Source organism: Spinacia oleracea, chromosome 1 (assembly GCF_020520425.1).
Source record: "Spinacia oleracea cultivar Varoflay chromosome 1, BTI_SOV_V1, whole genome shotgun sequence".
Lineage (NCBI taxonomy): Eukaryota > Viridiplantae > Streptophyta > Magnoliopsida > Caryophyllales > Amaranthaceae > Spinacia > Spinacia oleracea.
Window position 1 is genome coordinate 31511808 of NC_079487.1, and position 144179 is coordinate 31655986.

The following is a 144179-nucleotide window of genomic DNA, read 5'->3' on the forward strand; positions in this document are numbered from 1 at the left end:
ACCATTTCGTCCTCCACCATACCCAGCTAGAGGACTTACCCACTACCGTCTTATAACCCCGCCGGCTATACAGGGTAAACCATCCCTGGGGAGAACGAGAAGAAGGAGCGATATCTACAAGCCTAACAAAAGAAGAAAAGGAAGGGGTGACGTAGCTCAACGCACACTTGGCAATATAGCCAAAAACATTCGCCAAAGAATTAGGGGTCAGCTGGGCAACGCCAATATCATAACCATCCAAAACGTCCATTACAAAAGGGTGCAAGGGAAACCTAAGGCCCAATCGGAAGGCGGCCGTATAGACAGCAATCTCTCCCAAAGAAAGACGATCTACAGTATTATGGGGACGAGGACACCTAAAACTAAAGCCACGAGGCAAGAGCAAGAAACGCTCAAAGTCACGCCCTTGCTCCTTTAGGTACCTCAACCATTTTCTGCTAGGGAGGATTTCAGAAGGAAAAAAGTCCACGTCCTCCTTTCCACGAACCATAGGAGGAAGATTTTTTGCAAACTCCTCGTCCGAAGAACTAGAAGAGTCATCTTCGAAATCCTCACGTGGGATGCGAGGACGGCAAGCAACACTCTTTCTTCTCCTTGAAGAACGAGCCGTCCTGGAACCCCCGTCTCCTGAATGAAGTGAGGAGCTAACTCCTCCCCTATTTCCCTGGGACGGGTTCGAAAAAGGAACCCTGCTGTCCCTCTCTCGTGGTGCTCCCCATGCACCTACGTTGGACGTCTGCTTAATGCGTGCCATGCCGTCCTGCATAAGGAACAGGACGTCTGACTTAAGAAAAGAGGAAAAGGCAAGGAACGAGTACGCCATCCAGATACAAGAGAAGCGGCGACTGACAGGACGCCTCCTCAAGAAATAAAAGCATCAAAAGAAAAAAATTCAAATACATGCATAACTGAGGAAACAGGAAACTAACAAGAACGCTTACCAATAAGTGATCAAACTACCGAAAACTTTCAGGCAAAATTGTCCAGGCTCCAAGAACAACGAACGAAGAATCCAAGAACACTCAATGCAAACACAAGAAGATCCTCGAAAGGATATCGCTTTCTCTCTCTAAAAATCTCTATGAAATAACAAAAAGTAAATGGGAGAAAATATACGATTCCTGAAGGTTTTAAAGGGAAAACCAGGCTCTGAAAAGCAACCACACGTGGCACTCCACCATGAAAAGAAGGCTACCCCACCTGGGCAAGGGGCACCCTCCTTGAGGGGCAAATGATGTGGCCTAAACTATAGACTGCCACATGGCTTTATTAGGATGGCCCAATTGTTAGGTTATGATACATATGACAATTCATAAATCATGCGGAAAAACCATTTAGCCAGGAATACATATTATTTACACATAATCATATAGCATAGTTTAGATGCATACTCTTTGTTGCGTGCCTTCCCTAGCTGCGCCCGAACCGAACAAGAACAAGTCTTTAGGACTCCAAGTGTCGTCCCTCCGTAGATAGTCCACGGCACGTCCGGATCCGCCTTAAGATTGACCAACTAGAATCGCCCTTAAGGTACTAAAAATTTTGGCACTTTTGAGCAAGGAATGTGTCTGAATTTTTCTCTCAAAAACTCACTTTGAATACTTGAAAAACTTGTTATAAATTGTGAACCCAGGCCACATATTTATAGGGGTATGGAAAGAGAATTGGAATCCTATTAGGATACGAATTAATTAAATTAGAATCCTAATGAAACTCTTATTTAATTAATTTATCAAATAGAATTAGGAATTTAATCATTAAACGAATCCTGTACACTTTAGGTTTCGTATGTGAACACAAACACCTACGCACGCACAGCAGCCCACGAGGGGCGCCATGCGCGCGCGCGCACAGCCCGAGCATCGCAGCCCACGACTGCCGCAGCTTTGGGCGCGCGCTGGGCCTGCCTTGCGGTGGGCCTGGCGCAGCCTTGGGCTGGCGTGTTGTGGCGCGCGTTTCCCTTGCTGGACGTGGGCCTGTCTTCGTGCTGGGCCTTCGTCTAGCAAGCTCGTCCGATGCTAATTCGTACGACGCGCTTCCGATTAATTTTCCGATTCCGGAATTCATTTCCGATACGAACAATATTTAACATTACCGATTCCGGAATTAATTTCCGTTTCGAACAAATATTTAATATTTCCGTTTCCGGAATTATTTTTCGATTCCGATAATATTTCCGATTCAGACAATATTTCTGTTTCCGGCAATATTTCCGATTCCGGCAATATTTCCATTTCTGATAATATTTTCCGATTCAGACAATATTTCCGTTTCCGGCAATATTTCCGATTCCGGTAATATTTCCATTTCCGATAATATTTTCCGATACGTACCATGTTTCCGTTTCCGGTAACATCTACGACTTGGATAATATTTATATTTCCGATACGATCCATATTTCCGTTTCCGGCAATATCATCGTTTCCGGAGTATTCATTTCTTGCCTGTGACGATCTCAGCTCCCACTGAAACCAAGATCCGTCGATTCCGAATATCCATAGTTGGAGTATTTAATGCCATTAAATACTTGATCCGTTTACGTACTATTTGTGTGACCCTACGGGTTCAGTCAAGAGTAAGCTGTGGATTAATATCATTAATTCCACTTGAACTGAAGCGGCCTCTAGCTAGGCATTCAGCTCACTTGATCTCCCTGAATTATTAACTTGTTGATTAATACTGAACCGCATTTATTAGACTTAACATTGAATGCATACTTGGACCAAGGGCATTATTTCCTTCAGTCTCCCACTTGTCCTTAGGGACAAGTGTGCATTTCCTAATTCCTTTGTCGCTCGATGCTTGCTCTTGAACATAAGGTAAGAGTTGTCATCCTTATTATGTCCAGAGGTGTTCCTTGGTTTCAGAGTTCAACTGATCAAATAAACAGATAATGATAGCCTATGATTCATCCGAGCACAGCCATGCATTTCACAGTTTCTAGCTCTCCGAGTGGCCTTGTACAACTTTTAAGCATCTCATCCCGATTTATGGGAGGACAATCCCAATCTTGCGATCTTGAGATTAGACTTCGTTTGATAGGTGATTACCTGAGCGTTGCCTTTATAGCCTCCTTTTACGGTGCGACGGTTGGTCAACGTCAAAGCAACCAGTTCTCAAACAAGTAATCTCAAATCATTCAGGTATTGAGGATTTAGTGTCTAATAATTTTAATGAAATTTACTTATGATAGATTTTCATCTCTTACAGTAAAGTTTCATAGGTCTTGTCCGATACTAGTCTTCCCAAAGTAAGTATCTATGCAAATGATTATGACATTGCCATGTCTACATAGTTCAAGAAACAGAACTACTAGTCATCTTGCATTCTAATCGTCTAACGTTTTCTATGCGTCCAATTTTATAGAAAACTCCGACTAGGGACCATTTTCAACCTTTGACATTCAAGTTCACTTGATAGACATTTCTTAGTCACAGGACTGGTCCTGACAGCCTATCTTGAATATATTGTCAAATTGAAGGGACTCATCATTTAATAAACCACAATTTAAATGGAAAAATGAATTCTTTTCATTTATTGTGAATGATTAACCAATAATGTTTTACAAAGATTTAAACTCCAAAACTTTAAAACATTAAACAGAGACATCAAAGCCATTCTCCAATATGCTTGATTCCCATAGCTGCAGTGTGCGAGTTGTGCTTCGCCTGCGGCAGAGGTTTAGTCAATGGATCTGATATGTTGTCATCAGTTCCAATTTTGCTTATCTCGACTTCTTTTCTTTCAACGAACTCTCGTAGAAGGTGAAATCTACGAAGTACATGCTTGACTCTCTGGTGGTGTCTAGGCTCCTTTGCCTGTGCAATAGCTCCGTTATTATCACAATACAGGGCTATTGGTCCTTTAATGGAGGGGACTACACCAAGTTCACCTATGAACTTCCTTAGCCATATAGCTTCCTTTGCTGCTTCATGTGCAGCAATGTACTCCGCTTCAGTTGTAGAATCCGCAATGGTGCTTTGCTTAGCACTTTTCCAGCTTACTGCTCCTCCGTTGAGGCAGAAGACAAACCCAGACTGTGATCTGAAATCATCTTTGTCGGTTTGGAAACTTGCGTCCGTATAGCCTTTACCAATTAATTCATCATCTCCACCATAGACCAGGAAGTCATCTTTGTGCCTTTTCAGGTACTTCAGAATATTCTTGGCAGCAGTCCAATGCGCCTCTCCTGGGTCTGACTGGTATCTGCTCGTAGCACTGAGTGCATACGCAACATCCGGGCGTGTACATATCATAGCATACATTATTGAACCAATCAATGATGCATATGGAATCCCATTCATTCGTCTATGCTCATCAAGTGTTTTTGGGCACTGAGTCTTGCTTAGAGTCATTCCATGAGACATGGGTAGGTAGCCTCGCTTGGAGTCCGCCATCTTGAACCTATCAAGCACCTTATTGATATAAGTGCTTTGACTAAGTCCAATCATCCTTTTAGATCTATCTCTGTAAATCTTGATGCCCAATATGTACTGTGCTTCTCCTAGATCTTTCATCGAAAAACATTTCCCAAGCCAAATCTTGACAGAATTCAACATAGGAATGTCATTTCCGATAAGTAATATGTCGTCGACATATAATACTAGGAAAGCAATTTTGCTCCCACTGACCTTCTTGTATACACAAGATTCGTCTGTGTTCTTGATGAAACCAAAGTCACTGACTGCTTCATCAAAACGTATATTCCAGCTCCTGGATGCCTGCTTCAATCCGTAGATTGATTTCTTTAGCTTGCATACCTTTTTAGCATTCTTTGGATCCTCAAAACCTTCAGGCTGTGTCATAAACACAGTTTCTGTTAAAACGCCGTTTAAGAAAGCAGTTTTGACATCCATCTGCCATATTTCATAATCGTAATATGCAGCGATTGCTAACATTATCCGAATAGACTTTAGCATTGCAACTGGTGAAAAGGTTTCATCGTAGTCCACACCGTGGACTTGCCTGTAACCTTTTGCAACCAATCTAGCTTTGAAAACTTCAAGTTTCCCATCCTTGTCCTTTTTTCAGTTTGAAAACCCATTTGCTTCCAATGGCTTTGTAGCCATCTGGCAAATCGACCAAATCCCATACTTGGTTTTCAGACATGGAGTCTAATTCAGATTGCATGGCTTCTTGCCATTGCTTGGAGCTAGGGCTCGTCATAGCTTGTTTGTAAGTCGCAGGTTCATCACTTTCAAGTAATAGAACGTCATAGCTCTCGTTCGTCAAAATACCTAAGTACCTTTCCGGTTGAGATCTATATCTTTACGATCTACGCGGGGTAACATTTCTAGTTTGACCATGATTCTCACCAGATTCTTCTAAAGATCTCTGAGTTTCATCCTGAATGTCATCTTGAGAATTCTCTAGAGTTTGTTGTTCGACTCGAATTTCTTCGAGGTCTACTTTTCTCCCACTTGTCATTTTGGAAATGTGATCTTTCTCCAAAAAGACACCATCTCGAGCAACAAACACCTTGTTCTCAGATGTATTGTAGAAGTAATAACCCTTTGTTTCCTTTGGATAGCCCACAAGGATACATTTGTCAGATTTTGGATGAAGTTTGTCTGAAATTAATCGTTTGACGTATACTTCACATCCCCAAATCTTAAGAAAAGACACATTTGGAGGCTTTCCAAACCATAATTCATATGGAGTCTTTTCGACAGCTTTAGACGGAGCTCTATTTATAGTGAGTGCAGCTGTATTTAGTGCATGTCCCCAAAATTCTAATGGAAGTTCGGCCTGACCCATCATTGACCTGACCATGTCTAGCAAGGTTCTGTTCCTCCGTTCTGACACACCGTTCCATTGTGGTGTTCCAGGAGGAGTCAATTCTGATAGAATTCCACATTCTTTCAGATGGTCATCAAATTCATAGCTCAGATATTCACCGCCTCTATCAGACCGCAGTGCCTTAATCTTCTTGCCTAATTGATTCTCTACTTCACTCTGAAATTCCTTGAATTTGTCAAAGGATTCAGACTTATGCTTCATTAGGTAGACATAACCATACCTACTGAAGTCATCAGTGAAAGTGATAAAGTAGCTGAAACCACCTCTAGCATTTGTACTCATTGGTCCACATACATCTGTATGGATTAAACCCAATAGTTCATTTGCTCTTTCTCCAACTTTAGAGAAAGGTTGCTTTGTCATTTTGCCAAGTAAACATGATTCGCATTTACCATAATCCTCTAAGTCAAATGGTTCTAGAATTCCTTCCTTTTGAAGTCTTTCTAAGCGTTTCAAGTTTATATGGCCTAATCGACAATGCCACAGATAGGTGAGATCTGAATCATCATTTTTGGCCTTTTTGGTATTTATGTTATATACTTGTTTGTCGTGATCTAATAAATAAAGTCCATTGACTAATCTAGCAGATCCATAAAACATCTCTTTAAAATAAAACGAACAACTATTGTCTTTTATTAAAAAGGAAAATCCCTTAGCATCTAAGCAAGAAACTGAAATGATGTTTTTAGTAAGACTTGGAACATGGAAACATTCTTCCAGTTCCAAAACTAGCCCGGAGGGCAACGACAAATAGTAAGTTCCTACAGCTAATGCAGCAATCCGTGCTCCATTTCCCACTCGTAGGTCGACTTCACCCTTGCTTAACTTTCTACTTCTTCTTAGTCCCTGTGGATTGGAACATAAGTGTGAGCCACAACCTGTATCTAATACCCAAGAAGTTGAATTAGCAAGTATACAGCCTATAACGAAAATACCTGAAGATGGAACGACTGTTCCGTTCTTCTGATCTTCCTTTAGCTTCAAGCAATCTCTCATCCAATGCCCCTTCTTCTTGTAGTAGAAGCATTCGGATTCAGAAGTGGGTTGACTGACCTTCCTCTTTACAGATTTGGCGCCAGTTTGCTTAGTTGGGCTGGCCTTGTTGCCACCTTTCTTAGCATTCCTCTTCTTTCCAGATTTCTTGAACTTGCCCCCACGCACCATAAGCACATCATGCTTATCACTTTTGAGCGTCTTTTCAGCGGTCTTCAGCATACCGTGAAGCTCAGTGAGCGTTTTGTCCAGACTATTCATACTGTAGTTCAGTTTGAACTGATCATACCCGCTATGAAGAGAATGGAGGATGGTGTCTATAGCCATTTCCTGAGAAAATTGCTGATCCAGCCGACTCATATTCTCAATGAGTCCAATCATTTTGAGAACATGTGGACTTACGGGCTCGCCTTTCTTAAGCTTAGTCTCAAGAATTTGCCTATGAGTCTCGAATCTTTCGACTCGAGCCAGATCTTGGAACATGTTCTTCAACTCACTGATGATTGTGAAAGCATCTGAGTTGATGAACGTTTTCTGCAGATCCGCACTCATGGTGGCGAGCATTAGACATTTCACATCCTTGTTGGCATCAATCCAACGATTGAGGGCTGCCTGAGTGACCCCGTCGCCTGCGGCTTCGGGCATCGCCTCTTCTAGGACATACTCCTTTTCTTCCTGCATAAGAACTATTTGCAAGTTCCTTTGCCAGTCAAGGAAGTTTTTCCCGTTCAACTTCTCCTTTTCGAGAATTGATCGAATGTTGAATGAATTGTTGTTTGCCATATTAAAAACTACAATTGAAAAGAATAAACAAATAAATAACCATTCACAGTTTCTCTTAATAAACTTAAATTCTAGCATACATGCATAATTCAATGTTTATTAAGCATTTTATTCAAGTTATGTGTTCCGGCAGGTGTGAATAAAATGATTCCAAGATCCTAAAATCATTGAAGAACTAAGCACAGTTTGTCGACTTAATCCTAAAACATCTTAAGTAAGCAAAAACCTTTTGCTAATAGTCTAGAAACTATTCTTGGTTGATAGGTACGTCTAAGAACTTATTAGGTAAACCTATCGATTTTGCCACGACATAAAAGGACTCCTTACTTATATCGTTGAGTTTCACCAAAACTAACATGTACTCACAATTATTTGTGTACCTTGCCCCTTTAGGACCAATAAGTAACACCTCGCTGAGCGAAAACTATTACTAGATTGATGTAAAGGATATCCAAGCAAGTGTATATTTTGGCATGGCACCTTTTAACTCAATTTTTAAGTTTGGAACTTAAGGCTCTTACTATGTTGGTTAGATTTTAAGTGAACTAAAATCCTTAATCATGCAACATAATCAAGCTTATGATCTCATGCATTTTAAGACATATTTAAAAGCAATAAATAACTTAAAACATGCATAAGATAAATGTGATCTAGTATGGCCCGACTTCATCTTGAAGCTTTAACTTCAAAGTCCGTCTTGAAAATCTTCGTCGGAGGCACCATTTTCTTCAAATAGGGTAAGCTATAATTAAAACTAATTACAACTATTTGATGGTACGCAGACCATTTTTGAATTGAAAAACAACTTTGGTACTTTAGACCAATTACATTCAAATTAATGGTACGCAGACCATATTTTCTATCCTATTTGGGTCATACTAGTCACTTCATAACCTGTAAAACAGTACATATACAATATATACCATTCACCCATTCATTATCATGAATGGCCCACATAGCTGGTTAGTAAAACACATTATGCATCACGTAAACATTTGCAGCAATTAATCAAGGGCACCAATAATCTACCAATTATTTAGTCCTTATTAATTCTAATCAAGTTGTTTTAACCTTAAGGATTTGTAGACCTAATCAAGAGTTTATGACTAAAAGGGCTCCCACTTAAACCAATAAATTCATATGCTTTACTAATTTTAAACATAAAAATGTATTTCTAGTCTAACCGGAAACATACAAATTTAATTAAAATTTAAAGCTCATATAAATTTATAATTGAATCCAAAAAGTTTAATTTAATTTCAGTCGTATTTAAATTAATTCATGATTTTAATTTTAGTAAAATAATTAGAATAAATAGAATTTATTATAATTACAATATTCAAAATTAAAATCCAAGAAAATAATTTAAATTTTAATTTTAAAATTAATTAAAATTACGTAAACTGAAAATTTCAAATTAAACATTCAAAACGATCTAATCGAAACGCAAACACCCTACGCATCGCACGCCCATGGGCCACACGCACACAGCCATCGCTGGCCATGTGCGCGCAGCCCATGCGCTGCGTCGCATAGCTGCTGCTTCTACCCTTCGCAAGCAATCGCGCGAGTTGGTGCTCGCTGCGCGCGCGCCAGCGCTCGATGCACGCGAGCCATCGCTCGCTGTGCGCGCTCGCCAGCGCTTGATGTGCGCGCTCGCCAGCGCTCGCTTGATGCGAGCCAGCGCTCGCTGCGCGCGCTCGCCAGCGCTCGCTTGTGCGAGCCAGCGCTCGCTGCGCGAGGCATCGACGCTGGGCGCAGCACTCGTGGCACGCGAGCTTGCGCTCGCTGCGCGCGAGGTTGCCCGCGCTTGCGCGAGGCAGTGCGCGTTGTGGCGCAGCTCGCTTGCTGCCCACACGCGACTGCCGTGCCGTGCCTTGCCTTCGTCCATGCCCATTCGTCCATTGCTCATTGCCCACGACACAAGGCAGGGCTGCTGCCTTGTGCTCGTGCACCATGCCCTTGCTCATTGCATTCGTGCCGCATGGGCGACGAGCTCCCTTGCTCGTCGTCGCATGCCCGCACTATACAACACCCCTTAAGGGTAACACGTAGCGTCCATTTCTTTGTGCGTGCAAGTTATATGAACGAATCGCATAAAATTTAAAAAATTTATATTTAAAATTAATGACGAATTAATAAAGTAATATTAATTTCATAATTTTAGGGCGAAAAATCGAAAATTTATTATTCAATTGATTTCCGATTAACATGGATTTAAGTCTAGGTCATAAAAATTTAAAATTTATCATAAATTTACAATTTTTATGGTGGTTTTTAATCATAGGTATCTAATTAAATTATAATTAATTATGAAAATCAAATTAATTCTAAATTATTCTAATTTTCAACAAATTAATCATAATTACAAATTAGATTGCATTAATTAACAAGGCTAGGCATTCAAACTTGTTAAACATATACAGTAGGTCAATCAAAAATTCAAGATTTATCAACAAGAATCGCAAATATTTAATTTAACATCTTAAATTTACGAAATTTTGCATTCGAAAAACTAAAACCTTCGAAAAGTCATAGTTAGGCTTCGAATTTGAGAATTCTGGGTTCGGCAGAAAAATACTTTTTTTGTGAAAGTTTTAGAATGCCTTTTACATGCGGAATTGACACAAAAATCACTCGATTTGGATGAGTAACGAAGAAACTGCCGAAAAACTGCGTACGTATAATTAAATAAACGCAATTTGCAATTAATTAACAATTAATCACCCCTTTTAATTCTTGCAAATTTGTAATATTTAACCATGTTCATGCAATTTAGATTATGAAAATATTAAGAGGCTCGTGATACCACTGTTAGGTTATGATACATATGACAATTCATAAATCATGCGGAAAAACCATTTAGCCAGGAATACATATTATTTACACATAATCATATAGCATAGTTTAGATGCATACTCTTTGTTGCGTGCCTTCCCTAGCTGCGCCCGAACCGAACAAGAACAAGTCTTTAGGACTCCAAGTGTCGTCCCTCCGTAGATAGTCCACAGCACGTCCGGATCCGCCTTAAGATTGACCAACTAGAATCGCCCTTAAGGTACTAAAAATTTCGGCACTTTTGAGCAAGGAATGTGTCTGAATTTTTCTCTCAAAAACTCACTTTGAATACTTGAAAAACTTGTTATAAATTGTGAACCCAGGCCACATATTTATAGGGGTATGGAAAGAGAATTGGAATCCTATTAGGATACGAATTAATTAAATTAGAATCCTAATGAAACTCTTATTTAATTAATTTATCAAATAGAATTAGGAATTTAATCATTAAACGAATCCTGTACGTTTTAGGTTTCGTATGTGAACACAAACACCTACGCACGCACAGCAGCCCACGAGGGGCGCCATGCGCGCGCGCGCACAGCCCGAGCATCGCAGCCCACGACTGCCGCAGCCTTGGGCGCGCGCTGGGCCTGCCTTGCGGTGGGCCTGGCGCAGCCTTGGGCTGGCGTGTTGTGGCGCGCGTTTCCCTTGCTGGACGTGGGCCTGGCTTCGTGCTGGGCCTTCGTCTAGCAAGCTCGTCCGATGCTAATTCGTACGACGCGCTTCCGATTAATTTTCCGATTCCGGAATTCATTTCCGATACGAACAATATTTAACATTTCCGATTCCGGAATTAATTTCCGTTTCGAACAAATATTTAATATTTCCATTTCCGGAATTATTTTCCGATTCCGATAATATTTCCGATTCAGACAATATTTCCGTTTCCGGCAATATTTCCGATTCCGGCAATATTTCCATTTCCGATAATATTTTCCGATTCAGACAATATTTCCGTTTCCGGCAATATTTCCGATTCCGGCAATATTTCCATTTCCGATAATATTTTCCGATACCTACCATGTTTCCGTTTCCGGTAACATCTACGACTTGGATAATATTTATATTTCCGATACGATCCATATTTCCGTTTCCGGCAAATATCATCGTTTCCGGAGTATTCATTTCTTGCCTGTGACGATCTCAGCTCCCACTGAAACCAAGATCCGTCGATTCCGAATATCCATAGTTGGAGTATTTAATGCCATTAAATACTTGATCCGTTTACGTACTATTTGTGTGACCCTACGGGTTCAGTCAAGAGTAAGCTGTGGATTAATATCATTAATTCCACTTGAACTGAAGCGGCCTCTAGCTAGGCATTCAGCTCACTTGATCTCACTGAATTATTAACTTGTTAATTAATACTGAACCGCATATATTAGACTTATCATTGAATGCATACTTGGACCAAGGGCATTATTTCCTTCACCAATAAGGAAGCCAAAGTCCTCCTATATGAATACCTCAACTCTATGCAGAGTCCATATCCACATCCAGAACAAAGGCCATCACTTAGGCCCATAGGCCCATCTGATTGGTAGAGTCCCTAGTCAGATCATGTCCAAAAGTCCAAAGCTTGCAGGCAAGCCTAACATGCAAAAGGCCCAACAGGTCTAATTAGACCTCCCACTATCGGACACATGTCCTAATCTCATAAAGCATCCAATCATGCAGCCAAGGCCTAAAGGATCAAATCCCAAGAAACCCTAGCACTATAAATAGTGCATATCCCTAGGTAAAAGGGGCATTCAATACATTCCCACCTACCTTAAAAATATCTTTGCTCTGCCTTCTCTCTACAATTTACTTCTCTCTCTAGCTTATACTTACTTAGGCATCGGAGGGAATATTCCTACTGGAATATTCTTGTTTTGCAGATTGCCAGAGGATCGTGCCAGCTCATACTTAATACCTCCGAGGAACGCGTGACACGTCATCACCGTAAAAGATCCCACAATAATGTCCTCATGCTCAACATGTTTATTCAATGGCATCAACATGCAATTTCCAACATAATCAAGTTCATGAATTGAAGGAAATAATGCCCTTGTTCCAAGTTTGCATTTATGCATTTAATGCTAAGTCTAATAAATGTGGTTCGGTATTAATTAAGCAAGTTAATAATTCAGTGAGATCAAGTGAACTGAATGCCTAGCTAGAGGCCGCTTCACTTCAATGGAATAAACAATATTAATCCACATCTTACTCTTGACTGAACTCGTAGGATCACACAAATAGTACGTGAACGGATCAAGTATTTAAGTGAATATATTATTCATTAAGTACTCTATTTATGATCATTCAGAAATGACGGATCTCGGTTCCAGTGGGAGCTGAAATCGTCAAAAGGCAAAGTGAAGAATATTCCGAAAATGAAGATGTTGTCGGAAACGGAAATATGGTTCATGACGGAAATATAAATATTATCCAAGTCGTAGATGTCGTCAGAAACGATAACATGGTTCGTATCGGAAATAGAAATATTGCCGGAATCGGAAATATTGTCGGAAACTGAATCGGAAATATTTTCGGAATAGGAAATTATTACCGGAGTCGGAAATATTAATGGAAACGTAAATATTTATTTGAAACGGAAAAAAATTTCGGAATCGGAAAACGAATCGGAAGCACGACGAGCAACAAGCCAATTAGGGAGACGGCCCATCACTCGACGAGCAAGGGGCGAATGCACAACGCTAGGCAAGAGGCCCAGCGCCAACGCCAAGCACAAAGGCCCAGCGCCAGCGCAAGACCGTGTGCCCGACTGGGCGCTAGCATTGTGCGATGGGCCAGCAATAAGCAAATGGGCTAGCATCGACCGGCAAGGCACGAGCAGCACAACAGCGGGCCGAAGGCCAGCAGTGATGCTCGCTTGGGCCTGACCAGGCGCGCGCGCCAGCGTGGGCCTTCGTGGCTGCGTTGGTGGCGTTCGTCTTGTGCACCAAGTCTTGTACGATTACTTAGGTGCCAAGTAACTTGGACCTAAAGTATAGTTTTCCTACTTCTACTAGAATTAGATAGTTAGGATTAGATTCAAACACTAGGTGTTTTATTAATCCTATGATTCTAATTAATTGTAATCCTGATAGGATTAGTAATTGGTTTCCTAGTAAAACTTTAAGTCTCTATTTCCTATTCTATAAATATGTGATTACCATTCACAATTTATACAACCCATACAATATACTTTACGTAGATTGTGTTCAAGGGAGAACATAATTCATAGCCTAACCCGAGTGCATAAAAATCTTAGTAAATATCCTAGTTGGTTGAACCTAAGGCGGATCCGAACGTGATGTGGACTATCTACGGAGGGGCGACATTTGGAGCTCTAAAGCCTTGTTCTTGTTCGGTTCGGGAGCAGCTAGGGAAGGCACGCATCACATTGTATGTACCCTAAATTATGCTAATGTACAATGTGGCATTTAATTTGGATTCCCGGCTTTATGTTTTTCCCCATGAATATATTGTTTATATTGTTCATAACCTTACAGTGGTGTCACGAGCCTCTAATTAATTCCATTATCAATTATAGTTAACATGGATTAAATTTTATAAATTTGCAATGAATTAAAGGGGTGATTAATTTAGTGATTGTAAATGATTGAAAATTCGTGCGATTATTTGATTATATGTTTGTAGGATTTTCGGCAGTTTTGTCAATAATGGTCGAAATCTTATGTTTTTATACTGAATTTCGCATGTAAACGACGTTTTAAAATTTTGACAAAAATCAAAGATTTGATGCCGAACCCAGAATTCTCTAATTCAAAGGCCAACTATGACTTTTCGAAGGTTTTAGTTTTTCGAATGCAAAATTTGTAATTTTTGTGATGTTAAATTAAATATTTGCGAATCTTGTATGTAAATTTTGAATTTATGATTGACCTACTGTATATTTTTAACAATGTTAATGTCTAATTTTGTTAATTATACAACCTAATTCGTAATTATAATTAATTTGTTGAATTTCAAATAATTTAGTATTTGTTTTGATTTTCATAATTAATTGATAATTTAATTAGGATCCTAGGATTAAAAACCACCATGGAATTTGTTAAAATTGAAAAAATTTAAAATTTTATGACCTAGATCTTAATCCCTAAGAAATAATGTAATCTGAAATTATTTTGATTAATAAATTTTTGAATTTTCGCCTAAATTTAGTGAAATTAATATGGATTATTAATTTGTCGTTAAAATTTAATTATAAATTTTTTGATTTTTCATGAATCGTTCACAATCTTGCAAGTGCGAAGCTATGGAAGCTAATTGTTATACTTAAGGGGTGTTGCATGGTGCGGGCATGCGACGACGAGCAAGGAAGCTCATCGCCCATGCGGTACTAGGCAGCGAGCAAGGCACGAGCATGCGCGCGCGGGCATAAAGCCTGTGTGGTGTGTGATGTGCGAGTGATCGAACAAGGCGACGAGCATCAAGCGCAAGGCAAGAGGCAGGGCGAGCAGCACGCTGAGCAAGGGAGCTCGCGTGCCACTGCACCTAGCCCACTGCCCAATGCACATGGAGCAAGCACATCGTTGGCTGCTGCGTTGCTCGATGCGATGCACCCCACGACCTTCGACAGAGCAGGCCATGGGCGTTGCACTTGTGCACGCGGCCCATGGGCGCTGCTGCTGTACGGCTTGGGTGAGGCGTGGGCTTTGGCCTACGGCCTTGCCTTAGTATGTTGGGTCGTTTTCGTTTTAATTTTTCCGTTGAACAACGATTTTAATTAATTTAATTTCGTAATTTTAATTTTTCTCGGAATTTAATTTTGTTAATTTAATTATTATAATTTATTTTATACTAATTATTTAATAAATTAAAACCTTTGTAAAATTATAATAAATTAATTTTAATCAACTGGAAAATAATAAAGGGATTTAAAATTATTTTATGTGAGCTTTAAATTTTAATTAAATTTGTATGTTTATGGTTGGACTAGGAATACAATTTTATGTTTAAAATTAGTAAAGCATGTAAATTCTTGGTTTTAGTGGGAGCTTTTAGTCATTAAACTCTTGATTAGTTCTATATTCCTTTAAGGTTAAAACAACTCGATTAGAACTAATAAGATTGAATAATTTGTAGATTATTGGAACCTTTAATTAGTTGTTGCAAATGTTTATGTGATGCATATTTTTCTACTAACTTGCTAAGTGGGCCATTCATTGATAAATGAATGGATGAATGGTATATTATAAATGTATTGTTTTGCAGATTGCGGAAAGTGAATAGTATGGCCCAAATAGGATAGTAAATATGGTCTGCGTACCATTAATTTGAATGTAAAATTGGTCTAATGCACCAAAGTTTTTATTTAAATATGGTATGCGTACCATCGAATAGTTGTAATTAGTTTGATTATAGCACATCCTATTTGAAGAAAAAGGCGCCTCCCATGGTGAAATTAAAGATGAAGTTTCCAATCCATTTTCAAGACGGAGTTTAAAGTTGAAGCTTCAAGATGAAGTCGGACCATACTAGATCACATATAAATCTTATGCATGCTTTAAGATATTTATTGCTTTAAATATGTCTTGATATTATATATGCACGAGATTGTGGCTTGATTATGTTGCATGATTAAGGATTTTAGTTCACTTAAAATCTAACCAACATAGTAAGAGCCCTAAGTTCCAAACTTTAAAATTGAGTTAAAAGGTGTCATTCCAAAATAACGCTTACTTGGATAACCTTTACATCAATCTAGTAATAGTTTTCCGCCATAGCGAGGTGTTACTTATTGATTCTAAAGGGGTAAGTTACACATTAGTTGTGAGTACATGTTAGTTTTGGTAAAACTCAACGATTTAAGCAAGGAGTCCTTTTATGTCGTGGCAAATGGGATAGGTTTACCTAATAAGTTCTTAGACGTACCTATCAACCAAGAGTAGTTTCTAGACTATTAGCAAAAGGCTTTTGCTTACCTAAAATATTTTAGAATTGAGTCAAAATACATAATGTGCTTAATTTTTCAATGATTTTAAGGATCTTGGATTCATTTTATTCACACCTGTCGGAACACAAAAAACTTGAATAAAATGCAAAATAAATTTTGAATTATGCATGCATGCTAGAATTTAAGTTTATTAAGGACATGTATGAATGGTTATTTATTTGTTTATTCTTTTCAATTGTAGTTTTAACTATGGCAAACAACAAATAGTACGTGAACGGATCAAGTATTTAAGTGAATATATTATTCATTAAGTACTCTATTTATGATCATTCGGAAATGACGGATCTCGGTTCCAGTGGGAGCTGAAATCGTCAAAAGGCAAAGTAAAGAATATTTCGAAAATGAAGATATTGTCAGAAACAGAAAAATGGTTCATGACGGAAATATAAATATTTTTCAAGTCGTAGATGTTGCCGGAAACGGAAACATGGATCGTATCGAAAAATATTATCGGAAATAGAAATATTGTCGGAATCGGAAAATTGCTGGAAACAGAAATATTACCGGAATCGGAAATATTTTCAGGATAGGAAATTATTTCTGGAATTGGAAATATTAACGGAAACTTAAATATTTGTTCGAAACGGAAATAGATTCCGAAATCGGAAAACGAATCAGAAGCTCGACGAGCGACAAACCGGCAAGCGAGCCGGCCCATCGCTCGACAAGCACGAGGCTGAGCGTATAGCACTTAGCAAGAAGCCCAACGCCAGCGCCCAGCCATGGGCCTGGAGCGCTGTGGGCCGCGAGCACAGCAAGGCGCGAGCAGCAGGCCAAGGCAGCAACAACCCGCCAAGGCCAAACTGCAGCGCGCTGGGCCTTGAGCCAGCTGCGGTGGGGCCTAGGCAGGCACGCGCGCCAGCGTGGCCCATTGTGGCTGCGTTGGTTTCTACGTCATGGGCTCCAAGCAAAGTCCGATTACTTAGTTGCCAAGTAACTTTGGTATTAAGTATTAGTTTTCCTAATCCTATTAGAATTGAATTAATTAAATGTTTAATTATTGCTACAATTCTAATTGGTTAAGAATTTCAATCCTAATGGGATTCGTAATTCTTTTCGTAGTAAGACTCAAATTCCTTATTTCCTACCCTATAAATATGAGGCTAGCAGTCATAAATTATACACATCAAAACATGTTCTTTACATATATTGTGTTCAAGAGAGAGCATAGTTTTTAGCCTAACCCGAGTGCATAAAACCTTAAGTTATATCCTAGTTGGTTGAACCTAAGGCGGATCCAAACGTGATGTGGACTTTCTACGGAGGGGCGACATTTGGAGCTCTAAAGACTTGTTCTTGTTCAGTACGGGAGCAGCTAGGGAAGGCACGCATCACATTGTATGTAACCTAAATTATGCTAATTGACTATGTGGCAATTAATTATGATTCCTGGCTTTATGGTTTTTCCGCATGAATTATATTGTTTGTATTACCCAACACTTACCGACCATAAAGGACAGCCATGAAACCTCATTCCAATATTTGGCCCGCGCTTAACAGTCCGCACAACTGAGTAATTTCCGCACTCACATAACAATGGTGGCACCATTCCTCCCCTTGAATTTGAAAAAGACCCAGATCCAACAGGCAATTGCTTTACCCCAGCCATAGCAGTTACTGATTATTTTTGACGAACTTCGAATGGAGAGGTATGAGGGATCTACAATGGTGGAGAAGAGGTAGAAGAGAAATAATGGAGAGAGGAACGAAAATCGCAGAGATGAAGCAATTAAATCGCAGAGGAGAGAGGAACGAATATTAAAACAACAATTAAAGAGAAGTAGGGGGGATTATAACGGTTATATTGCCACGTAAGGGTGAATACCGATTACAACAGGTTAGTAACTTGTTAGGCTTAGTAATAGTAGTTGGGTCATAAAGGCTGGATTGTTTAGAAATATTGCATAGGTAGACTTAATTAAAGAAAATCGGGCAAAGGTTGGATTAATAATTACAAATTTTCCTTTTAAATGAGGGAATAAGACTATATTTATGAGACTCCCAATCTATATACTAGTTTAAGGGTGTGTTATGTTCACCTTAAAAAAATAAGTTTCAGGTCCTATAAGTTCATATAAGTTCCAATAAGTTCCAATAAATTCAGATAAGTTCAGATAAGTTTCAATAAGGTCTAATAAGTTTCAATATTAATAATAATAATATTTTATTATTATTAATATTATAATTATTATTTATTATTATTAATATTATTATTATTATTATTATTATTATTATTATTATTTATTATAATTATTATGTATTATTATTATTTATTATTATTTATTATTATTTATTATTATAATTATTATGTATTATTATAATTATTATGTATTCTTTATTTATTTATTATTTATTATAATTTATAATTTATTATTTATTATTGTTATTATTACTAATAAGTTCCAATAAGTTCAGATAAGTTCCAATAAATTTCAATAAGTTCTAATTAGTTCAGATAAATTCAAGTCAAATAAGTTAAATACTTCCTCCGTTCTTTTTTAAATGACACAATTATTTAGGCACGTTTGCCAATGCACGATTTCAAACATCAATATCTCTAATTGTGGATCGGAAAAAATTATAAAAGTTGATATTTAAATAATATTTACTGATACGAATCTAATATGAACCCACGCGACTATGTTTTTTTGTTTTTTCTCATGTATAAATCACAAAAGGAAGTCAAATGTATTTGTGTGAATAATATCGAAAATCCCATTATGTCCTATAAATAAGAACGTGTCATATACATAAGAACAGAGGAAATAGAACGTAACATAAAATACAGAACTAAAATTAAGGGACGGAGGGAATATAACCTCTCAAAATTCAAAAACCTCACAAATCACAACGGTGAGACTTCCGCATTGCTCCACTAGACCTTGACAACTGACAAGTACATAACCCCGCCCAAGTTCCCAACTCTAGCTTTTCAAACGAACCGATTGAAGTTGCTAGAAAAGTGCTTCGCTCTTCTCAAACCGCCATACTTTCAAAATTCAACAAGTTTATCCCCTCCAAACAACAAAAACCTTCAATTCGGCGTCTTCCTCATTTCATCAATTACACAAAAAAAATAATGGCATCCTCCTATAATCCTGAAGACGAAGCAAACGACTATGAAGAAACCCAATTCACAGACCCCCAACTTTCTCTCTCCTCCTCCTCGGAAACCTACATGGTGGGTTTCGTCATTGTTAACATCGTCGGCCTTCAGTACTACACTGGCCGAATTAGCGGCCGAGAAATGGTGGGTTTAGTCCGGGAACCCTTGAATGTCTACGACGAAAACGCCATTAGGGTGCTCAACACTCGTGGGACCCAGGTGGGTCACATTGAACGAGGCGCCGCGAAAGTTCTTGCGCCATTGATGGATACCCAGTTGATTATTGTTGAAGGTATTGTTCCTAACACTCCTTATAAGGGCCCTAAGTTTAAAATTGTAGTTCAACTTCATATTTTTGCTAGAATTGAGGCTTTCCCAGATGTTAAATCCGCCATTTTTGGAGGTGGGTTGCAGTTAATTGCTGGGGATACTGCGAGTTTCGCGCTTTCGGAGTCGGAGGTGGTGAAGGAGAAGAGGAATAATAAGGATGTTAAGAGTGTGGATGAGATTTTCAAGTTGGTGGATGAGAGTGTGGTGAGAAAAGAGGGTTTTGTTGAGAAATTGGAGCCACCCAAAGATGTTATTTTATCTGAGTTGTTTGATCATCAGAAAGAAGGGCTTGGGTGGTTGGTTGGGAGGGAGAATTCTGAGGAATTGCCCCCTTTTTGGGAGGAGAAAGATGGGGTGTTTGTCAATGTGTTGACAAATTTTCAGACGAACACGAGACCTGACCCGATTAGGGGTGGGATTTTCGCTGATGATATGGGGTTAGGGAAGACCTTAACTTTACTTTCTTTGATTGCTTATGATAAACAATGTTCTGGTAGTACAGAAAAAGCTAGTGACAATTGTAGGGATGGGGAGAATGTTGATGATTCTGGTGGTAGAAAGTCTAAGGGAGGTAAAAAGGGGAAAAAGGTTAGTGCTAATACTTCTAGGAAGAAGAGGAAAGTTGTTTCAAGTGATGTGGGGAACTTGGTATCATCAAATACAACTCTAGTTGTGTGTACACTCTCTGTATTTTCAGTTTGGGTAAACCAGCTGATTGATCACACTTACCCTAACTCATTGAGATTGTATGTGTTCCATGGAAAGGAGAGGATACGTGATGTGGAGAAGCTTATGAAGTATGATATAGTGCTTACATCATACAATATTTTGTCTGTTGAGGAGAGCCAATCTGAGTCACCGATGAACAAGATGGAGTGGAGGCGAATTATCTTAGACGAGGGACATATGATTAAGAATGCTAATGCAAAGCTGAGTCGTGCAGTCACAGCTTTAAATAGTAAAAGAAGATGGGTTGTGACAGGAACACCCATACAGAACACCTCCTATGATCTATTTTCACTTATGGCCTTCTTGAAATTCGATCCTTTCTCTAGTAAAGGCTATTGGAATAGACTTGTGCAACGGCCATTAGCTCAGGGAGATCAAAAAGGTCTTGAGCGTCTTCAGGTAAATCTTCTCTTTCGTGTCTTTTAAGCTTGTGGGAAAGTTAATTAAGCTGTAGAAAAATAACAATTGTGCTATATAGAGAGTAGTTGATATGAGAAAACCCATTTTTTTGCATCGGTCAATCTGTTTTGTCATTTTTCATGCTCAGGAATATAGCGTACAGTCTACAATCCAATGAATAGCAATGGTTTAGTGTGCCTAATTCCTAACCTCGTTAGTTTAACGTTTCATTATAGGTCTTAATGGCAACTGTCTCATTGAGAAGAACAAAAGAGCAAAATTTGATCCAGTTGCCACCAAAATCAGTACACACTTATCATGTGGATCTTTTGCATGAAGAAAGGGTACTGTATGACCGCATGGAAGAAGAAGCCAAACAGGTTGTGAAGAAGTACATCAATGATGGGAGTGTGACACACAACTTTTCCACTGTCCTTAGCATTATATTGAGGCTTCGCCAAATCTGTACTGATGTCGCATTGTGCCCACATGATATTAAATCCTTGCTCCCTCCTGACAATGTTCAAGGTTGGCACTCTCCATATGCATTGACATGGATGTACATTTTATCCTCTGCATACATACTTTTCGGTGAACTTTTTGCTTGTTTGGTGTCATCGTTCATACGATAATTATTCTTTTTTTTATTTTATCTTCAATTTCAGGGCATTGTATTTTATTGATGCATGCATTTGATTGTGGAAATGTTGGTTGTTCTGCAATCTACATGTTTTCATCCTGTTAGATAATGTATATGCTCCAAAGTGCAGCATACTCCAAACTATTAAATTCTAAACTAGGAGGATGTGGCTAGAAGCATAAGCCTTCTGCAATGTGTACTTATGCATGCATGCTCCCTGTGAACTCCAAGGTCCTTATATTATTTATCTTAATTGGTATTCTACCCGTAACATTGCCCCAGCTAGGTTGTTGTTGTTGTCTTGCTTGTGACTGTCTCTCTTTGCTTGGAAAATTTAAATTTGTTGTGTACTCCCCTTTAAAGTAATCCTGAAGTTAATGGCCATTTCAGGTAATAATATCTCCTCTATCTGGCATATGCTTTTATGCAGAATCTGCACCATGTAGAAGTGATGATTATTGTGTTCTTTGAAAAAATCAGCTATAGTTTGTTATTACTCATTAGTCATTATTAGTTTGTACTTTATTGGGTATGTTCACAGAATTCTCCATTTGCTCTTTTTTTTTTTTCTTTTTTTCTAAATCAAAAGAATTTTCTCAGGCCATCCATCATACTTTTGTGTGTTAATCGCTTGAACTTTTCATGCTTCCACTTGGGAGTTCAGGTAATCTTGGTGGGTTTTCTTTCACAAGCATTTTCATATCCTACTTGGAACACTGGATGAAATTGTACCTTGTCATTCCTTGCTCCTTTAATGGTTAGGAGCAGTACAGGGATAGTGGCTCTTACCTAGTTATTAAATATTGCTCCAATTTCTTCAACACGTTGGATCAAGTATGTGAAAGTTTTGTTTTGTTCTTCACTTCTTTGGTAAGAAAAATGGGATGGGGATGAAGCTCGTTGCAGATATAGTTGTCAAACTGTTCTACATGACTTGAAATAAAAAGGCTTCCCCGTTGAATTATCCAGAACTATATAGTTTTAGACTTTTAGTGCTTTAAGTAAATGTTTGTGGAAGATCTCTGAAATTCTCATTGTTCAGTTTTCTTATGCATTATGAATTCAGATTACAAACAAGAATGTTGCTTTGGACTTTGAGAGCAAGTTATTGTTGGACAATAGATGTTGATGAGAGAATTTAGAGCCTTTTCTTTGCAATTATGTTATCTTACATATCGTGAACAATTTATCAATTTACTAGCAATGGATGGAAGTTCACTTTCTACCTAGATTACCTTTCTATTTTTAGTGTTATAGAAGTTATTGATAGAAATTTGAGGACGCAGGCGGAAGTTTTGATGGACCTCAATTATATAACAAAATTGCATTGATAAAAATTGTACAACAATATTTGCTTTGGTAGAACACTTGTTTCTACCCCTCATTTTGTGGGAGCTCTTTTGATTGACTCACCTCTCAATTTATGCACATACAACATATTTATAGTTGTTGTATCCTAGTTTCTAGATTTTTCTACAATTGTCATTTATCTAGATTTTTCTACAATTGTCATTTATCTAGATTTTTCTTAGGATAATTCTAGACATTCAGTTACTAGATTTTTCTAGGCTAGCTCCTAGATATTTCAATTCCTAAGATAATTCGGGAGTATAATTTACAATCATATTTCTAGATCTTTCTACACAATATATTTCACTACTAGATTTTTACAATCTATTATCTAAATTTTTCTAGATTAATATTTCAACAGTTATGAGGTTTACATCTATATTCCTGTTTGTCAAGATGAATATCTCTGACTATCTCTTCCCCCCTATTATTTTGTTTTTCTTGAGGCAAGTTGTTCTGAGGTGTGCCTTCATTTTACTGTATGCATTGTTATGACTTCTTAAGAGCGTATGAGAAAGAATGCATCTGAACTTCTTTTCTCGGAAGGCAAATAACTTCCCACGAGGAAGATAATGCTCTTGTAGACAGTAATGAACTAGTGGAATCTAAGGCAGTATCGCTGTCCGTTTCTTTTACTAAAACGTAATACTACTGCCCTAACTCCATAAAGTGCCCCAGTATCTGGAAATTATTCATCTCCTTGTTATTACTGCCATGCAGATGTGTCTAATAATCCTGAACTGTTGGAGAAGTTGGTGTCATTGCTGCAAGACGCTGAAGACTTTGACTGTCCGATTTGCATCTGTCCACCAACTGATGTTGTAATTACGTGTTGTGCGCACATATTTTGCCGTGCCTGCATCATTAAAACCCTGAAGCAGACCAAAGCTAACTGTCCAATGTGCCGCCATCCTCTGTCAGAGTCCCAGCTTTACACGGCCCCACCCTCAGCGGAGTCGTCAGATAACAGCAATACATCCTCTTCTTCACCAAAAGTATCTTCAAAAGTATCACTTTTATTGAAACTCCTCTCTGAAAATGGAGGAGTTAAATCTGTTGTGTTCTCACAATTCCGCAAGATGTTATTGTTACTTGAAGGACCACTGAAAGCGGCTGGGATTAAGACGCTGCGGTTGGACGGCACAATGAGCCCTAAAAAGAGAGGTCTAGTGATAGAGGAATTTTCTGTTTATGAAAATGATTCTCCTACTGTTTTGCTTGCTAGTCTCAAAGCTTCTGGTACAGGTATGAAATTATCTTTTTTTTTTTTTCTTTTTTTTTTTAAATAAGGGCTGCCTTCTCTCAAGGAAGAACCCTAGTTTATCTGAAAGAATGAAATGATGAAATTTACATATCTGCAGGTATTAATCTTACATCTGCTTCTGTGGTGTATTTATTTGAGCCATGGTGGAATCCAGCGACTGAGGAACAGGCTATGGACCGTGTTCATAGAATTGGACAGAGAAAAGATGTGAAGATTATAAGAATTATTGCTCGAAACACGATTGAAGAGAGGGTGTTAGAATTGCAGGAGAAAAAAAAGGAGCTAGCTAAAGGAGCTTTTGTAAGAAAAGGGTCAAAGGACAAGAAGGAAACTAGTGTAGGAGATCTGTGTAGGCTTATTTCTCTGACAGATTGATTTGCATTTCATGAAACTGCAATCTGCGGACACACTTGTATGAAAACCAAGCCCATTATGCATGTTTTTGGGGCACTTTTGTGCAGATCTTTTGTGTAAATATCTTAGTACTTGGGTTATTCAGTATGCAAAGTAGTAGATGCAAACTAAGGGTTACATGACTTATAAGGTTCTTTAATGTGCATGGAAATTACGCTTTATTCTCGGATTTCTCTTAGTCTCACAGCTTCATTATCTTTGACACTGTAAGTCTCTCTTACAAGTGCCTTTAATGTAGAACTTTGTACTACAGATTAATTTTTAAATTAAGGAAATTTACTGATATGTAAGACTTGGTACTACATATTAATGCTTTCCTAGTTAGATCTAACAGCATTAAGCATTGTTTTAGAATGTGCTTCATTCCTTGTCAGATCCAAGATCAATTCAGAAGAGCAACTTTTTAATATTGCTGACTATGCTTTTCTGATCTTGTATATCTCCGGCCATGAAATCAAAAGATGGTGAGGCGATTTATTTGAGCAGGAATCAGGGCGTCGGTAAACATAAAACTGGATTTTGGTTACAATAGAAGTCAGGAAAACGAAGGTAAACATTTTCTTCTGATTATCATGCATTGATTGAGTTTCTCATGACAGTACAAAATATGACATAGTTGCAAGCTTGCAACTAATATTTATTCATAAGTTAAAATGCAACCAAAGCTACTACATTGTCTTTATTGATGGCGCGTCTAAGATTTAAGGAGTTTGTTTCTAACAGATTTAAGCTTGTGAAGAGCTTCCCTCATAGTAATGCGCCCCTCAGGATGAGAAACAGTGCATGATAATCCCACCACAAAAACCCTCGCCGTGCAATAATCCAACTGTCCTTGAACCAGGGCTTGCCTTCTGTTGTAGCCATCATCGTCATCATCATCAGCATGTTCCTGCAGCTGTTTACGCAGCTCGGGATCTAACAGCTCTTGAATCATTTGTGTAGGAAAACATGCTTGAACCCATGCAACTAAACCTTGTTCCCCTGTTAAACTCTCATGGCTCGGGCTTTTCGCTGTAAATAGCTCCAACAATGTCACTCCAAAGCTGTATGTATCTCCAGCTGCTGATGGTTTAGCTCCTAAACCATACTCTGAAATGTTATCAAACGTATTAGAAAATCGAATTACTTTTGTATAAATGTCTTAAGTTATGCATTACTACTTACTAATCTGGAGGCATATACCCAATAGAGCCCTTCATAACATGGCTTGAACTGATGGAATGTTGACCATCCAATTTCTCCATTAACAACCTTGCCAACCCAAAGTCTCCAATTTTCGCGGTCATATCTTCATCGAGGAGGATGTTGCTCGGCTTTATATCACAATGCACTACAGGGACTTCACTGTCATGGTGCAGATAATCTAGTGCACTAGCAACATCAATACTCACATTCAATCTTTCCATAAAGTTCAAACCATCTCCATTTTCTTTCTTTCTTTTACCTTTAATCCAAACTTCTAAGCTTCCATTACAGAGGAATTCATAAACCAGAGCAAGAAACTCCATGTTTTTGTAATCCAAACTCGAGCAAGGTGTTATAAGCTTAACAAGATTCCGATGCCTAACATTCCTTAAAGCCTCACACTCGGCAAGAAAGCTCTTCCAAGAAGCTGCCATTTTCATGTCAAGTACCTTAATTGCAACAGCCATGTTATCTTTCAAATACCCTTTATAAACTGATCCAAAACTCCCACTTCCAATCAAGCTCCCTTCACTAAAATCTCCGGTAGCTCGACGAAGCTCATCGTATTTGACCATGTAATGCCCTTCTTGCAACTTGGAGTCTGATGTTTTACTACTAAACTTGGCTTTTCTCTTCCTCATTGCAACATATAAACCAGCCATAAAACATGACACCAAAACCACCACCATTGCTACAACAATACGAGCTCTAATAAATCTTCGTGTATGATGATGATGATGAGAAACTCGACATTCTCAATCACTACAAAAATAAAGAGCAACAAGGGCGAAAATATTAAAACAAGGAGGGCGACCTAATTTCGCCTTTAAATGTCTAATCAAATAGGGCGACATAAAATTGCCTTTTAATATCTAACCAAATAGGGCGACACTAAAACATTCGCCCTCCTTGATTAATTTAGAAGACACCTACTGAAGTTTCGCCCTCCTTGCCATAAAAATAAGCAGAATGCTGGCGAAATCCCCCCTACTCAATTTTGCCCACAACTAGCAATCCTTCACCCAAAATTTTCATTCGTTTTCCCCCAAAATCTTTCGCAGAGCTCAAACTATTGGATTCATAGCTCTGCTCAAATTTCTCTGTCGCGCTCTCCCCTAAATCTCCAACCAAAACCTTCACAAATTATCCAGAAAACCCTAATTCAATCGAAAATTGGTCGAATTACTCAACTCTTTCGCTGCTCAGTTTGTAAGCTTAAAGATTTGTTCGAAAATTGCTCGATAAATTAGGTCAAATTCCGACTTATAGCTATATTCTATTTTGTTTGATTACTGTTTTCATTAATTTTGTGTTTTTTGCTGGCAGAATTTCGATTTTGTTGGCAGGCATCTTATACATCTTATTTCTCTTAGATCTCAATGTCTTTCTATAATTGAAACTTCTATGGAAGTTATGGAGATTTAGCGGTTTTCTATTACCGCCTTCAGCACACAGAGCTGGCTCTTAAGTATGTTTTTCTTATAGTGTATAGTTTTCTTTCGTTAAACTTTATAGTAATACTCTTTCTGTTCAGAGTCTGTGAGAAGACTTGCATTTTGTCATCGGAAATCATCATCATCTGCTCAATAATGGACACGCTAAAAGATTGTCTTTGTGATTTGGTGAACTATTAATTTTAACAGTAAAACCAACAATTATGTTTTTGCATTAGTTTGATTTTCTGTGACCAGAAAGACCTTATGAAAAGGTAATTCTTGTTTTGATACACAATGACTTAGTCATGCTATTCATTTCTTTGGTCTGGTTTCCATACTAAGTTTTAACAGTAAAACCAACAGTTATGTTTTTGCCTAAGTGGACGACATGAGAGCTTGAGATATCCGTTACTGTCAAGAGGCATATTATAAAATATTGTTTATTAGCAGCTAGCTGTATAACTTCTTTGGCAAACCTGAATAAAGGTTATCATTTTCATACTTGATTAACATGTAAATGAAGAGACCATATGCATCTCCTTTGGACCGCTGTGTCTCCAGTTCTTGTTTAGTTGTTTCATCCAGATTATGCAAGATGCTATCTCCACAACGCTCTGAAGTATAACCAAAGGTTACTTGGACCAGATCACATTCAGGTTCTTTTCTTGTTCATGTTCCCTATTTCTATCTTTTTATTCCCTAGTAAAATTAATGTGGTGTATTCGGTGTATTCTGACTTCATATTTGTATGTCTTGTACTCCTTTGATATGTTTGTCTTATAGCTTATGCACCACTACAACAATATCTGTACCACTAAGTTTTTCTCAAAGTAGCACTAACCTATTAGCTCAAATGGGAGAGCATTGTGCAAATGCACAAAGATGTGGGTTCGAATCCCACATGGGTAAATGATTTGATGTATTGGCTAACATTTAAAAAAAATAGAAATATAAAAAGCAAACAATCAAAGAGGGTGAAAGTATATGCATTTCACAATTTCAATCAAAGAGGGCGAAAAAAGCAGTTGTCTTTCATTTATTAATCAAAGAGGGCGAAAAATATTGCCCTCTTTGATGTCATTCTATAGGAGGGCGAAAGATATTGCCCTCTTTGATTTCATTCTAGGAGGGCGAAAAATATTGCCCTATTTGATTCCATTCAAAGAGGGCGAAAGTTTTTGTTTGCCCTGCAAAGCTAATAGGACGAGCCTAACAGGGCGACGGGAGGGCGATTTAAAAATCGCCCTGGTAGCCTAAAAGGGCGAGTTTTACATCAAAGAGGGCGATTTTTTTCGCCCTCTTTGATCTTATATGTTGTAGTGAATGCAAGGAAAGTCTTGGGTTTCCTTGTAAGGAAACTCTAGAAAGATTTCTAAAGATCCCACCACAAGGAAGTCCTCCTTCGAGATTGTTATACGACAAGTTTAACGATTGAGTAGCATTCAAGAGTTCGAGGTTGGAAGGAATGAAGTTAGATAGTTGGTTATGAGAAAGATCCAAGGTCTGAAGAGCTTCTAAGTTTTCTAAAGAACTCGGTATAGAACCGGAGAAAGAATTTTTACCCAAACTCAATGTCTCCAAACTCTTGCAATTCGAGATGGAACTAGGAATGTTTCCAGACACTCGATTGTTCGAAAGATCAATGGTAATCACTGTGGTTAGAAGCCCGATTTCATCAGGTAATTCCCCATCGAAACGATTGTGAGACAAATTCAAAGTGTTGCTCAAAGTTGGAAGGCTAAGGATCTCTCTAGGTATTGAACCATTAAGCATGTTGGTTGATAAATCTATGTAAATGAGACTACTAAAACCCCCAAAAGAACTAGGCAATTCACCTACCAAACCATTGCTTGATAAATCGAGTTTATTTAGCTTCATTAGATTACCAAAGGAATCAGGAATAACCCCGGAAATTCGATTATGAGCCAAATCCAAGACTTGTAAGTCATGTAAGTGGCTACTTTGGGTAGGTATTGGTCCGGCAATGTTATTATAGCTTATGTTTAGCAAGGATAAACCAGTAAGCTGACTAATCGAGCTTGGTATGCTACCATGAATATGATTTCCTCCCATAAATAGCTTCGAAAGAACTTTCGACAGATTTCCTATAGATTCAGGGATGACCCCTTCTAAAAGATTTCCATCGAAGGCAAGGAAGTTAAGTTGTGTGCTATTTGCTAATGAAGTTAGAAAATCAAAACCATTTTCATCACCTGAGTTTTCGATATAGTTGTACCCAATGTTGTACATCTTGAGAAACGGGAGGTTCTCTAAACCCGGTGGTATAGTTCCGGTGAGGTGATTATGAGCCATACGGATCACTTGTATGTTAGTAAGATTATGTAACGAGCCAGGTATTCTTCCTGTGAACTTGTTGATGCAAAAGTAGAAAACAAGAAGATTCGGTAGTCTTTCTCCAACATCATAAGGAAGTTCACCCCAAAGCTGGTTCGATGCCAAGGCTAAAAACTCGAGAGATGACATGTTGTAGATAGGGTTTGGGACTGTACCGGTGAGGTTGTTTATGCTGAGATCGAGATGTTTAAGGTTTCGAAGGTACCCTAACTCTCTAGGGATAGTGCCACTAATAGTATTAGTACCCAAATCTAAGGTAGTCATTGAGGTAACATTCCCTAAAGATGGAGGTATAGTGCCATAAAGTGAGTTACTTGCCAAGTTCAAGACTTGGAGTTTAGGAAGTAAACTCACTTCATTAGGTATTCTCCCTGAAACCTTGTTCATTGTCAAGTCTAACACCTTGAGTTCGCGTAACCTATTTATGTTCGATGGAATTGAACCCTCTAACTTGTTGGAACTCAAGTTGAGAACTCTTAAGTGAAGTAGGTTACATAGTTCTTTAGGGATTGTGTTTGTAAGTTGGTTGTTTTGAAGTTGTAGGGATTTGAGAAAGGAGAGATTTCCTATATGAGGACTTATGGAACCAATAAGTTGTAAGCTTGACAAGTTAAGGCCAATAACTCTATGACCAAACTTGTTACAAACAACTCTTGTCCAATTACAAGGAGATGAGTTACGATCCCATGAAGATAAAGGGCTGTTATTGTAAGAAGGATTGTTTAGGCTTAGTTGGGATCGGAATGAGAGTAAGGCATCCTTGTCTGAGTCGAGATTTGACTCGACCAGGCGGATTAAGGGATAATCAAAGGTTAAAAAGGATAAGAGTAGTAATCTAACTAGGATGGCAAATGCAAAGAGTGATAAACGAATAATTAAGGCCATTTTGTGTTTGTTTGTTTGTTTGTTTATCTAGCTTCTATTTTTGAGTATGCATGCATATACAAAAGAATAAATGTATACTTATTTATACTAACCATGTATACAATTTAAACGCATTAATTATGTGGAGTATTTTGACCGCAATTAATTACTGCTATTTCCCACTTTGCTGGTCCGACGTAAGTAAAGGGTTGGAAATTGGAATTAATGCTTTTCTTTATGCACACTTTGCCACTAATTTTTTGCATAGTATTCAACGTGATAAAAGGCCGTAGCATATTCTTTTCCTTTCTTTTATTTAACCTCAATATTTCAAGCTACTTTTATTTCTAGCTAGGGACTTTAGGGATGTCAGTGGGGCGGGTTTCGCAGGAGACCCGACCCGCATCCGCCCCAAGTAGGCGGGGATGGAGGTAGGTTTGGCGGGTGATGGGGCGGGGATGGGTATAAAAATCGTACCCGCCATGGGTGATGAGGCGGGTGTGGATTTTGTGTGGAACCCGCCCCATCCCCGCCCGCCTCGCCCCATACCCACTCGCCCCGCTTCATACCCGCCATGGGTGATGGGTTGAGTTTGGATTTATTTGCATGTTTAGGTGATAATATGAATTTAGGTGAGATTTTTTTTATTATGACATTTTTTTTTCCGATTATATATGTTACTTTAGTCATACGGTATTTTTTTCGAATGTTAACTTTCATTACTCCATATACATGGAAAATGTTTGCTAAATAAGAAAAATTTGGCGGGTACTGGCGCGGGTATGAGGCGGGGATAAGACGGGGATGGATACCCAGTTGGGTGGTGGGGCGGGGATGGATTTTAGTTTATACCCGTTGGGGCGGGGATGGGGATGAATTTTGTACCCGCCATGGGTGATGGGGCGGGGATGGAGATGAAAATTTTAGGTGGGGATGGGGATGGAGGGGCCTACATCCGCATCCGCCCCGCCCCATTGACATCCCTAAGGGACTTGCTTGCAATCTATTATTACTTTATTACTAAAAGAGACACCAGGAATGACACGTGTCATGTCCTGGTGTGATTTTTTCCCGCCAAAATGTTTTTTTATTTTTTTACTTTAAAATAAATAAATTACATTACGCTTTTTTAGGAAACTAAGATAAAAATATATTTTAAATACCATAGATATGTACTGCATAATATATTATTGGAGGAAAGCTAAATCAATATTCTTTTTTCCTTTATGATATAATTTTATTTATGTATATAACTTTTTAATCTGATAAGAAATATAAAAATATTGATAAATGAACTTCTAATGTTAGTCTACTATTAATAATATAATACATGGTAACTGGTAAGTAAGAATGTTAATTAAAATATTTATACATGGTAAATAGACTTCCCTCAAAAAAAAAAAACATGGTAAGTAGACTAACATACAAGGTTATCAAGATTTTACTCAATTCAAAATATGTTGTATTTGACTAACTCGGTTATGCTCGGGTCTTTTCGAAAATTAGTCTTGAGTCATTCGGGTTTGGTTAACGTTGTTAGATCGTTCTACATACAAGTAAACGACTATAATTTTTAACTTTGTATAGTAATATGCAAATTTAGTTCATTTGAATATTTTTTTACACAACTTTGAATTTATACTTTTTCATATATCCTTTTTACTTTCATGTTTTCCTAATATCACAAGCCTTTTTACTTTCATGTAGCCGTGCGTTGCACGGGCCCTAAACTAGTTTTTATAAATTCTAAGCTACTAGCTTGACAATTGGAGTTGAAATAATAAATTAGCTTGCCCAATTTGCTTGAAAAAACTTGGCCAATAAAATAATATTAAATTTAATTAAATTTAAGGCAAAGTTGCCAAAAAGGACCTTTTATAGTCCAAAATTTGCGAGAAGATACCTTTTATATATATTTTTTTTTTTGTCAAAACACACCTAAACCTTAAATAAATTTGTGAGAGACAAAAAAAAAGGATTTTCCGGCATTGACTCAAGAATTCTGGTGGTTGACCTCACGTGATGGTCACGTGCTCTACCATTTCCCTACTTGCACCATTTTCCCTCCAAAAATTGAGGGGTTTATAAATAAGACTTTGAAAACCTAAAAAAAAAAATTGGAAATTCTCTTCATCTTCCTCCTGCAGCGTATTCAATGAACCCTCATCAATGAAGCGTCATCATTGAAGCCAAAAAATTCAGCCAATTAACAGAGTATGTCATCAATGCTTGAAACACTTAAGTTCATCATTTTTTTACTGTTTTTGGCCCAAAATTCTAACTTTTTTCTCCCCTTTTTTTTGGCGTTTTTGCTTCTTCTGCTTGCTTCTGCTGGATTGTACTTCCATGGCTAATAAAGGAAAGGGGAAGGCGTCAGCATCAAGAAAAAGGAAGAGGAAGGAGGCAAGAGTAGACAACTACTTACATTACAGAGTAATTCACAAAGAAAGGTAAATTACAATTTTTAAACCTTGATTTTACTGTTAAATTTAGGGCTTAGTTTATTAATTAATTGTGATTAATGAAAGGCATGTGTTTTTGGTAATGGTTGTTAATATTATAACTAGTTTCCTTAAAATTCGATTATTAAACTGATTAGGGTTTAATGGGGATGTGCTAATTGAAAGATGCTTATTGTGGTTGTTTGTATGGGCTCAATCTGGTTGAATAAATACGAATTGATTTGTAAAGGTGAAAATTTTGGGTTTAATCTGGTTGCTTAATTAGTAAATTTTGGGTTTGAAGAATTGTTGAAATTGTGTTGTTGGCATTTGTGTTGTTGATTTATTTTTTTTGGCATATTTGTGATAATAAGAAGGAAATTGAATTTTTTTGTTTCGTTGGATGTGCATCAGGTCTAACGGTAGGATTAACGTAGAACAAAGTTGGTTTAAATTGATGGAGGGTTTTACTATTAGGTTGTTTCACGGGGGTTAGTTTGTATCTAGGAATAATAAAACTACATATGAGAGAGGTGATAATCCAAAGGCTGGTATGTCATTGCATACAAATGTGGAGGAGATATGTTACTTTGAGTTTGCAGATTGGATTAGGAGGGAATTGGGATACGAAGAAGTAGGCCAGATATGTTTTAGGAGGCGAGGATGTAGTTTACATGTGAATGGAAGGAAAGAGATTAAGAGTGATGTTGAGATTCCCGAGTTTTTGAGTGCACCCGAGAAGGATGGGTCGTACCAATTGTATGTGGTACATGTTGAAAGGAGATTGATGATAGGAGTTGTTTTCCTTCTTATGTGAAGTGGTATAGTGATAGTGGAACTCAATCAAGTGGGGGAGGGAGCAACTTTATGAGTGGTGACACAGCAAGGGGGGCCCACAGTTGCATCTAGTCAGCAGTACAGTCAGTAGCTCTAGTCAAAACCCTAATTCTAGTCAACACTCTACACATTCTCAATGCTTAAACAACTTGCCTCCACTCACAAATCAGTCCACAGAACTCCCACCTTCCATTTTTTCCAGAGAAAACCCACCCCCTTCCACTGTCCAACCTCTATCCACAACACTCCTTCATTCCACACCCAAATTTCCCCCACTGCCAGTGAGTACAGTGAGACAAAAAATTCCCACAGTGTCCCTTTTTAAGAAAACACTTCCTGAAAAGGAGGCATTATTGAAACAAAAATTACCTGTTGTGACTGAGGATATAGCTATGACTGAGAGTCAGAAGTCAGCTGGATCAGGTGAACATAGATCTAGGTTAGTTGGGAGTAAGGGAACAGTTGCAGGAGCTGAGGAGAGAGCTGTTGAGGGTCAGGAGAGAGCTGTTGAGGGTCAGGAAACAACAGAAACAGGTGAGCAAAGATCAAATTCAGCTGGGGGTGAGGGTGAGGGAAGAGTTGCAGGAGGTGAAGAGAGAGTTGTTGAGGGTGAGGAGGTAGTTGTGCAGGAGGGTAGAGTGGTGTCTGACTTGGAAAATGGCAGTGATGTGTTGTTAAGTGAGGGTGACTATGAAGATGACAGTGATGATGATTTGTTCCACACATTTGTGGATCAAGATATAACAGAGAGTGTTGCAAGGACTGTAGGAGGAGTGCAAGAAGGAGAAGAGGAAGAGGAAGAAGATGAAGATAAGGGTGGGTTTGACATTGGTGATGATGTAGAGCTTAATGATATTGATAATGAAGTTGTTAGCATAATAGAGTCAGATGATGAAGGACCAAATTATCCTTGTTTCAATCCAAGTGTAGATTTTAAAGTGCCATTTGAGTTGTTTAAGGTGTTGAAGTTTCCATCAAACACTGTTTTGAGGAAGGCAATTAGGTACAATGCTATAGACAAAGGGTATAATTACTATTACTTGCATAAGAATAGGAGTAGAGTTTCTGTGGATTGTGCAAATAGATGTGGCTGTCCAGTGAAGGGAGGTAGGAGTGTGAAGTGTGTGTGTAAACAGAAGAGAAAGTGCAGATTTAAGATTCATGCCAAAAAATTAAAAGGAGAGAAAAGTTGGCAAATAAAGAGTATAAGGCCAGAGCATATATGTGGGTGGAAGTTTGACAACCCTAAGGTTACCTCAAAGTACCTAGCTGAGAGATACTTAGAGGATTGGAGGGATGAACCAAACACAAAAGTGAAGGCATTTATTAGGGGAGCAAGGAGGGAGGTGAAGTCTGAAATAGGGTATTACAAGGCATATTAAAACAGATCTTTAGGTTTGAAAATGATATTTGGGGATCATGTCAAGAGAGCAAAGAGACATAACAAGTGCGGCAGATGTGGTGGCCTTGGACACTACAAACCGAATTGTCCTATTCCTGCACCACCTACTGAAACAGTGGCTCCTTCAACCTCTGCAACAGTTCAGAATGTAGCTGGTTAGGCTGCAACTCAGGAACCCATTGTGGTTCAATCTTCCCCAAATGCTCCTGCAGTTAACCCAAGTCAGCAGCAAGATTAGGGTGTTAGTTTCTTAGCAAGTCAGCAGCAAGATTAAGGAGTTAGTTTGTTATCTGCAGCAAGTCAGCAACAACATTAGGGTGGTAGTTTAGTGTAGTGAATGCAGTGGCTGCTTGTAACATTGCTTTTATTTTGCTGATGAAACCCGAGTCAACTTTGGTATTTGTAAGTCAACATTAGTTATTTGACAACTTCGATATCTTTTGGCTGCAACTTTGGTATTTGACAACTTGCAAAAACTCTATTTCTTGACATCTTATATAAGTCAACTTTGGTATTTGTAAGTCAACATTAGTCATTTTAACAACTTTGATTTCTTTTGGAAGATTACTCTACGATATCTTATTCATAATTGTTCAATTATAAAAACGAGCATGTTTTGGTAACGAAATAAATTCCCTTAAATACGAAAAAATATATTTTATTCGAGCACTACCAAAATTATAACGAGGCAAACTTCCCGAAAAATACGAGTCCTTCATTTTGGAAATTATAACGAGGCAAATTTTCCATTCATTCTTAACCAAAAAATACGAGTCCGATTCATTTTGGAAATTATAACGATGCAAATTTTCAATTCATTCTTAACCAAATTGGTTTGATTACAACCAAGTCATTAAACCTAAAGGCATTACAACGAAGAATTTAACCCAACCTAGCTTCTTAATTGCCTAACATACCGATTAAGTTCATCCTACCATCTACCCGAATAGCTTGATTGTAGTGAAACTAAAAGACACAGACACAATTGCACACACACAAATCATCCCCATTAGCTTATTCTGACCCAAGTCAGCCTTCTCAGACCCCCAAGCATCCATCAACATGCCCTTGTTCTTCTTCAATCTGTCAACCTCTTCTCCTTGCTAATCAATATAAAACCATGCAATCTCATTAGTTAGTTTAAGTATTGATAGATTGATGAGTTGGTATTTTGATTCATTAAATTACACACCAATTCTTAAATGGACCTGGTCCACACTAAATTTCTTGTGCACCATGCATGTCTAAAAATATATCAAAAACTTATGCCTAATTTAATTTGGCATGTTTATTAGGATATTATGAGAAAAAAAAAATCAAATTGGTGTAGTTGATACATGTGTTTGAATAATGTTATTTTAACTCACAATTTTGTTTTAAAAATATAGGGTTACTATGATTGAAAAAAGGGTTACTATATATACTACTATCTAAAAATTTTGGTGTTTAATTTAATATAGTCACTATATGAACAGTAAATGTTTTTATGTATGTATAAAGGGTGCTAGAGAAAATTATTAGTTTTGGGTCCACACTAATTTTATTGTGGATTAGCTCCACGCAAGAATAATCCTAAATTATAGTGGTTCTCATAAGTCATAACTTTAAAAATTGTTTTGTTGTTGGAGCGATTTCCTTCAATATTGCGTAAAGATCCAATAATTCCCAAAATACGTTACTTTCTAAGTTATTTCCCACCATACCATCCACGTAAGCAAGGGAGAAAGAGAAGTAATTTTTTTTCCCGGTTAAGTGTTGAACCGCCATATGAGATAGCGTTTTCGTTTTAAAGCAAACCGCCATCTCAGATGGCGGTTCAATGTTATAAACCGCTATCTGAGATAGCGGTTTGCTTTAAAACATAACGGGGTACGGTAAGTTTTTGTTTTGGAAAGTTTTGATTTAGGGAATATATAAACCGCTATCTCAGATAGCGGTTTACTTAAGTCAACCGCTACCTGAGATAGCGGTTTAGTGCCGCTTTGTTAAAAAAAAAATAGACCGGTTTTAATGCTGACGTGGACGGTATGGTGGGAATTAAGTTAAAAAGTGGAGTATTTGGGAATTTAACGTTCTTTAAACAATATTGAAGGAAACCGCTCTTGTTTGTTGTGAAAAAAACAATAACTCTCCATAAAATACAACAATAAATGTTTATCAACTCTCAATATTATTTTATTTCCTTCTCCTTAATTACAAATACAAAAAGCATTTACGTAAGGAGGGAGTACTCCGTAGATTGTCATAAATTTGCGGAAAAGGCTAGGACTACACATGGTGTGCAAAGGTATCTTACACACCACCAATTAAACAATGCCACCTCACAAATCCCACTAAAAAAAGAGGGGGTAAACCAATCTGAAAAATGTATTTTAGGCGCAAAAAAATTTCAGCAAATTGCGCCAAAAGTACAACTTCAGCGGGAACATTTTCGGTGAGCGCCAAAATGTCATCTTCCATATTCATATGTAACTTCAGCGGGAAAATGTCATCTTCCATAATCAGACAACCAGAGAGCGCCAAACAACTTCCATATTCGTAAATATATAACTTCCATTGTCATCTTTCAAGAGAAAGCTTTCTCTAGTTATCTACGAAAATGGCGGCCATTTTTGAAGCCCATAACTATGACAATGAGTTTGTGAGTTTTATATGACATTTTAAAAGCATCTAAATGTCAGCCATTAAAAAAACTTTCATGGGTTTAATGATGCATATAACTTGTTTGATGAAATTACCAAGAGAGTTTTATTAAGATTTAATTAGTTTCAGTTGCGATGTACTGAGTGTAGGAAGGTGTAGTAGAGAACTAGATATGTAATGTGTTATTATTCGACTTTCTCCGAAACTGGAAATGATGAATTGGAAGTGACAATGGTTGCTTTGTTTAATTAAGTGACAATGGGATGTTGAAGCTATCGTATAGCATGAAATCATATAAGTTGTGTTTATGATTCTAGAAATTGTATAAAAGATACTCATAAATGTATTTTTATTTTAGAAATTGAATAAAATATACTCATACATAAAACCAGAAGTAAAAAGAAGAAAAAAAATAACAGTGGCAACAATTTCTTCCCGTAGGATCCAACACGGGTTTAACATAGTTTAAGGATGATTAAGTAACCAAGTTAGCAGGGTATCAGCACATTATAGTAAACTACCTAAAATTTTATATAAAGAACAATAACAAATGAAGTTAATAAGTAGTGTGTATTTAGATTTCATTATACATGTAATGCTCCCACAAATTAAAACACAATCTCCTCAAATATAAACTTTGTTAATAAATCAAAATAAAAATAAAACAATTTTCTCCCAATTACCCTTTGTGCATAACGAATCGAACTCGGCACTACTACAAAATAGGCTTATAGCAACGGCAATAAATTGTTACCATAGACCAATTAACCGTTGTAATAGGCTTATAGCAATGGTTTAAAAACCGTTACCAATAGGGGGCATTGCTATAAGTCTATGGCAACAGTTTCCCGGATTTAGGCAACAGTTACGATAAACTGTTGCCACAAATAACTAAGGCAACACTTTTTATAGGCAACACTTTTAACTTATGGCAACAGTTATTCAACAACTTAAGCCAACATTTACACATTTAAGGCAACTGTTTTTCCAACTTAAGGCAACACTTATTAGTTTGGTGTTGGTAGAAGTTTAAAACTAACGCAACACTTTCTTATACTTATGGTAACACATCCAATTATATTTATAGCGACGCTTTCTATTGAGTGTATGGCAACGCTTTTGGTTTGGATTATGACAACGCTTTCAATTAAGTTTATGGCAACGCTTTCATTTGAGTTATGGCATCGCTTTCAATTCATTTGAGTTATGGCAACGCATTCAATTGGTCTAAAGCTGCTTCTCAAATGGATTTAGTTATCCATATATATGTAAAAAGTATTACCTGCATATAATAAGATTTTCATAACAAATAAGTTCAAAAAATGTATACATTTCAAATAGCTTAATTTCATAAGCATAATATCTGTTACAATTGTTTGAATAGTAAAAAAAATATAGGTTCTAAAACTAAATCCATTAAAATAAAAAAAAAATCCTGCGATCACTGTCCGATAACTTTATTTTTCAAAACATATATCATATTCATGTGCCAAAAACCCTACGAATCTTCACACATTTTAAGTAGCTTGTAATTCTTGAATATATGCACCATCCTGCACAATAAACAAATCAAGTGTGACACATAAGAAACTTATTATCAATGAAATTCATATACGTAATAAAAAAGAAGCTAAAATGAATGACTAAAGCTAAACCTTAGGAATAATGGGTAAATGGCAACGTTTTTCATTACCCAATGATTCATGTAAATTTATCAAGACTCAAATTGTACACCCTTATATATTACAAAAGTTTGTAACATCAAATGATAGTGAAAGTGGAAAATCCGACAGAATTTCATTTAAAATTGAACTATCCACAAAAATGGAACTAATTAAACTATTTCCAAATCCATATGACGAATAATTTTAATCCAACATGAACAATTTTGAAACAATAACAAATCAATGAAGAAAAATAAGGTATAAACAAAATAAGTTCAAATAAGTTAAATTCAGTTATTCAGGTCAAAACATAGCCTTACTATAACTAATTTGTACTTATCAAACTTTATCCAAGCTTATTGGTTGTAAAATGAACTTATCCCTAACTAGAACTTAACCAAACTTAGATTGCCTAAATAATTTTTAAAGGATGAAAAGAACAAGGCCTCTAATTCGTCAAACAATATTAGATAATTGCCTAAATTATCTAATATCGGAACTTAACCAAACTTATATTGCCTAAATAATTTTTAAAGGATGAAAAGAACAAGACCTTTAATTCGTCAAACAATATTAGATAGAGAAAACACATAGCTAATGATAAGGGTAAAACAACATTAATAAAAATAAATAAAATATAAGAAACAATAACATAGCAATTATTGATATTTGTCACTAGGACAAGGAAATGAAAAAGATCAGAAATAGTAACAACTTCATATTATAGGAAACCCGATGAGACACTTGAGAAGGGAGAGTTCAAAAGGATCACATAGGCCCTGTTCGGCAAAATTAGCGGTAGCGGGTAACGGTTAGCGGTTGAGTAGCGGGTAGCGGTTAGAGTAGCGAGTAGCGGTGAATAGTAGCGGGTAACGGTTAGCTGTCAAAGTAGCGGGTAATTAATATGAGTGTTCGATAAAATTAGCGGTTGATATTATAAAATAAAAATAAAAGCTAGAATATTATTTAAAACTTTATTATAAATTTGTCAAAAGCTACCCGCTATCTTAAACGCTACTAATTTTAACGTTTGACAAAAGCTACTCAACCGCTAACCGCTACCTAAATCGCTACTTTACCAAACACTTACAAATTTTACAAGTAGCGTCTTGACTAGGTCAAAACGCTACCCGCTACCTCAAACGCTACCGCCGAACACGCCCATAATTAAGAAGCACAATATGAGTACAGTTGATACTAAGGGACAAAGAAATGTGAATTCTTGTTTTTTATGTACTTTGGGTGTACCTATTGGTCAATGCATTTTCCAAAACATAATTTGACATTGAATGTGACTAAAGAAGAGAGCCAGAATAGGCAGTACAAGGGTACAATTATAAACAGAACATATTACATTCAGATTTTGAAAACAAATAACGGCATAAACTAAAGAAACATGACACATTCGAGTGATTCAACAACAATAGAAAGAAAAATAATTAAGGACATAGGACTATAGGAGGCAACATTTACGAATATGAGGATCTGAAAATTTCCATACTGTTCAGGAGATGTTGGTTGCCCCAACTGTGGCCAAGTATGTAATTTCTTTGAACTCTCATTTTAACTAAAATTTCAATAACTTCATAATTGCATCGTAACAGAAACTCGCCTTTGAAGAGTATAATGAATTATTGCACAAGGATGCTGCAATCATGATTATCAAGGTTTGTCTGATTTTTGCAGTTAGTGAGAAATCATGTTTTCAAGTTTGATCACTAAAAAATATTATTGTTTCTATATGACCTTCTGCCCCCTCCCCCAAAAAATTAAAAAACCCTTATGTAGGGTGTTTTAGAGGCGGAAGACTATTACTGGTGACAGATCCTGGCACCGCAAAAATTACATGAGTTTAGATGTTGCAGACTAAGCTTAATGACACTTAATTCGCTACTGTTTGACTCACATGCACATGAAGACTTCAACATAACCCTATCGATGCTATTAATACTACGACCCTTGTATAGGAAGAGAGAGAGAGAGAGAGAGAGAGAGAGAGTTTAGGACGGATATCGACACGCTGCCTGAAATCATAACTGAGGTTCAGAACACAAAGGACTATGTGGCTGAGTGATGCAGATGATTTTGCAATGAGTGTAGTATTTTCCAGCCCCCATAAAAACTGTACTTTTAGTCTAGTTATCTTCTTTCCCTGCTTACATAATCATGCTGGGTTCTATGAAATATTGTTTGGTCATGTAGAAAACAATGGTCTCATAATGAAGGTAAGTTTGAAATTATTCAACTACATATCTGGTGTTGTACCTCGTTCGAGTGGCCATACCCCTGGCTGAATAAGCAAAATCTAGACACAATACTAATGATGAGAAAGAACTAAGAGCTATTGGGTCTTAAATTATTTGGTTTAACATATTTCAACTTTGACCTATACACTACCAGTCTACTATTGGCTGAATATTAGTCTGTTGTACTCATTTCATGTCCTTTGTGGATGTACGTCAATACATATCCTGTGGAAAATGTGTCCTTTGGTTTACTTGCTTAGCCCATTGAAGATTGAAACTGGCATCCGCCAGTGGATCAACCACCAACAGAAAATATTAGGTTGAAATACATAAACTTTATGTCTTAATACATTTACACCAGTGGATGGAAGACTCTAAGTGACATGACCTAGGCCAGTCCCCATCTCTTCTAAAATAGAAAAATCAAGCTAAGCTCTTTCATCCTATGTATCTATGGGTTTGTAAATTTTGTTGGCATGGTATTTGATAGTGAGACACGAGGTACAAAAAGGCAGTAAGGTTGTCTGCCGCTAAACAACACCAACAAAACAAGAAAGAAACCAATTCCAATCGTCAAAAGCACCAACATCACTATAACAACGGTATAGACTAGAGCAAATAAAATTGCAACTCAACATTATCACCAAACAACCAATTGATCAAGACAACAAAAGAAAGAAACAGAGCTTCAGCAGAGCAATTATTTACTAAATAACCCAGTCTGTGAGTCTGTACCCACTGAATCACAAACGAATGATTGGAACACTATTATTTCTGCCTAGATCAGACGGTCATTTGCTTAGCATTATTTTCAAGATTTTTCTCGTTTTTCATTTTCTAGGTAGACTCAAAGAGCAGTCGAACTTTTGCAATACTCCGTTCAAACCAGAGGCGGCTTCAGCTTGCGTCAATTAAAACAGTGATGTGCTTAAAACGCACATCACATGCTAATATCGGAAATTTAGATGGAGAAAGTACAGGGAGCAAGGGGATTAATATGGGGAAATTCTAAGACAATTTGCATACCACTGTTATAAACTATTTAGAGACACAGATGGGGAGAAAGTACAAGCTGAAGAACGCTAAACATAGGAACTTATCAACAAAAATGAATGTAATGACTAATTGACTTGGTATCTTTATACACCCTTTGAAACAAACTCGGATCTAAATTAGTTGTATTGATCAATCTTCATTATCTACAAAGCATGACGAACAATCTACTCTAACTCCCTCCACAAATAATTACACATTATAGATTTTAATCCAAAATAACCCATTGGAATCAACAAATAAAAGCAATAATGAAAATCAACCAAAATCCCTAATTAACCTAATTCCCTAATAGAACCCTAATTTAGCTATCAAAATCACACAAAATTATTTAATTCGAATTGCTTAATAACTTGAACCAAAATGGAAGAGATGCATACTAACTAACCTTGTTCTTCTCGCTAATTCAGAAACTCAATTTGATAATTTATCTGCATATCCAACTCAGAGTCCCAATCGCCAATTTAGAAGCATCAATCTCCAATTCCCCAATTACCCTACTTGCCTACTAGAACCCTAACTTAGCTCTCAAAACCACACAAAAAAATATTCAATTATAATCGCTTGATAACTTAACCAAAAAAATCGTAAAATTTAAGACCAAATTCAAAGAGATACATAACAACTAACCTTATTCTTCTCGCTAATTCAGAAACGAAATTTGCCAATTTTTCTGTATCGCCAATTTAGAGTCCCAATCGCCAATCCAGAAACATTAATCTCCAATTCGCCTGCTTCAAGCAACGATGATGAAGAGATTAAAGATCAGCGACGAGGAGGGCGGAAGATAACGCAGAACGTGAGAGCAAAGGGTTTTGGTTAGGGTGAAACAAAATCGTGAAAAAAATGCGGAGGGAAACCAAAATACCATAGCTCTATATTGTAATTGTTTAATAAATCTATTTTTTATTTTTTATTTTTTCTATTTAACTTATTAGAAGAAAAAAAACTGTTGCACTATCTCATCAAAATACCATAAAACTAAAAAGTGTTGTAATAAAATTATGATAATATATAATTGTTGCCATAGTTTTTCTATAGAGACGTTTTTCTAAAGTCAAAGTCTACTCAAACTAATAATTATTTAAGTGTTGTAATAGGTATGATATAGCAACGCCAGTAAAACTGTTGCATAAAAGGGCGTTGTTATAACCATTTTTTCTTGTAATGCGGGTTCACAATTCAACATATCTATAACATCTTGCGAAGACTCACGTGGCGAACTTAATTCATTTGTCAAGCCTTCACGACTTATTTTATTATTGTATTGTATTATAGGAAAGGGTGTGTCATACTAATCATATTGTATAATCCATTCCATTCAAAACGTTTATAAAAAAATTCTAAACTAATACCATAGTAATAGATGATTTTGCAATGATACAATACGATAACAACTAAAACCATCTACTTTAACATGAATTATGATGTCATGGAATCATTACGATTTTAAGTACATCGAAAAAGAAATAAAATCATACTCCATCTAAATAGATAAAAGAATTTATGTTGCAGTTATTGACGTGCTGATACCCCCTTGTCATGATGGTCACTGCAACACCGTTTGAGCTTTATCTATATGCATGCAGCATATGTTCGGATCTTGACATGAGCAAAACTACAATATTTTTAAATCCGTACATTAGTTTATGGGATCATTCATTTTTAAAAGAATTAATATTTGAAGTAAAAGTCATATCAATTTGTATTGCAATTCAGACGTGTTGATATCCTTTGTCATATTGGTCACTTGAACGCTGTCTAATCTACATTATTCACCCGTTTTCGAATCCTAACAAGAGATTGAGATTTTTTTTAATATCACGTGTTTTGTGGGATCAATATTTACATAAAGAAATGAAAATCGATAAACCAAAATCATTATTAATTTTATTTATGGTGTTCAAAAGTAAATGTAGTTGATCCTTTAACAACAAAACGGATTCTATGTACTACAAACCCTTCCAAGAAACTAAAATCATGTTGTATTTTATTTATCGTGTTCAAAGTGAAATTTGGTATGATCCTTTCAAACTAAAAGAGATTGTATGTAAAACAAACCTCTACCAGAAACTAAATATTTTGTGATTTTATTTGTTTGTTCCAAACTAAATATTTTGTGATCTTTTTAAAACAAAATAAATTTAACGTAAAACCTATCAAAATTTAAATAGTGGTAAGTTCAAACATCCATATAATTTATTAACACTATTTCCCGTAAAGAAGTTTAAACGTCACTTTGAACACTGCCCCCATAAAAAATTTCAAATTTCATTACTGTAAAATTTTCTCTCATTGTTGTCAAGTACTAGCTGCCACAACGATAGCACCAGCGACAACGTTTTCTGCCGTATACTTTCGACATCCATTGCCTGGTGACTTTATATGTTGTAGATAGATTGTTTAGGTGTAACTTTGAAAAGTTAGGTTACATTAAACCTGTCAAAAATCGACCCGACCCGAAAATCGATCCGAACCCGACCCGAAAATATTGGGTCCTTAACAAGATTTTGTGACCCGTAACCCTATTTTATCCGAACCCGAGCAACCCGAAAAGTAATGGGTCAAAACCCGACCGAACCCGTTTTGGACCCGACCGATTGAAATTCACTATATTTATAGTAATAAATGAGATTATGAGAAAATTTAAGAATAATAAACATATTGTTTTTAATATTGTTGTGTGTAATATGATTTTAATTTGAATTATACGTTACTTTATGGTTGAATTTTACTAAATATAAACTTGTGTAGGAAAATTTGTTAATTTGTGCCCATATTTTGTATATTTATCACCTAAATTAATGAAAATATAATGCGCGTTTTAAAAGATCTCAACCCGTTGGGTCGACCCTAACCCGAAAGTTCTGGGTCTTGAACAAGCATTTGTAAACCCGAACCCGAAAGTGACCGACCCGATTAAACCCCGAACCCGAAAATAATTTTTTACAACCCGACCCGACCGACCCGTTTGACAGGTCTAGGTTACATGTTGATTTTTTTTATTAACCATGATTACCATTATTCGAGATCATTTTACATTTAAAGAAATTAAATTTAAAATAAAATCAAACTCAACTAAAATAGATATGTAAATCCTAACATTTTTATAATAACCTAAATTGTTCATATCTTTGATAATACAAAATAGTTTGTCACCTCCAAGATTGGAAAAGTTAGCGCAACACATTGTATTAATGATGACTAAGATTATATAAGATCATTTCACCTTTAAAGGAATCATAATTTTAAAAACTCAAACTCAACAAAATAGATTAAAACAATTTCATTTCCAAAGAGTGACATGATGATACCCCTTATCACAATGGTCACTGCTATGCTGCTTTAACATCTACTTAATTTGTGAACCTGTGTTCGATTCCTAAGAAGAGTCCACAAAAATAATTTTATTTAGGGGGGGTGCTTCACGCAACTTGATTTTACTTGACGCAACACTTTTGCTTTCATTTTTTTCATTTTTAACCCCCACCTTTTATTATTTTCTCTCAACCTTTTTTCATGTTTTTTTGGTTCACATAAACTTGATTTTTTTTAGTGTAACATGTACCTAACAAAATTAGAATACATATTTGGATTGAAGTGGACAATTTTTTTTTTCTTTTAAGAGAGGTAATTTTCGTTTTTTTCCCTATTTTTTCGAGTGTTTTCGTACAATTTGTATGAAATACACACTTCTATTTTGTACAGATTTGACATAAGAGAATTAACTATTTCGTATACATTGAACATAGTAGAACTAACTATTTTGTACAGATTGAACAAAATATAATTAACCATTTCATATAAATTGAACATAACAGAACTAAATATTCCATACAAATTGAACATAACAGAACTAAATATTCCAAACAAATTGAACAAAACATAATTAAATATTTCGTATACATTGGACGAAATAGTGTACCATATTTCACTCATAATACATGTAATAGTACACAAGATTTCGTGTAGAACAAACAATATAGGCACATGCCATTATCAAATTGAAGAAAACCAGTTTGCAGACCTGATGCTGGTATTTGGTATTTGGTATTTGGTATTTGGTCTTCTTGCAGGGGTTGGTCCTGCTGCATTTGTAAGTTGTACACTATCAACCAAGTTTCTTTCCACATCACAAACATTTCAGGTCTCTCTCTTCTCTCTCTAGCTCTTCCTGATAGTCATCAAACATTCTCTGAATAATGAACAAAACCTTTACAGGCTATAGCTGAAGCTTACATGAGAATTTCCCTTCAAGAAACAACGCGAGAAACTGATACTTTTACTCGGACACTCCTGAAATATGAGCCAAGCAGTTTCTCATATGACAATTTGACAAAGAAGGTTTAGGTTTTCAAGAAGATTCCAACCATTAATGATATCAAGAACTTAATAGGAAGCGTGTGTTTCATTAGTCTCCCACAGTTCCCACTGATCTTCTAGCTTCTGCAACCCTTACCAATTGATCTACTGTCTAACCCATCTAAAATGTTTCTCTCTTATGCAGCAAAACATTCTCACATGTCACAGTTATGTTGTTATTCAATAGCCTGGGAGAGGGTGGCCTTCAGGCTTCATTGATGGTAATTCAAAACACCTACCATGTTTCACGCAACTAAGCTAAGAAAAACTAAGAAAACTATGAAAAAGAAAAAAACTAAATGCAGCCCTGAAAGCCATGAAAGAAAATAAAGTAGACTAATTATAGATACTGTAGTAATTGTCCATCTTTATTCTGTTAATATGAAATCTTTGTTTCAATATGAAAACTAGTTATCCATGATCCATATTTGACCCTTTGGCACGACACTCAGGATTCTCCAAGTTGGATTTCCAAGTATCAACGCTTAAAATAACCGTAAATTACATCTTTAGCACCACTGCTAATCGGCTATTGGACATACCTAGTATCTAATGAAAGAAAATATTGCATGAATTCACTAGGGGAATTGTGCTTTCTGAATTATTGGATCCATGAGCTCTATATGCTGATTTGATGGCGAAAGTTCTCTTGAGTGTAGCAATGCATTTTACTTGAAGGATATCTTTAATCTGAGTCAGCATATTAAATTTATGTATCTTATCTTCCTCTTGTGAGTGAAAGACTCCTAGACACACTATGTGTGATTTCTGATATATTTACAGGGAAATAGCAAGGAGTGTAGCAAAGATTATAGCTCTTGCACTTGATCTGGACACATATTTTTTTGATAAGCCAGAGATGTTGGGGATTCCTATTGCAACCTTACGCCTATTGTACTATGAAGGTGGAAAATGATTTTTTCACTCAACACTAATGACTGATTGACTGATAACTTATTTTTAAAACTTTTGTGAAGAAAGAAGATTTTTAGCTCCAACTAATAAACCTGCATATACAAACAATCAAATACCGTACAGATGATCCGGATGTTTGTTTGTCTAATTCGGATGAAGCATATGAAGTTACCTAACCTATTTCGTATACATCATATGAAATGGTATTATCTACTTTAGACATAACACATGAAATTAGATGAACTATTTCGTCCCAGCTACACAAAATATACTACTCTATTACAGCCCAACCATACAAAATTTGTAATATATTCCACCCCAACAACAAGAAACAACTTCATCTTTTTTACCCGAATATGTGAAACAATATAACACAAGAAAAATAATAATATCAATACTATCAACAAAATAGTCGAATATCTGAAATACTCCGCACATTTGTAATCTATCAATAACTATCAAATTCAACCTTTTTTTTTTTGGAATTCACAAAGATTTTTGGAACAATAAACCATATATATGCACATAATTCGTTAACAACATGAAACCTAATTCCCAATTCGAATTCCTACTTCAACCCATGCTTTAAACCCTAATTCCCAATTCGAATCCCTAATTCAAATTCCCAATTTCCTAATTCAAATTCTGAAATTTATTATACTAACTAATAAACATGAATACCTAATTACAATTTTTGAGCATGAAATTGCAAAACAACAACACGCACCTTGTAGCGGAGATTCTTGATGAGTGATTTTGGGACTGAAATCTTTATGAGATTGATTGGTGTTGAAGGACGCCTGATTTTCCGAGGAAACCAATTTTTTTTTTCCAATTTACGTTCTTCAAAAAGGGTTTCAGTTTCAGAGAGAAATTCAGGTAGCGGGAGAGAGAAAAAAAACAGTAAAGGGTATTTTTGGTTTTTTACGGGGTGTATTAAAGTAAGTAAAGGTTGCATATAGCAATCGTGTTTGAAACATATGTATAAAAAGAACATATTTTATTTAGCTCCTTCATGTCTACTCTAACTAGTTATTTCGGTATTTAAGTATTAATAACCATTTTATGGGATCATTTTAATCATGAAAGTACAAAAAATTGGATGTTTTTTTTCACCTTTAACTATGATTTTTTGGCTACTCGTTGCATTTATGGGGACTAGCTAGCAGATAATTATTTGTCCTCATTATCAAAAATATGTTGGTTGTTGGAAATATAAAACTGGATGTATCGTTTAATTATGTGTTATATATTTTTATGATTATACAAGGGCTTACCATAAGTTTAACGACACCAGAAAATGTTTACCGATCTCCAAATTAATTTTTTTTATTACCGTATATCTAAACCTTTAAATAGTAAAGATATCCAAAATTCCAAAAATATCAATTTCGTACATTGTAAATAAAGTTTTGATCATAACTTCGAAGAGTTAGCTTTTAATTACTAAGTTTAGCTACGATTACACCTGATCATTTAGCTTTTGAAGAAATTAAATTTAAATAAAACTAAAATCAAGTAAAACAAATGCGTAATTTCTAACATTTTCATTATAATACAAAGTTAGGACACCGTCAAGATTGAAAAAAGTAGCTAAAACATAATGTTTTATAACTTTATCTGCGATTACAAAGGTTTTTTTCATCTTTAAAGAAATCATATTCAGAATTCCCAAACTCAATAAATTAGAATAAAAGAATTTTATTTGAAATGACTTACGTGCTGATATCCCATTGATACAATGGTCACAACTCTGCTGCTATGACATCTTTAGTTGTGAGTCTTGTGACCGATTCTTGTAAAGACCAAAAATAACCAAATTTGTAATTGTGACATACCATTTTATGAGATCATTATAGTCATGAAAAGTTCAAAATTTTGGATGTAGCTAGTATAACTTTGTCTATGGTCAAAAGGATCATTTCACTTTGATTGAAAAGAGTAGCTAGTATAACTTTATCTATGATCAAAAGGATCATTTCACCTTTAAAGAAATCATAATCAGAATTCTCAACCTCGGGAAAATTAGACAAAATTATTTTTGTTTGCAATGACTTATGTGCTGATACCCCCTTGCTACAATGGTCACTACTATGCTGCTATAACATATACCTTAACTACGTGTACCCGTGTTCGATTCTTGCCAGAGCAAAAAAATCAAAATTTTAATTGTGATAAACCATTTTATGGGATCATTTTAGTCATGAAAATATCAAAATATTGACGTTTTCCTTCACCTTTAACTGTGATTTTTTAAAGATTAAAGATATATTACAAGGGATCATTAGCCATAGACAAATCATATGAGTACATGCATATTTTTTTTCAATTAAGACATAATAAAAAGTTTTTTTTTTATGAAGCTACACATGATAATTAAACTCAAAGCCTAAACTTCATTGTTTACAACAAAATACATTGTTTGAAACAACATTATTCGTAATATCTGAAGATTAAACTACATCTAAGAGTTTCTGATATTCAAAAGATTGTTCGTTGCATGCATCTACCATTATAGTCCACATCATATTTTTGAAATAGCAGATCATTACTACCATATAACTGGATGAAAGATAACAATAATTGGATAAAATTTATGGATAAACTCACAAATGATCCCATAAAAAGATTAAATACATAAAGAAAGGAAGTATGATTCTGCATTTCTATAGGGATTAAAGTAGAATCTTTCCAAGTTTATCAAATCAGAAATTTGATTGGAATTAAAGATTCTTATTCTAAAGAATACATTGTTGGTTTATTAGATCTGAATTCAATTTGGATTTCTTAATTACAAACTTATAACATCTTAAATTAATTAATTTGAGATTTACCAATTGCAAATTCATTAATTTGGGATTTCTCAATTACAAAGTAATTACCACCGTAAATCCGCCCAAAGAACAGTTCCACCGCGTGACGCTTTTAGTGTATTCCAAAAGGTACGGTAGTTTAAAATGTGAATTAGATCTCTGGCGGCGCTTAAAAGCGTAGTAAGTCTGTAGCGACGCTAATTATATGTTTTACCGACGCAAAAGAATAGCGTCGTAATAGGGGGTAGCGGCACAGGCAAAAAGAGCGCCTTTGAAAGCGTCGGTAAAAGCACTTGCGGCGATTTTATGCGTCGTAATAGACATATATAAAGCTTCACTAGAAACCTTTTCCGTACTAGTGAGCTAGATTTAAATAACTAACTAACTTTGACTACGTTTACACGAGATCATTTAACTTTTGAAGAAATTAAATTTAAATAAAACCAAACTCAAGTAAAACAGATACGTAATTTCTAACATTTTCATAAATATCTAAGTTGTTTGTTTCTTGTTATAATGCAAAATGACGACCCACAGCCAAAATTGGAAAACACAATGTGTTATAACTTTATCTATGATGAAAAGGATCATTTCACCTTTAAAAAAAATCACATTTAGAATTCTCAACCTCGGTAAAATTAGACAAAAATATGTTTGTTTGCAATGACTTACGTGCTGATACCCCTTACTACAATGGTCACTACTATACTGATATAACATATACTCTAACTGTGTGTGCTAGTGTTCGATTCTTGTCAAGAGCAAATAAAACAAATTTTTAATTGTGACAGACCATTTTTATGGGATCATTTTAGTCATGAAAAGATCAAAATTTTGATGTTTTTATTCACCTTTAACTATGATATTTTTGTTAGGTTATGATACATATGAATAAACATAAATCATGCGGAAAAACCATAAAGCTAGCCAGGAAACATACACTAGTAGAAAAAACCCCTGTCGCAGCCCCCTTGTCGCAGCGTACATGTATTAATACGCTTCAACAACTAGTAAGTCAACGCGGGTCAAACTCTTTAAAGGGTTATTGCAGCGTACAAATTAATTGCCCCCTTCAAAAGAGTTTTTTGCAGCGTACATAATAAAAGCCCCCTGCAATAGCCCTTTTATTTTGCAGCGTACATGGTAAAAGCCCCCTGCAATAGCCTATTGTAATCTTTTTCGCTGCAACTTAATTAATTCATACCATACATTTCTATCTCAAACTTGAAGACCCAAAAAAATTCATATCCCGCGGGCGCTCAGTACTCCCTTCTTCTTCCATAATATTTCCCCGCGTCTTGCCCGTCGCCGGTGGTTCTCCCAGTCGCCGTCGACCCGTCGTCGCCGCCCGTAGTCGGTGGTACTCAAGCAAGGGTCTATTTCCTTGCCTCCTCACCGGTGGTTCCTGCTCGAAAAACCACCGTAGAAGTTATTCCTGCTCCGAAAGCCACAGGTGAAGTCATTCCCTGCTCGAAAAACTTAGCTACTTTGCTCGGCCGGTTTGCGAAATCTGTTCTCCGTCAATCCTCGCCGCGGCAAGTAACTTTCTTCCCTGTCCCTCTTGATTTGCGTTTTCAGAATTAGGGTTTGTTCAATTTTTTTTTTTTGTGTGTTGCAAGATTTTCAATTCGTTTATCTTTTGTTGAGTTCTTATTGTCTGATTTTGCTCGTTTAGAAGAGCATAATGTTTGCATTTTTTTTTTAAATTGACTGAGTTTTGATTATTTTCGTTTTCATTGTTGCTGGCTATGAAATGTGTTGATTCCAGGTGCTTTCATTTGATCTATGTCAATATTTTCTTGAAGTTGTGTTTGTCTGGTTTAGGATTGAGTGGAGGTTTTACAGTTAGTTAATTATTTCATTCTACCAGAACTGTGAACTAGTCTACTTTAGTTTTGCATGTGCAATTTACTTAGTAAGATACCTTAATTTACAAAAGGTAGATGATACTTTGATTTTTCTTGTTTTGATAGTTATCTTGTACATATTATTTAGTCCTAGCTTATAGAAGGACAATGCACTCGAATTTCCACTTCCTTAGTAGTTAGTAGTATTGACAGGTCAGTTAAATAGTTTTTATTGTTTTATGTTGGGGCTGTGAATCAGTGTTGGTTACTTGGATGTATGAAGGAACTTTCAGGCTTGGTTAATTAGGCCTATTCCTAAATAGAAGAAGGATTTCTCAACACTATAACACTTGAGTCAGAGAGTATAACTTCCTTGCATCATGGTTACACAAATTCGAGCTAGTGCTAGCTCAGAATAAGCAAGAGCTCTAAACTAGTCTTCTTGGTGTTTGCAGAAAATGTGAGCAACCTTAAGTTGCAAACCATGACATCTGAACTTGTTATTTTCTTCAAATGTTTTGTTGTAAACAGGGGAATAGTAAAACAATGGAAATGTTACTAGATAGATGTTATGTACATTGACAACGTACCACAACTGGCAATTATTTTAGCAATTTATTGACTTGGTGTTCTAACTCTTGTTATTATTTTCTGTGAGGACGTACTAAACGCATTGCAATTCTGTTATGCAGTTATCCCTTTATTCTTCGAAGCTAATTGATCTCGATGTCATGTCAAAGGTACAGTTTCCCACATTGATTGGCAATAGTCTGATCTTGTGTCACTAATGAGATTTTGCAAAAACTGATAGCACAAGCTGCTCTCTTTGTAAGAACTTGTTACTTTGGTTCAATGCAGAGTGATCCGATGGCTGTAGTTTACATGAAGAAGCGAAATGGGACTCTTGAGGAAATTGGTCGTACAGAGGTTATCTTAAACGATTTGAACCCTGTCTGGATTGGGAAAATATCTGTTGCTTACCATTTTGAGACTGTTCAGTCACTGGTGTAAGCACCTTCTTTTACACTTTATACAAGCTTCTATGATCATTCACCACAAGGACCTCACACAAATTTAGTTTGATTCATATATTTTCTTCTTCTTTGTCACTATCAGATTTCATGTATTCGATGTTGATACCACACATCACAATGTACCAGTGAAGGTATATTTTCTTTACTTCTTGTTTCTTCCTTCTCTTGTTTTAATTAATGTTTTATGTGACAATCTACCTTTAAATTCTCATTTGATAAATAACTTTATTTGTTCAGACAATCAAGTTATCGGATCAGGATTTTCTTGGAGAAGCTAGCTGTGTGTTATCAGAGGTACTTTAGTTGGAAATGAGAAGTTGTATTTAGTTATCCTTACTTATTTCTCTTTTGTCCTTTCTTGTGGACTTTCGTTGCTTGTGTGGTCTCTGTATGATAGATTATTAACAAATGCAATACTCATTGAACAGCAAACTTCAAACATCAGTTTCAGCCTTAGAAAATATGCACAGAGACAAGACTGGCATCAGCTTTGTTAAGCAACACCATGGTCGTGAAAAGGTGCTTGTGCTCAACAATACTTGAATTTATGGCTGATTTTGAGTTCCTTTTGTAACTTTTAATGATCATATTTCTTGGTGATGATCACTACAGATTCTTAAGGGTCAGCTGTATGTAGATGCATTCCGTGAAAGGCAGCTGTACAGCTTTCTTGATTATATTTCTAGTGGTTTTGAGCTCAACTTCATGGTTGCTGTTGATTTTACTGTTATGTAAAGTTTGCTAGCTGATGAAGATAGATGAAATACAAGATGAGTCATTGACAATATTCACACTAATCCTTTGTAATTGTGCTTTATTTTGATTTCGTGCAGCTTCAAATGGAAATCCTAGAAGTCCAGAATCTTTGCACTATATTGACCCCTCTGGCAGATTGAACGCATATCAGCAAGTAAGGCTTAAATGTTGTTATAGTTATGTGTGCTTTCTTATCTAGGCTGAGCATAGATATAGTTGAACTTATAGGCATTTAGAAAAGTATAACCTTTTTTAGTCATCGCCAGATCCATTGCTTCAAAGTGAAGTGTAAAATATGTGTGTCTTGTTTTTTATGTTCTTCCTTCTGTGCCTTGAAATAAGTTTGTCTCAAGTACTGTATAGTTTGGAATCCTTGAATATATATTGTTTTATCTCCTGCATATTATACTTCTATACAGAACCTAAGGACTCATTTTAACCTTATTACATGTTTGATATGCATAATTTTAACGATCTAAGACTTTTTCCAATCTATTTATGCACTTTAGGCTCATTGGGTCGTTATAGGTCATATTTAGGCTAAAAGGAGGCATTTGCGCTCCCAACTTTGAACTAAAGAACCTAAGGACTCATTTTAAACTTATTACATGATTAATATGCTTAGTTTTAAGTTTCTAAGACTTATTCTAATCTACTTATACACATTTAAGACTTGTTTGGTCGTTATAGGACATATTTAGGCTAAAATGACATTTTCGCTCCCAACTATGAACCAAAGAACCTAATGACTCATTTTAAAAATACTAAATGTTTTATATGCTTAGTTTTAACTTTCTAGTACTCATTCCAATCCATTTATGCATTGTGTCATTATAGGTCATATTTAGGCTAAAATGACATTTTCGCTCCCAACTTTAAACTTAAGAACCTAAGGACTCATTTTAAACTTTCTACATTATTCATATTATTAGTTTAAACTTTCTAAGACTCAATCCAATCTATTTATGCACATTTGAGACTTGTTTGGCCGTTATAGGTCATATTTAGGCTAAAATGACATTGTTGCTTACAACTTTGAACTAACGAACCTAAAAACTCATTTCAAACTTACTACATGATTCATATGATTAGTTTAACTTTTCAAGACTCAATGCAATCTATTTATGCACATTTGAGACTTGTTTGGCCGTTATAGGTCATATTTAGGCTAAAATGACATTGTTGCTTACAACTTTGAACTAACGAACTTAAGAACTTATTTCAAACTTATTACATGATTCATATGATTAGTTTTAACTTTTCAAGACTCAATCTAATCTATTTATGCACATTTGAGACTTTTTTTGTCGTTTTAGGTCATATTTAGGCTAAAATGAGACATTTTCGCTCCCAACTTTGAACTAACGAACCTAAGAACTCACTTCAAACTTTCTACATGATTCATATGATTATTTTAAACTTTCCATGACTGAATCCAATCTATTTATGCACATTTGAGACTTATTTGGCCATTATAGGTCATATCTAGGCTAAAATGACATTTTCGCTCCCAAATTTGAACTAACGAACCTAAGGACTCACTTCCGCTAATTACATGATTAATATGATTAGTTTTAAGTTTCTAAGAGTCAATCCGATCGATTTATGCACATTTGAGACTTGTTTGGTGGTTATAGGTCATATTTAGGCTAAAATAAGGCATTTTTGCTCCCAACTTTGAACTAAAGAATCTAAAGACTCATTTTAAACCCTTTACATGATTAATATTCTTAGTTTTAAGTTTCCAAGACCCTTTCCAATCTATTTACGCACATTTAAGGCTCATTGGGTCGTTATAGGTCATATTTAGACTAAAATGACATTTTTGTTCCCAAATGTGAACTAAAGAACCTAATGACTTATTTCAAACTTATTACATGTTTAATATGCTTATTTTTAAAGTTTTCAAATACTCATTTCAATCTATTTATGCACATTTAAGGCTCATTGGGTCGTTATAGTTCATATTTAGACTAAAATGACATTTAATCTAATGCTCCCATCAAATTTTTGTTTTTGAAGGTCTATACTACAGGAATGCGCCTTATGCTAGTGAGGAAATTGATGTGGTTCGTGACCAATGGGCTAAGTTTTTTACCAGAAAGTATTTATTATTGGCCTGAGCGCGTTTGATCGAGTTGGCTTAGATGTTATAGAACAATATTTTGTATTAAAATGTATGCGTACGTTGAAATTGGAACGTACATATATTTAAATGTATTAGTACGTGCACTTTGGTTTTGGAATATATACAAAACTACAGTTATTGTTTATATATTTGTTATACAGGTTGTGATATTCTACTATTGTTATGACAGGTTTCTATATTTGGTGCAAAGTCCCTAAACAAAATTAGAATTTTCCCGCCAAAAGTGCTTTGTTGCAGCGTACATATATATGTGTACGCTGCAACAAGGGTCTAAATTTTGGCAAATTTTCTGACTTGTTGCAGCGTACAAATAGATGTACGCAGCAACAAGTGGAGTTTTTTGCAGCGTACACTTCTTTGTACGCTGCAACAAGTAACTATTTTTGCCAAAATTTTGACACTTGTTGCAGCGTACATGCATATGTACGCTGCAAAAAAGTACTTTTTGCAGCGAACATTGTACGCTGCAACAAGTTCAGACTTGTTGCAGGCGCCCCAGTTGCAGCATACGATGTACGCTGCAACAGGGGTCTAAAAGCCTGCTGCAATAAGGGTTTTTTCTACTAGTGATATTATTTACACATAATCATTTAGCATAATTCAGATGCATACACTTTGTAGCGTGCCCTCCCTAGCTGCGCCCGAACCGAACAAGAACAAGTCTTTAGAACTCCAAGTGTCGTCCCTCCGTAGATAGTCCACAGCACGTCCGGATCCGCCTTAACCTTGACCAACTAGAATCGCCCTTAAGGTTACTAGGAATTTCGGCTATTTGGGTTGCAAGTGTTTGGCTGATTTTTGCTTCAAAATCTTACCTTTTGAATACTTCAAATCTCGATATAAATATGTGACCCTAGGCACCTATTTATAGAGTTTATGGAAAGGAATTATAATCCTACTAGGATATGGATTTATTAATTAGAATCCTATTAGAACTCTAAATAATAAATTTAATCTTTTAGGATTAGGATTTAATCAATGCACGAATTCCGATAGGATTAGGATTCGTTACGAACACGAGCGTCGCACGACCACGAGGGAAGCACGCACCGCGCAGGCCTTGCGGCCCACACGCATGAGCGCTGCCTCGCAGCCCACGAGCACGCTCAGCGCGCGCGCCAGCAGCCTTGCTGGGCCTGGCCTTGCGCTGGGCCTGGCGAGGCTTGTGGCCTTCGTGTTGGGCGCTCGGCTTGCTGGGCGTGGGCCTGGCTTCGTGCTGGGCCTTCGTCTAGCAAGCCTCGTCCGATGCTAATTCGTACGATGCGCTTCTGATTAAATTCCCGGTTCCGGAATTCATTTCCGATACGAACAATATTTAATATTTTCGATTCCGGAATTAATTTCCGTTTCGAACAAATATTTATCCGTTTCCGGAATTATTTTCCGATTCCGATAATATTTCCTATTCTGACAATATTTCCGTTTCCGGCAATATTTCCGATTCCGGCAATATTTCCATTTCCGATAATATTTTCCGATACGTACCATGTTTCAGTTTCCGGCAACATCTACAACTTGGGTAATATTTATATTTCCGATACGATCCATATTTCCGTTCCGGCAATATCATCGTTTCCGGAGAGTTCATTTCTTGCTTATGATGATCTCAGCTCCCATTGAAACCAAGATCCGTCGATTCTGAATATCCATAGATGGAGTATTTAATTCCATTAAATACTTGATCCGTTTACGTACTATTTGTGTGACCCTACGGGTTCAGTCAAGAGTAAGCTGTGGATTAATATAATTAATTCCACTTGAACTGAAGCGGCCTCTAGCTAGGCATTCAGCTCACTTGATCTCACTGAATTATTAACTTGTTAATTAATACTGAACCGCATTTATTAGACTTAATATTATATGCATACTTGGACCAAGGGCACTATTTCCTTCAGTCTTCCACTTGTCCTTAGGGACAAGTGTGCATTACCTAATTCCTTTGTCGCTCGATGCTTGCTCTTGAACATAAGGTAAGAGTTGTCATCCTTATTATGTCCAGAGGTGTTTCTCGGTTTCAGAGTTCAACTGATCAAATAAACAGATAATCATATCCTATGATTCATCCGAGCACGGCCATGCATTTCACAGTTTCTAGCTCTCCGAGTGGCCTTGTACAACTTTTAAGCATCTCATCCTGATTTATGGGAGGACAACCCCTATCTTGCGATCTTGAGATTAGACTTCGTTTGATAGGTGATTACCTGAGCGTTGCCTTTATAGCCTCCTTTTACGGTGCGACGGTTGGTCAACGTCAAAGTAACCAGTTCTCAAACAAGTAATCTCAAATCACTCGGGTATTGAGGATTTAGTGTCTAATAACTTTAATGAAATTTACTTATGACAGATTTTCATCTCTTACAGTAAAGTTTCATAGGTCTGTCCGATACTAGTCTTCCAAAAGTAAGTATCTATGCAAATGATTATGACATTGCCATGTCCACATAGTTCAAGAAACAGAACTACTAGTCATCTTGCATTCTAGTCGTCTAACGTTTTCTATGCGTCCAATTTTATAGAAAACTCCGACCAGGGACCATTTTCAACTTTTGACATTCAAGTTCACTTGATAGACATTTCTTAGTCACGGGACTGGTCCTGACAGTCTATCTTGAATATTTCGTCAAATTGAAGGGACTCATCATTTAATAAACCACAAATTAAATGGAAAAATGAATTCTATTCATTTATTGTGAATGATTAACCAATAATGTTTTACAAAGAATTAAACTCTAAAACTTTAAAACATTAAACAAGGACATCAAAGCCATTCTCCAATATGCTTGATTCCCATAGTTGCAGTGTGCGAGTTGTGCTTCGCCTGCGGCAGAGGTTTAGTCAATGGATCTGATATGTTGTCATCAGTTCCAATCTTGCTTATCTCGACTTCTTTTCTTTCAACGAACTCTCGTAGAAGGTGAAATCTACGAATTACATGCTTGACTCTTTGGTGGTGTCTAGGCTCCTTTGCCTGTGCAATAGCTCCGTTATTATCACAATACAGGGCTATTGGTCCTTTAATGGAGGGGACTACACCAAGTTCACCTATGAACTTCCTTAGCCATATAGCTTCCTTTGCTGCTTCATGTGCAGCAATGTACTCCGCTTCAGTTGTAGAATCCGCAATGGTGCTTTGCTTAGCACTTTTCCAGCTTACTGCACTTCCGTTGAGGCAGAAGACAAACCCAGATTGTGATCTGAAATCATCTTTGTCGGTTTGGAAACTTGCGTCCGTATAGCCTTTAACAATTAATTCATCATCTCCACCATAGACCAGGAAGTCATATTTGTGCCTTTTCAGGTACTTCAGAATATTATTGGCAGCAGTCCAATGTGCCTCTCCTGGGTCTGACTGGTATCTGCTCGTAGCACTGAGTGCGTACGCAACATCCGGGCGTGTACATATCATAGCATACATTATTGAACCAATCAATGATGCATATGGAATCCCATTCATTCGTTTACGCTCGTCAAGTGTTTTTGGGCACTGAGTCTTGCTTAGAGTCATTCCATGAGACATGGGTAGGTAGCCTCGCTTGGAGTCTGCCATCTTGAACCTATCAAGCACCTTATTGATATAAGTGCTTTGACTAAGTCCAATCATCCTTTTAGATCTATCTCTGTAAATCTTGATGCCCAATATGTACTGTGCTTCTCCTAGATCCTTCATCGAAAAACATTTCCCAAGCCAAATCTTGACAGCGTTCAACATAGGAATGTCATGTCCGATAAGTAATATGTCGTCGATATATAATACTAGAAAAGCAATTTTGCTCCCACTGACCTTCTTGTATACACAAGATTCGTCTGCGTTCTTGATGAAACCAAAGTCACTGACTGCTTCATCAAAATGTATATTCCAGCTCCTGGATGCCTGCTTCAATCCGTAGATTGATTTCTTTAGCTTGCATACCTTTTTAGCATTCTTTGGATCCTCAAAACCCTCAGGTTGTGTCATAAACACAGTTTCTGTTAAAACGCCGTTTAAGAAAGCGGGTTTGACATCCATCTGCCATATTTTGTAATCGTAATATGCAGCGATTGCTAACATTATCCGAATAGACTTTAGCATTGCAAAGGTTTCATCGTAATCCACACCGTGGACTTGCCTGTAACATTTTGCAACCAATCTAGCTTTGAAAACTTCTAGTTTCCCATCCTTGTCCTTTTTCAGTTTGAAAACCCATTTGCTTCCAATGGCTTGGTAGCCATCTGGCAAATCGACCAAATCCCATACTTGGTTTTCAAACATGGAGTCTAATTCAGATTGCATGGCTTCTTGCCATTGCTTGGAGCTAGGGCTCATCATAGCTTTCTTGTAAGTCGCAGGTTCATCACTTTCAAGTAATAGAACATCATAGCTCTCGTTCGTCAAAATACCTAAGTACCTTTCCGGTTGAGATCTATATCTCTGCGATCTACGCGGAGTTATATCTCTAGATTGTCCATGATTCTCACCAGAAACTTCTAAAGATCTCTGAGTTTCATCCTGAATGTCATCTTGAGCATTCTCTAGAGTTTGTTGTTCGACTCGAATTTCTTCGAGGTCTACTTTTCTCCCACTTGTCATTTTGGAAATGTGATTCTTTTCCAAAAAGATACCATCTCGAGCAACAAACACCTTGTTCTCAGATGTATTGTAGAAGTAATACCCCTTTGTTTCCTTTGGATAGCCCACAAGGATACATTTGTCAGATTTTGGATGAAGTTTGTCTGAAATTAATCGTTTGACGTATACTTTACATCCCCAAATCTTAAGAAAAGACACTTTTGGAGGCTTTCCAAACCATAACTCATATGGAGTCTTTTCAACAGCTTTAGACGGAGCTCTATTTATAGTGAGTGCGGCTGTATTTAGTGCATGTCCCCAAAATTCTATTGGAAGGTCGGCCTGACCCATCATTGATCTAACCATATCTAGCAAGGTTCTGTTCCTCCGTTCCGACACACCGTTCCATTGTGGTGTTCCAGGAGGAGTCAATTCTGATAGAATTCCACATTCTTTCAGATGGTCATCAAATTCATAGCTCAGATATTCACCGCCTCTATCAGACCGCAGTGCCTTAATCTTTTTGCCTAATTGATTCTCTACTTCACTCTGAAATTCCTTGAATTTGTCAAAGGATTCAGACTTATGCTTCATTAGATAGACATAACCATATCTACTGAAGTCATCAGTGAAAGTGATAAAGTAGCTGAAACCACCCCTAGCATTTGTACTCATTGGTCCACATACATCTGTGTGAATTAAACCTAATAGTTCAGTTGCTCTTTCTCCAACTTTAGAGAAAGGTTGCTTTGTCATTTTGCCAAGTAAACATGATTCGCACTTACCATAATCCTCTAAGTCAAATGGTTCTAGAATTCCTTCCTTTTGAAGTCTTTCCATGCGTTTCAAGTTAATATGGCCTAATCGACAATGCCACAGATAGGTGAGATCTGAATCATCCTTTTTGGCCTTTTTGGTATTTATGTTATAAACTTGTTTGTCGTGATCTAATAAATAAAGTCCATTGACTAATCTAGCAGATCCATAAAACATCTCTTTAAAATAAAACGAACAGCTATTGTCTTTTATTAAAAAGGAAAATCCCTTAGCATCTAAGCAAGAAACAGAAATGATGTTTTTAGTAAGACTTGGAACATGGAAACACTCTTCCAGTTCCAAAACTAGCCCAGAGGGCAACGACAAATAATAAGTTCCTACAGCTAATGCAGCAATCCGTGCTCCATTTCCCACTCGTAGGTCGACTTCACCCTTGCTTAACTTTCTACTTCTTCTTAGTCCCTGTGAATTGGAACATAAGTGTGAGCCACAACCTGTATCTAATACCCAAGAAGTTGAATTAGCAAGTATACAGTCTATAACGAAAATACCTGAAGATGGAACGACTGTTCCGTTCTTCTGATCTTCCTTTAGCTTTGGACATTCTCTTTTGTAATGGCCTATTCCATCACAATAAAGACAGCTTGATGTGGACTTGTCCTGCTTTGATTTAGCATTGCCCTTGGACTTTCCACTTTTCTTGAACGGTCTCCCTTTAGCCTTGAGTAAATCTTTGGCTTCGCAGTCCAGTATTATCTCAGCCTTTCTGACAAGGTGAACAAATTCTGCAACTGTTTCTTCTCTTGGTTCACTTAGGTATAGTTGCTTGAAGCGACCAAACCCACTGTGCAGTGAATTGAGCAAGATATAGATTGCCATCCTTTCGCTTATTGGTGTTCCTAGCAGACTTAGGCGATCGAAATATGAAAGCATAAGATCCACATGGAACCTTAGTGGGACGCCTACCCTTTGTTTAGTGCGAAGGAGCTGAACATGTGTTTCTTGGACTTCCATCCTATAACACCTGTTGGGAGAACTAACCTTTAGACCAGACATTGATTCAATAAACTTATGGACGTTCAGCTCCCTGTCCTCCATGCTTCCACGACAGATATCCCTCAGATTCTTGATGAGCGTAAAAGGTTCATAAGCTACAAGCCTTCTAGCCCATTCATCAGGGATATTGTTCAACATGAGACTCATAACCTTTTTGAGATCCGCATCCCAGGCGGAAAATCTTTCAGGGATCATGTCTCTGGCATAGTAGCTTGGCATGGGATGTAACAGTACATACTCAAGTCCATTGAGTCTGACTATTTCAACTAGCTTAGCTTCCCATTTAAGAAAATTTGTTAGGTTCAGCTTGACCATAAGCTCAGAACCCATGATGATGTTTTGATTGTTGTTTGCCATAGTAAAACTACAATTGAAAAAGAATAAACAAATAAACAATCATTCACAGTTTCTCTTAATAAACTTAAATTCTAGCATACATGCATGATTCAATGTTCATTAAGCATTTTATTCAAGTTATGTGTTCCGGCAGGTGTGAATAAAATGATTCCAAGATCCTAAAAACCATTGAAGAATTAAGCACATTATGTATTTAGACTCAATTCTAAAATCTTTTAGGTAAGCAAAAGCCTTTTGCTAATAGTCTAGAAACTACTCTTGGTTGATAGGTACGTCTAAGGACTTATTAGGTAAACCTATCGATTTTGCCACGACATAAAAGGACTCCTTACTTATATCGTTGAGTTTCACCAAAACTAACATGTTCTCACAATTATTTGTGTACCTTACCCCTTTAGTATCGATAAGTAACACCTCGCTATGGCGGAAAACTATTACTAAGATCGATGTAAAGGATATCCAAGTAAGTGTTATTTTGGCATGACACCTTTTAACTCAATTTTTAAGTTTGGAACTTAAGGCTCTTACTATGTTGGTTAGATTTTAAGTGAACTAAAATCCTTAATCATGCAACATAATCAAGCTTTGATCTCATGCATATTTAAGACATATTTAATAGCAATAAATAACTTAAAGCATGCATAAGATAAATGTGATCTAGTATGGCCCGACTTCATCTTGAAGCTTCAACATCAAAGTCCGTCTTGAAAATGGATTGGAAACTCCGTCTTGAATTTCACCGTGGGATGCGCCATTTTCTCCAAGTAGGATAAGCTATAATTAAACTAATTAAAACTATTTGATGGTACGCAGACCATAATTGAATTGAAAAACAAATTTGGTGCTTTAGACCAATTACATTCAAATTAATGGTACGCAGACCATATTTTCTATCCTATTTGGGCCATACTAGTCACTTCATAACCTGCAAAACAGTACATATACAATATATACCATTCATCCATTCATTATCATGAATGGCCCACATAATTGGTTAGTTAAAACACATTGTATGCATCACTTAAATATTTGCAGCAATTAATTAAGGGCACCAATAATCTACCAATTATTCAGTCCTTATTAATTCTAATCAAGTTGTTTAACCTTAAATGATTTGTAGACCTAATCAAGAGTTTATGACTAAAATTGCTCCCACTTAAACTAATAAATTCATATGCTTTACTAATTTTAAACATAAAAATGTATTTCTAGTCTAACCGGAAACATACAAATTTAATTAAAATTTAAAGCTCATATAAATTTATAATTGAATCCACTTATTTAATTTATTTCAGTTGAATATAACGAATTTAAATTAATTCAATGTTTAATTTTAGTAAAATAATTAGTATAAATTAAAATTTATAATAATTATAATAATCAAAATTCAATCCCGAGAAAAAAATTTAAATTATTAATTTTAAAATTAATTAAAATTACTCGAACTGAAAATCTCAAATTAAAATTTAAAACGCGACAATCGTAACACGACGAGCACTTGGGCTTGCGCCCAAGCCCCGTCGAGTGTTCGTGTATCAATACGCAAGCAGGCCACGCGCAACGCAGCAGTGCAGGCCACGCTGCGCGCGCCCGCTCGCTCGTCGCGCCTGCTTGCCTCGCGTCTGCTGGCTTGCTGGGCGTGGCAGCGCGCGCTGTGGCGCAACACGCTTGCTGCCCACACGCGTCTGCCCGATGGCTTGAGCCTTGGCCCTTCGCCCTTGCCCATTCGCCCATATGCGCACAGCACTCGACACAGGTCAGCGTGCTGCCTTGTGCTCGTGTGCCATGGCTCTTGCTCGTTGCATCGTACCGCATGGGAGACGAGCTCCTTGCTCGTCGTCGCATGCCCACACTATACAACACCCCTTAAGGGTAACACGTAGCGTCCATTACTTTGTGCGTGCAAGTTTTATGAGCGAATTGCATAAAAATTAAAACTTTTGTTTCCAAAATTAATGACAAATTAATAAATCATATTAATTTCATAATTTTAGGGCGAAAAATCGAAAATTTATAAATCAATTAATTTCCGATTAACATGGATTCAAATCTAGGTCATAAAATTAAAAATTTAACATAAATTAAAAATTTTATGGTGGATTTTAATCATTGGTACCTAATTAAATTATTAATTAATTATGAAAACCAAATCAATTCTAAATTATTCGAATTTCAACAAATTAATCATAATTACAAATTAGGTTGTATAATTAACAAGTCTAGGCATTCATAATTGTTAAACATATACAGTAGGTCAATCAAAAACTCAAGATTTATCAACAAGAATCGCAAATACTTAATTTAACATCTTAAATTTACAAACTTTTGCGTCGAAAAACTAAAACCTCCGAAAAGTCATAGTTAGGCTTCGAATTTTGGAATTCTGGGTTTGGCCGAAAAATAATTTTTTTGTTAAAATTTTAGAATGCCTTTTACATGCGGAATTGACACAAAAATCACTCGATTTGGATGAGTAACGAAGAAACAGCCGAAAAACTGCGTACATATAATTAAATAAACGCAATTTGCAATTAATTACGAAAATTAATCACCCCTTTAATTCTTTGCAAATTTGTAAAATTTAAACATGTTCATGCAATTTAGATTATGAAAATAATAAGGGGCTCGTGATACCACTGTTAGGTTATGATACATATGAATAAACATAAATCATGCGGAAAAACTATAAAGCCAGGAAACATATTATTTGTTAGGTTATGATACATATGACAATTCATAAATCATGCGGAAAAACCATAAAGCCAGGAATACATATTATTTACACATAATCATTTAGCATAGTTTAGATGCAGACTCTTTGTTGCGTGCCTTCTCTAGCTGCGCCCGAACCGAACAAGAACAAGTCTTTAGGACTCCAAGTGTCGTCCCTCCGTAGATAGTCCACAGCACGTCCGGATCCGCCTTAAGATTGACCAACTAGAATCGCCCTTAAGGTACTATGATTTTCGGCACTTTTGGGCAATTGTGTGACTGAATTTTTCTCTCAAAAACTCACTTTGAATACTTGAAAACTCGTTGTAAATATGTGACCCTAGGCACCTATTTATAGAGTTATGGAAAAGGATTTGGAATCCTATTAGGATACTAATTTATTTAATTATAATCCTACTAGGACTCTAATTAAATAAACTAAATCTTTTAGGATTAGATTTAATCATATGACGAATCCCGGTAGCCTTAGGATTCGAGTAACACACTTCGAGTAATACGCTATCACCGCACGCAGGCCTTGCGGCCCACGCACAGCGCCAGCGCACTCGTCGCAGCCCAGCGCGCGCGCCCAAGCTTCGGCTGGGCCTGGCTTTTGCGCTGGGCCTGGTCGTATGCTTGGCGTGTGGTTGTTGCGCTTGGCTTGCTGGGCGATGGCCCGGCTTCGTGTTGGGCCTTCGTCTGGCAGGCCTCGTCCGATGCTAATTCGTACGATACGCTTCCGATTAAATTCCCGGTTCCGGAATTCATTTCCGATACGAACAATATTTAATATTTCCGATTCCGGAATTAATTTCCGTTTCGAACAAATATTTAATATTTCCGTTTCCGGAATTATTTTCCGATTCCGATAATATTTCCGATTCTGACAATATTTCCGTTTCCGGCAATATTTCCGATTCCGGCAATATTTCCATTTCCGATAATATTTTCCGATACGTACCATGTTTCCGTTTCCGGCAACATCTATGACTTGGATAATATTTATATTCCTGATACGATCCACATTTCCGTTTCCGGCAATATCATCGTTTCCGGAGTATTCATTTCTTGCCTGTGACGATCTCAGCTCCCACTGAAACCAAGATCCGTCGATTCCGAATATCCATAGATGGAGTATTTAATGCCATTAAATACTTGATCCGTTTACGTACTATTTGTGTGACCCTACGGGTTCAGTCAAGAGTAAGCTGTGGATTAATATCATTAATTCCACTTGAACTGAAGCGGCCTCTAGCTAGGCATTTAGCTCACTTGATCTCACTGAATTATTAACTTGTTAATTAATACTGAACCGCATTTATTAGACTTAACATTGAATGCATACTTGGACCAAGGGCATTATTTCCAGCATTATTTACACATAATCATTTAGCATAATTCAGATGCATACACTTTGTAGCGTGCCCTCCCTAGCTGCGCCCCAACCGAACAAGAACAAGTCTTTAGGACTCCAAGTGTCGTCCTTCCGTAGATAGTCCACAGCACGTCCGGATCCGCCTTAAGCTTGACCAACTAGAATCGCCCTTAAGGTTACTAGGAATTTCGGCTTTTTGGGTTGCAAGTGTTTGGCTGATTTTTGCTTGAAAATCTTACCTTTTGAATACTTCAAATCTCGATATAAATATGTGACCCTAGGCACCTATTTATAGAGTTTATGGAAAGGAATTATAATCGTACTAGGATATGGATTTATTAATTAGAATCCTATTAGAACTCTAAATAATAAATTTAATCTTTTAGGATTAGGATTTAATCAATGCACGAATTCCGATAGGATTAGGATTCGTTACGAATACGAGCGTCGCACGATTACGAGGGAAGCACGCACCGCGCAGGCCTTGCGGCCCACACGCATGAGCGCTGCCTCGCAGCCCACTAGCACGCTCAGCGCTCGCGCCAACAGCCTTGATGGGCCTGGCCTTGCGCTGGGCCTGGCGAGGCTTGTGGCCTTCGTATTGGGCGCTCGGCTTGCTGGGAGTGGGCCTGGCTTCGTGCTGGGCCTTCGTCTAGCAAGCCTCGTCCGATGCTAATTCGTACGATGCGCTTCAGATTAAATTCCCGGTTCCGGAATTCATTTCCGATACGAACAATATTTAATATTTCCGATTCCGAAATTAATTTCCGTTTCGAACAAATATTTAATATTTCCGTTTCCAGAATTATTTTCCGATTCCGATAATATTTCCGATTCTGACAATATTTTCGTTTCCGACAATTTTTTTGATTCCGACAATATTTCCATTTCCGATAATATTTTCTGATACGTACCATGTTTCCGTTTCCGGCAACATCTACGACTTGGATAATATTTATATTTCCGATACGATCCATATTTCCGTTTCCGGCAATATCATCGTTTCCGGAGTATTCATTTCTTGCTTGTGACGATCTCAGCTCCCACTGAAACCAAGATCCGTCGATTCCGAATATCCATAGATGGATTATTTAATTCCATTAAATAATTGATCCGTTTACGTACTATTTGTGTGACCCTACGGGTTCAGTCAAGAGTAAGCTGTGGATTAATATAATTAATCACTAGAGGAAAAAACTTGATAAGTTGCCCTTAAAAGTGGCTGATAAGTTTCCCTTCATAAGTGCCACCAATGGGGGGGTCACTTTTGTAAAATTATCAAAAGTTGCCCTTAACAAGGGCAACTAATAATCTTATAAGGTGCCCTTGTTTGCAACAAGGGCAACTTATGTGAAACTTATAAGGTGCCCTTGTTGCAAACAAGGGCAACTTATGTGAATCTTATAAGGTGCCTTTGTTGCAAACAAGGGCACCTTATAAGCTGCACATAAGTTGCTCTTGTTGCAAACAAGGGCAACTTTTGAGTTTTTTTTTTTTTTTTTTTAAAAAAAAAAAAATCTGCAATATAATTCCTAATATTCTGCAATATAATTTCTGATTTTGCAATATAAAATTCTGCATTAAAATTTATAGAATACTGTTTCATCAAACATCAGCTTGACATTCTCAAAAATGATATAAATTTCAAATTTCCAATAATATTACCGAATTAATTCAAATGTAATTAATTAAATCGACAAATAACAAAATAATGTAAGAGTCACGAATAACTACAAGCCTGCTCTATTTATTACACTGAGGGTAGTTCACAATCGTTAAAGTAAGTAGCCCACTTGTCTCGAATTTCATCCAACTCCTCTTTGGTAAAGGGCCTCTCCCTTGGAGTTTTTAAAACCTATACATGCCAACCAATAAATTAAATTAAGTTTAATATGCGAAAACAAAAATTATATTGGTCGCGAAAACAACTTTCTGAGTATACTAAGATTCATTTCAAGTTCTTTATGCACATCTAAGACTCATTTGACTCGATATAGATCATATTTGGCCAAAAATGTTATTTTTGATCCCAAATATCATCAAAAGAACCTAAGGACACTTTCTAAATCTTTTTCATGATTCATATGATTAGTTATATGTTTATAAGACTCATTTCAAGTTCGTTATTCACGCCTATGGGTCATTTGGGTCGATATAGGTCATTTATGGCCAAAAATGGCATTTTTGAACCCAACTACCAACAAACGAACCTCTTTCCACATTCTAACCCTTTTTCATGATTTATATGATTAGTCAGATGATTATAAGACTCATTTCAAGTTCGTTATGCACGCCTACTGGTCATTTGGGTCGATATAGGTCATTTATGGCCAAAAATGGCATTTTCGATCCCAATTACCAACAAACGAACTTATATCCACATTCTAAACCTTTTTCGTGATTTAGATGATTAGTTATATGATTATAAGACTCATTTCAGGTTCGTTATGCACGCCTATGGTTCATTTGGGTCGATATAGGTCGTTTATGGCCAAAAATGGCATTTTCGATCCCAACTACCAACAAACGAACTTATATTCACATTATAAACCTTTTTAATAACTCATATGATTAGTTATATGTTTATGAAACTCATTTCAAGTTCGTTATGCACGCCTAAGGGTCATTTGGGTCGATATAGGTCATTTATGGCCAAAAATGGCATTTTCGATCCCAACTACCAACAAACGAACCTATTTCCATATTCTAAACGTTTTTCATGATTCATATGATTCGTTATATGATTATAAGACTCATTTCATGTTCTTTACGAACGTCTATGGGTCATTTGGGTCGATATAGGTCATTTTGGGCCAAAAATGGCATTTTCGATCCCAACTACCAACAAACGAACCTATTTCCATATTCTAAACATTTTTCATGATTCATATGATTAGTTATATGTTTATGAAACTCATTTCAAGTTCATTATGCACGCCTATGGGTCATTTGGGTCGATATAGGCAATTTATGGCCAAAAATGACATTTTCGATCCCAACTTCCAACAAACGAACCTATTTCCATATTCTATACGTTTTTCATGATTCATATGATTAGTTATATGTTTATAACACTCATTTCAAGTTCGATATTCACGCCTATGGGTCATTTGGGTCGATATAGATCATTTATGGCAAAAAATGGCATTTTCGATCCCAACTACCAACACACGAACCTATTTCCACATTCTTACCCTTTTTAATGATTCATATGATTAGTTATATGTTTATGAAACTCATTTCAAGTTCGTTATGCACGCTTATGGGTCATTTGGGTCGATATAGGCCATTTATGGCCAAAAATGGCATTCACGATCCCAACTACCAACAAACGAACCTATTTCCATTTTATAAACGTTTTTCATGATTCATATGATTATTTATATGTTTATAAGACTCATTTTAAATTGGGAGCGAAAACGGCTATTTTGGTTCATTAGTTGATAGTTGGGAGCGAAAACGGCTATTTTGTTCATTAGTTGATAGTTGGGAGCAAAAACGGCTATTTTAGTCAAAATATGACATGTAAGGATCGGACGAGCCTTAAATGTGCATCAATTGACCAAAGTAGATGAGAATGAGGAGTGGAAACATAATAATAAGTATTTTAAACATGTAAAGGGTTAAGAACTCCTATTTTGGTTCATTAGTTGAGAGTTGGGAGCGAAAACGACTATTTTCGTCAAAATATGACACATAACGATCGAACGAGTCTCAAATGTGCATAAATTGACCAAAATAGATGAGAATGGGGATTGGAAACCTAATACTAAGTGTTGTGGGCAAAAATACCGTGCCTTCCTGTACCAATGAGGATGTGACACATGGCACGTATTACGCCCCGTAAGCAAAAACCGTACGAAGTCTACAACGGAGCATGGGTATCAATCTACGTATCTACAATGTATATGTATTTGTATTTAAATGTGTATAAATGTATGTAATGTACCTATACCTGAAAAGGGGCTTAAGTAGTAAGTATCCCAAGTAGTATGAATAAGCACAATAGGCCCAAATAGCCCACTATTGCCAAAAGGGGCCAGAAAACTGTAAGAAGGAAGGACACATGTCCTCCTCCCATACCTTAGCCAATCATGTAAAGGGAATATTAGGTTATTCCCACAAAAACCTAGTACTATAAATAGTCCCACTTCCCTAGAAAAAGGGGTCACAATCAATACAATCAAGAGCAATTGCTGCTCTGCCTTCTCTCTACTTTCTCTCTCTATAAAAATACATTCTTGTTAAGTTCTCAGTTATCGGAAAACCTCCAAGGTATCTCACCGGAAAACCCCACAACATTTGGCGCCGTCTGTGGGGAGGTACGGTAGCATGGAAGATCAACGACAGGACAATGATACTGGGCGGCCTACGCGAGTAGAGCAGCCACCCCTCGAAAGAGAAATGCCGACTGAGCATCAGACGCCGACCACGAGAATCACTGGAGATGCCGCCCGGATATTTACGGCAGGGCACACACCACGTCATGCTGCCGAGGTAGAGGTGCTCAGTGAGGAGGACGACCAGGCCAATTGCACCCCTCCTGGAGGACACCTGGATCCTCGGGCAGATACAGTAATAGAGGAGAACCCAGATATGCCCGTCTCTGTGGGTGCTCTTCGGGCTATTTTGCCTGAGTTCCAAGCTGATATGGGAAAGACAGTTAATGCTGAGGTGCAGAAGAGCATGCTGATTTACACCTCCACTGCGGCTGCCAATCAAGAGAGACAGACGGAGACCAGGCCGTCCTTGTCCCTACGGCCTCCCAACGTCTGGACCAGACAGACAGACGGGAATGTTAAGAGTCGGCTGCCAGCCAATTAGGCCTTGTCTTACCTACCGCGCCGACTGCCACAGCGGCTGATCGGCGAAACGTCTCGAGGATGTGAGCAGCCACACGCAGAACAGCTGCCTGACTCTGAGTCGGAACTTTCTGACACCGGGTCAACCCCCGTCATGCCGGATAGACCTCTCCCTCACCCGACTTATACGCACCTGAGCCAGGCACGCCCAAGGGCCACCCGTCCAACTCTTCAAACTCGCCGACGCGAGTCTTCCCGACGAGAACCCAGTAAGGCGTCAAGATCCTGTGTATCACATTCAGGAGGGGGTGTCCAACCTGGCCCTGGGACACTCCACCCCTTTTGCAAACAACATCATGAGAGCCCCGAGGGAACCCAAAGTCAAGCCGCCCAATATTGATGCTTATGATGGGACCACAGATCCAGACATGCACCTCTTGGTTTACCGACATCACATGTATGTTCAAGGAACAACTGACTCGACCTGGTGTAAGTATTTTCCGGGCACACTCAAAGGAGTAGTATCTAAGTGGTTCGAGAGGCTTCCAGCTGGAACTATTCGCTCTTTTTGGGAGCTTGAGTTATTGTTCTCTACCCGGTTCATGGCTCACAAGGAAGAAAAGAAGACGAGCATGCATCTGAGTAGGATTCAGCAAGGAAAAGACGAGTCTCTGAGGACCTATGTGAAGAGATTCAATTTAGAGGCTGGGCAAATTCCGGATTTGCCAGATGGTGTTGCATTTGATAACTTCATTCGAGGACTTAAAAAGGGCTCTTTCAAGTTTGATCAGGTAAAGAAAAGCGTCCGAACTATGGCAGAGGTGCTAGATGAGGCCGAGGCCTTCATCCATGCAACAGAAATTTGCAGCGTCCCAAAAGATCCTAGAGGAAGTGATACCGTTGAGCCGGCGGCAAAAAAGGAGAAATTCGAGAAGAAGAGCCGGCCTAACGGGACGTGGGCTATTGCAAAAAAGACAGACAGGGCTCCCGGGGCGGCAGGCCAGAAGCGGTCCAAAACTTATGACCGGGAGCGATTTGAGTATAACACAGACATGTACACAATTCTGATGGACGTCGGGTCCAAATATGAGATTGACCGTCCATTTCCCATGAAGTCGCCACCAGAAAGTAGGGATCCCCAAGCTGTACTGTCACTTTCATAGTGACATTGGACATGACACCAAAGAATGCAAGAGCTTGAAAAGGGCACTGGACGGCCTGGCCGCTAAGGGATTCCTAAAGAGTTATATCAGCAGGAACACGGGAGGTCCTGGGAAACCATTCTACAAAAAGAACAAATCCCCTCCCTCGGAAGAAGATGGGAACCCAACTGACCCAGAGTGCGTGGCAGTCATCTCCGGAGGATTGGCCGCCGCCGGGCCGACCATGAGGGGTCAGAAGGATTATGCCAAGCGGCTGGGGCAAGTGATGCTGTTCGGCAAGGCCACAGCCGACCCGTTTCCAAAAGTAGAAATCGGCGAGGCCGGCCGCGGGAAAATATCCACCCCGCATGACGATCCGTTGGTGATTGAGCTAAAGGTTGCTAATCTGAGGGTTAGGCGTATCTTGGTTGATACAGGAAGTTCGTCGGACATAATTAGTCTGGAGTGCTTGAACCGGCTGCAACATGATTCCTCAAAGATTGAGAAAATCCACTATCCCATTATAGGCTTCGGAGGTAGTATCATCCATCCAGTCGGCATCATTGCTCTTCCTCTGCGGATGGGAAATAAAAAAGAATCTCGACAAATGGACGTCCGCTTCCTCATAGTGAAAGACCTGACAGCATATAATATCATCTTGGGGCGTCCTACCTTGAATAGGGCAAAGGCTGTTATTGTGACTCACTTGATGCTTCTTAAGTTTGTCTGTGATGATGGGAGCGTCAGCACTATACATGGTGATCAGCAACAAGCTAGAGATTGCTATTTAACCACCTTGAGTCCGGAAGCATGGGGGACGGGTGAAGAAAAAGAGACATCGGGAAACAAACGAAAGTGTGCCGAGCCGCAACCTAAATCCCTGCAAGAGACACTGACTATCTCAGCGGCACACATGGAAGAAAGGCGACCTGAGCCTGTTGGGGCTCACTTCGACAGTAGTATTGAATGCAGACAAACCAGACAGAACAGTGCCCATTGGGATTTCTCCTGACGACCCACTGGCGGCAGTGTTGGTCCACTTACTAAGAGAATTCGAAGATATCTTTGCATTCACTGTCGAAGAAATGCCGGGCATTGACCCGGCCGTGGCTGTCCATAAGCTGAATGTGGACCCAAATTTTAAGCCGGTCCGCCAGAAGAAAAGGAACCATGGGGAAGATAGAAATCAAGCAGCAGCGGCAGAAATACAGAAGTTGATGGATGTAGGGTTTGTTCGGCCTAGTCAGTACCCCGACTGGGTCGCTAATGTGGTCCTCGTCAAGAAACCGAACGGCACCTGGAGGATGTCTGTTGATTACACCAACCTCAATAAGGCATGTCCAAAAGACAGTTTCCCACTTCCAAAGATCGACCAGCTTGTCGACTCTACGGCGGGGCATGCCATGATGAGCTTCATGGATGCATACTCAGGGTTTCACCAAATCCCCCTATGGCCTGACGACCAGGAAAAGACATCGTTTGTAACCGAACAGGGTCTATACTGCTACAATGTAATGCCGTTTGGGTTGAAGAACGCGCCGGCCACCTTTTAGCGACTCATTAACACTGTGTTTACCAAACATCTCGGCAAAAATATTGAGGCTTACATTGACGATATGATTGTGAAAAGTAAGCAGCGAATGGCACACATAGCAGACCTGAGGGAGACATTCGAGACTATCCGGGCTTACAACATGAGGTTGAATCCTAAGAAGTGCGTGTTTGGAGTAACATCGGGCAAATTCTTGGGCTTCCTGATTGATGAGAGGGGAATCGAAGCCAACCCGGACAAAATCCAGGCAGTAATTAACATGAGCTCACCCAAGACAGTCAAAGAAGTTCAGCGGCTCACAGGTTGTCTGGCCGCCTTGGGCAGATTCCTTTCCAGAGCTGGAGACAAGTGCCACTACTTCTTCAGAGCAGTCAGGAAAAAGGCTAAGTTTGAATGGTCGGATGAGGCTGAGGCGGCGTTGGTAAAACTAAAAGATCACTTGCACACCTTACCTCGTCTCGTCAGCCCCTTGCAGGGAAAGACATTATACATATATCTTGCCATATCTGAACACTCGCTGAGTGCCGTTCTACTAACAGAAAGGGAGGGCATACAGATGCCAGTATACTTCGTCAGTCATGTTCTTCAAAACGCTGAAATTAGATACCCTACAGTGGAGAAGTTTGGCTTAGCCCTGTTCATGGCCAGCAAAAAATTGAGACCCTATTTCTTAGCTCACAAAATAGTGGTCTATACAGACCAACCGCTTAAACTGCCCTTCACGAAGCTAGAGGCATCAGGACGAATGCTGAACTGGGCAATAGAGCTGAATGCCTTTGACATCACCTATGAGCCTAGGAAGGCCGTCAAGGGGCAAGCTTGTGCCGACTTTATTGTTGAAATGACAAGGCCTGACTTTGCCAAGAATACAAAGACTGTGTGGACACTATACGTAGATGGGTAGTCCACGCAGAATTGATGTGGAGCCGGGATAATCTGCCACTCTCCAGAAGGGGATACTTTTGAATATGCTATGCGATTTAACTTTCAGGCGTCAAATAATGAAGCCGAATATGAAGCACTGCTTTGTGGCATAAAAATGTGTAAGGCGGCAGGCGCCGAGGAGATTGTAGCACTATCTGACTCCCAACTGATTGTGAGCCAAGTTAATGGAACCTACGAAGCTAGGGATCCGACTATGGTCAAATACATGCAGGCCGTCCGTCAGGAAGTAGAACCACTGAAAAGTTTTGAAGTAAGGCAAGTCCCTCGCTCGGAAAATAACCAAGCTGATGCCTTGTCAAAATTGGCAAGTTCTGCGTCCTGTGATACCCCTCGGCACGTGTTTTGGGAGGTAAAGGAGCACAAAAGTGTTGAGCAAATGGAGGTAGAAACCCTAGACAGGACTTCCACATGGATGGATGACATAGTAAACTTCAAAATGAATGGAGTCTTGCCAGAAGACTCAAGGGAAGCGGCAAAACTTCAGAAGAAATGCTCTTGGTTTGAAATGTGGAACGGCACCCTCTACAAAAAGGCCTACTCCCGTCCTTTGTTAAGATGTGTGACGCCTAAAAAAGGGCAGGAAATTCTAGAAGACCTTCACCAGGGATTGTGTAGCTCGCATATTGGTGGAAGGGCTTTGGCAGAAAAGGCACTTCGAACTGGCTATTACTGGCCGACTCTTAAAGAGGACGCAATCTCACTGGTCAAGAAGTGCGACAAATGCCAGCGTTTTGCTCACCTAATACACCGATCGGCACGAGTTCTGACGCCCATCACGAGTCCAATTCCATTTGCTAAGTGGGGAATGGATCTTCTAGGCCCATTTGCGGCCGCACTAGGAGGGAGGCGTTACGTCATCGTTGCTGTAGATTATTTCACCAAATGGGTGGAGGCAGAAGCGCTCAAAAACATAAAAACTGCTGATGTGAGAGCATTCATTTGGAAGAATATCATGACTCGTTTTGGGATTCCACAGGCTATCGTCTTCGATAATGGGCCGCAGTTTGAGACGCCTAAGCTGAAAGAGTGGCTGGCAGACCACGACATACATACTTGCTTTGCATCAGTCAGACGTCCCCAAGCCAATGGCCAGGTTAAGGCATTTAACAAAATTATCTCTGAAGGGATGAAAAAGAAGCTCGACGAAGCCAAAGGCCTGTGGGATGATGAGCTGCCAAATGTCTTGTGGTCCATCCGCACCACGGCTAAGAATTCAACCGGTGAAACACCCTTTTTGCTAGCCTAAGGCGCCGAGGCTGTCTTACCCATAGAGATGTGTGAACCAACTTTGAGGGTCATGCTGTATGACGAAAATGCTAACTGGGAGACGATGAAAGTAGCCCTGGACTTCCTGCCCGAGGTTAGAGGAAATGCAGCACTGAGACAACAGCTGTACAAGATAAGAATGGCGAGAGAATACAACAAGAAAGTCTCTAATAGAGTCCTCAAAGTGGGAGTTTTTGTCCTCAGAAAAATGGAATCCACAGGCCGAGCAAATGAACAGGGTAAGCTGACGCCCACTTGGGAGGGACCCTATGAGATCTATGATGAGGTCAGAGATGGAACCTACCGCATTCAAGACATGCAAGGACGGCCTATTTTGCGCACTTGGAATGCCGACAATCTCAAGAAATATTTTTTCTAGATATGTGCTAGCTGTCTTACTTACCACGATCCATCGCCCAAGGGGAGGCCTCTAATGGTCATAATAGGGTAGTAATCGCTTTTGTAACCGGCTAAATTCGCCATACAAAGTTATAAATAATACTACTCTATTCCTTTCATATCATTTATTACTCGCAAGTCGAATATCAAAGCCTAATTGAATGACGGCCTGAGAAGTGGCCTAGAATCCCTAGATTAGCACCTATACACAACAAAGCCTAATTGTTTAAGGCCTAAGAAGTGTCCTAGATTAGCACTGAGTTACAGGCTGATCACCTATTCAACTCTCACTCCTGCGGCAAAACATGCCGCAATAAAACCACCTAGGGGCACGTTAACCTACGACTGGCCAATAAAAAGCGACAAAATTAACCTTGTAACAAGGATGGTTTGCTAAACAGCCCTGCGGCAAAATTAACCTTGTAACAAGGATGGTTTGCTAAACAGCCCTGCGGCAAAATTAACCTTGTAACAAGGATGGTTTGCTAAACAGCCCTGCGGCAAAATTAACCTTGTAACAAGGATAGTTTGCTAAAGAGCCCTGCGGCAAAATTAACCTTGTAACAAGGATGGTTTGCTAAACAGCCCTGCGGCAAAATTAACCTTGTAACAAGGATGGTTTGCTAAACAGCCCTGCGGCAAAATTAACCTTGTAACAAGGATGGTTTGCTAAACAGCCCTGCAGCAAAATTAACCCTGTAGCAAAGGTGGTTTGCTCAAAAGCCATGCGGCAATGTTTGAGCAACTCTTTGGTCGTCACCCCATTGACGAGCGTGTCTAGCGGCAATCATACCTATTGATTGACTTGTGTCAATCAATACTGTTGTAGACACGCTCGCCAAGGAAAGTGACGACCACAAAAGTGCCAAGCGCATACTTATTTTCCCGCGGCAAGAGTAACCTTGGAGCAAAGGCTGTTTGCCACAAAGCTCCGCGGCACAAAAATCCTTGGTCGTCCACCCTTTGACGAGCGTGTCTAGCGGCAATGATACCTATTGATTGACTTGCGTCAATCAATATCGTTGTAGACACGCTCGCTAAAGAAAGTGACGACCACAACATTGCCTTGCGGCAGCACTTCATATGATGTCAATCCTTACTCGGCAACTTCATCTGACGAGCAGGTTACACCTGTAGATTAGCGTGTGACACGCAACTCCTCTCCAAAACATGATCGCCAGAAGAAGTGACGATCATACCTATTGATTGGAAACACCACTGATAAATACCAAAGTACGAAAAACAAATAAACACGAGATAAAAGAACAGAAATAGCCTATTTATAGAACAACGCCCGCAAGAGGCGTGCAAAGGTGGCCAAATATTCAAAAACAAATTGTTGAGTGCTCAGCAGGCACAATGGTACAGACGCCAGCGGCGCCAAAACATAACAAAATAATTGTTTTTGCCCTTAGGCATGAGAACACTTGAATAAAAATTTTATAATGCAGAAGGAAGCAAATCAGGGAGCAGCCGCATCGTCCTCATCATTAGAAGGTAAAAACTCAGGGGGCGGCTGGCCGAGACGCTCAGCAGCCAACACAGCGGCACTGTGTTCTAATCGTCGTTGGAACCACGTGAGGTCATACTCCGGCATGTGGTTCTCCCAGGCATGCTTAACAGCGTCCTTCGCCGCCTGCTCTCCCTGATCGTAGGACTCTAAAAGACGCTCGCGCAAGGTGCGAACTTGCGACCTGGCAGTCTCCAGTTCCCCCCAAAGTTGCTCGGCTTCCTCAGACGCCTCTTTGACTTGGGGGTACTCCCGCAGCTGGTCCTGAAGCGTCTGTATCTCCGCCGCTGCCGCCTTGGCCTCCTCGACCATCGCCACCATGTCCTTGTCCTGCACCAAGACCTTCTTTAGCAGCTCGGCCTTATCAGACCTCAACGAAGCCACCTCCTTTGCCTGAAGGTATATGGTCGTCTGCATCTGCAAGCGGACCTCTTCAATTGATTTGAACGCATAATCACCATGGTGGGTGGACTCGGCCACTTGAGCTTTGAGCTCCTCAAGCAGTGCGGGTCTTCCAACCCTTGCAGAATTCCATGCGGCAGAACAACTGCAAAAGGGGGCTACATGTTAGTTAATGATCTAAAAAGAAAAGCAAAAAAAAACACATGCAAAAATTGGAAACAGACTCACGTCGAGTAGAGTGGCCTGGATGGCACCAAACTGGGCGTCGGTCTTACGGCCAGGAAGAGAAGCAACGTACTCCGCTGGGACGGCCTTAAACACCTTGCGGCATATAGCCGCCCTATCCCTTGACTAATAGTGAGGAGTAGCGGGTATATTCTCGTCCTCTGCAGCAGCTGCTTCCTTCCCTTTGTCTTTAGCTATAGGAAAAACAACGGCCTTAGGATGACGCGGAGAGTAAGAAGAACTGCCAGATGAGGCTCGATACGTCTGTACGACGTTCGAATAAAACTTACCGCCCGATGACCTAGCTCGGCGGGCCACCTCCGCAGGGATCTGGGAGCGGACATTGGCCGGAATTCCAGCAAGAGGGTCCTTCGGCTCGTCAGGGTGTCCACTAGACTTTGATCTGGACACCAAGTCCACAACCAACGACGGCTTGTCCACGCCAAGCTCATCGTCATCAGGGTGACCCCCCTCGGCGGCCTGTGACTCGTCCTTCTTCACAAGACGCCGGGGCTTGGGCTTGGGCTTCTTGAAGGTACTCGGAGTCTCCGAGTCAGCTGGCGCAGCCCTCTTCTTCAGTTGGGACAGAGTCGTCCCCTTTTTCTTCCCAGACGCCTTAGCCGCGTCCTTAGCTTGCTAAAAAAGAACGCAAAGGAAAGTCAGATACTTGGCCTCGTGGTAAGACACAAGTTGCTCACAGAATAGTGGCTCGTCATTAAAAAGGACGCCCGTCATAAAAGTGACGAGGCGTACCTTATCAATCACAAGTCACTCACAGAATAGTGGCTCGTCGTTAAAAAGGACGCCCGTCATAAAAGTGACGAGGCGTACCTTATCAATCACAAGTCACTCACAGAATAGTGGCTCGTCATTAAAAAGGACGCCCGTCATAAAAGTGACGAGGCGTACCTTATTAATCACAAGTCACTCACAGAATTGTGGCTCGTCATTAAAAAGGACGCCCGTCATAAAAGTGACGAGGCGTACCTTATTAATCACAAGTCACTCACAGAATTGTGGCTCGTCATTAAAAAGGACGCCCGTCTTAAAAGTGACGAGGCGTACCTTATCAATCACAAGTCACTCACAGAATAGTGGCTCGTCATTAAAAAGGACTCCCGTCATAAAAGTGACGAGGCGTACCTTATCAATCACAAGTCACTCACAGAATAGTGGCTCGTCATTAAAAAGGACGCCCGTCATAAAAGTGACGAGGCGTACCTTTTCAATCACAAATCAGTCACAGAATAGTGGCTCGTCATTAAAAAGGACGCCCGTCATAAAAGTGACGAGGCGTACCTTATTAATCACAAGTCACTCACAGAATTATGGCTCGTCATTAAAAAGGACGCCCGTCTTAAAAGTGACGAGGCGTACCTTATCAATCACAAGTCACTCACAGAATAGTGGCTCGTCATTAAAAAAGACGCCCGTCATAAAAGTGACGAGGCGTACCTTATTAATCACAAGTCACTCACAGATTTGTGGCTCGTCATTAAAAAGGACGCCCGTCTTAAAAGTGACGAGGCGTACCTTATCAATCACAAGTCACTCACAAAATAGTGGCTCGTCATTAAAAAGGACGCCCGTCATAAAAGTGACGAGGCGTACCTTATCAATCACAAGTCACTCACAGAATAGTGGCTCGTCATTAAAAAGGACGCCCGTCATAAAAGTGACGAGGCGTACCTTATTAATCACAAGTCACTCACAGAATTGTGGCTTGTCATTAAAAAGGACGCCCGTCTTAAAAGTGACGAGGCGTACCTTATCAATCACAAGTCACTCACAGAATAGTGGCTCGTCATTAAAAAAGACGCCCGTCATAAAAGTGACGAGGCGTACCTTATTAATCACAAGTCACTCACAGAATTGTGGCTCGTCATTAAAAATGACGCCCGTCTTAAAAGTGACGAGCCGTACCTTATCAATCACAAGTCACTCACAAAATAGGGGCTCCTCATTAAAAAGGACGCCCGTCATAAAAGTGACGAGGCATACCTTATCAATCACAAGTCACTCTCAGAATAGTGGCTCGTCATTAAAAAGGACGCCCGTCTTAAAAGTGACGAGGCGTACCTTATCAACCACAAGTGACTCACTAACTTAGTGGCTCGTCATTAAGAAGGACGTCCGTCCCAAAAAGTGACGTCCACTGTCAACTCTGGACGGGTAAAAGCTTAACTTACAAAAAATAACGAACTAAAAGGATACTCACCTTCTCCTCCAACTCGGCCTTGGCTTTAAAGCTTAATAAGGTACGGAATTTTGGAACGGATTTTTTTCTGTTCCTAGTTTATCGACGGTTTTCTTGCCATCGGTCGATATATTCAGTTAGCGACAAGGTTTTTGCCAACGGAGGCTTTCCGTCGATGGATCCGCTGCTAACCTTGTTTAGAGACAGATTTCATGATTTCAGAAACGGAATTTTTCTGTCGCTATATCGATTTTTTTTTTGTAGTGTTTCTGCATCTTGGCCTCATAGATGTCGGCCATCCAGTCGGTCATGTCGCCCTTCCCAATATCCGTCGCGGACAGTTTGCTCATCCCTTCCTCTGCGAACAAAAAGGAACCACAGTTAGAAATAAGAATAGACCAACACGGAACGGCACACAATTTGGCATACATCCTCGGGTCATAGAATATCCTAGGCCTACGGCCGCTAGAAAGGCCTCATTCCGAAACTAGCTAATGTGCGGCAACCACTCGGCCGGCACATGGAAGGTCTTGTCAACGGTTAAGTGGTGAGTGTTAGCCTTGAACAGGACCATTATTTGATCCCACTCCTCGGCAGTAAGAGGTGGGAGAGGCTCGTCGCGATCCATATAATTGGCCTTGCGATTCCAGCGGCTCATCCTGTCATACATTTCCTGGTCGTCCGTATAAAATACGACCCACCTCTTCCTCCACATGTGCCATTTGCTGAGCTTGCCGACCACTGTCTGGTATGTACCACGGCTGCTCAGATTAAACCACCCTTTGGCGGCACTGGGGTTACGGGAGAGAGAGACCAGATGCAGAAAGGCGTTGAACGACGGCTCCACGTTGTTCAGCGCACATTTGGCGATATAGCCAAAGATATCAGCCCAGGAGTTGGGGGTCAGCTGGGCCACCCCAATGTTAAAACCATCCAGAACCTCCACGACGAAGGGGTGTGGAGGGAATCTCATGCCGAGCTTAATGGCCGCGGCATACACTGGGAACTCTCCCTCAGCAAGCAGGCTAACGGTTGAGTCCAGACCGGCCGGCAAGCGCATCTGGTACCCTTCCCCCACACAGAGGTCGTCCCTCATCTTGGCCCCATGCCTGTCTAGCCACCGCATCCAGCCAATGTCTGGGTGGATCTCCGACGGAAGCAGTTGGGCTTCTTCCCGTCCTCTGGGCCTAATGGGCTGGGGAGAAACCTCTTGCTCCTCGGCGGCCGATGGCAATGGAGCGACGCTTGACTCCCCCACTGTTTGGCTCGTTGTACCCCCTGACGAGCTTGCCGTTTGTTCCTCCTCCGCCTCGACATATTCATCGATCTCTTGAAAGAGATCGGCATATTCTGCTCAGCTGTCGGGGCGGTGGAAGAATATCTCTCCCTAGGAGGTGTGGATGCTTCCTCCCGCAAGGGCAGGCGAGTAGGTTCTGCCGTTTGCTTGGTTCTAGCCATGCCTTCTGCATAGTGAACGAAGCACGACTTAGGGGTGACCAACAATGAAGAAAAAGACGCGATTGGACGTCCGTCCCGACAAAAGACGAGCGGCAGAAAAATCTCAATTAAAACCATCCAACCCTTACCTAGTACTAGGGTGCCGGCCGCTAACAAGGAGAAAAATGACGAGAGGATAACAGAAACAAGAAAGAAAGGAGAAAACTAACCTTGAAAGATCTACGAAGTACTCGGTAAAGAACAGGATGAGTTTCGTGAAGAACAGGATGAGTTTCGCGAAAAACAGGTTGAGTTTGACGAAGAACAAGCTGAGTCTCGCGGTGGCCGGAAATCGCCTGATGGTGGTGGGAATACGCCGGAAATCGCCTATGAGACAGCTCTGTGAAAGTGAAATGTAATAAATGAAATTTACCCCCCCCCCCCTCTATATATAGGGAAGGGCAAAATGGAGAAAAGTGACACGTGTCACCACCTCAACACTTGTCCCAAAGGCGAAGATACAAATCAAAGGTCAAGAAGCGATATCCGGGAGATTGTTTCCAGAAATGCCCTTCTTGAGGGGAAAGTGTTGTGGGCAAAAATACCGTGCCTTCGTGTACCAATGAGGATGTGACACATGGCACGTATTACGCCCCGTAAGCAAAAACCGTACGAAGTCTACAACGGAGCATGGGTATCAATCTACGTATCTACCACTACTACAAAAATGGGCAAAGAGACCCTTTCAAAATGGCCTAAGAGACCTCTTTTAAGGAGGTCTCTATCTCAGAGGTCTCTTTGATAAAGAGACCCCTCTTCAAGAGGAGGTCTCTTTGTAAGAAACAAGAGACCTGCTAGGTAAGAAAAGGGGTCTCTTATGCAAGTCACATGGAAAAAAAATTAGAAGGGGAAGAGACCCCTCATTAGAGATATGGGGTCTGTTTTAAAGTAAGTGGAGACCCCATATATAAGAAAGGGGGTCTCTTTGAATTTTTCTTAATTTTTTATTTTAACAAATTGAGACCCCATATTTAAGATACGAGGTCTCTTTGATATTTTTTATTTTTTTATTATTAAACGTGAGAATTTTTTTATACCTACTGGTCTCTTTTTGTAATTTATTATAGCATCATATACGAGACATATTTTAGGCAAAACAATTAGCATTAATCCTCCTTGATAATTTCATAATAATTCATACTATTAACAAAAAAGAAAATCTTACATTATTCTTTAAAAAAAAAGTAGAAAAAAAACTTTAAGGTCTGCATAACTGTGACAAGATCCTAAAGCGACAATAATGCATATTACTAATGTGGGCACAAGCACCTTGAGTAAAACAAAAAAAAGTTTTTCAATACAGAGCAACGCATCTCGTACTTCGATATCCGAGAAGCTCTTCCAAACAAGCATAAGACCAAACAGGCACGAGCGAGCAACCAGGGGCTCATTCATCCGACTATTACCCCGAGCATGCTTGGTTTCAGACTACAAAAAAATATGCAAGCAAAGAGTGAGCCAAATTTTCAATAAATATACAACAAAATTTCCTACCTAGATGCAAAAGTGTGGTCGATTGCATGCATACCAACAATAGAATGCAATACTAAGATGAAAAGAAAACAACTCAAAAAGATAAGTCAAAACAATCTCCAACTGGAATTGAGCATTTCATATTAACTTGTACACTTTGTTCATTGGTAAACTATCGAGTAGACAAGCACGGACTAAAAAAACGAATTGTGTTGATTTGGCTGACAAAAAAACATAAAAAAACTTTATAATGTAGCTTTCTCGTTTTTGGAGGGTAAGAAACTTAAACGGATATATAAATGAGTTTGTTTTAAGGAATTATTTTAGTGACCTTTTTTAATTGGAAACTCGGATGTATTGAGTTCCAGCTACTACACTTATTACCTAATGCCATGACATAGGTAGTCATATCAACTTTAGATATCCTTACAAAGACAAGAGGCTTATGAACATTAAATCATTTTGTTCATATATAGCTGCTACACCCTTTCAAAGTGAAGCTGGGAGATTTAACATAGGACTAATGAAATAGGCAGACCATATTAACATAATTTAGATCAAGCAATCTACAAGCACAATTAGAGGCATTAAATTACCTGTAGTTCATTGGAAATGTATCCTGCAACAACAACACCACGTAAAGCTTTAACTAGAAAAAGGCAGCAAACAGGGTATAGTCAAGTATTGAACTCAAGAGGGAAAACAGATTTAAAAGGGGACAAATGTATTATACTCGATTCAAGCACGTGACACCAAAACTATCTATATATATAATAATTACTATACTTATGCTGTCAAGTTGAATAAATGTTTTAAACTACCTGCTGCATCAAGTTTCCCAGTAAGCTTCTCGATCATCTTGAAATTCCTGGAAGTTTTTAAACCTCGACCACCAACTTTCTCCATAACAATTACCAGATTTATGCATTTATATCAAGTTTCTCAGCCAGCTTCTCCATCATCTTGAAGTTCTCGGAACTGTTTAAACCTCAACCTCCAGTCACTACAATGCGTGCATTTCCAAGATCAGGGCACTCAATTATGAGAGCTAAGCTTTACAAATCTAGGTTTCTCCAGAGTTTCTGCAAATAAGAACCAAAATATGAGCTTACAGAAATTTTAACTATAAGGCAAGATATATAAATATTTAATGGATCAGAATGCATAAATTGTCGTAAGTAGGCACTCATAAGGCAATAATAAGTTGATAATACAAGAAAATAAAACTACTCATAGAAACGATACTACTACATCCCTATAACAATGAAACAATATATATTTCCAATCACAGCATAGTCAAAAACTCGGTTTACAAAATATTTGATTACTCCTGCTCTAATAGAAATTTGACAATACAGTAGACAACTAATTATAAACAATTCTATTTTTGTGTCACAATTCATTTATTGTATCTAAAACTAATTCAACCAAGTATATAAAAATGGTAAAACCCATTCAATGAAATTGTGAATTGGTTCGCTTGAGTTGTATCATTACTTGACCTTGTGCAAATTTGGAAATTATGAAGATACCTCTTTCGTTTTGTCAATGCTCTTTAAGCCAACACGTACGCAATTGCTCAAGCATTCTAGAATTTCCAGCTAGCACAATTGTAATAATCCATTTCATCTTATCTTTCTCATACCTAAATTTTCACAATTCAACTAATTGAATTTAAAACCATAGAGTCGACAACTCAAAAAATACAAACTAAAAAAACTTGATTTGTCGTTGGTGAGTCATAGAAGGAAATTGGCAGAGAGCAAAGAGCAAAGAGCAAAGAGGACCAACACGGTGGTTCATATATTGGATATCCAAAATTATCAAACATACAAAAAATAATTGGGCATTTCATCAAACACTTGGTGTGCAACTCAAATAATATAAATTCCATTACTTAATAACAATAAAATAAATCATCTACAATCATTAGAATCCAAGAAATTAACAACATTCAAATCCCTACTCAATAAACAAACAATAACAACCTATTTGTCCTAATTAGAAAACCTAACTTAACTGCTCATACAAAAACCCTAATTTTTTAAAACCCGAAGTAGAAAACATACCAACGAAGGCAGGGATTGTTGGATGGAAGAGAGACAGCAATCGGTGTTTGAATAGCCATTGCGATTCATCCATTTTCCAACGCAATTGATCTAATGTTACAGGTCATTTAAATTAGATTAGTGAAATATGAAGAGAGAAGAGAGAGGAAGAGAAATAGAGGATGAAAGATATAAACCATAGTTGCAGTTTCTACAAAGAGAGAGAGAAGGAGATGGAAACTCAAAATGATTTGAGTCTTGAGGAGAGAGATTGTGTCATTGTGTGCAACGAAACTATGAAAGGGCGGATGGTCACCTAAATTTTATTTATTTTTAGTTTTGGTTGGGATAAGAGACCCGTGTATCCAGTTAAGGGGTCTCACATATTTTTTTGAAGCGAAAAATTGGTGGGCCCTAATGTGACTTGAGACCCGTAGACAGACATAAGGGGTCTGTTATCTCTGATTTTCTTTTTCACACGGTATACTAGTGGGCTCAAATGCATATTAGAGACCCGTTATTTAGGATATTAGATCTCGCATATCAAAGAGACCCGTTATTCAAATAATGGGTCTTTTATTTGAGATCTCTTTGCCCATTTTTGTAGTAGTGTACAATGTATATGTATTTGTATTTAAATGTGTATAAATGTATGTAATGTACCTATACCTGAAAAGGGGCTTAAGTAGTAAGTATCCCAAGTAGTATGAATAAGCACAATAGGCCCAAATAGCCCACTATTGCCAAAAGGGGCCAGAAAACTGTAAGAAGGAAGGACACATGTCCTCCTCCCATACCTTAGCCAATCATGTAAAGGGAATATTAGGTTATTCCCACAAAAACCTAGTACTATAAATAGTCCCACTTTCCTAGAAAAAGGGGTCACAATCAATACAATCAAGAGCAATTGCTGCTCTGCCTTCTCTCTACTTTCTCTCTCTATAAAAATACATTCTTGTTAAGTTCTCAGTTACCGGAAAACCTCCAAGGTATCTCACCGGAAAAACCCCAGAACACTAAGTGTATTAAACATTCAAAAGGTTTAGTATTCCTATTTTGGTTCATTATTTGAGAGTTGGGAGCGAAAACGGCTAATTTAGTCAAAATATGACATATAACGATCAAACGAGCCTTAAATGTGCATAAATTGACCAAAGTAGATGAGAATGAAGATTGGAAACCTAATACTAAGTATTTTAAAGACTATCAGCACAATTCACAACAATAATGATTTTCTTTTTAATGATTTAGGATTAGTTTAGGTGTTCTTACATCATGATTTAGTGCTGGTTGTATTATATGAGACCTTAAGCTATACTTTTATCATGTTATGGCTGATTCTCGATTGATCTGCTACTGCTCTACTGATCTACTGATCTGCTGTGCAGCAGCAATAACAGCAGCAGTTACAGCCCACTGCAGCAGCCACAACAGCAGCAGTATAGAGCCAACTATATACAAAAGGAGGACCTGAGTCCCCTAACAAAAAATATACTATCAGCATTTGTCAGAGCTGAAAGCCATGAATTGAACATTGTGTTCTTTCAACAAACCAAGAATATAGTGGACAAAGATTAATATATTAAGAAACAAATCCTTCACAAAACACCATAATCAATATATGTATACTATTAGCCACTATAATATCACAGTCACCTAAAACTAGAACTCTTTCAATCTAAGCTACATAAAACTAGTTAAAGTTCTAAAGTCCAAAATTATAAACTCTGAAAATCCCAGCAGCCACACCAAGAGATTATTATGAACTAGCAGCTAGCAATTTACAAATTATAGGACATGACTATGCAGAAGCTATTTTAACCAAAGAACATAAGAATTTTGCTGGTTTTAAGCAATGAGTAGTGAACAATTAGGTTGGATGCTTTCTCTCGAGTTCCCGAATGTAATAGTTAGTTTCCCTTCAGTAATATAACCATAAAACCCACAAGAGCTACGAACATGCTATAATTATATTGAGGTATGCAAGTACAAACATGACAATCAAAATCAGGTATGAGCTAGGCTAATTATAAACTCCCGACAATAAATTGCTTAAATGAACATCTAGCGTCATACTTGTTTATCATCGTTACTGATAAGATTTCCCAAACAATATAACACACTGTCAGTAAACCTAACACATTACACAATAAACACAACCTTTCTGATCTACTATTAAAGCAAAATTATAAGGTTGTGATTGCTCTGATTCCACTAAGTGTCATAAAGCATATGAGCTCGAATTCGAATGCCAATTACTTTAATATTAGGGTCAATGTACCTGAGTGCCACTTCCATTGTCACTTCCATCCTTAGCTTGTAAACCAATACTTCTTTTGTCATTTTCGTTGTTGCTGCCAGTGTCATTGTTCGACTCATCAGCGCATTTGGCACCAATAGATTTTTCATTCCGTATGCAGCTGTCACCATTGCTACCACTAGACTAAGAAAAGAAATGAAAACAAATTGAAACAAATTAATGAAAGTAACACTAAAAATATACTGATAACAAAAGGCATTAGTAGCATACTTCGTATAAATATCTGACAAGAAGAAAAGGAAGTAAGAAACAGCTGAAACTTTAAAACCTATAATCAAAGCGGTACTCATCATGCAGTGTTTGAATTTGCCATTTTTGTCAGTGACTTTAAAAATTGAAAGACTGCTGCGTTAACCAAAATGATATCAAGTACAGAGTAAGCTGGGAAAATGTAAAGTAACTTACACTGTGGCATCTCCTCCATACATGCTGCCAAAGGTTTTTAAGTTCATTTTTCCTTATAGGCTTTGCCAGAAAGTCAGCAGCACCCTTGGACAAGCATTTTAAGACTAAACTAGTTGAATCAAGAGATGACATCACTGCACAAAATAGTATGAAATGATTAAAATTCTATATCTAAATAATTATATGGAAAATATACAAAAGAAAGACTGAAAAGGCACAAATCAAGTATAGAAATATAACATACACTAAGGACCAAGAACTTACTAATGACAGGAGTATTCTGGCAGCTGTTGTGACTCATTATCTTGGACAGAAGACCAATACCAGATAGTCCGGACGTGACTACCTCAGTCAAGACTAGGTCAATCTGATGGTTTAAATCTTCCAAGATTCTCCATGCTTCTATACCATTTGACACTGGTGTGACTGCAAAATATCAAACCAGGAGTTCATCACTAATGAAAATATAGGAATAGAAAAACAAGCATACTAATTTTTTTAACGAAATCAAAATTTACGCATAATTGTTGATGTATATCAGCATCGAGTACGATTCCACAATAATGTTCCATCTTGGATTCCTGGGCTTATAGCTATGAGCATTGAAGATGGTCATGCGGGAGCCCCTGGCTTGTCACAGATGGATCCCAAGTAATTTTATGATACACTTGCGCTTCTCTCTAGTGGCAGTTTATAAATCGTGTCAGCTGCTAACATTTGATAGATTGGAAGAACAATATCTTATTTTCTTTGTTTTTACAGGTTCCAGTACATTGTTGTAATAATCAATGTTCAGCCTACTGAAACCAAATTTGTTAACCCAGATCTGCGAGCTAAATCCCTACAGCTGCATCCAGTACAGGTAACAGATACTGCCTCTTTTTCTCATTTTCTTGTTCACATTTACCTGAACCAAATTGTCCTGACCTAGAAGTTAATAATATAACTAATGTTAGTTTTTTCTTAAAAATGTGATTATCAAAATATCTGAATGTGTCCGGCCATAAATTGACCCATGAAACACAAATATAACACAGACCAAATGAGCCAAAAGCCTGAAACCAATCCATATTAGAACCAACCCATTTTCCCACCTCTAATTTAAATAACTAGAACTCTTAGTGTCGTATGCACTTAAGTACAAAACTCCGGACATCAGACAACACTAACAAATTTGTATCTCTTAATCCATGTAATCTTGTATGAACCTTTGGCAAGAAATCCAGTTATAACGAGTAATGATGACTCTCTCTGTGAACTAGAACTAAAACATAATAATAATCCTCATCACTCTCTCTATATCACTCTAATGCTTTGTTGTTCTCTTCTCCAGTCAACGTCAGGGGACACGATTGTTAAGGAATCAAAGTATGAGCCTTCTACTGGATGCTTTACTATACCTCCTAAATCAACTGCAGTGTTCGTTGAACCATGACATGTTTAAGCTAAAGTTGAAGGGTCTGTCGACCGCATGTGGTTGTCAGCAAGTGGAGTTACTTTCTGCATAATACACGGTTCAATGCAAATAAATAACGTCTGCTATCGCACCGAGCTGAGGTCTCACAGAATAAGTTACAAATAAGTTAGCAGTTATATTTCATAAGTTCATAGTTCAGCTGAATAAGAGCCACCAAAATCTTACATTGTACTTGTAGCAGTGCTTTTGTCACGCATAAATAATCAGTTGCTTGTTAAGCATACATCCGATATGAATGAATAAAGATTTGTTTTTGTTGCTGATTCTAGACTTTTGCCAATAAGGGTTAACTGAATAGAAGATATTTCTATATAGTTCAACAAACACTTAGAAAATGTAACAAGCAAACTGATATGCAAGCTGCTGGATTAGCGACGGACCGAACTTGATTCCATTACCAATGAAACGGTCAGACTATTTTTTCATGTTCAGGTTCTGTGACATACTAGAAAAACACAATGATAGAGAATTTATAGCAGTTGTTATGGTTTACTTGATTGCCTCGATCATCATCTTCAGTTAGAAAAGGCAGAACTAGACTCTTAATATACCTTTGAACATGAATAAGTCCAGGATTACAGGTACTAGTACCAGACTTGAAATTTATGTTCCAAATGAACAGTAGTTCACCAGAACTCAGACTGTCATATTTAAGCAACAAAACTTTTCCTGTTGATCCCTCCATAAACAACAACGACCGGACAGGTCACATAATGTGAAGATCCTCATCACACTGTCTCCATATGTATGAACCTTGTACAATTGATCTTGTACTACTTTGATCATTATTCGTACCTCTACCCATTACGTTCAATGTAAATCCCACGGTGTCTGTTGATATTTCGGTCATGAATTTGCAATAATAACAGCACACAACCAGAGTAACAACATGCTTGAACATTATTAACAAAATAACTGATGGTTGATTCACAAAATATTTAACAAAATTGACTGGTGATTATAACTGGATGTTAATTCACAAAATAATTAACGAAATTGCAATTATTAACAAAATTAACACAATTAAATGGTGGTTATAATTCACTCATTAGTTTTTATTAGTGATAATTAACATATTTGCAAAACAAAATTAACAAAATTGGTGATAATTAACAAAATTGCAGAAATAACCTAGCAGTGTCCAATGGAAGGGGAGCCAGCAACAGCGGTGGGGCGCGCGGGAGAGGAGAGGCGAGGAGGCGGTTGCGAGGGCGGCTTCCTGAAACGGAAGAGAGGCACACAGCTGGGGGGAGAAACGCAGGTGGGAGGTGGGATACAGCAGCCACGATGCGGTGGTGTTTTGTTGGGGGTGGTGGAGAAGAAACAGGGGTTTTGTTGGGGGGTGGTGGCCGGTGGGTGAGAAGCACCGAGCAAAACACCGAGAAGCAGTAAGAAAGGGGAGCAGCGAAAAGAGAAGGGGAGAAATATTCGGTTTAAGAACAAAAGATTTACTTTTTATTTTTTTGTTTTACTTTTTGTCAATTAAAAGATGCTCTTGTTAGATAAGGTCAGCTTCTAATTTTTTCTTTTATTTTTTTAATCAATATAAGTTGCTCTTGTTGTATAAGGGAAACTTTTGATGAGCAACTTATAAGGTTTTTTCCTCTAGTGAATTCCACTTGAACTGAAGCGGCCTTTAGCTAGGCATTCAGCTCACTTGATCTCACTGAATTATTAACTTGTTAATTAATACTGAACCGCATTTATTAGACTTAATATTATATGCATACTTGGACCAAGGGCATTATTTCCTTCAATTTTAAGTTTAAAGATATGAGTATCAGTACATGCATTTTCTTTCAGTATCCATAAACGAATCATATGAGTACATGCATTTTTTTTCAAGACATAACAAAAAGTTTTCTGATGAAGCTACACATGATAATTAAACTCAAAGTCTAAACTTCATTGTTTACACCAAATACATTTTTTGAAAAACCATTATATTATTCATAATATCTGAAGCTTAAACTACATCTAAGAGTTTCTGATATGCAAAAGATTGTTCGTTGCACGCATATGTCATTACAGTCCACATCATATATTGTCGAAATAGCATATCGTTACTGCCATATAACTGGATGAAAAGATAAACAAAATTGGATAAAATTTATGAATAAACTCACAAATGATCCCATAAAAAGATTCAATACATAAAGAAAGGAAGTATTGTTTATTATGATTCCGTAAATACTAAAAAGAAACCATAAAACAACAATTGCCCAAAGAAAAAAAAAAGATTCACATATAAAGGATCGAACGCAGGTCTAGAGGCAGTGTAAAGATGATCATATAAACTTTGTTGTAACCAGTTTGACAAGGGGTATCAGCACATCCATTTGTGCTAGAAAATATATAATATATTTGAGATTTTGAGAATATAGATAAGGTTTTATAAGCAGCGAATGTTTAGATTTCATAATACATAAAATGATCCCACGTATTAAAATACATACTTATAAAATTTAATTTTCATTAAAAAAATATACGGAGTACTTCCTAGTAAAAATATAATAAAAAAAGCTTTTTTTTGCCAATAACCCTTTATTGAATCAGGACCGAATATTGTATTATTATCTATGATTAAAAAGGATGATTTCACCTTTAAAGAAATCTTATTCGAAATTCTCAAACTCCGTAAAATTATATTAATAAATTTCGTTTGAAATGACATATGTGCTGATCCCTCTTGCTAAAGGGGTCACTACTACACTGCTATAACATCTACTCGATCTAACTGCGAGAACCCGTGCTTGATTCTTGACTAGAGAAAAAATAACCAAATTTTTAAATGTGATAAACCAAATTATGGGATCATTTAGTCAATAAAACATCAAACTTAATATTGAATGTTTTTTTCACCTTTAACTATGATTTTTTGGTAAATCGTTATCTTTATGGGGACTATCTGATAATTAATTTACCTCATTATCAAAAAAGAGTTGGTTGTTAAAAATATAATTTATTTTTAAAAAATTATATACTACATATTTTTATGATTACACAAAGGCTTACAATAAAACTTAATGATACCAAAAAATGTTTATCAATCTCCAAATGAAATTTTTATTACCGTATGTCTAAACCTGTAAAATAGTAACGTTATCAAAATATAATAACTCTATACGTTGTAAATGAATTATTTAGATCAAACTTCGAAGAGTTAGCCTTTAATTACTAAATATGGCTAAGATTACACAAGATTATATAACTTTTGAAGAAACTAAATTAAAATTAAAATAAACTCAAGTAAAATAGATGTGTAACTCCTAACATTTTCATAAACATCTACTCAGTAAGTTGTTTACTTCTTGTTATAATACAAAATAATGACCCACCACCAAGATTAAAAAAGATAGCTAGAACACATGAATGTGTTATAATATTATCTACGATTATAAAGGATCATTTCACCTTTACATAAATCATATTTAGAATTCTCAAACTCGGTAAAATTAGATTAAAAGATTTATGTTTGCAATGACTTACGTGCTGATACACCTTGGTCACTACTAAGCTGTTACAACATCTACTCTAACTGCGCAAACCCGTGTTCGATTCTTCTCAAGAGGATAAATAACCAAATTTTTAATTGCGGATCAAAACCATTTTACGGGATCATTTTAGTCATGAAAAGATCAAAATATTAGATAATTTTTTGGTTACTCGTTTCCTTTATGGGGAATGCATTCATTGCTTTTATGGGGAATTAAAGATAATTAATGAAGATTGTTGTGATTTAAAACAAATTTGAAATTCAAAATTAAAACTTCAAAATACATTTCAAAATTCAGTTTGAAATTTTCAAAAAAGATAGAATCTTTTAAAATTGAGGTGGCATATTATAAGTGGTGATGTGCAAGATCTTGTGTACTTCTATCATCATTCTAAATTTGCTACTAATATTTCATTCGGTTTACAGTTGGTTCGGATAACTGGATAAGAGTCAAATCTTGGAACAATTGGGACGTTTACCAAGTAAAAAACAAATAAGAAAAAAGGTCCCATATTTAAGTCAATACAAATGTTCGAAATTTCAGACAATAGTCAAAGTATGACGAGAATGATGAAACCCTTGAAACTGAGGCTTCAATTCGGCTGTCATAACATGCGTCATGCATCATTCATGTACGCATCATCACTGCACGTCTGCAATTTGTACTAAGATGGACCGTTGAAGAAAATCAAATATCCTTACCCTTTAAAAAGCCAAAATTTGAAATTAACACTTTTAATGTATACTGAGTATCTATATTAATCTTATAATTTTTTTACAAAAAAATCAGATTTCTCTTAAGAAGTGGGTGACCGTATTACCCTATGACTCACGTGATTTTTCGACTACTTTAGTAGTCGATGATTTTCTTTTAAAAAAATCCGGCAATAACAGATAAAATGGAAAACCTTCCTATTAAACCTAACCCATATGGCCATATACTTTGAGCTTTCCTCCTATTAAACATAACCCATATAAAATGGAAAACACTAACCCTCCTCTCACTCTCTCCTCCCTCTTCTCCTTCCAACCGTTCCTTTCTTCTTTCTCCTCCCTCTTCCTTCTCTCTCCTTTCTAATTCTTTGATCTCTCATCTAGTCATCTTCCTCTCTTCATCATCATCGTAGATTATCATCATCATCATCATCACTGATCTCCTTCATCATCGACCTCTTTCCAATGGCGGAGTCAGGAATTCAACGTTGGGGGGCGAGAAAAAAATAGAACTAAAAATAGGGGGGGCGTTTACCAATTGCTTGTTGGTTCAGTGGTGATTGGGGGTGAACTTGGTAGGGAGAACCCGTGTTCGATCCCCGCAACAACAATTGGGAGGGGACTGGAACCTAACCACCCAGAACTCGCCCCAAATCTGGATTAGCCCTAAGGGTGAACCGGGTGCTAACACCAAAAAAATAAGGGGGGGCGAGGAAAAAAATAAAACTAAAAAGAAAGGGTATGGTATAAGGATTCAAACCGTAGATCAAAGAGTATAAATGAGTTATTAAACTAGAAATAACCATTGAGGCAAGTAACATTTAGTGATATATATTAGTATTTATTATGCCCCCACCCGCCCCCTATCTCCGCCTCTGCCTCCTTCATCATCATCGACTTCCTTCATCATCATGACGAAAATTGGTGGGTTTTTTTATTTGGTTTTTTTAATCTTTTCTCCTCAATTTTGTGTCATCAAATTTGTATTTTTTTGGATTTAATTTGGTTTAGATCTGATTCGAGGATTTGATTTTAATTTCTTGATTATTTTTAAATTTGATTTTCGTTTTTTTATTTTGATTTTCGTTTCTTGTTCTGATTTTCGTTTTTTAATTTTTTTTCGTTTTTTATTTTGATTTTCGATTTTTAACTTGATTTTCGTACCTGATTCCGTTTTTCTTATTTAAATTAAATAAGAATGAAGAGATTACAGATCTGGGATTTATTTCATTTTTTCATAAACAACAAAAAATAAGAACATTGAAATTTTTTCTAACATATAAAACAACAAAAGTAACTAACGAATTAGACACGAGAAATGGATGGTGATTCCACAACACAAGGAACAAATAATACAAGTATTTTACCAGCTGTTTTTTTTGCGAGGTTCGGGTGGTGGTGTTGTTCCAGATTGCCTCAAGCAAATCTTTAAAGTGAGGAGCTCCAACAAATTCTTGTCTAATAACTTTTGAGTTAGTTTAGATCAAGTATTATATTCTTTTTATTATTAGATCTAAGTTGTTGATACAAGTATTGTTAGGTTTGTAATCCTTATACTCCGTAATAACTCTTGATGATATAAGTCTGGGTTTTATTTTCTTCCTAGATTAATAATATGAATATGAAAAGTGGTTATATTTTTGTTTTGATTAAAAAAATTACATTTTTGTTCGGTTGGAAAAATGAAACCGGTCAACTGGAATGTCCAGTTACTGGTTTCAGTTTTTTCTTTTTTGAAATAATTTTACCGACTACTTTTTAAGTCGGTAATTTTCCCACTACAAAAGTTGTCGGTAAAGTAGTCTGAAAATTTTACCGACTACTTTTTCGTCGGAATTTGACCAAACTCCGACCAGAGTATCACCGACAACTCTTTTTCGACTACTTTTAGTCGGTAAATTTTTTTGCGACCAAAAACGCTATTTTACCGACTACTTTGGCGGTCGGAATTTTGTTTTTTTCTTGTAGTGGTTGGTTCCCTTTGTCTTCCTCTCTTTTCTCTCTTCTTCCCTTCTCTCTCCTCCACCATTTGCAACCTTTTCCATCACTACATTCAAATGTTCATGCCTCTACTTCTCTCTCCACTCAAAAACGTACCTAAATTTTGATTTTCGGATGTTCAATTCGATGTCGAATGTGGTTTAGATGCTTTAAGAGGGTGTTGGTGTAGGGGAATGCAGTTAAACATACATAACATGTGCGGAACATCCCCAAAGCCAGGAAACATGCACTAGTGGAAAAAGGCTCATTTGCATCGCACATTTAAGTGCATTTGCGTCGCACATTGTGCGTGGCAAAAGCTCTCGACGCAAATGACTAAAAGTCATTTGCATCGCACATATGTGCGACGCAAATGACCCTCATTTGCGTCGCACATTAAGCAAATGTGCGACGCAAATGACTTTTCAGGCACCATGTTGAAAAGTCATTTGCCTCGCACATTAGCTTAATGTGCGATGCAAATGACTTTTCTTGCGCCATGTTGAAAAGTCATTTGCGTCGCACATTAGCTAAATGTGCGACGCAAATGACGTTTTTGGCGCCATGCTGAAAAGTCATTTGCCTCGCACATTAGCTAAATGTGCGTTGCAAATGACTTTTTGTTTTTTTTTAAAAAAAGACCTCCACAATTTATTTATTTAATCTGCACTATATAACGTAGATTAAAATAAACAAAATGTGAAAGTCTTAGTTATATTTTTCCTCACACTAACAATATACAAATTAACATTCAATTTCAACAATAAAATAGTCTACAAAAATTAAAATAAAATGATATCAATAAAAGGGAACATTCCAGAGCATTCTACTTCCATGACTTGCGTAAGAAAGAGGTATATAGATCTAGAAAATATCTGTTGAAGCTGCATCAAAGGAAACATGATACATATGTATAAAGCATAGATTAAGCAAACTTACATTCGAAGCGTGTTTTCCCGAGTTTAGCATCAACGAACACGAACAAAGAACTCTAATTGTCGTTCCTCTATCTGGTTCACCGACACATTCAGATTCGTCTTGATAATCGTAGCTTAGACAATCACTCAAGAGATTGTGCTTTTGGGAAGAACACATCCATGGAGGCTGAGAGAGAATTAGGGTTTCTCTCTCCCTTTAGGGTTTGATGTGTAAACTGAATTATTGCATTAGGTTAGGAAAACTTGTGTGGAATAATATTAAAACCCTTAGGTTATAATACTAACCGGCCAAGCCACAAAGGCAAGAGCCGGACAACAAGCACGCAATCTCATACGCGCACATCCACACAAGCGCTGGGCCTTGGGCTGCGCTGTGTGCGCTGCTGCTGCTGCTCCTCGCATGCGCGCGCGCCCAGCCGAGGCATGGGCCTTGTGCGCACTGGCTCGCTGCTACGCCTAGTGGGCCTTGCGCGCTTGCGCGCCTTGGCTCGTTGGGCTGGCAGCGTTGCCTTCTCGTATTTGCGTCCAATGTCTTACGGCAATTATTTATCGTATAGTACTTGACGATCCAATGTCGAACTATACGATTATTCGTTTCGCCTAGCTAACGAATATACGCAATACGATATACGATTCCGATCCAACGTCATATCGTATATTTATGTTTTCCAAACTAATTCCCGAAAAGCTATTAAATGAATTTCCGATTTATTTAATCCGGTGATCTGTTACATGTCATTGGTGTGACCTTATAGGTTCAGTCAAGAGTAAGTTGTGAGCCTAATATAGATTAGAACTCACTGATCGGAAGCATTGCTCCAGCTAGCTGTTCCGATCACTTGATCTTACTGAATTAATTGTTCGCAATTAATCTGAACCTTGGTATTAGACTTAATGAACCTTGGGTGAAGGACATATTTCCTTCAGTTGGCGAGCCCTAAACCGAGGTGGTAGTGTTGATGGGTTTGTAAATAGTCTTTAGGAAGCTTTGGAAGAGAGGGATTTTCAATCTTTTAGTATGAGTGACGCTCAAGAGCGATTTTGTTTTTGTAGGTTAGGGTTATTCCCAGTTTTGGGAATTTTTTGTTATCTTAATTTGCCTCTCTCATTTATTGTTATGCATTTAATTTGAGCATGTTGAAATCATAATCTTTTGTTTTGATTGAGGGCAAAAATCTAATTCTACAACTGGTTTTTCACAACACTTTGATTTAATGTTTTAGGGCTTTTGGAAAGTGTTGTATAAAGAGTCGCGATTATTCAAAGGTCTGATAATTATGTGTAGGAATCTAAGCCCTAAAACACTTCATCCAGTAACCTATTATTCAAGATCTAAAATAGAACAAGCAAAAAAGTAATTGAACCAAAAGTGTACTGTTCCGGTAAGATTTGGGAACGGTTGGAGATGTCTTGCTGGTCGAGTGTTGCTGTTATCCTGATGATATCCTGCGCAGATAACAAAGATGAACTAGCCTCGAGGGTGATTCGAGGATCCCCCCTCCGATGCTAAAGTCAGGTATGATGAGTAATAAGTATTTTGGGTTTAGTGGAAATGATTGTGTTTGCGTACCTTTTTGTCATAAATGAAGCCCATATATATAGGCGCAGGTCGGGCGTACGGACAAATGGGTCCTACCCGGTTGATAGCGACCCGTTGACCTCTTGACTTGGTCACGTGCCTCCTCCCTACCGGCTTTTAAGAGATGCTGGTAGGGAATAATAGCTGCCGTTAAGGATCATTAGCTTTGTTCCTTAACAGCTTGGCGATGCTACCAGCCAGCTGGTAGCACACCCGTACAACTAGCCCCCTCAGAGTGAGCATATCTGTCTTGACTGATGTGCTTGCTCTGAAAATAGTGCTCTTCCTACAACTAGCCCCCATGACTGCGCGCTTTCCGCGAAATGTGCTGGTGCGTTTTGTTTATGTGTTAAGTGCTGACTAGCCTCCTCATAATGAATACCACCTGTAATTTCGCTGAAACTAAGCAGATAGGGCGCCCTGCTCCCCTTTACCGATATGCTCCTTTGGGGATTTTGGACGCTGACTAGTCCCTTTGAGATTTTGGATGCTGACTAGGTCCCTTTGAGATTTTGGATGCTGACTAGCCCCCTTGAGATTTTGGATGCTGACTAGTCCCTTTGAGATTTTGGATGCTGACTAGCCCCCTTGAGATTTTTGGACGCTGAGTAGTCCCTTTGAGATTTTGGATGCTGACTAGCCCCCTTGAGATTTTTGGACGCTGACTAGCCCCCTTGAGATTTTTGGACGCTGAGTAGCCCCCTTGAGATTTTGGATTTTTAGGAAGTAATTTGAATTTGTACCGCTTAAATTCATTCCACGTGTGATGCATCTGCATGTTATGCGACGCGTGTCGCTTTATCATTTTATTTCAATGGCTGAGATTTGCTCTGTCCTTTCAACTTCCTTTAACTGTCAAATCGCCCGTTTTTCTCGACTTTTGACTATTTAACTTTCTTTTCTTAAAACGTCAAAACACTTTCGCTCTTTTCTTCAAACTTTTCTCTCTCCTTCTCAAATCTTCTCCTTTGTTCCTGCGAGTTATTTTTCGCCGCTGTTTCTGTTGCTGACTGTGGTGCTTGTGGAAGTGCTGTACCTCGATTCTGGGCTGCTAATTTTCCGTTGTGCGAGAAGGTATAGTCTTTTTTGTTTTTGTTTCTTCCTTCGTATAGGTTTATATTTGGGTATAATGTCGAGTGAGCGAGATAGTGAGAATGTGTTGAGTGGGGCTGGGTATGACGATGCTGACCTTGCGTCCACTTCTGAGGATGTCAACTTTGAGGATGATGATAAACCGTCTACCTCTGATTATTTCGAACCGTCCTACGAGGATGCTGCAAAGGAATTACAAGCTCATATGCGCAAACAGGTACGAGCCGATATTCGTCGTGATTTGAATTTAGTAGATAACTGCGAAACAATCCCGGCAGTGGATGCTCCCTCTATTGCCCTTGAGTACGAACTTCGATCATGGACGCAATTTATGGACCCTGCCGGTAAAGGATATGGTGAATATGGCACTAATTTTGGCAATGTTGTTGTGTCTTTTACCCAGGATGCCGTTAGGGGTGCCCATCTAGAGGACGTGGCTGGTGGGAGCCGTCAGATGGATGAAGGGGAGGTTAGCAGTCGTGCCAACGATGTTACGGGGTCCGACAACTCCGCCGGTAGTGGTGGGGAAGAGGATGAGGATATAGGGGATTCAATTTTGGAGTCTGATGATGATATTGGCAAGTTGTGGGATGATGGTGAAGACGTGACCTCTCTGTGTGAGCAGGTTTTGAGGGAAGGAGATCTGGATGTGGAACCAGATTCCGATACGGAGGAGATGAGATTTAGGGTTGAGAGTCCTCCTCCCGCTGGTAGTGCCGTTGGCAAAGCTAAAATAATCAAATCTTTCCGTGATAGGGCTATCAAAGACAACCATCCGCGCTGGGCCAAAGAGTATTTGAAACTGCCCAAAGGCTACCGTCTCGTGATTCCTGCTGAGGGGAGTGTGGTTTTGGATTGCCCTCCTGGTCATATCGGCGTGTATGCCCATCATCTTGATTTCGGCCTCCGATTTCCCCTGCATCCTTTTATAGAGAAGATATTCCGGGCTTGGAACGTATGTTTGGCGCAGGTAACGCCTCAGGTAGTGAGGAATGTGGTGGCTTTTACCTGGCTGCTGTCTTTTAAACAATGGCCCCAAACCATTAACCTGTTTAGGCGGTTGATTTGGTTGAAAAAATATAAAAAGAAGTCTGGATGGTGGTCTTTTTACACCAAGGTAAGCAAAATGACCGTCAATTCCAAGTTGTCTAGCTGTAAAGACTGGGAAAAAAAAGTTCTACTGGTTGAGAGTGCCCTCTGACTTCCCCATTCGGACTCGCTTTCACCTCCCCCGTCCTTATATGAACCATTACCCCATTCGGGAGTTGGGTTTCAGGGAGAAAAGGGCCCATCAGTTTGTGTCCTGCTTGCATGTTGACACCGGTTTGCAGAAGTCTGTGACCGTTCCTAAATACTGGTTGCCTCCTGCTAAGTATATTTTGGGAATGGGCCGTTGTCTGCAGTCGGCTTGTGCCACACCCATACTCTTGGTATGGTCGTGGGGCTGATAGCTATATCCCCCTCTTATATTGTTTAAGTATGCTTTTCTTATTTTGTACGTATTGTTGTTGTCTGTGTTTAAATCTTTTCTTGTTTTTTCTTACCAGGTCTGCATACCCTTAACTTTGCTATCCTTGGTTTGGGTAAAGACGGTCGTCCTACTACCAACAACCCTCCCAATCCGAAAGGTGTGTTTTCTACTCTGTCGACCTACGCAACCCAAGCCAACAAAAAGCGTGGTTCGACTCGGGAGGAGGTTGTGAGTGAGTCTCCTGCTAAGAAGACAAAAAGATTAAGCTCCATACCAGCTCCCAAACCACTTTCTATTCGTGCACCCACTGGAGCTGTTGCTGTCGGTGGCTGGTCTGATAATCCTGCTCCAAGACCTGTTTTCATCACCACTCATACTGCTCCCGATATGGCCGGTGGTTTTAAAAGTTTGGATTGCGGTCGTGGTGCCGCCCTTACTGGCAAGTGTCCTCGTGATCGTAACCAACCCTTCACTCGAGTGAATCGGTCACGAGTGGACGATACTGCGCAGCCTGCCCCTGACAAGTCTCAGCAGAAGTCTCCTGAGAAGGATTTTGAATCGGCTGCAGGTGTGAACATCGCAGGCCAAGGGGGTGATGCTGTTGCGAATGTTGAGCCGATAGTCCAACCAGACTTGATGGTTGTGGATCTTATGACTCCAACCCGCCAGAATCAAGAGCAAGAGGTAAATGATACTGATGTTGCTGGTATGGGCCAGAAGACTCCTCCTCTCTTGCCTCCTACTCTTCATACCTCTTCTGGGTATGTTCGCCCTAGCCAGAGTGCTGGTACCAGCTCTAGTCTGAACATGGGTGTCTTTGTCCGTCCTGGGGAGTGGATTGAGAAGACTCCGATTTGCCTAACCCCCAGGAAGATGAAGTACTTTGAGGTTCCTCCTGGTGAGCCTGATGAACCCTGGAACCCTAAAATCGATCTTCTTCGTGGTGAGTCGATACTCACCGACGACTGCAAAGGGGGTGGTTGCATGGGTTGGAGGGCTTTGAAGGATCTGGCTACTCCTCACGACAATCCTGCTGCTGAGATTGACGCGCCGGCTGCCCAACATATGAATGATTTGCTCAAGGTATGCAATCGGTGTTACTTTTATGGTATGCTTTTTGTATATATATATATATACATATTTGCTCAATGGTATGCAATCGGTGTTGTTTCTGACGAATTGTCTTTCGTAGGCTTGCAACTCTGCAGTGGAGCTTGTGAAACTGTACCTTTGCTACCAGGAGCAGAATGAGGCCCTGCAGAAGAGGCAGGCTGATTTGGACCAACAATTGGGTGATACCAAACGTGATCTGGATCAGAAATCCTCTGAGCTGGAGAGGTTGAAACGGCACAACAAGGAGCTGGAGAATGTTGCGAACCAGCTGACTGCAGAGGAGATTAAAAACAAAGAGTTGTCTGAGAAGCTGCAGGAAGCAGATGAAAAGGCCAAGACTGCCTACAAAACCGGTGCTCGAGATGGTGCCTTGCGTTTCACCCGTAGTCAGACTTATAGCAAACGCATTACTGATAGTCACAATGGTGGCTGGTTTGCGGCTCATCGCTGTGGTGTGCATGGCATTGGTCTGACACAGGAGGATTTCCAGGATATCGAGTATGCATTCTTGGTGGAGCAGAAACACAAGGAGCCTACTGGTTGGGAGACACAAATCATTCCTGAAGAGATTATTCAAAATGCTGATCCTTTGACTCTCCCTCCCATTGAGCTGAAAGAAGAAGACTATCTGGATCCTGCCCTGCTGTCTTCCAGTACCAACCAGACGGATCATCAACAAGTTTGAAGGTGCGGGCAGTCATCACCGGTATCATCCTGTGGTTCCTCTGGCGTTGCTGCTTTTAAAGATTAGTTTATTTTCTTAAACGCACTTTTGGTATCAGCTGTTTGTGGCACTTTTTGCCCTGGAATATTTTATGCTTGTTTTTGTAAACTTTGATTTGGTAAAGGGTACTTTACCTTGTGCCATTTTTAACAGCTAACAAATGTCAGTTTTGGTGTTGGCTGTCGAATTTATTTTATCAGATGGTGTTGCTCTTATACTTATGATATTGTGTTGTTTGTTTTATTTTTCTATTTTATGCTTGCCCTCATTTATACAATTGTGCTGGTACTTTACCGTGGTTATCACCCCGAGTCAGCAAGCTGATAATAGCCTTGCTGACCTACTTTAAGGGTTTGATTCGTATCACCCCGAGTCAGCAAGCTGATAGTAGCCTTGCTGACCTACTTTAGGGGTTTGAATCACGATTTTTGATTATACATTACCCCGAGTCAGCAAGCTGATAGTAGCCTTGCTGACCTACTTTAAGGGTTTGATTCGTATCACCCCGAGTCAGCAAGCTGATAGTAGCCTTGCTAACCTACTTTAAGGGTTTGAATCACGATTTTTGATTATACATTACCCCGAATCAGCAAGCTGATAGTAGCCTTGCTGACCTACTTTAAGGGTTTGATGTTAGGTTATGATACATATGACATTTACATAGATCATGCGGAAACAACCATTAACCCAGGAAACATATTATTTACACATAATCATATAGCATAATTAGATGCATACTCTTTGTTGCGTGCCTTCCCTAGCTGCGCCCGAACCGAACAAGAACAAGTCTTTTAGGACTCCAAGTGTCGTCCCTCCGTAGATAGTCCACAGCACGTCCGGATCCGCCTTAAGATTGACCAACTAGAACCGCCCTTAAGGTACTAGAAAATTCGGCACTTTTATGAGCAAGATGTGTTTTAATTTTCTCTCAAAAAACTCACTTTTGAATACTTTGAAACTTGTGTATAAATTATGACCCCTAGGCCTTTATTTATAGAGTTATGGAAAAGGAATCGTAATCCTAGTAGGATGCGAATTAATTAGAATTAGAATCCTACATGAATTCTATTTAATTAATTTATCCAATTAGGAATAGACATTTAATCATACACTGACTCTTGCAGATTCAGGAATCATGCATGAGCACAAACTCACACACACACGGCAGCCACAAGGGCTGCCCATGCGTGCGAGCAGCAGCCCGCGCAGCACGGCCCACGCAGCCGTGGCCTCTTGGCGCGCGCTGGGCCTGCCTTGCGGTAGGCCTGGCCGCTGCCTTGGCTGGGCTTTGTGGCGCGCATGCTTGCTGGGCGATGGCCCCGGCTTCGTGCTGGGCCTTCGTCCGGCAAGCCTCGTCCGATGCTAATTCGTACGATACGCTTCCGATTAAATTTCCATTTCCGGAATCTATTTCCGATACGAACAATATTTAATATTTCCGATTCCGGAATTAATTTCCGTTTCGAACAAATATTTAATATTTCCGTTTCCGGAATTATTTTCCGATTCCGGCAATATTTCCGATTCTGACAATATTTCCGTTTCCGGCAATATTTCCGATTCTGGTAATATTTCCATTTCCAATAATATTTTCCGATACGTACCATGTTTCCGTTTCCGGCAACATCTACGACTTGGATAATATTCATATTTCCGATACGATCCATATTTCCGTTTCCGGCAATATCATCGTTTCCGGAGTATTCATTTCTTGCCTGTGACGATCTTAGCTCCCACTGAAACCAAGATCCGTCGGTTCCGAATATTCATAGATGGAGTATTTAATGCCATTAAATACTTGATCCGTTTACGTACTATTTGTGTGACCCTACGGGTTCAGTCAAGAGTAAGCTGTGGATTAATATCATTAATTCCACTTGAACTGAAGCGGCCTCTAGCTAGGCATTCAGCTCACTTGATCTCACTGAATTATTAACTTGTTAATTAATACTGAACCGCATTTATTAGACTTAACATAGAATGCATACTTGGACCAAGGGCATTATTTCCTTCAGTCTCCCACTTGTCCTTAGGGACAAGTGTGCATTTCCTAATTCCTTTGTCGCTCGATGCTTGCTCTTGAACATAAGGTAAGAGTTGTCATCCTTATTATGTCCAGAGGTGTTCCTCGGTTTCAGAGTTCAACTGATCAAATAAACAGATAATCATAGCCTATGATTCATCCGAGCACGGCCATGCATTTCACAGTTTCTAGCTCTCCGAGTGGCCTTGTACAACTTTTAAGCATCTCTTCCCGATTTATGGGAGGACAATCCCAATCTTGCGATCTTGAGATTAGACTTCGTTTGATAGGTGATTACCTGAGCGTTGCCTTTATAGCCTCCTTTTACGGTGCGACGGTTGGTCAACGTCAAAGCAACCAGTTCTCAAACAAGTAATCTCAAATCACTCAGGTATTGAGGATTTAGTGTCTAATAATTTAATGAAATTTACTTATGACAGACTTTCATCTCTTACAGTAAAGTTTCATAGGTCTTGTCCGATACTAGTCTTCCCAAAGTAAGTATCTATGCAAATGATTATGACATTGCCATGTCCACATAGTTCAAGAAACAGAACTACTAGTCATCTTGCATTCTAATCGTCTAACGTTTTCTATGCGTCCAATTTTATAGAAAACTCCGATTAGGGACCATTTTCAACCTTTGACATTCAAGTTCACTTGATAGACATTTCTTAGTCACAGGACTGGTCCTGACAGTCTATCTTGAATATATCGTCAAATTGAAGGGACTCATCATTTAATACTAAACCAAGATTAAATGGAATATGAAAATACATTTCATATATGATAAATGTTTAACCCCATTGTTTTATAACCATGGGCCTCTAACCCATCTTTAAAACATTTCATGGAATTCAAAGCTATGCTTGATTTCCAGTGCTACAACGTGAGTGTTGCTTCTCACTTGTTGCATAGGTTTAGTTATCATGCTTTGCCAATCTTAATATCCTTTTCATCGAATGTTCTTCGAGATATGATGATAAGATCTTTTTGAGTTTGTTTATTATGTGATCTAGTCTTTCTTACTTCGATGGTGGTTTTACTCATTTTGCAATGAAGGACCATCAAGTTAGCAGACGTTTTTCTTGCTTCAAGAGTGGTTCCACGCATTTTTCAATGAAGAACCATCAAGCCAGCAGATAGGTGATCTACCCAAGTTCAGTGAAGAACTTTAAACAACCCTGTTTTATTGCTTCTTAGGCAATAATTACTTTTACTTCAACTGCATAGGTTGCTAGTGATGCTTTGTTTGGATTTACCTATCCAAGCAGTTCATAGATATGTGGAAGACTCTCCAACTATATCTTAGAACATAGAAATTAATATCTTAATTTCCCACGCAACAACTCATGGTCTCCAACCCATGTTGCCATTTTCAAAACACGATGCTCTATAGCTCGTCTTTATCAATGGTTAACTCCAAAGGGTCTTGCTTGATCCTTTGCCAGTGTTTATGCGTGTAGCATCAATATTTAGCATATCTTTATTTCCTTGAATCAAGAACTATTCCTATGTACCTTTTCAAGTACCATAAGTATTTTTGATCTCAATCTAGTTGATCTTCACTTAGATCAATAGAGATTGGTATATGTTCGTTATGCCTAAAGCCATACGATACGTTTTTGGCGATCCTCATATTATATCATACATGATAAATTCTTTTGCAGAATAATTCCCAATTGAATTCTATTCATGTAACTTTAGCTTATCTAGTTTCAGTAGATACTAAATTCAACTAAATTCTTTGACATATAATATAGGTTTAAGAATCTCATTTAGACTCTTTGATGTTTAACTTAGTAAATGCTTATACATAGTTCAAACATCCTTTACTTAGATTTATTCATATGGGTCGAATGTCTCCAATGGAGTCTTTCGTGTTTGATTTAGTAAATGCCATTACTTAATCCAAAACAATATCATAAGATCTTTGTAAATGGATCTTAATACCCAGTATGTACTAAGTTTCGCCATGGTCCATCATTGATGAATAATTTCAAATCTAAGTCATTAGCATTTGAATGTTATTTCACAATAGAGAGATATGTGTGTGATACACATAGGACCAATTAAGTTTTATGTACTCCCACTAAACTTCTTATATATCTATAAGAATCATGTATATTTTATGAAACTAAAATACTTATTAGCTTCACTAAAATACATTTCTAATTCCCAATTGCTTGCTTAAATCTGTACTTAGATTTCATAAGCTAGCTTTCCTTTTCAAGCATTTATTTGGATCCACAAATCCTATGACATACCATGTACATAGTTTATTCCAACATTTGATTGAGGAATACGTTTTGTCATCCAATTGCCATATGTACCAATATGCAATCATTGCTTGAATTATAGACTTAAGCATTACGATTTTGCATGAGGTTTCAACACAATCCATGCCATGAATTTGCTTGTAACCTTTAGCAACTAATCTAGCTATGTGTGTGAACACAATTCCATGTTTGATGGTTTTTATCCTTAAAACAAACTTGCAACCAATAGGTGTGAAACTATTCTTGCAAATCAACAAAATTTCAATTTTGTCATCAAAACATTGAGTATGTTTTATGGCCTCTAACCATTTAAAACATTTGAGTCTATATATGGCCTCTAACCATTTTAGGGAATCTAGGTTTCGTCATAGCTTTCTTACAAGTCACAAACTCATTAATCTACATGATAATAGTTTGACTGCAAGTTGTAGGTTTCTTCACTATTTAATAGAAGAATCTCATAGTTTCATTGACCTGATCTCTATGTTTCTTTACTATCTAATAGAAGAATCTCATAGTTTCAGTGACTTGAATTCTATGCCTACTTGGGTATAGAACATCAAACATTAGAATATCAATAGCCACTTAAAGTCCTTTGAATATTCTGTTCTCCTTGAAGCACTTGTAAAGTCTTCTAAGAGATGTCTTATTCTTTAAAGCCACTTCTAAAGTCTTAAAGAATAAGTTCGGATTTTCTGAAGCACTTCGAAAAGCCTCCGGAATGTCCGTTTATGTTTGTTGTTCGCCTCGAAAACTTTCGAGGTCTATTTTCTCCCACTTGTCATTTTGGAAACGAATCTCCAAAAGGACATTATTTCGAGCAAACAAACATTATGTTCTCAAAAATTCGTGGTAGAAACAATACCCTTGTGTCTTATTTGAATAAATCACAATGAAACATATATCTAGACTTGGGCCTTAGTTTGTTGAATAACAAACACTAAGCTCCCACTGAGTTTAGCAACTCTTTAGATATATATAATTGAAAAGATATCCTGAAATTACTTTTCAATAGCTTTGACGAATTTGGTTTAGTTTGGTGGTAGTTGAGCATTTTGTTTTAGAAATTATAGGAAAAGTCTTTATGATTCATCATTGATCGAATCAAGTACTAATTGACTTTGATCATTCCAACGTAGATATGCCATATCTTATGGAGCTAGATTGTGAAATTACAACACACAATCATTGATGATCATATTTGGTCTCAAGTAATCATCAACATGATCTAACCTAGATCTTTATGATTTCTTGCCGAGTGGATTTTATACTTCTGAATCTTTGAACTAGCCAAACAGATTCAACTTATATCACATTTGAGTAAATAAACCTATATTCACTCAAATCCATGTGAAATAATAAAGTCATAAAACCTTTCTTTAGCTTTGAACTCTATCGTCTAGGCGTTCTAACAATAGTTCATATTCTTTGTTACTTTCAACAAGTAAGACTAGCTTGTCTTAAGTTGATCTAGAAATCAACCAACTTTCAAAAGTCCATCAAAATAGAGCTTATGAATGTTAACTTGTTGATATGGTCTAAGCAACAATGCCAAAGATTTAATGGAACTCAAATCAAGGGTTTGATTTGAACCTAGTAAAGTTCTTTTAAAGAGTTGTTTGTTTTTAATCAAGCATATTGACTCAACCTGTAATTGACCATTTCATTCAAATAAACAAACAAACAAGCATTGTTTTTGTTCTTCTGAATGTGAGTCTTTCTGTGTTTGAAGCAGAAATTTAGGTATGCTTATTATGGAACAAAATAGCCATTAAGTTCCAGCCTTTGAAAGGACTCAAAACAAACTAGATGACCCTACAACTAATGTAGCATTGCCATGCTTCATTTCCCACTTGTAGGTCATTAGTGTATCCTAGCTTCCATTGTTTGAGTTATTACCGAAGTAAGAACCTCAAGCGGTATACGATACCAAGGAAGTTTGATTGCTAGGTCACTTCTCTTTAAACATTAACTTTTAGGTAGAAACGGAATTGTAAATTCTTTTCATTTGTTCCTTTGTTTTCCTATTTCTTGTACCCTTTCTTATAGTCTTATTAAATTCTTTAGTGTTGACTTTTATACTTCGTTAGACATGTCTAATGTCACTAACAAGGTTCTTTACCATTTTAATTTATGTTGAATATTCTGTTTCAACTAGATGATCTTACCAGAAGCTTCTAAAGTTCTCTAAGTATCGATCTATTCGAATGTCTAGGGACTAGACTCATTCGAGAATTAAATGGACAAAGATATTAGGTTGTTAACCATTGGTAAGGCTGAGCGTTTAAACTCAATGCTTTATGATCTCAAAACTACATTGTATTTTGAATTCACAAGCACCAATTGGTTTGCCATTCGATTTTGATATTCGAAAACAACCATAAAAGTCGATATAAGAAACGTACATTTTAAATTGCTCACTTTCTCTCATTTCCGTGAATCGTTCTTGGATTCACTACCAATCGAGGAAATTTACTGTTTACCTTTCTAAAAGGATTTATTGCAGTGCAAGATATTTAATTATAAACAATAATTAAAACATACATTGAAGCATGCAAAGTCTAAACATTTATCATGAATAATAACTTGAAATTAAAGCAACCATGCAATTCAAACAAGTTATTAGCATTTTATTCGATTTTATTGTTCCGGCAGGTGTGAATAAAATGATTCCAAGATCCTAAAATCATTGAAGAACTAAGCACAGTTTGTCGACTTAATCCTAGAACATCTTAGGTAAGCAAAAGCCTTTTGCTAATAGTCTAGAAACTATTCTTGGTTGATAGGTACGTCTAAGAACTTATTAGGTAAACCTATCGAATTTGCCACGACATAAAAGGACTCCTTACTTATATCGTTGAGTTTCACCAAAACTAACATGTACTCACAATTATTTGTGTACCTTGCCCCTTTAGGACCAATAAGTAACACCTCGCTGAGCGAAAACTATTACTAGATTGATGTAAAGGATATCCAAGCAAGTGTATATTTTGGCATGGCACCTTTTAACTCAATTTTTAAGTTTGGAACTTAAGGCTCTTACTATGTTGGTTAGATTTTAAGTGAACTAAAATCCTTAATCATGCAACATAATCAAGCTTTTGATCTCATGCATTTTAAGACATATTTAAAACAATAAATAACTTAAAACATGCATAAGATATTTGTGATCTAGTATGGCCCGACTTCATCTTGAAGCTTTGACTTCAAAGTCCGTCTTGAAAATCTCCGTGGGAGGCACCATTTTCTTCAAATAGGATAAGCTATAACTAATTACAACTATTTGATGGTTCGCAGACCATATTTGAATTGAAAAATAACTTTGGTACTTTAGACCAATTACATTCAAATTAATGGTACGCAGACCATATTTTCTATCCTATTTGGGCCATACTAGTCACTTCATAACCTGCAAAACAGTACATATACAATATATACCATTCACCCATTCATTATCATGAATGGCCCACATAGCTGGTTAGTAAAACACATTATGCATCACGTAAACATTTGCAGCAATTAATCAAGGGCACCAATAATCTACCAATTATTCAGTCCTTATTAATTCTAATCAAGTTGTTTTAACCTTAAGGATTTGTAGACCTAATCAAGAGTTTATGACTAAAAAGCGCTCCCACTCAAACCAATAAATTCATATGCTTTACTAATTTTAAACATAAAATTGTATTTCTAGTCTAACCGGAAACATACAAATTTAATTAAAATTTAAAGCTCATATAAATTTATAATTGAATCCAAAAATTTAATTTAATTTCAGTCGCATTTAAATTAATTCATGATTTTAATTTTAGTAAAATAATTAGAATAAATTCCATTTATTATAATTATAATATTCAAAATTAAAATCCAAGAAATTAATTCAAATTATTAATTTTAAAATTAATTAAAATTACGTGAACTGAAATTTTCAAATTAAACATTCAAAACGATCTAATCGTAACGCAAACACCCTACGCGTTGCACGCCCATGGGCCGTACGCACACAGCCATTGCTGGCCATGTGCGCGCAGCCCATGCGCTCGTAGCATAGCTGCTGCTGTCCCAACGCAAGCCTCCGCATAGCGCCCATCGCACGCGAGCTATCGCTCGCAGCGCGCGCGCGCGACATCGCTCGCTGGGCGCGCAAGCTCGCTCGCTGCGCGCGCGAGCCATCGCTCGCTGGGGCGCGAGATCGCTCGCTGGCGCGCGAGATCGCTCGCTGCGCGCGCGCGAGCCATCGCTCGCTGGTGCGCGACATCGCTCGCTGGTGCGCGACATCGCTCGCTGGGCGGGCGACATCAGCGCGCGAGTGATGCTGTGCGCAGCGCTCGTGGCACGCGAGCTTGCGCTCGCTGCGCGCGAGGCTGCGCGCACTTGTGCGAGGCAGCGCGCGTTGTGGCGCAGCTCGCTTGCTGCCCACACGCGACTGCCTTGGCTCGCCCCTCGCCCATGCCCATACGTTCATTGCTCGTGGCACACGACACAAGGCAGGGCTGCTGCCTTGCGCTCGTGCACTACGCCCTTGCTCATTGCATTCGTGCCGCACGGGCGACGAGCTCCCTTGCTCGTCGTCGCATGCCCGCATTATACAACACCCCTTAAGGGTAACACGAAGCGTCCATTGCTTCGTGCGTGCAAGTTATTTGAACGAATCGCATAAAAAATTTAAAATTTATATTTAAAATTAATGACAAATTAATAAATCTTATTAATTTCATAATTTTAGGGCGAAAAATCGAAAATTTATTATCCAATTGATTTCCGATTGATATGGATTCAAGTCTAGGTCATAAAAATTTAAAATTTATCGTAAATTTACAATTTTTATGGTGGTTTTTAATCATAGGTTTCTAATTAAATTACAATTAATTATGAAAATCAAATTAATTCTAAATTATTCTAATTTTCAACAAATTAATCATAATTACAAATTAGATTGCATAATTAACAAGACTAGGCATTCAAACTTGTTAAACATATGCAGTAGGTCAATCAAAAATTCAAGATTTATCAACAAGAATCGCAAATATTTAATTTAACATCTTAAATTTACGAAATTTTGCATTCGAAAAACTAAAACCTTCGAAAAGTCATAGTTAGGCTTCGAATTTGAGAATTCTGGGTTCGGCAGAAAAATACTATTTTTGTCAAAATTTTAGAATGCCTTTTACATGCGGAATTGACACAAAAATCACTCAATTCGGATGAGTAATGAAGAAACTGCCGAAAAACTGCGTACGTATAATTAAATAAACGCAATTTGCAATTAATTAACAATTACGAAAATTAATCACCCCTTTTAATTCTTGCAAATTTGTAATATTTAACCATGTTCATGCAATTTAGATTATGAAAATAATAAGGGGCTCGTGATACCACTGTTAGGTTATGATACATATGACATTTACATAGATCATGCGGAAACAACCATTAACCCAGGAAACATATTATTTACACATAATCATATAGCATAATTAGATGCATACTCTTTGTTGCGTGCCTTCCCTAGCTGCGCCCGAACCGAACAAGAACAAGTCTTTTAGGACTCCAAGTGTCGTCCCTCCGTAGATAGTCCACAGCACGTCCGGATCCGCCTTAAGATTGACCAACTAGAACCGCCCTTAAGGTACTAGAAAATTCGGCACTTTTATGAGCAAGATGTGTTTTAATTTTCTCTCAAAAAACTCACTTTTGAATACTTTGAAACTTGTGTATAAATTATGACCCCTAGGCCTTTATTTATAGAGTTATGGAAAAGGAATCGTAATCCTAGTAGGATGCGAATTAATTAGAATTAGAATCCTACATGAATTCTATTTAATTAATTTATCCAATTAGGAATAGACATTTAATCATACACTGACTCTTGCAGATTCAGGAATCATGCATGAGCACAAACTCACACACACACGGCAGCCACAAGGGCTGCCCATGCGTGCGAGCAGCAGCCCGCGCAGCACGGCCCACGCAGCCGTGGCCTCTTGGCGCGCGCTGGGCCTGCCTTGCGGTAGGCCTGGCCGCTGCCTTGGCTGGGCTTTGTGGCGCGCATGCTTGCTGGGCGATGGCCCCGGCTTCGTGCTGGGCCTTCGTCCGGCAAGCCTCGTCCGATGCTAATTCGTACGATACGCTTCCGATTAAATTTCCATTTCCGGAATCTATTTCCGATACGAACAATATTTAATATTTCCGATTCCGGAATTAATTTCCGTTTCGAACAAATATTTAATATTTCCGTTTCCGGAATTATTTTCCGATTCCGGCAATATTTCCGATTCTGACAATATTTCCGTTTCCGGCAATATTTCCGATTCTGGTAATATTTCCATTTCCAATAATATTTTCCGATACGTACCATGTTTCCGTTTCCGGCAACATCTACGACTTGGATAATATTCATATTTCCGATACGATCCATATTTCCGTTTCCGGCAATATCATCGTTTCCGGAGTATTCATTTCTTGCCTGTGACGATCTTAGCTCCCACTGAAACCAAGATCCGTCGGTTCCGAATATTCATAGATGGAGTATTTAATGCCATTAAATACTTGATCCGTTTACGTACTATTTGTGTGACCCTACGGGTTCAGTCAAGAGTAAGCTGTGGATTAATATCATTAATTCCACTTGAACTGAAGCGGCCTCTAGCTAGGCATTCAGCTCACTTGATCTCACTGAATTATTAACTTGTTAATTAATACTGAACCGCATTTATTAGACTTAACATAGAATGCATACTTGGACCAAGGGCATTATTTCCTTCATTTGATTCGTATCACCCCGAGTCAGCAAGCTGATAGTAGCCTTGCTGACCTACTTTAAGGGTTTGAATCACGATTTTTGATTATACATTACCCCGAGTCAGCAAGCTGATAGTAGCCTTGCTGACCTACTTTAAGGGTTTGATTCGTATCACCCCGAGTCAGCAAGCTGATAGTAGCCTTGCTGACCTACTTTAAGGGTTTGAATCACGATTTTTTATTATACATTACCCCGAGTCAGCAAGCTGATAGTAGCCTTGCTGACCTACTTTAAGGGTTTGATTCTTCTGCTTTGAATTCCTCGACTTTCTTTCATTTCATGGACCATAACAGGCCTGGCTCAATCGGCCTTTTTGGGTTAGTGACTACACATAAAACTTTCTAAGGACGCTGGCGTTCCATGAATTTTTTAGCGTTGTTCCACCCATATCCATCAGCCTAAAAGCTCCTGGTACGATTTCTTCCCATATCTGATAAGGCCCCTCCCAGTTTGGGGTTAACTTTCCTTGGACCTTTGCCTTGCCTGTAGCTGCAGTTCTGCGGAGCACCAGGTCTCCTACTTCAAGCTGTTTGTGTTTTACTCTTTTGTTGTAGGCATTACTTATACGCTGCTTGTAAGCCGCCGATCTGATTTCTGCTCTGAGTCTGATCTCTGGTAGAAGATCCAGCTCCTGCCTTAACAGTTTACCGTTCTTGTCTTTTTCATAATGCTGGATTCTGAATGTAGGTAACCCTACTTCTGCTGGTATCACTGCTTCTGATCCGAAACATAGACGGAATGGGCTCTCTCCCGTTGCTTCCTTAACGGTGGTTCTATTTCCCCAAAGTATCTCTGGAACAATATCGGCCCAACCAGCCTTATAGTCGTCTAGCTTCTTTCTCATTGCTGCCAGTATCTGCTTGTTGGCAGCTTCTGCCTGTCCATTGCTTTGGGGATGACAAACAGAAGAGTAGGCAAACTTAACCTTGTACATACTCAAGAAACTTTGAACTGGCGAGCAATCAAACTGTACCCCATGGTCCATCACGATTGCCATCGGTAATCCGAACCTGGTGATTATATTTTTCCATATGAACTTTTTGACCTGATTTGCAGTTATCTTTGCCACCGGTTCTGCTTCTATCCATTTGGTGAAATAATCGACTGCCACTATCAGAAATTTTCTTCCACCGGATGCCGTTGTGAATGGTCCCAGAATGTCCATTCCCCACTGGGCGAACGGTACTGGATTTAGGATTGGCATGAGATCGTTTGCAGGACTATTGATGACTGCTGAAAAAACTTGACATTTTTCACATTTCTTGACGTATTCTTGTGCGTCTGTTAACATTGTCGGCCAGTAGTATCCTTGCCTTTGGCATTTTAGTGCAAGGGTTTTTCCTCCCTGATGATTTCCACACACTCCTTCATGTATTTCTTCTATCAGTCGTGCCGATTCGTATGCTGATATGCATCGTAAAAGAGGCAAGCTGAAACCCCGTTTGTAGAGTTGGCCTCTGATGATTACAAACCAGCATGAGTTCCTAATCAACCTTCTTGCTTCCGTTTTTTCTGTAGGCAGTGTTCCATCTCTCTTGTATGCCCACATAGTGTCATACCATTCAGGTTGGCTCGTGATTACCATGACCTCTTTCCCCAATACCTCAGTGCTCCTTCGATGCATGACTTCCATCATTACTGATTTTACCAGAGCACTTGAGCTGGCCAGTTTTGACAGGGAGTCTGCCAACATGTTCTCTGATCGGGGTACTAATTTTATTTCGAAGCTTTCCAACTGTGCCACTGACTGTTTAAGCTTTTCGGCGTATCATTTCATGGATTCTTCCTTCGTTTCATATTCTCCTGAGAACTGGTTTGCTACCAGCTGTGAGTCGGTTGTGAGTATGAGCCTACGAGCACCAGCTGCCGTGCAGATCTTTATGCCAGCGATTGCGGCTTCGTATTCTGCCTCGTTGTTTGATGCCTGGAAAGAGAACTTAATAGCATACTCGAACTGGTCTCCTTCTGGTGAGGTAATTATTACCCCTGCTCCTGCCCCTGATTTGGTGATAGAGCCGTCTACTGCTACTTCCCATTTTCCTTCTTTTATTTCCTCCTCCTGGTATGATGCTTCGACTATGAAGTCAGACAGTGCTTGGGCTTTTATAGCCATTCTGGGCCGATACTCCATGTGAAACTCTGATAGTTCAATCGCCCATTTTAGGAGTCTACCTGATGTGTCCATTTTTTGCATTGCTTTTTCCAGTGGGTAGTTTGTGAGGACTTGGATTCCGTGTGCATCAAAGTAAGGTCTCAGCTTTCTGGCTGCAATCAGTACTGCCAACCCCAACTTTTCTATCAAGGAGTACCTCATTTCTGCTTTGCAGGATGTGGCTGACAAAGTACACCGGTATCTGTGTTTTATCTTTCTCTATGATCAATACTGCTGCTACTGTGTGCTGAGAAGCAGATATGTATAGCTGCAGCGTGTCTCCTTCCTCTGGTCGAGCTATTGTGGGTAAGGCTTGCAGGTGCCATTTTACTGCCTCAAAAGCTGCTTTTTCTGTTTCTCCCCACTTGAATTTCTTGTTTTGTTTTAACACGTTGAAAAAGGGCAACGACCTATCTGCTGATTTGCTAATGAACCGGGTCAATGCGGCCATTCTTCCTGTTAACTTTTGCACGTCTTTTATGCAACCGGGTTCTGGTAGATTCATAATTGCTTCTACCTTATCTGGATTGGCATCGATTCCCCTTTCGCTTACTAGGAAACCCAAGAACTTTCCTGATCGGACCCCGAATACACATTTCTTGGGGTTTAACTTCATCCTGAACCTCCTCAGAGTTTCGAAAGTTTCTCTCAAGTCGTCGATGTGGTCGCTGGCCAATCGGCTTTTAACTATTGAGTCATCCACATATACCTCTATGTTCCTCCCTTTCTGGGAAGCAAATACCCTATCCACCAACTTCTAGTAGGTTGCTCCTGCATTCTTCAGCCCAAACGGCATAGCCTTATAGCTGTATACCCCTGAATCTGTAATGAAGGCGACCTTCTTTCTATCGGCCTTACACAAACTGACTTGGTGATACCCTGAAAAGGCATCCAGGAAACTCAAAAGAGCATGGCCACTTGTTGAATCTACTAGTCTATCGATTCGGGGCAATGGATAGCAGTCCTTGGGGCATGCCCTATTCAGGTTGGTAAAATCTACGCACATTCGCCAACTGCCATTTGACTTTTTTACCATGACCACGTTGGCCAACCATTCGGGGTAGTCACAAACTTCTATGAACCCTGCCTCCAGCAATTTTTCCACTTCTTCTTTTATTGCAGCATTTTTTTCATTGGAGAAATTTCTCTTCTTTTGCTTTACCGGCCTGACTGAGTTGTCCACATTCAGACGATGCACTATAATGTCCGGGCTGATACCGGGCATTTCATCTGCAGAGAAGGCAAAGACGTCTGCATGTTCTCGTAACAGGCCGATAAGATTGACCTGCTGATCTGCCTCCATATCGGCACCTATTCGTACCGTTCTTTCTGGAACTCCTTCTACCAATTCAATTTCCCGAGTTTCTCCATCTGCAGCCGGCCTTGGGATGCAAGCGGGCCTTTCATCAAAATTTTCCATGCTCAGATCCCCTCTCTTTCTTTTGGTTGGCATGTTTGCTTCTCGGGCAAGGTTGGTTTTTGGCACCATCCTTCCTGGTGCCTTTATCGCTGTCAGATAACACGATCTGGCAGTCTCCTGACTGCCATGTACCCTTTCTGTTCTTTCCAGATTTGAGAGATATATCATGGTCAAATGATACGTGGACACCACCGCCTGTGCGTCATGAATAAATGGTCGCCAATTATTACGTTATACGCTGCTGGTACTTTTATCACCAAAAATTCGACCATTAAGTCCCTGGCTGATAATATGCTGCCCACTTGAACCGGTAAACGGATACTGCCTTTTGGGTAGACGGTGGCCCCAGAGAATCCGATAACGGGATAGCTCACCCTTGCTAACTCTCCGTGATCTATGTTCAGCTGGGTGAAAGCTTCCCAAAATATGATGTTCGCAGAGCTGCCTCCATCAATCAGGCATCTCTTGACGGGGAAGTTTGCTATCTCGAGCTCCAGTACCAGCGGGTCATCATGGGGATATATAATGCCGCGGCAATCGTCCGAAGTGAACGTGATGACCGGTAGGGGGGTTGGTTCCGGCCATTTCCTTGCGTTATGGTAACTCACCAGGTGCCTGTGCTCCTCTAGATTTCTTATCGCCCCGCTAACTGTACCTCCATGCACGGGCCCTCCAGAGATCACCCAGACAGTGGGTCTTTTTCCCCTATCGGCCCCATCTTTGCTTGTTTCCGGTAATGACCGGATTTCTTGTCGGGATGGTGGTGCCTGTTCAATCCTACCAGTGGGCTGTGAATACCCCGGCTGAGTAGGTATATATGGGGCATGACTATGTGAATTGCCCTGTCTATTATTTCCTCCCTGGCCTTCCTGTCGAATCCTGTACTGGGATAGGTATCCCCTTCTTACCAGCTCTTCGATGTTATCCTTGAGCTCTTTACAATGCTCCGTGTAATGACCATGATCATTATGAAAAGCACAAAAATTCTTATTGTTACCTGGAGCATCCATCGGTAACGGTTTTCTCCACGCTGCCGATTTATTTACTGCGTAGATAGTAGCTCTGGCGGTGTTGAGGGGAGTGTACACCTGATAAGCCCCTACCGGCTGTTGTCTATTCGGATATCCCCCTCTCTGCTGATGGCCCTCCTTTCTACTGTTATCTTTTCGGTAATTGTGTTGCTGTATGGGAACATGATCCTTCCTGGCCGATTGTACTGCCTGATTTCCCCCCATGGGTGATATTAGCATCAGCTCATCACTTCTGATATACTCATTTGCTTTTCTCAAGGCCTCCCCCAGCGAGGTAAATGATTTTCTTCCCAGGTACCTTTTGAATTCGCACTCTTGCATCCCTCTCAACAGAGCCAAGACGGCTATTTCTTGCTGTAAATCTGGTATGGTGATGGATTCGTTGTTAAACCGGGTAAGGTACTCTCTCAGCGGTTCTTTCGGCCTTTGTGAGATTGACATCAACTCTCCAGATGTTTTCTTTCGTTCAACCTTGCTAATGAATCGCCTCACAAAGTCCTCTTGTATCTGCCGAAAACTGAATATCGATCCAGCCGGCAACTTCTTATACCAATCGGCTGCCACCCCTGATAATGTGGTTAGGAACACTTTGCACCACATGGCATCTGAGTCAGAATACAGCATCATGTGTTGTTCGAAAGCGGTGGAATGATTTTCGGGGTTAGTGGTTCCGTTGTATTTGCACGTCGGCATCTTTACTTTCTCCATAGGCTGTTCCAGTATACCCCTGCATAGTGGGGAGTCTTTGGGGTGTATGGTTCGCCTCATCGGCTCCTGGTGAGGTATATATCCTTCATATCTATTCCAACCCGGCTGTGGAGACTGCACGATGTACTCCTCGTGGTACGGTGTCGATTCCCTACCAGCAGGAACCGACCCTTCTTGTTCTGATACCGACTCTCGGCGTCTAGTGGACCTTTCTCTGCGCCGAGAGCTATGCCTTTTTCTTCTACTCGGATTTTCACTGTGTACAAGTATTGGTTCAGGTTGTGCTGGCAGTACCACTTCATGCTCCAGGGTTTCGTAGAGATTTCTAACCGGGATCGCACCCGGGCGACTGCCGGTAACCACGATCTGATTTCCCTTTGTCCTCCTTGAGGACAGTTCAGCCATTGCCTTCATGACGGCCGAAGCCGTCAGCAGCTGTTGTGGTGTGAACCTTTGTGACAACGCCGAGAGGTTGCTCTGAATCTGTGGGGGAGATGGGGAATCCCGTGCCCTTTCTTCCATGGACGTTTCGTCCTCTATGATCACGTCGTTCGGGTCTTCAAAACCTGGGGGGGCAATGCTTATCTGTCACTTGAGTGTTTTTGGGGGAGGATTGGTAAGTGGTGTGACTTGGCTGGTTGAGACAGGTAAGAGAGAAGGTTTGACTGTGGTGGGTTGTGCTACTGGTGTTGGTGTGATCACTGCTGATTGTGGGAGATTGTTGTTTTTTCTAGGTTTTTTGTTGTTGGTATCCATGATGGCTGATTTACTTGACAAGATTGGGAAGTCCCCTCCTTCTAGCGCCAATTGTTCCGGTAAGATTTGGGAACGGTTGGAGATGTCTTGCTGGTCGAGTGTTGCTGTTATCCTGATGATATCCTGCGCAGATAACAAAGATGAACTAGCCTCGAGGGTGATTCGAGAATCCCCCCTCCGATGCTAAAGTCAGGTATGATGAGTAATAAGTATTTTGGGTTTAGTGGAAATGATTGTGTTTGCGTACCTTTTTGTCATAAATGAAGCCCATATATATAGGCGCGGGTCGGGCGTACGGATAAATGGGTCCTACCCGGTTGATAGCGACCCGTTGACCTCTTGACTTGGTCACGTGCCTCCTCCCTACCGGCTTTTAAGAGATGCTGGTAGGGAATAATAGCTGCCGTTAAGGATCATTGGCTTTGTTCCTTAACAGCTTGGCGATGCTACCAGCCAGCTGGTAGCACACCCGTACATGTACTTAATTAGGGCTTGACCCACCAATAAAATTCAGAATAATACGTTGATTATACATTTATTTTCTTCAAAATAGAACTGAGAATTGGTAGAATTATGTACTTGAGTTTAAAAGTGGGGCTGATAAGATAATTCAGGAAATCATTCAATATGTATAAGTGTTTTCCCGGTGAGCTTATTCTCTCTGAAGGTGATAATGTAGGTGTTGAAGATGATAGCCCGATTTCTAATTAATGTGTAGTTTCTTCTTGGTATGTATCTCTTAGCCTTTTGCCAATGTTACATTTCCTGAGGTAATGTGATCTACAACATTTGGGGAAGGGGAAGAAATGCGATCGTGGATTGCAATTTGCACAATTATCAAGACTTGATACTATTAGTTAATAACTTAGTATGATTGTGTGCTTACGAATAACTACTTTCATTTCTTTTACATGTGTTATTTCATTTTAATAGTTTTGATTGATTATAAGAAGGTCGACATTTGAGGTTATCTGATTGAATGCGAGTCTTTTGTGATGGTTGATCTTTTTTAGGCTTGAGATATTGTGTGTTTCATAATTTACATTACAGACCCTCTACGTCCCTACTGAAAACTTTTTTACGTTGCTAAAGTTTGGTTACACGCTGATGTTTTCCCTACTAGGATGAAGCAGGTGGTTAGACTTTCTATCTATTTCTTTTGGTGCGTATTTTTTTTGCGTTTGAGATAATCTATTCTTAATTTCTACTGGGTGTTTGGGGCCAAAACTTATATTATATTTTTAAAAAAACTACTGATTAATGTTGGATTTGTTGTTTTTGGAATGATGTATACATTCTTTGCATAAACCTAAAAGTGTTCTATCTATCTTAGGGAATAATTAATGTGTGTGCCTCTATGCTTATTGATACTTATGTGGCGAACACTCTTAATAAAATCATTATTATCCCATGGTTTACATGACAATACTACTATGGTTTACATGACAATACTACTATCTTCAGTTGTTCGCATGTAAGTCATGTAGCTATGGTGAATTTTGGCTTTCAAGGTCCTCAAGGTCTTAATATGATGCATTCTTTTTTTCATCTCCTATTGTACAGGAATACATACACTATAATGTCTCTACTCCACGGAATTGGACAAGACGAGTTAAGAGATTTGAAGCAAAAGGTTGTCTTGGTAATGGGTTAAGGGTCGTTCTTCACAAACCGGCCCCGGCCATTATTTTCTGTAAGGGGTCCCAACATAAAAGACTACAAATTCAGAGACGCATGTCTTTGGCTCCTGGATCTCTCATATGGGGATCTTGGGGCCAAAAGGTACTGACGAACTCAACTAACGCAGGTACGAATGTACATTTATGATATGTTAAGCCTAATGCTAAATTTCCCATCTGATGGAAGTTGGGATAAATTATTAATCCATGTCACTTCCATTCTACCCACTACAATTATTAATTGGTTAAAACATATTTTAAATAGCATGTTTAATTTAAAGGTTGAGACACACATTGACACAATGACTAATTAACACTTTCACTACTCTTTGTCTGTTTTGGAAGCCTTGAACCTAAAAATCATGTTCGAGTTTGGTTTGATAATAATTATTCGAGCTCGAGTGTACCACGTATATTACCATCACTATTAATTACTTAATGTACTTCATGGTATTGTTCATGCTTATGGTGAAATTTCCATTTTGCGGAAGCTTGTTGTTTATTTAGAGTCCAACAATGCCAAGATTAACCTCATCAAGATAGAGTAAGAGAAGATCTCCATGGTGGAACGGAGTTATTGGAGTGCTGGTGTGACTAAGACTATTGGTCTTGGTATTGTAACACGTATCCTAATAATTCCTTACTTTTATAAAACCATTTTCCAACTTAAAATAAAGGAATTACCAAATCATTGCCGCCACCGTGATAACTAACATTCAAAACATTAAATACTAGTTAATGGCCTCCATACAATTTGGAACCATAGCGACCCAAAACCAAATACGTTTAATAAAAATCCATTAACTTAATAATAAAATAGTTTAAGTAGTCTAGACTGATAAAATAATAGCGTTTAAACAATGCAGGAGAAAATCAAAGCTCAACTATAACCCCATGCTAGATAACTTCCCTGGCAAGTTATCTTTACAAACCTGTTATTTAAAATCTACTCCCCAACATCGCAAATGCAATGGTGGATCATCATAGGGTCATTAAGGTGGAGGCCATGATCAAAGATAGATGAAGCACGAAGTCAGCTAAAGCTGAGTACGAACAAGCTAGAATGAAATCCTATTACTAACATGCTTCACTCAACAATAAATAATCCACATGCAAAAGCCATGTAATTAACAATTAACCATGAAGACAAGACTCGACTCTTGAAACAAAAAGTTAATATTTTGTTGGACCCTATCAAATGAAAAGTTAATATTTTACCATCTTAGATTCTTAGCCAACCAATAGATGTGATCTTTATTACACATAAGTATATATAACTTGGAACATCCAAACGTATAATGTACACCAAACTTTTTATATAATACTTACCACATATATGGTATTCAAAATAGTAACCCGATGCATCGCCCACGCACCACACATTAGTTATATTCTTCAATCAAGAATTCAAGTCTTAAAGGTCAAAACCCTGAATAGTATTTGGGACTGGTTACTTTTTTTTTTTTTTTTTTAAATAATATTACATTTATTAATATGATCGTTTAAAGTTAGTGTTGCTCGTTATCAAGACTCGTTTGATAAAAGCTCGTTTACATTGATATTGCTTGGCTCGGCTTGGCTCGATCTTGAATTTAAACAAGCTACTCGTGAGCTAAGCTCGAACAATGAAAACTTAAACGAGCAAAGCTCAAACAGGGAAATAAAGGTTCGGTTAAGCTCGACTTGAGCTCGAGCTCGAAAATTTCTTATTAAGCGTAGTTCGAACCACCAAATACTCGCCTTGCCTCGCCTCGCCTCGGCGCCCTCCAAACGACAAACTACATTTAAAAATAAAAATTGAAAAAGTTGAAACTCCGCCATTGATGTACTTGAGCAGCTTCCTCCCCCTTCGAATCACTAATATTTCTAAAATATTTTTGTTTGCTTGTTACCCTAAAGTATTTGATATTTTATTTGTTTTCATCCTCAATTTTCTTTATATACCAGTCTTAAATCATTTAGCTTTGTGACTTTTTTCATAATTTGCTAAATTAGTTATATAAATTGATTCCCCTCAAAAAAAAAAGTTATATAAATTTATTAATCTTTGGGGTTTGGGCCATCGAATTTTCATGCCCACCAACTGTTTGATGAAATTCCAAAGTGGGTTGTGATTTTTGGTTAGTAATTAAACATGAAATTGAGTTTGCAGGGTTGTTATTGGGTTTGTAGGGGCTAGAGATGGGGAGCAAGCCAGAAAAGAAGATTAAAAAACAAAGTCGGGAGCTCGTTGAATAGGGTATATTGTTCAATTTACTTGTGTTTTTACAACTGAAGCTCTTTCTTCAAGAACTGCATAATTGGAGGTTGCAATTTGATCTTGTTAATTTTGCATATAACCCTTTGTTTTTATATAGTTTTGATAATCTTTAAGTATTAAATAGGTCTATTCTGTTAGCATGGTTTATGAACGGACTAGAAATTTGGTTATATCTGTGTGCAAAGCAGATTGTGGCAGCTTATATGCATTGCTTGTGCTGATTTGAATGTGTCTTCATGTTTTCTTAATTTAAATTCAGGGAGGAGTGACTACTTGCCATAGGGATAGTTCTTAAACTGCTTGTTCCCATGGGAAAAGCAGGAGAGAGGAAGAGTGTTCTATTTTTCTCATTGAAGGGGAGTAAGATGGTGGAAATGTGTTGAATATTGAGTAGTATGGGGGATGAATCACAGGAAACTAGGAGTATACTGATTTCATAATTTTAGATTAGAAGGGATAGTGCTATAAAAGGTACGACATGGTATAGATCTTCAATTTCTTTTGTCCAGCCATTACCATAAACCCTGTAATTAGTATAATACTTATTGCACTTGATGAGAAGTTGTGATGAATCTGATCCTTGACTGTTAAATTTAAGCATTAAGAGCAGAGCCACAAGGCCATAATCCTACATTCTTCTCACTAGCTAACAACTACCATCATTTGATCGCCCCCCGCCCCCTCAGTGCAGTGCTCACTCAGACACTCATACATTAACAATGGGTTGTTATAATCATAAATATAACAGATTTACAACATTGGGAAATATCAGAAAAAGGCATGTTTATACTAGGCATAGTAGCTGTGAATCAGATACATGTTTTTCATACTAGCCTCTCCTTGGATGATGCCTTGGGTTTAATGTACAAATTGTCATTTTCAAGATATCCAACTCGTTAATCAGAACATTGATTATCTTTGATGCTTGTTAAAGTTCAAGCTGTTATTGTATTTACTGCTTTTTAGTGATCTGCAAGGCATTTTTGCGTTTGATTTTCTCAAATGAATAAGACAATCTCGTCCATTTTTTTGCAGACTGTAATCTGATTAACTTAATTCAACACTTTGCCAAATCTTTATTTTTAACATGGAATTGTAGCTTGCTATATTGTGTTGAGGTGAGTTCCATTTTCCTGGTTATTTTCATGATCTTACATCACACATGCTTTTTATGTTTACTCCGTAACTGCTCCTTTTCCCCTATTATATATTTTACTAAAAAGTGAGGAGCAGGGGGATAATATTATAACTTTGTATATTTTGATATTACAAGTCAAAAAAAGGATGCCATGGCAAATTGCCCAGAAATAGCAGTGGAAATTGACATGATGGTATTAGTTACACTTACTGGCCCCACCTATCTGACATTCTGACCATGTTAAGGACTTGAAATATGAGCACAGCGGAAAGTAAATCACTAGCTAGTCATTCCTTCTTTGCTTGCTTCTTCCTTTGAAAATACTCTACGATGGCCACTGGCATGGTACTCACTGTTGCTCAGACACTACTTTCTGCACTGCAAACTAAGGAGTTGAGAGAACTTTGCTCCTTGTTTGACCATGAATCCCAGCTTGCAGACCTCGAGCGCACTGTTGAAACCATCACACTGCGTACTCTCCTCTGTCCATGTTTATTTCTTGATCAAGTATCTTGGCAACCAAATGTTGCCATCATACTGGAAAATTGCAGGCGTTTACGAGTGTTGGACTTGAATGGGCTTCACATAAGTGCTTTACGCAATACATTAAACAATCTGTCACATTTAAGGTATCTTGATCTCTCTTTCAATTTTGACTTGAAGAGGCTTCCTAAATCTATTTCCAAGCTCTATAATTTGCAAGTATTAAAGTTAGAAGGTTGTGCTAGACTAGAGGAATTGCCGGAGGACTTGAGAGAATTAGTTAATCTTAGGCACCTGGATATAACTAACTGTTATTTATTGACTCATATGCCTGCAGGAATGGGTAGTTTAATTAGTCTTAGGACACTGTCAATGTTTATTTTGGGTGGAGGAAGTTCTGATCAAGTGCAGATAGATCAGCTTAGAGAACTGATGCCTCTAAATAACCTTAGAGGTAAACTTAAAATTATATTTAGAGAGGGTTATTCGTACAATGCAACAAATGCTGATGAGGGATCATCTTTGTTAAGCAAGAAACACATCAAAGCCTTAGTAATAGAGGAGGATGAAGCTAATTACAGAATACCAATTATACTTGATGAAAGATTACTGGAATTCCTCCAACCCCACCATGATCTTAGACTGATTAAGATTTTTGGATATATAAGCATCCGATTGCCAGATTGGGCTGCAGCAATTGCGGCCAATTTACCACTACTTGTTAGAATCTGTCTGAAGCATTTTGAAGGGTTGCAACATCTGCCGCAGCTGAGCCAACTCCGACATCTCAAATTTCTTCAACTCGAGGGCATGCCCAATGTGGATTACATGGAGTATGATAAGGGTACTATTCCTTTTTTTCCTTCACTTGAGGAGCTTAGTCTGGGGAAGTTTCCAAAGTTAAAGGGATGGTGGAGACTAGAAGTAGGGGAGGAAAGGGAAGCTGTCATCCCTGTATTCTCTCGACTACATTATTTGACGATCTTTAATTGCCCAAATTTGACATATTTTCCTGGAATTCCACACGTGAAAGAAGTGAGTCTGACGAAATTTAATGAAGCACTGACATTTTGCAAAGCAAGTCCAACCCCTACTGATCATGCATCTTCCTCTTCTGATATTGGTTACGACAATAAAGTTGGTGATGAAGTTATTTCTTTGAATACTTTAGATATAGACAATGTGGGGTCAGTGAATTATGTTTTTGGGGAGTCTTCAGAAAGTATTAGATCTCTCAAATTAATCTTATCTGAGGTGGAGAGTCTGTCCAGCTTTGCAGAGAGTTACGTAAGGCTTGCATTGTCTATTGAAAAGCTAGAATTTAAGTATTGCTTGAACCTAAAGAGTCTGCTGGGAGGAGGATTAGAGCATATGGTCAACTTGCAGAGTCTCGTTATTAAAGAGTGTTGTAACCTGGAATTGGAAGAAGATGAAGATGGGATGCCATGGAAAGCCTTTCATAAACTCATTCACTTTGATTTATGAGTTCTTCCAAGGGTTGTAAAACTGTCAAAGGGGATTCAATACTTGTCTTGTCTTGAATTTCTAAACATTCACAATCTCGAAAACTTAGAACAACTTCCAGAATGGCTCCATCAACTCACGTCTTTAAGAACACTATGTATGAGTCTTTGCCCTAAAGTGAGGTCGTTGCCAGAATCAATAAGCCGCATCCCTTCCCTCACATCTCTTTCCATATCAAATTGTGATGGGTTGAGGTAAAGATGCCATCAACCAGACGGAGAAGACTGGCCCAAAATATGCCATGTCCCAAATTTAAAGGTTGATTCTGTCTGACTCCACTGCTTCCAGAGTTCCAGCTCATAGCATCAGGTATTAGCACATATTCTGTTCAATTATTTTTAACTAATTATAGCACAATTTTATGATAAATGTACGTCATTTTCTGTAGCTTATACTCTTTGTTTACTCTGTCTATGGCGTACTAAATTGTGAATTTCGATTGTTATTTTATTACTCAATTAGGAATATATGTAAAAGTTATATGTTGGTGTTGCTATTGATAGATTCATGTTTTTGTCTGTTTATGCATTTTAATTTTTCTAGAAACACAGAAATTCATAGATGAATAAGCAATTAGAATGAATGACAATACATCCTTTAACATCTTTGGCTTTCTGTTTGGAAATTTTTGGCCTTTTGCGACTGGTGTGGTGTTAATATTGCATTGCTTTATGTGTGTCACATTCACTCCCTTGAATATGGAAAACAGGACTTTGATATCAAAAAACTGAAGAATGTCTTTCATCTAGACCCTGCTTGATCTGAAGACAGGCTGCTGTTGTTTCCTCCTGCATGCAGTATTCAGTTGTTCATGTCTGTGTACGTAGCTTCCTTAAACGACAAATATGTACCATATTTTGGTTACAGCAACGACAGTACAAGCACAAATGCCTTCATTGTAGACTTGTAAAGTGGACAGTTGAAAATGAGCAGGAGATGATTTTCAATAGGAGGATCAGTAGATGCTTACAAGTTCAAAAATGTTCGGTTTTTGGACTTAAATCACTCCATGAGAGACGAGATAGAGGGATTCGATCTTGTATAAAAAATGTTCTTGTATTTATATGTCTATTGAACTAGTCTTTCTCATAAACTTTTGTGTAAGACTGTCTAACGGTTAGACCATTTTTTTGGTACTAACTAAACTAGTGTAAAACATAACTAAAAGTAATAAAATTATAATTAATTGAATAACAAAATAGTTAAGGTATAAAGATAAATAGTTAAATTTATGAGTCGAATAGTTATTATTTTTTAACAAACTTATTATTAACTAAAACTCATAAAATCTTAACTAATTGATCTCATTGCTTAACTAATCAGTTTCATTGTTTAACTAATTGGTTTAGTGCTTAACTAATTAGTTCGGTTGCATAACTAATTGGTTTCATTGCTTAACGAATTGAATTTCAGACTTAACTAATTGGTTTCAGTGGTTAACTAATTAGTTGTTCCAGTGTATAAAAGTGGTCTAACCGTTAGACCGTCTTTCCTAAAAGTTTGTAAGTCTTTTTTGTCTTTGTTGGCCTTGTGCATTATGGAAAGTTCTTCTACAGCCTGTTTTCCTATGTAAGACGTTACTTGTATTAGTTTTCTAAACAACAGATACGTACCGAGTAAATAGGTCTGGAGGTCCCTAAACTTTGCCAAAAGGAGCAGTTAGGTCCCTCAAGTTTCAAAAGGAGCATTTAGGTCCCTCAAAATGGATGGAAAACGCTGCTTTTTGTTTTCCGTCACTAACGGCTGTTAAAATTCAATTAAATTAAAAGGAAACTAAATAAAAGGCACTAAACGACAAAAAAACAGTTACATTTACCATTTACCAATAATTAAATAAAGGGAAATCCATTTAAGTTAGCTTTTTACAAAAATATAGCCGTTGAGGCTCTCACAAAACAGAGTATTTAACATTCCATGCACAACAAAACAACAATAAAACACTTAAAAAACAAAATTCTTTCTTCTCCATCTTCTGCTCTGTGTTTTTTCTCTGTTGCTCCACCATAGCTGACTCTTCTCAACAAAAAGGTATTTTTCTGCCATTTTTTTTAAATCTTAAGTTAGCTTATTTTATCAATAATTAAACATATTTAGGAATAAATTATTAAAACGTAATTTATTTGCAGAATGATGAACAGGGCTATCTCTTTGTTCAACAATGGTGATAATGAACACCCTAAGAGGTGCTACTGTGGATTCACAGTATCCATTCAAAAGGCATGGACAAAAGAAAATCCTGGAAGGAGGTTCATTGCTTGTCCAGATTATGATGTTGAAACAAACAGAAGGGGTTGCGTCTTTTTTAGATGGATTGATGAACAAGAACCAACAACTTGGCAAACAATTGTCATACTAGGGTTAATGCAAGATAAACAAAGCCTTGCTGCTGAAGTTGATAGTTTTAGGATAAAACTTAGTGAAGCTAACAATTATGCAAGGAAGAGGGAGGCAGACTATGTGATGAGCAAGATGAGAAGACCTATTAGTGTGAAATGTGAAGTGTGGGTTGTAATCCTAGTGGTTCTGTTTTTTTTTTTATCTGGTTTGTTTTAAGTTAAGTGGGTTAAGTGGGTAGGTAAAATGTAATGATCTTCACTAATGAAATGTAATGAAGACTTTAAATTCAATAAAATCTAACCTCATGGTCTTTTTTCTAATCTTCTAGCCATTGCAAGATCCTGCAATGTTTGGCTTGATATTGTGTGTCCTTGACTTGGTTGAGTCTGTGACAATGGGAAGTCATGTGCAGGGAAGGAGTAGATGGTTTGCTCACCCCCATGATCAGAATAGAAAGCTGCAGGAGGTCTTTGCCTCTGTGGTGTGGGGAATTGTTGTGATATAGGCTGCATTAATTAAAACAAATTAGGAACAAGTTGGCTTCAGTACAGTAAAGTAACATGTAAGAAAGAATTTGAGTCTATTGAATGACTTACAGTAGCTATTCTTTGATACCCATTTGGGTAGGTATAAATACCCACACCCCTATTGTGCATTGGTATAGCTGAACTGGTTCTTGGGTGTTGTTGATGTGGTGTGGTCTGCTCTGCAGTAGCATGATTGTTGCCGTGTTGTTGTTGCTTAGGGGCATTCTTGCAACCCCTTTTGTTGTGGCCTATCACACCACATAAGCTGCATTTCATGGCACAACTTGTTCTCTTCAGCTTACCAGATGCAGTTACCTCTCCAACACCATATCTCCTCTTTGTTTTAGGTCTTCCATTGACCTTTTTCACCTTTGGAGCCACAACAATGCTATCAGAAGTAGGCCACTCTTGAGGACCATTTAAAGGCTCTAACAAAAATTCATATACCTTCATGTAGGTCTGTTTGCAGAAATAGGCATTCACATATTGTTCTGGGTGGTCTACTTTATTCCATATAGCAACAATTGCATGTTTGCATGGAATCCCACTCACCTGCCATGCATTGCAACTGCAAGTATGTTGGTTCAGATCCACCACATACTTAACCTGTGTTGCACCTTTTCTTACTCCATAGCAAAACCCACCATCCCAGTATGCATTCTAACCCCTAGCCCAAATTTTGTGTTTCTCTAACTGAATTTGGATCCTAGGACACAACATTATCTCCTTTTTCCCAATGAAATCTCTTTTCTTATGCAGTCTTTCCATCAAACCCTCTCTGATATCTTCCAACATGGTAATAATAGGCTTGTACCTTGCACTCAAGATGTATGCATTAAACACCTCACTCATGTTGTTGTCTACACTGTCACAACAAGATAATGGAGTGTAGAATGCCCTACACCATTTCTTGTAGTTCCTTTTCAGTAGGTCTTCAGCAGCTTCATGTGAAATACCCCTCATTACTTCAATGTTTTCATTGAAGTGATTTACTGTGTTGCTTTTTGCAATAGTCCAGAATTGTTTTATGTACTCTAAACCACCTCGAAACACTCCCCTAAAGTTACAGTACACATGCCTTGCACACACCCTACTTTCAGCTTGTGGAAACACATTTGAAACAGCAGCAAGTAAACCCTTTTGTTGGTCAGACATGAATGTGTACCCTGCTCCTTCACTAGTGCCTAAATCAGTAGCTAGAAGTTCTAGAAACCAACTCCATGTGTCAGTGCTCTCAACCTCACAAACAGCCCAAGCCAAAGGGAACATTTGATTGTTTCCATCCCTCCCTAATGCTACTAACAATTGACCCCCAAATGGTCCCTTTAAGAAACATCCATCAAGTGATATGAAAGGTCTGCATCCTTCCAAGAACCCTTTCCTAAGTGCCTCAAAACACAAATACAGTCTGTCAAACACATTTTCATCCAACTTCAACTTCACTGTGTTCCCTGGATTGCTTCTTAGTATCTCAGCTGCATACCTTGGGAGTAATGCATACTGCTCTTTGTATTCACCAACAATGAGTGCTTGACCCCTTCTCCTAGCCCTGGCAGCCTTGTCTTTGCTCACCCTTATACCCTTTTCTAACCAAATGGTTTCCTCAATATCTTGCACTCTCATGTAAGGGTTAACCTTAAACAGATTCTGATAGTGTTCTGCAATCCAATGTGAAGTCATCTTCTTAATGATAGGTGTCCTACCACAAGTGTGCACACTGACAAATGTTTTCACTGTAAATGACCTTCTTCCTCTCTCCCATGTGAAGGAAATAATGCCCTTGGTCCAAGTATGCATTCAATGATAAGTCTAATAAATGCGGTTCAGTATTAATTAACAAGTTAATAATTCAGTGAGATCAAGTGAGCTGAATGCCTAGCTAGAGGCCGCTTCAGTTCAAGTGGAATTAATGATATTAATCCACAGCTTACTCTTGACTGAACCCGTAGGGTCACACAAATAGTACGTAAACGGATAAAATATTTAATGGCATTAAATACTCCAACTATGGATATTCGGAATCGACGGATCTTGGTTTCAGTGGGAGCTGAGATCGTCACAGGCAAGAAATGAATACTTCGGAAACGATGATATTGCCGGAAACGGAAATATGGATCGTATCGGAAATATAAATATTATCCAAGTCGTGGATGTTACCGGAAACGGAAACATGGTACGTATCGGAAAATATTATCGGAAATGGAAATATTGCCGGAATCGGAAATATTGCCGGAAACGGAAATATTGTCTGAATCGGGAAATATTATTGGAAATAGAAATATTGCCGGAATCGGAAATATTGCCGGAAACGGAAATATTGTCTGAATCGGAAATATTATCGGAATCGGAAAATAATTCCGGAAACGGAAATATTAAATATTTGTTCGAAACGGAAATTAATTCCGGAATCGGAAATGTTAAATATTGTTCGTATCGGAAATGAATTCCGGAATCGGAAAATTAATCGGAAGCGCGTCGTACGAATTAGCATCGGACGAGCTTGCTAGACGAAGGCCCAGCACGAAGCCAGGCCCACGTCCAGCAAGGGAAACGCGCGCCACAACACGCCAGCCCAAGGCTGCGCCAGGCCCACCGCAAGGCAGGCCCAGCGCGCGCCCAAGGCTGCGGCAGTCGTGGGCTGCGATGCTCGGGCTGTGCGCGCGCGCGCATGGCGCCCCTCGTGGGCTGCTGTGCGTGCGTGGGTGTTTGTGTTCACATACGAAACCTAAAACGCACAGGATTCGTTTAATGATTAAATTCCTAATTCTATTTGATAAATTAATTAAATAAGAGTTTCATTAGGATTCTAATTTAATTAATTCGTATCCTAATAGGATTCCAATTCTCTTTCCATACCCCTATAAATATGTGGCCTGGGTTCACAATTTATAACAAGTTTTTCAAGTATTCAAAGTGAGTTTTTGAGAGAAAAATTCAGACACATTCCTTGCTCAAAAGTGCCGAAATTTTTAGTACCTCAAGGGCGATTCTAGTTGGTCAATCTTAAGGCGGATCCGGACGTGCTGTGGACTATCTACGGAGGGACGACACTTGGAGTCCTAAAGACTTGTTCTTGTTCGGTTCGGGCGCAGCTAGGGAAGGCACGCAACAAAGAGTATGCATCTAAACTATGTTATATGATTATGTGTAAATAATATGTATTCCTGGCTAAATGGTTTTTCCGCATGATTTATGAATTGTCATATGTATCATAACCTAACACCATGAAGCCCAAATTCTCCATTTACAACCTTTATCTTTGTGCTCACACTCTACACAAACCCTAGTGGAATCATTTTTAGAAAATGGAATGTTTCTTCCTTTATCAATTGAATAATCTATGATTGCTTTCCTAAATGTCTTTGGATTCTCAAACTGTTGCCCAACATAAATAGTGGCTTCCCTCTCTTCAGTTTCAGTGTTGTTTTGCTTCTGTTTCCCTCTCCCCCTCTTATGGTGTTGTGGTGCAACTAAGTAACCAACATCATCCTCATCTTCTGACTCACAAGGGTTGTCTAAGTCACTGTATCCATCAAAGTCATCCCCTAAATTCAGACCGCCTTCTACTTTACTTTCTGCTAGTTTTTTCAGCATTACTAACTCCTCAAAATAAGCCTTTTCCCTTCTCATATCATCAGATATCTTAGACGTAGCAGTGGCTAACTCATCATCATCCTCATCTGTACCCTCTGAATCATAATCAATTTCAGGTTGAGGCACATTTTGAGGTTGAATTTGAGGTTCAGGTTGAGGTTCAGGTTGAGGTTCAGTTTGTTTGGGTGGGAGTACTGTAAAAGGTGGTTCCACATAATCAGAATTTAAGTCAACCACATCAGTATTCAACAACTCAAGGAAGCTACCTCTCCCTCCTCTCCCTCCTCCACTCCTGTTTAGGTTAAAGTTGTAGGTGGGTTTGATTTTATGTTCAATGTATATATGAATGCTTTTGTATTCAAAGACTAAAGCTAAGAAAGGGTCACAAGTACTACTATCAAAACCTAAAAACCTAACCCCCACTACTAGAAACTAGAGCTTTAACGACAATTTTATAACGACAAGTAAAAAGAATCATTGTTAAAAGAATGAAAATGCAAAACAATGAAAAAGCTAGCGTGGCTCTTCTTCATTAATTTAATGAAAAGAAGTTTGAGCGGTACTTTCAATATTTGGTTCGTCGTTAAAGCTTAGAGAAAAATGGTTTTATAAAAATTTACCCTAATCTCCATACTAAAGGGAAGATTGAAAACCCCTCTGTAATTCGCCTCTCTCCCGTATTTCTTGTATTCGATCTCTAGCAAAGGTTTGCCTCTCTCGTACTTCTCGAATTCGATCTCTGGAGGTGGTAGAATAAACTAAAATAAGGTAATTTTTTTCTTCCTGATGAGAATTGCGATTTCTAGGGTCTAGTTAATAAATTCAATAACTAATACTTGATTTTGGGTTTCTCTTCTACATCAATGAGGTGGGTTTTTCTGAGGTTAAAGTTGTAGGTGGGTTTCTCTTGTTCTTGAGGTGGGTTTTTATGAGGTTCGATCATTTCCCTAATTGCAATCGAAACCCTATTATAAATTTGGTGATATTTCAATTTCTGCTTCTGGAAATCAATGGATTTTGTGTTTTTTTTGTCAATTTTGATAGAATTTTATAACCGATTTCTTCTATGATTGTTGTTTAATTTTATGTTGGGGTTCGAGAATACTGATTTGGATTTTATCTTTTTGAATCATATGTAAATACTGATTTCAGAATTACTCTTTGTTATGGATTTTTCATAGTTATTTTATTGAATCTTGTTATTGATGCTTAAATTGCTTGATGAAATCAACAGACGAAGCTGTACTGTGGTGAGTTTTGGGGAATTTCCTTACACGACATGCTTTTGTTTTTTGTTCAAAATTTTCCAAGATGAGGACTTCTACAATCTAATTAAACATACCTCAACCTTGATATGCCAGGTAGTCTCTTAATTTATTTATTTTTGCGTATGTTTTTGAATCTCATCCAATGTAATTTACAATATTAACATTTTTCTTACTATTATTTCAATATCTTTTCTGTAATTAGCTTTCTACCATTCACTGGGAATAATGCACCGAGGTGTCAAGCCTCGATCACAATGTCATGATAGACCACGAATTGAGGAAAATCCGTTTGATAGATTGGGGTCTGGATGAATTCAACCATCCTGGCAAGGAATACAATGTTTGTGTCGTGTGGCTTCAAGGTCAGTGCTTAGTTTTTAAGTATAAGTATGAAAATTATGTCATTATCTTCCATCGATTCCCTCTGTTTCCTCAAATATTAGGATTGTGTGTAAATAAGCTTTTACTGAACGTACTAGACCACTTGGATTAGGTATAAATTATTATCCTTAACCCTATATCCAAAATGGCCATAAATTCATATACATAAATTGTTGTTCTGTTTTGTAATAGGACAACATAAGTTTATGTTTTCTATCTAACTATCTTACACGATTAAGAATTTCTCTGAACCTCGTTTGTTTCGATTATTCTTAAAATCCAAATGAAAAATATTTGCTAGGGGAACTTATTGCACTTATCACTTGTTGTGTCGGACAGAAAAGTCGTGCCTTGAAAGATGAAGTATCAAGGCCCTGGTTGGTGCAGTTTAGTTGTTAGAACTTGTTCATAATAGACTTTAGTTAGTGAAAACTGTTTCAAAACAGAATTCAGAAACTTATAATGGGGGATACTAAAATCACACTGAAGATTACCTGGAGAAGTTCCTGATGTTTTGAATACTTATGAAGAATCTATTAGCTAGCTTGCAAATTGAAAAGATGGAGGATTTTTTTTTCCTCTTCTACATTTGGGCATATTCTTATCGTTATTCATTTTGGAGTTTAATTGTCCAATTTACAGTTTAGGAATTGAGTTAGGTTTTTAATGAACTAAAACTTATGTTTTATTCTTTGTTGCTGCTAAGTATGTATAATACTTTCATTGTATTCCCCCTTTCAATGTTTCCGTACTCCTTAATAAACCATAGAAATTCAAATTATCTGGCTTTCCCCTGTCTGTGGCCTTTCTCTAGGATCAACAATTTGAAGTTAGAATGATTGATACTTTTCATTTCAAGTTACAATATTTTGGCTAATAACGATTTTTCAGCTCCATCATTTATGCAACCGGTCGCCACTTGCTCGATCCTCTGGCTTGCGTGTTGAACATGACTTTGTGGAGATGGTTGGTCATGTTCTTGAGAATTTTATAATTCTTTGCCTTCTTTTTTGTTTATTTTCCGGGGAAACATTTATGCTTACTTACTTTTCTTTTTTTAATTTATCATCAGGTTCTATAAGAGCAATATCTTGAAATTAATATCTGGTCATTATCAGGTAATTTCATGTCTTGGTCTATAGTCAAACTACAATTGTTTTGGGAGTTCTCTTAGTTGTAGTATTTCATTACTCTTTGAACTAATGTTATTCATTTCATGCTCATATTCACAGGATATCTCAAGGAAAATTAAAGATGATATATCCACACATTTCAGTATCGACAGGGACCTCAACATGCTGTCAAATTTTGGAATTCACAATCTGATATCCTCTTGTTTGTTCGGGTTTCTTTTGTCGGTGGAACTCCATATGTCTCATCAGAGCTTTACTTTTAACGCAAACATGATTTTGGAATAAAGCTTATATTGACTAAAATATTAATTGTCATGGTTATATATATGTTGCAGGAGGAAATTCAGAAAATATTGGAAGTAGAACAAACACTTTCCCAACTATAGGTATTTAACTTGTTTTCTTGGTTCCTTTTTTGTTTATTTTTACTTTCCCATGCCATGATACTTAAGTTCTTTTATTTTTTTATATATGTAGCAGAAAAGGTGTTTAAGTCGAAGTCTCGTGATCGGGTTTTGGGTTTTTGAGGAGGAATAACACTTAAAGAAATAGCGGGACCATAACCTAGTAGGGGGAACTTCAATCTTAGTTGAATGAAGCAATCATACAAAATCAGGTCGAACCAATCGTGTGGACACGATACAAGAAGTGTTGCTACAAGGGTTTACTTCTCCAAGAGAGGACACTCCAACTATGAAGAATCATTATTCTTTTTTTATACTTTTTTAATTTTAGATTGAACATGCAAGAGTTACTTATCTATTACTTTTAGAATTTAAAGACAAGGGGATGTGATTGTTGGGTTTCACATAACTTGAAATCTATTGTCAAATTCTTTTGAGTAATGAAATTACCATTTTGTTTTAATTGATTGATTTATAGTTGTTTATATTGTTTTATATAGAAAATGTAGGTGTTTTGAAGAATGTAAATAATGTTATTATGATTTCAATATTAACTACATAATAGTTCGTCGTTATTGCCAAAATTTTAATTTTTTTACCACTGGAATGACATTTTACGTGGTATTTTTGGTCGTTGTTGCTTAATTGTTCATCGTGAATAAGTATTTAACGATGAAATATCATGTCGACGTTATTTTTTAACGATGAAACAATAGTTCGTCGTTAACTTTTAACGACGAAATCGTAAATTCGTCGTTAAAATTAACGACGAAACCATAATTCGTCGTTAATTGTTAACGACGAAACGGTAATCCGTCGTTAATGGTTAACGACAACATGATGTTTCATCGTTAATTTTCGTTAAATATTAACGACGAACATCGTCGTTAAAGCCAATAACGACGGAACCTGTTACAACGAACATCATGACCGTCGTTAAAGGTTTTAACGACGAAAATTTAGGCTTTTAACGACGAAATTGTTCATCGTTAAATGTCCTTTTTCTAGTAGTGCCCATTCTTGAATTCTTTCCTAGGGTCCCAGAAATGTACTTTCTCTATATCATTATAACCTAAACTATCCACTAATTCCTTAACATAATTGCCATCTGCATTCTCATGGATGTAATCAAAGACATCCACCCTCCCCCCACTATAAACCATATCACCTTGCACAACCCATTCACCACCATGATGCACATATATGCAAGGGTTCAAAGTCAAATCATCAACATCTGATCAAAGTTAAACAATATCAATTAAAAAAACAAAACTTTAAGAAATCAAACCAAACCAAAGCTTGAATAACAACACAAGAGATAACAAAAGGAAATATTTCATTCATTCATTCAAGATAATTCCAGTTTCCATTTACAAAAGGGTAGGCTTCAACCCTTACATTTCAAACCTCAATCCAGTATTGAGGGAGAAGCCTACGGTTAAATATAAACTACTGTCATAGCAGTGACAAACACCAAAAACCAACACTTGTCACATTCACAAAAACCTACATTGCAATGACAGTAGTGATTGTCCTCGAAAATTAAAAAAAAAGCTATAAACAAGCTGGATCATCATAAGCTTGACAAAAGAGGGGCCACCACCAGCGCCACCACCACCCGCCCCTGCATGGCCTCCACCACCAGCTACTCCTCCTCCTTGAAAAGGAGGGGGAAGCCGTCAAAGTAGACGGTCATGTCCTTGTCCATCCAGGCGTGGAAGTCACGACCATCATTGTCAATGATGTCCATGATCACCCACTCACGCAGCCACGCGCGAGTTTTAGTTATGCTAACTTTTTTTTCAGTATTAACTAAACTAGTGTATAACTAATCGGAAAAAAAATAGTTAGCGTATAAAACAAATAGTTACGCTTACGGTTTGAATACAAACGTTAAGGAAAAACTGCGCGAATTATTATACTCCCTCCGTCCCGTAATAGTTGTTACACTCTCCTGGGCACACAGTTTAATGTGATAAGTAGTAGTGTGGTTATCAATTGTTATTTTATTGAAAAAGTAGATGTCATAGGAGTTAGTGGGATATTTTTTAATTGAATGAGAGAGGGTGTAGGGACAAAAATAAAATTAGTGGAAAAGAGATAGATAATATAATAATTGTGGGGTCATTTCTAATTTAGAAATGTAACAACTAATTTAGGACGGACGAAAAAGGAAAATGTAATAACTAATCTGGGACGCAGGGAGTATTTTTTTTCAAAAAAAAAATCCAATATTTTTTTTAGTATTAACTAAACTAGTGTAAAATCTTAACTAATAAAAAAATAGTTAAAGTATAAATCAAATAGTTACGCTTACGGTTCGAATAGTTATACTCCCTCCGTCCCAAATTGTCCTTTACGTATTCTATTTCGGGTGTCACAAATGTTCTTTACATTCCCTTTTATATTACGGAGTATCACATAAATGTTTTATAATATATCAAAATTTGTGTCAAGGATTATTTTAACCAATTAAGTTCATTGGGGTGTGCAATCTCTCACACTTTTCCATCTTTTCCATTTTCACAATGTGATATTTTTGATAAAAGTGAAAACATTATAAATAAACGTAATTTGCCTTGTTTAAATAAAAAGTAGAGGAATCTCAATGCACATTAATTAGTCGTTAGATTGCGTGCAAAATACCAAACGTAAAGAATATTTTGGGACGTAGGGAGTAATTTTAAACAAAATTTTTATTAACTAAAACAAATAAAAAGATAATTTTTAACTAAACTTAAGAAAATCTTAACTGAAACTCAAAAAGCATAACTAAAACTCAAAAAAAAACATAAGTAAAACTCATAAAATTTTAAATACTCCATTTATTCTCGAATATTAGTCCATTTTGGAATTTTGAATCTATTCATAATTGAAGATAATCTTCTAATTTCTTTCCAATACGTACTTCAAAACATATTTATGTGATATCTTATTTTGTTTTTCTTAATGTGGAGTTTAACAATATCAAATTTTTATATTTTTCTAACATACGTATTTGGAGATATTTACGTTTAAACATTGAGTTGAAACGAGTTGAAAAGTCAAAACAGAACTAATATTTAAGAACGACGGGAGTAAACCTTTTAAAATCTTAATTTAATCTCAAACAATTTTAACAATAACTCAGAGAAATCTTAACTCATAATTCTTAAATGATAACTAAAACTCGTAAAATATTAAGCCTCTGTTGGGCACGTCATTCCAGGGTCTTAAATTTTAACTTGTTGAAATTTTAAGTCACCTTAAATGATTAGAGCGGTTTGTGATGCACCTTGATATTAACTTAAATTGAGAAGCTACTTTGAATACCAATTCAAATAAGGTCTTTAAATTTTTCATCTATTTTCCCCTTAATTTTTTATTTAAAATATTTTATATATTTCAGCTCCTTAAGCCATTAACTCTACCAAACAACTCATCTAATTAGGTACTCCCTCCGTCTCTTTTTGTTTTTTACGTTTGGTATTTTTCACGCGTTTTAACGATTAATTAATGTGCGTTGAGATTCCTCTATTTTTTTATTTAAACAAGACAAATTAAGTTTATTTATAATGTTTTCACTTTTATCAAAATTCCGATATTAGGAATATGAGAAAATTTTAATGTCCCAATGAAAAAGTGTGAGAGATTAAATGGCTCAATGAATTTAATTGGTTAAAATAATTATTGGACACATATTTTGATAGAATATTGATGTATTTATGTGATAATATAAAAGGAAATGTAAAGAACATTTTGAAACACCAAAAAGAAAAACGTAAAGAACAAAAAGAGACGGAGGGAGTACCTTATTAGTTATAGCTAGTTAGCCAAATGCAGGTACGGAGCTGCTTCTCCCCCCCTCTCCCTGTTTTCTCTCTCTTTTTAGGGTTTACAAAAATTAGGGTTTTTTAGGACGGAAATAGCCAATTTTCTTCTGAAATTTGGTTATTTCCGCCCCCTTCTCTTTCAATTCTGTTGTGTTTTTTGCGTTAGATCTCAATAAAACTACATAGCTTCAGTGAAGTAAGTACCCTTATGGTGGTTTTGATTGTTTAAGTGTAGTAAGTACCCTATGGTGGGTTTGTTTCTGGTTAAATTTTGTGTGTTTAGTTTAGTTCAGGTTGTTTATTTGGTAAAGATTTATACGGGATCGAATAGGATGTCAATCTTTCGACTACAATTAGACGAATCAGACGAAAATCATATTTGTCACGGCTACAACAAATCTATAGACCCCCTCGTCAATGAAGACTGTAAATCACAGCGATATAAAAGAGGGTATACAGAATGTTTGATATACTACGATCGTAGCTATGGTGAAAAGAAGTTTTTATTTGATTCGATTGTTATGTATTTGTTAGATTTAAATCTTTATGTAGATGTCGTATGACTTTTTATCAATGAATTAATTTGTTTATCCAAAAAAAAAAGTACCTTATTAGTTTCAATACCTTATCAGTTTCAGCTACAACCTTCCCCGTTTTAGCTAACTTATCAGGTTTAACTCTATTTCAGTTAGTTTTGCCAAACATAGGCAAACTAAAATTTAGAACCCTTAGAATTGGGATCAAAATTAAAACCAAGAAATTAAAATAAAAAGGAATCATATGTGACATCAAGGTGGGTTTTTTATGTAAGACTACCTTATATAAAAAAGTTTGTAGCAAAAAATAGGCAACAATCAAGCAGATTAAAAAGCGGGCCTTAAATTCCTTATATACGAGTTCAACTTAAACTTGGTTTCCTCGGTTGCGTGATGGAAATATCATCTCCATCAGAGCCACCGGACAAATCTAGCCATGAGGTTGAGGAAGGGGAGGTGCCAAGAGTTGCACTTTCGTTTCGTGAGGTAGTAGCATCCTCTACCCAATGGTTTTCGGAAGCAAGGAAAATTGTGACTTCTTCAAGAGACTGGGAAGACGCTGAGGATTTGAATCCCGAAGGCGATTTGTCGGTCCAGTTTAACAAGGTTACATTGGATAGATTGAGATCCCCATGGAGACTCACCTTGATGGGAAAATGTTTAGGTATAAGTGTTAAACCAAATCTCATGGAATCCAGGGTGCGTGCGATGTGGAGAATCAAAGGCTCTTTGGAGGTTATTGATGTGGGGCATGATGTTTATCTCTTCAAATTTACACAGACAGATGATTATGACAAGGCACTATTCGGTGGACCTTGGTTTATTCTGGATCATTATCTTATGATCTCAACATGGAGACCAAACTTCAGGCCGTCAAAGAATGGTTTTGATTCCATGTCGGTTTGGATACGCATAGATGAACTTCCAATTGAATATTATGACAAAGAAGATTTGTTTACAATTGCTCGAGTAGTTGGAACGCCTATCAGGGTGGACTATGCAACAGATAAGATCACGAGAGGGCGTTATGCAAGGGTGTGTGTAAAAATAATGTTATCCAAGCCCTTGATCACGAGGGTGTGGGTTGGCGGTGCTTGGCAGGCCATTCAGTATGAAAATGTTTCGTCGTTGTGCTTTGTTTGTGGAAGAATAGGTCATTTGCAACAGGTTTGTGTTCACACCAAGATTGACCAAAACAGGGAGAAAGGTAAGGAGAAGATGATGTCATCACCGGTACACGATCCAAGTACGGATCAAGATATGGGTACTAGGGAGGATGTTGGTGTCAATGGGCCAATGGGCTCTTTAAATGGGAGTATGAACTTGACAAAGGATCAAGATCATGAGTATGGGCCACGGACTTTAGTCAGTCGAAAAACAAAGCCCAAATCTAGATCCTTTGCTAAAAGTGGGCCGAACTCAAGAATAAATGATTATAAGAAAGGAGTGGCAAACAGAAATGTAGCCACTACGTCTTCTGGGATTTCTCTTCCTCGAGAAGGAACACAACCAAAAAGTAATTTGCATGCAAAAACATCTCAAATCACTCCCCCCAATCCTTCTAGTGATGAGGGGGTTTGTTTTACTTCAGCAAGTAATGTTGAAGGAGGAAGTTCAAGAGTTGCCGTCCACTTGGCATCATCCACCCAACACGTAGCTCGTTCACCAATGGCCATCCCAATTCACTCCTCTTCAAAAATGCATTTAAACAACACAGTTAACCAAGTTAA

The 144179-nt window shown here is 38.1% G+C and overlaps 6 protein-coding genes and 2 long non-coding RNA genes across 24 annotated transcripts; 4 read left to right on the top strand and 4 right to left on the bottom strand.

The window, feature by feature from the left end:
- The first annotated feature begins 19238 nt into the window (after window positions 1–19238).
- LOC110785004 (putative SWI/SNF-related matrix-associated actin-dependent regulator of chromatin subfamily A member 3-like 1) lies at window positions 19239–24898 on the top strand. The gene is made up of 4 exons (XM_021989444.2): window positions 19239–20945; window positions 21182–21473; window positions 23656–24180; window positions 24297–24898. Exons 1-4 carry the CDS (start codon window positions 19461–19463, stop codon window positions 24572–24574), a joined length of 2580 nt encoding a protein of 859 aa, XP_021845136.1. The 5' UTR covers window positions 19239–19460; the 3' UTR covers window positions 24575–24898.
- Window positions 24899–25170: 272 nt separating this feature from the next.
- On the bottom strand, window positions 25171–30541 carry LOC110784995 (putative receptor-like protein kinase At3g47110). Its single transcript, XM_056835224.1, is given in 3 exon segments — window positions 25171–25700; window positions 25774–26513; window positions 28524–30541. Coding segments are annotated over 3 exon segments (3084 nt in total). The 5' UTR covers window positions 30475–30541; the 3' UTR covers window positions 25171–25307.
- Window positions 30542–32571: 2030 nt separating this feature from the next.
- Window positions 32572–35113, top strand: LOC130463653 (uncharacterized). The gene is made up of 2 exons (XM_056832849.1): window positions 32572–32667; window positions 32813–35113. The coding sequence occupies exon 2, from the start codon at window positions 34124–34126 to the stop codon at window positions 35111–35113; it is 990 nt and encodes a 329-aa protein (XP_056688827.1). The 5' UTR covers window positions 32572–32667; window positions 32813–34123.
- A 3973-nt stretch (window positions 35114–39086) lies between these two features.
- LOC110785005 (uncharacterized) lies at window positions 39087–43616 on the bottom strand. 2 transcript variants are annotated; one of them, XR_008926469.1, is made up of 3 exons: window positions 43370–43616; window positions 43128–43266; window positions 39087–39329 (listed from the first exon to the last, which is right to left on the bottom strand). It is a non-coding gene; the product is annotated as an uncharacterized lncRNA (long non-coding RNA). The 2 variants fall into 2 exon arrangements; XR_008926470.1 differs by having other exon boundaries at window positions 43128–43259; window positions 43370–43615.
- A 2898-nt stretch (window positions 43617–46514) lies between these two features.
- Window positions 46515–49019, bottom strand: LOC110780191 (uncharacterized). Its single transcript, XR_002531380.2, has 2 exons — window positions 48744–49019; window positions 46515–47035 (listed from the first exon to the last, which is right to left on the bottom strand). It is a non-coding gene; the product is annotated as an uncharacterized lncRNA (long non-coding RNA).
- Window positions 49020–52033: 3014 nt separating this feature from the next.
- On the top strand, window positions 52034–56739 carry LOC110790643 (protein BONZAI 3-like). Of its 6 annotated transcripts, XM_056834644.1 has the most exons (9): window positions 52034–52364; window positions 53369–53416; window positions 53535–53683; window positions 53793–53841; window positions 53948–54004; window positions 54139–54229; window positions 54323–54398; window positions 54544–54620; window positions 56489–56739. In XM_056834644.1, the coding sequence occupies exons 2-6, from the start codon at window positions 53408–53410 to the stop codon at window positions 54205–54207; spliced, it is 333 nt and encodes a 110-aa protein (XP_056690622.1). In that variant the 5' UTR covers window positions 52034–52364; window positions 53369–53407; the 3' UTR covers window positions 54208–54229; window positions 54323–54398; window positions 54544–54620; window positions 56489–56739. The 6 variants fall into 6 exon arrangements, with proteins under 6 accessions (XP_056690622.1, XP_056690619.1, XP_056690621.1 ...); XM_056834641.1 differs by having other exon boundaries at window positions 54323–54620; XM_056834643.1 differs by lacking the exon at window positions 54323–54398.
- A 27756-nt stretch (window positions 56740–84495) lies between these two features.
- On the bottom strand, window positions 84496–92369 carry LOC110775527 (two-component response regulator-like PRR37). Of its 9 annotated transcripts, XM_056835230.1 has the most exons (10): window positions 92230–92349; window positions 91022–91121; window positions 90140–90548; window positions 89886–90047; window positions 89622–89755; window positions 89178–89339; window positions 86918–87007; window positions 85670–85930; window positions 85445–85497; window positions 84496–84803 (listed from the first exon to the last, which is right to left on the bottom strand). In XM_056835230.1, exons 3-8 carry the CDS (start codon window positions 90141–90143, stop codon window positions 85904–85906), a joined length of 579 nt encoding a protein of 192 aa, XP_056691208.1. In that variant the 5' UTR covers window positions 90144–90548; window positions 91022–91121; window positions 92230–92349; the 3' UTR covers window positions 84496–84803; window positions 85445–85497; window positions 85670–85903. The 9 variants fall into 9 exon arrangements, with proteins under 9 accessions (XP_056691208.1, XP_056691207.1, XP_056691205.1 ...); XM_056835229.1 differs by lacking the exon at window positions 91022–91121 and having other exon boundaries at window positions 92230–92369; XM_056835227.1 differs by having other exon boundaries at window positions 90140–91121.
- Window positions 92370–124472: 32103 nt separating this feature from the next.
- Window positions 124473–129645, top strand: LOC110775528 (putative disease resistance protein RGA3). Of its 3 annotated transcripts, none has more exons than XM_056835235.1 (3): window positions 124473–125358; window positions 126348–128766; window positions 129167–129645. In XM_056835235.1, exon 2 carries the CDS (start codon window positions 126781–126783, stop codon window positions 128416–128418), a length of 1638 nt encoding a protein of 545 aa, XP_056691213.1. In that variant the 5' UTR covers window positions 124473–125358; window positions 126348–126780; the 3' UTR covers window positions 128419–128766; window positions 129167–129645. The 3 variants fall into 3 exon arrangements, with proteins under 3 accessions (XP_056691213.1, XP_056691214.1, XP_021835825.2); XM_056835236.1 differs by having other exon boundaries at window positions 124473–125291; XM_021980133.2 differs by having other exon boundaries at window positions 124473–128766.
- Window positions 129646–144179: the final 14534 nt, after the last annotated feature.

What these genes read in the sequence shown, in the direction of transcription:
- LOC110775527 (XM_056835229.1), bottom strand. An exon ending in ACAATGGAAGTGGCACTCAG is followed by an intron (nt 87,008 to 89,177) that starts GTACATTGACCC and finishes CTGTAACATTAG; the next exon opens with ATCAATTGCGTTGGAAAATG. An exon ending in AACAATCCCTGCCTTCGTTG is followed by an intron (nt 85,931 to 86,917) that starts GTATGTTTTCTA and finishes TCTTATTTGCAG; the next exon opens with AAACTCTGGAGAAACCTAGA.
- LOC110790643 (XM_056834640.1), top strand. An exon ending in GAGACTGTTCAGTCACTGGT is followed by an intron (nt 53,684 to 53,792) that starts GTAAGCACCTTC and finishes TGTCACTATCAG; the next exon opens with ATTTCATGTATTCGATGTTG. An exon ending in ATCACAATGTACCAGTGAAG is followed by an intron (nt 53,842 to 53,947) that starts GTATATTTTCTT and finishes TTATTTGTTCAG; the next exon opens with ACAATCAAGTTATCGGATCA.
- LOC110785004 (XM_021989444.2), top strand. Translation starts at nt 19,461, where the DNA reads ATGGCATCCTCCTATAATCCTGAAGACGAAGCAAACGACTATGAAGAA. An exon ending in AAGGTCTTGAGCGTCTTCAG is followed by an intron (nt 20,946 to 21,181) that starts GTAAATCTTCTC and finishes GTTTCATTATAG; the next exon opens with GTCTTAATGGCAACTGTCTC. An exon ending in TCTCAAAGCTTCTGGTACAG is followed by an intron (nt 24,181 to 24,296) that starts GTATGAAATTAT and finishes ACATATCTGCAG; the next exon opens with GTATTAATCTTACATCTGCT.
- LOC110775528 (XM_021980133.2), top strand. Translation starts at nt 126,781, where the DNA reads ATGGCCACTGGCATGGTACTCACTGTTGCTCAGACACTACTTTCTGCA.
- LOC130463653 (XM_056832849.1), top strand. Translation starts at nt 34,124, where the DNA reads ATGACTGAGAGTCAGAAGTCAGCTGGATCAGGTGAACATAGATCTAGG.